General features: G+C 46.9%; 1 protein-coding gene across 4 annotated transcripts; it reads right to left on the bottom strand.

Moving 5' to 3' along the window:
- Positions 1-43,567: 43,567 nt before the first annotated feature.
- PIK3R1 (phosphoinositide-3-kinase regulatory subunit 1) lies at positions 43,568-129,901 on the bottom strand. Of its 4 annotated transcripts, none has more exons than XM_062212166.1 (16): positions 129,759-129,901; positions 119,409-120,127; positions 70,631-70,723; positions 70,086-70,160; positions 64,569-64,700; positions 63,562-63,763; positions 63,299-63,378; positions 52,706-52,808; positions 51,874-51,972; positions 51,590-51,770; positions 51,231-51,356; positions 50,134-50,276; positions 49,732-49,908; positions 49,555-49,623; positions 48,782-48,952; positions 43,568-47,871 (listed from the first exon to the last, which is right to left on the bottom strand). In XM_062212166.1, exons 2-16 carry the CDS (start codon positions 119,740-119,742, stop codon positions 47,682-47,684), a joined length of 2,175 nt encoding a protein of 724 aa, XP_062068150.1. In that variant the 5' UTR covers positions 119,743-120,127; positions 129,759-129,901; the 3' UTR covers positions 43,568-47,681. The 4 variants fall into 4 exon arrangements, with proteins under 4 accessions (XP_062068150.1, XP_062068151.1, XP_062068154.1 ...); XM_062212167.1 differs by lacking the exon at positions 129,759-129,901 and adding an exon at positions 128,891-128,985; XM_062212170.1 differs by lacking the exons at positions 63,299-63,378; positions 63,562-63,763; positions 64,569-64,700; ... (2 more) ...; positions 119,409-120,127; positions 129,759-129,901 and adding an exon at positions 56,086-56,512.
- Positions 129,902-144,179: the final 14,278 nt, after the last annotated feature.

The raw sequence follows: 144,179 nt of genomic DNA, 5'->3' as shown, positions 1-144,179 counted from the left end.
AAGAATACAACAATATTCCTTCCCTCACTCCCTCCTTCTCCCTTTTTCTTCCTTCCTTCTCTTTATTTCTCTCTCCCTCTCTTTTTCTCTCTCTTTTGTTCTTAGTTTTGGAGATAACATTTTTAATTTATAATATAATCAAAGGCTTAATCCTCTATTAAGTAAAAAGTTTGACAAGTGAAAAGTAAAAAAAAAAAATGCTAGGTCGGCAGGACTAGGCAAGGACTATAAACAACAATCAAATGAAAAGATGTCCATTTGATTCACATACAGTAAATTTTAAAACAATTGAAGATCATTTAAACTATAATAGTATAAAAGAAAAAGTTTGATAAAGCTATATTTGCAGCAATACTGATACACACAGGCATTTCTTTCTTTTTTTGTTTTTGTCTTTTGATTTTATTTTTCTGTTTGAATTTTAGCTCCCGCAAATAAGAGAGAATACGTAGTGCTTGTCTTTCTGTGTCCGGCTAATTTCATTCAATATGATGGTGAGACTGGAAATTTTGACCCCTGTTTTGCTACCACCAGAAGAGAATCTCTTCAAAGATGAAGCTGTGAGAGGCAAGCAGAGGTGACAGGAAAAGGAAAACAACCCAGTTGGCCTCGTTTGACTCCTTGGATATGTTTGGACACCGAGATCACTTGACCAGGGACGATAGAAAGGCATTCCCCGTTTTGCTGTGTTAGTTTGAAGTGTGTCCCATCCCTTGCAATGGCCAGGGTTCTCTCTGCCATGGTCCTTTCTTCTGGCTGACTTATGTGATCACCTAGAATTATCTTTTTTTGATTATTAGTATCTCAGGGAGTCCTTCTCAAAGAAAGCAAGACCCCTGTATATCAGAGTGGAGCCCTCCACACAATTTGCTGCCACTAGAGAATATAATTCTTCTATATTCTTTATGCACTTCTCCCCTGGAAAGTTTAATTACATTAACCCCTTCCCATTTCCTAAGAAAGGAGGGTGTGTTAACCAACAGCCAGGTCCAGGAATTCTAAATTGTCTCTGTTTTATCATAATTACCAAATCACAAAGAAAGAATTCCTCAATGATCAAAAGTTAAGTCACAGAGAAAGTGAATCTTGTGACTTGCAGAGAGAAGCAGCACGAGGAAAATGCTGCCGCCCATATTTCTACTTTCCTACTCTCTCTCTCCAGGCATTGATTTGCTTTTGTGCATTTCCTGTGAGTTTGGGCCTTTGAGAAAATGACCAAAGGTTTTGAGGCTTTTTCCCCACTAGAGCTGATGAATGTGCTGTGACTCATCCACAGTCTCTTTTTTGTTCCCTGGATGAACCACAAAGGAGGCCTGTAGGAGACCACTGTGTGGAGAGAGGTTAGAATCCGTGGCCATGGAATTGTTCCAAGCCAGCAGGTCCACTGAGAGGTCGAACCACCAAAGTTGACCTCAGCTCAACGCTTGAGCCAGCTGTGCCAAATTCTGAGCAGCTCCCAAAGCTAGGCCGAACCACATTTTGATTTGACCTGACCTGACCCATGCTTCCCGCACATCCTAACACAAGATTTTACAAAGCTCCTTGAAGACCACAGATGACCAATGGCCAATGATCTGGAGGCAGCAGACTCAGAATTGTTTTGACTTTGACCACAACTGTGAGTCAGTTGTAAAACAGAGTTTTCACCAAGTGCCTTTGGGGTACGAATTTAGGAATTCAGCAGGATTTATAAGGTAAATGGCATTTCATTGCAATCAGAAAGTTCAGGTTCTCAAAAAAAAAAAAAAAACACAAAAAACATTCTTCCCCTCTCCCAAAGAAACCTTTTATTTAAGGAATACAAACTTCATGCATTTCATCAAAAGTACAACTCTAGGAATATAGTGATTCTTCCCCACCATACCCACCCTCCCACCCACACTCGCTCCCCCTCCCTCTCCCATTCCCAGCCCCATTCTCCACTAAAATCCATTTTTGATTAACTTTATACACAGAAGACCAACTCTATACTAAGTAAAGGGTTCAACAATTTGCACAAAAAAGAAAAAAAAAATTTTAACAGTCGAGACAAGGGCTGTTCAAAGTCATTGCATCTTGAAGTTAATTTTACTTTTTTTTTTACTTAATTAATTTGAAAAAGCACCCAAGAATGATACATCTTCTGCAAGAACTTAGACATAATTATAATACAACTCTTTGAGGACAGAGGTCCTGCATGGGGAGTTAGTGCACAATGACTCCTGTTGTTAATTTGACAGTTAACAGTCTAATGTCTGACATCAGTGATGACCCAAGGCCCTTGACATGAGCTGCCTAGGCTATAGAAGCTTTCTGAGTCCACAAACTCTGTTAGTATTTAGACAAGGCCACAAGCAAAGTGAAAGTTCTCTCCTTCCATCAGAGAAAAGTACCTCCCTCTTTGATGACCACTTCTTTCCACTGGGATCTCCCGACAGAGGTCCTTCATGTAGGACAATTTTTGCTGCAGTGTCTTGGCTTTCCATGCCTGAAATGCTCTCATGGGATTTTCAGCCTGACCAGCATGCCTTAAGAGCTGACTCTGAGGTAAGAGAACACCACCATTCTTAAATTACTTTTGTTTAGCAAGGGAGCGTCTGTGCGCATTCCTGTGTGACTGTGTGTTGTTGATCAGAAAATTATGAGAAGATTGTGAATCTCAGTTTCCCCCATCCAGTGACTGAACATATGAACACCTATTTCAAAGGAGTTGGTTCTCTATTTCAAGTATTACTCAGGGTTATGTCTAAATGACTTGGATGAAAAGAGGTAGGATGCTACTTACAGTATCTCCTCAAATTATATTTCTCATTACTCCCACTAATTACAATGTGAATGTAGCATATTTAATCTTTGACCAAGTGTGATGACCCCAATATAATGGAGAAAATTACAGAACCTCATGTGAAGGGATTCTTCAGCCTGTATGCTCAGATCTTCTCTGTAACTCTCCACTAATATGTAGTCTTTGCCCTTGAACGCTACTCTTCCTAGAGGCAGTCCTGGCAAACGTTGCTGTGCCCTGGCACATCCCCCTCTGATTTCAGCCACAGTCCAGACCAGGCTCATTTTGAGCTGATGGTGTCTCACATCAGCTGCAGGGCGGACCCCGGACTTTCTTCCAAGCTGCTCCCTGTGCGGGTATACCCTAGAAGTGGAGCGGAGCAAAAGCTTTCCAGGCAACTGTCAATCATGAGTCAGAGTCATAGCCCACTTTGCTTCAGGAGCTGCCTCTGGGTTGCTTTCCACAAGATTATCAGAAGTCTCAGGATAATGCACACTTCCATTGGCTCCTCTTCCTTGGTTATTTTACTCCACAGCCTCTTCTTTTCAGTGACCTGGGATCACCTACTGAATAGACAGTTTGCATTGACGTCCTTGCCTCAGGATCTACGTTTGCATGTACCCAAGCTAAGATATAGCCTATTCCATTGTAGTGTCTAAGAATGGGAACTTCTGAAACCCACTACCTAACACTACCTCTGTGGCCATGAACAGGCCTTAGTTTTTTCACCTGCAAACTGGGGATAATAGTACCTGCATTCTCAAATTATTATAGCTGTCATTGTTTAAGAGATTTTGCCTATTTGGTGAGGTGAAATCTGTCACTCTATAAGTTCCATCCTTTGGACAACAATGGTCAAGTGTTTTAGGTCAGAGTGGTTCAGTTGTTACAGATGAGGATGATAAAGCAAATTGGGGTTTACTGGGGGTTCCAGTAGTAGGACCACTTAGTAGATCAGTTCTCTGGGCCTGGCTTTGTCCTAGGCACTATGACCATCAGAGCTCTAGTGCAAAGAACAGTGAGGGGACAAATAGAATATTTCAATAACACCTATCAATGAATGGCAACTAAGTGTTACAAAAATACTAACAAATTATATTTAATGCAATAGTTTTCACCTTTCCAATTCTTCCCTTTTTAGAAACCGGTCATAACTATCACCAGAATGTAATATCTAGCCCCCAACAGGCTCAGTTTCTAGCTGTAAACGTCTTCCATTGGAAACACCTGCCTCCCTCTGGCACAGTAGAACAGTATGTTTAGATTTAATTTGCAAGTACAGAAAGTAAGTTTCATGGAAACAATAAAAGGCAGATCAAGCGGTCACAAGGAGTATTTACTGGGGTCACTGAGTGTCAGATGTGTCACAAGGAGACAGGGAAAACACACTAAGCAGAATCTCAGGCTCCTGCTACTCCTTCCCTAACCCGCTTATTCTGGCTCCTATCTACCCCTGGCTTTGTGAGGTCTCTTTCCTCACAGCAGGGAGCTCAGGAGCCCAGGGGAGCCTTGGGCCTCATTCTAGCACTACTGCATCAGGATCTGCATTTTAGCATTTTCTCTCCCCATACCCCCCGTGTGCGTGTGCGTTTCAGCGTGAGAAGTCAATGGAAGGAAGATGGTTTGCTTGCCCAGCCAGCTCCCAGACTCTGGCTCATGATGAATGGGGATAATTGTCCTCATCTGCCCATCCTCTGCCCCACAATGGCTAAGAGCAGACATGGGGAGTGGATCCGGCTGCTCTCCCCTGTGGGGAGTGAGGAGAGGAAGGGAACTGGTGCATCCAGGGACAGCAGCCCAGAGAGGAAGGGGTGAACAGTTGCTCTGACCAGCAGGACATGGTGAGAGGTGCACAAGAACTGTTAGGAAGCTGTGGCCGAAACGTATTCTTCCCTCTTTATTTTCAGCCTCCTTAAGAGGACTTTGGTAAAATCTTTGGGTTTTTTTTTTTTTTCCTTAAGTTTTGAAGACATAGCAGAAGTTGTAAATGATACATGGTATGAGGGTACTTCAAAAAGTGTGCACAGATGGTTTGCAAGAGGAGGGTGATTATGGAGGGAAAACCACTATAATCCAAACGTTGTACTTTCAAAATTTATATTTATTAAATAAAATTTTTTTAAAAAGTGTGCACGAAGTTGAAATTGAAAGATAAGTTTTAGTCCAACAAAACTGAAATCTATGCACATTTTTCATAGTATGCATTGTTCATGAACTTGCTGAAGGCCCTCTGTATATATTTACTGCCTAACATCTGCAAATTTTAATATTGCCAGGCCGGCGCCGCAGCTCACTAGGCTAATCCTCCGCTTTGCGGCGCTGGCAAACCGGGTTCTAGTCCCGGTCGGGGCACCGATCCTGTCCCGGTTGCCCCTCTTCCAGGCCAGCTCTCTGCTGTGGCCAGGGAGTGCAGTAGAGGATGGCCCAAGTCCTTGGGCCCTGCACCCCATGGGATACCAGGAGAAGCACCTGGCTCCTGCCATCAGATCAGCGCGGTGCGCCGGCCGCAGCGCGCCTACCGCGGCGGCCATTGGAGGGTGAACCAACGGCAAAAGGAAGACCTTTCTCTCTGTCTCTCTCTCTCTCTGTCCACTCTGTCAAAAATTAAAAAAGAAAAAAAAGAAAAAAGAAATAAATAATATTGCCATGTTTATCCTAAAGTTTTTAAAAAGAAAGCATTATGGTAAAATTGAAGACATATATTCTCCTCCCCAGTCCCACAAGTCTTTCTCCCTGTAGGTAATTTTGGTGTTAAGCCTGTCTAGTTATAGTTTTACTCCATGCTTATTTGTTTTTTAACTTTTTTGTTGTTTTCATGTTTTTTCCTTTTTTTCTTATATGCATATTTCTAAATACTATATTATGTTTTATATTTACATTATTACATTGCATTCTATAACTTGTCATTTTGAAATTTATCCATATCAAGAAATACAGATGTAGCTAATTCTTTTTTTAGTATTATTATTATCTGAAAGGCTGGTTCATTCCCCCAATACCTGTAACAGCTAGGGCTGTGAGACAAGCTGAACCCAAGAGCAAAGAACTCGGTCAGGTTCTACCACAGGGATGACAGGGACCCAAAGTCTGAGCCATAACCCTGCTGCTTTCCAGTGTACACAGCTTCAAGGAAGCTGGAAGCAGGGGCAGAGCTGGGACTCCAACCCTGGCACTCCCATCTGAGACGCAAGCATTCCAAGCCAGGGCTGAACAACTGTACCAGAGGCCAAGCCCTTATTCTTTTAATTTCACTTTTTATTGTGGTAAAAGATATAAAACAACATTTGCCATGTTAGCCATTTTTATGTGTACAATTCTGTGGCATTAACTATACTCATAATATTGTGTATTATCACTATTTGGTTTCAGAACTTTTACATCTCCCAAACAGAAACTCTGGATCTGTTAAATGCTAACTCCTCATTGTCCCTTTCCTTAGCCCCTAGTAAGTTTACTCTCTTAGTTCATTGGTTTTTAATTACTGCTACAGCACATTTCTTCAACAAATACATCTATTTCCCTGTTGCCATGTAACATAACATTTTCCCAGGTTCTGGGGATTAGGATGTAGACACCTTTGGGGAGCCATTATTTTACCTATCACTGTGGATAAAATAATGTTGCAGTTCAAACACATGTGACACAGGCTAGGCAGAGTTAGTGAACAAAGGAGCTGATAGGTTTCCAGCAGTCTTTGTGCCTTAGGCCTGCACTGCTCAAACCTCCACCCGCTTCCATGCTGATTCAGCATCTCCACTTTCCCATGATGCACCTGAGCCCCCTCCATGTGCCATAATAAACCAACATATGCAGAGATACATGCAGACACACCATGAATTCTTCCCAGAAATCATCACACACACTGAACACCCACCCAAACTCCACCCCATTTGTATATTCAATTAGGGAGCCATCTCTTACCCTATAAAGTGGGCATCTGAACTGGGGTGGGCTCAACTCCACTCATGAGGTTGCCCATGCTAGCATCTGAGAGTGTGCTATCCCTTTAATCTCTTGCAAATAAACCCTGCTCCCTTTCTGGCACTATATCCATGTCTCTGCTTTGAATTCCTCTCTTGCAGAGACAAGAACCTTGGAATGAATGCAGCTGGGGCCCCTCCCCCACAAGACACATACCTAGAACTCAGGACTCACAGGTGAGAGCTGCCTGGGGAATACATCTTCAGTGGAATTTCCTCTTCTTCCTTCGCACTTCCACATCTTTTTGGAGTCATATTTATGTTTCTTTTGGATCCAAGCCTTGCTGAGACTGACTCGAGGGGAGCCCACCTTTATTAGATTGCATAGAATGGAGCAGTGACCTCTGCCTTCCAGACCTGCCCTTGTATTTACTCCCTTGCATATCTGGACTGTGGAAGCTTTGAAGTCTAGTCTCAAAACTACTGAAAGAGAGGCCAGGGAGAAGTTCAGAGCACAGATTCCTGGAATGTGCTAGAAAAAAGCTGCCTCTGTGATAAGGTGACTGGAACTATCCTTCAGGGAAGAAAATTGGCTGGAGCCATGGATGTGACCTTGACAGCTGTCCCAGTGTAGGACTGGGGTTGCTAAGGCACAAGGCGTAGTGGGGGACATAGGTAATGTGCATCCAGGGTGCCTTCTTTGTATGGAGTTGACAAATTACAAAGATACTGCTGCTTGGCCAGCGCTGCGGCTCACTAGGCTGATCCTCCGCCTGTGGCGACGGCACCCCAGGTTCTGGTCCTGGTTGGGGCGCCGGATTCTGTCCCGGTTGCTCCTCTTCCAGGCCAGCTCTCTGCTGTGGCCCAGGAAGGCAGTGGAGGATGGCCCAAGTGCTTGGGCCCTGCACCCACATGGGAGACCAGGAGGAAGCACCTGGCTCCCGGCTTCAGATCAGCGCGGTGCGCCGGCCGCAGCAGCCATTGGAGGGTGAACCAACAGAAAAGGAAGACCTTTCCCCTTTCCCTCTGTCTCTCTCTCTCACTATCCACTCTGCCTGTCAAAAAAAAAAAAAAAAAAAACGCTGCTGCTCAAAATACTTTAGGAATTTCATTAAAACCAAAAGCACACTTGTTGACTGTGGTTAGAGAATTCAAGTTTTCATCTTTTGAGAAAATGTTTATTTTGAGGATAACCAAAGAAAATTACAAGTTAATTATTATAAATTAAAAAAAAAAACTCCTCAGCGGAACAATATTTTGGCCAAACAATGACTAATGCTGGGTTAGGGTGTGGGCACAGTGCTTGAGGTACTGCTTGGGGTGCTGGCATCCCACGCTGGAACGCCTGGGGTGAGTTCCTGGCTCTGCTCCCAATTCCAGCTTCCTGCTGGTGCAGACCCTGGGAGGAAGCAGGTGATGGCTCAAGTAATTAAGTCCCTGCTACCCACATGGGCGACCTGGCTTGAGTTCCTGGCTTTGGTCTGGTATAGTTCCAATGGTTGCAGGCATTTGTGGTGAGCCAACAGATGGGTGACCTCTCTGACTCTGCCTCATAAATAAATAAATAATATTTTTTAAAAATTTGAAACTTCTCATCAAATAAACTACCCTCTGCATACCCCTCTTGGCTTTGTTATAAACCCCTCCCGCGTGTCCTGTGCGGTTTTATGATTTGCCTCCTGCCCATTGTGCCTGACATTACTTACTGTGACTGGGAGGTGGCTCAGTGATAATATGAGGAGCACATAGAGGAGTTGGTATCGTCTGACGTGTCCTGGACCCCTCAGGTGCACAGGAATGACCTTGACTTCAGGCGGGACTTTCTTTTCAGGGCCAGGATAAGACAACAAGGGGTCGCCATGCCACGGCGACAAGGGAGTCCTGGGAAGAACTCAGACCCACTGATCTACTGAGGGCAGATTATTCCTGTGCATGGCCAACAACTTCATCCCAGGCTATCTTCCTTCTCACACTGGGTGAAGATACAGTGGCATCACTTCATAAATAGGACACTAGGCATTATCATAAACACTTTCCCTAACGCTGGAGAGCGCAAAACTACTTGGCCGGGACCCGTGACTGTTGATGAAACATCATGACATTCTATTAGATGCATGAAGACATAACACTGACATTTCAGACTATTTTGGGCTAAAGAATGTAAATAGACAATGTTTCACACAGAAACATCTCCAACCTTCTGATATCAAACATAACAACTTTGCAACAGGCCATTTATCTGTGGGTTCTAGCAACAAAGAATCTCAGAGTAGAATCACAAACCAGAGTGATAAAATACAGAATCAAAATAACACAGTTTCAACTATTTTTAGAATGCTTTTGTCCCAGGGAGGTCAACTTGATGAAGACGTTTGATGGTTTGCCCATGCTTGGCTATCTTTGAGAAGGTAGAGTAGGCAAGACTGGCTCACAGCAGCGGGGGTTGAAATCAACAACTACTCAATGAATAAATACTGCTTGGCACATAGTTAAGACAAGAGCATGAGTTCTACCAGCCCCGCCGCTTTCTACCCTTGGAAGACTTCTCTTTCCCTGTGCTGATTCTCACATCTACCATGAGGTCAATTACCACACCTGCCTCACAAGTGTGTCACCATCACTAATCCATCTAACGCATTTCCCAGTATGATCACCCCTTGGTATCCAACAGGATCAATTTCAGGACTTCCACCAACGGGAAACCAAAATCATCGGATACTGAAATCCCTGCTGTCTAAAGGCATGGTACCTGCATTTCGCCAGCGCACATCTTCTCGTATGTGTTATCTCATTTCTAGATTAGACAATACCTAGTATTATTTAAATTTCATGTAAATACTTGTTATATTGTTTAAGGAGTAATAATAAAAAAAAGTCTGTATGTGTTTGATACACACATGATTTTTTAAATATTCTGTTTCATTATTTATTTGAGAGCAAGCGAGAGTGCTGCCATCCTCAGGTTCACTCCCCAAATATCTGAAATGGCAGAGGCTGGGTCAGGGCTGAAGCCAGAAGTTGGAAGAGTAATCTAAGTCTCCCACATTGAGGGGAGGAACCCCAACTAGTTGGGCCATCACTGTGGCTTCTCAGGGTCTGCACTGGCAGGAAACTGGAGCCAGAGACTGGAAACAGGAACTGAACCTAGGCACGTCAGTATAGGATGCAGTCATCTTGACTGCTGGGCTACACACTTGCTCCTCAAATATTGTGATCCACGGATGTGGAGCCCACCAAGACGGGGAGCTGCCTGGAAGTGGATTAGAGCAAGCAGTCAGATACTATGATCAGGGGCAAATGCTATATCTGTAGATGCAGGTATAACTGCCCAAATCAGGCAGCATGTAATAACTGGAAAATGGTGGCGATGGAAAATTCAGGGAGGAAAGGTCAGAGTGAATTAGAATAGAGAAATTCCTCATGGAGGAAGTGGGGCTTGGCCAGAGTCTCGACACAGGAAGGGAAAGAGGTGGTACAGAGAGCACCCTGGCAAGGCCGCACTGCCAGTGCACCATGTTCATGTGAGAAGAGGGGCCAGTAAAGACCCCTTCTGGATGGACCCGAGGGTTCACGCTAGGGAGCTGTGAAAGAAAGGGTGGTAGCCACATGCTGAGATTCGTCTGTGACAATGCTTAGATTTCAGCTAAGAAAGGGTTTTTTGGACAAGCTCCTGTCTTGGTGGAAGATGTGCTATGGGAAGCACCAGGGTGGGGGCCAGCCTGGAGGAAAGATGGCCTGTGCCGTGCGGATCAATTGTGCTGAGGCTTTTGCGGTACAGCAGGGGTCAAATGTCAGGGCCTGGACTAGAGGAAAGCAGCTGGAAAATGTATTTTGTAGATACAGTCAGGCACAGGAGGCCTCCGCTTCCCTGTGCAAACTGAGCCCAGGAGGCCTTCTGATACTCTGGGCAGGACAAAGGCCCCGGCCCAGCCTGGGTTGCCAGGAAGGAGAGACGTAATACAGTGATCAGTGTTGCACTTCCACTCTCGTGTTGAACAAGACTATTCAGAGTGACAGTTCATCCAGAAAACAACATTTGGTACCTACCTATGCTCTGGACAGAATGAGCGTAAAAAGTCGGGTCCCTAACTCCTCTGTGCTCCCACAGCCAGGATGCAGGGGGAGGGGGAGGTGGTATTTGTTTAGAAAAAGGTCTCTGGCTGTGCGACAACTAGCAAGTGAGTCCTAAGCATGAAGTGTGCTACTGAAGGCCAAGAAGGGATTCCTCCAGGCTGCTGAGGTTCTGGAAGGCTGACTTCATTGTTTGTTTTACTATAAATCAAGATAGCTCTATTTTTAGAGAGGGAAAAAACACTTCTGAAGTTGGTGAAAGTGCAGACCAAATTAGCAAAATAACATCCAACAATATTATAAAAGCATTCCATCTGGGTCACAAACTTGCATGAGCAAGGAAATTTACAAATAGTAACATTTATTGAACACTTTGTGTCAGGGCCTCTGGTGGACGATTTATATATCAGCTCCTTTAGTCCTTGCAAACTCTCTTAAATAGATGCACTACTATTTTCATTTTACAAATGGGGACAGACAAGCTACAAAGGAGTCTACTTCATTCCCCAGAAGTTTGGCTTCCCTGTAAGCATCAGGACTCCCCATGACTGCACTCTGACCTGTTGCTTCGCTTGTTTTGTCACAGTCTCTGTCATCCTGAAGACCGAGCACCTTGTATGTGGGTAGCTTCCTGCAAAGTCCGACTGAGGTGACGTCACAGGCGCTCGCATCTGCAGATTCAGTACGGCAGGGTCACGCCATAAGAGCTGTCCCAGAGTCAGATCTAAATGTGTTGTTTGAGCCCCTCTAACAGCTCCTAGCCCTGCCCTGCATTACTTCTGGTCCTGGCCACCTGCTCTACCAGGGAACACCTGTGTATGTAGGGTCAGGCAGCTGAGCGGTGGAAGTTGATGAGGTGTTTGTGGTCAGTTTGGGTCTTGTGCCTTCCTCAGTGCCGTGGTTGTTGTTGCAAGGACTAGCTGTAGGCCAGCGCCATGGCTCAATAGGCTAATCCTCCGCCTTGCGGCCCCGGCACACCAGGTTCTAGTCCCAGTCGGGGCACCAGATTCTGTCCCGGTTGCCTCTCTTCCAGGCCAGCTCTCTGCTATGGCCCGGGAAGGCAGTGAAGTATGGCCCAAGTGCTTGGGCCCTGCACTCGCATGGGAGCCCAGGAGAAGCACCTGGCTCCTGCCTTCGGATCAGCGCAGTGCGCCGGCCGTGGCGGCCACTGGAGGGTGAACCAACGGCAAAGGAAGACCTTTCTCTCTCTCTCTCTCTCTCTCTCTCTCTCACTGTCCACTCTGCCTGTCAAAAAAAAAGGGGGGGGGGGAGGGACTAGCAGCTCTTTCTAGTTCAGTCACTCCTGGCTCTTCAGCATACTAGCTGTGTGAGCTAGATAAACTGTTTAACCATCAGTTCATTTTCCTAGCTGTGAAATCAGAACCACTATAGTCCCTAGCTTTTTTAGGGTTGTGAAATTAATTGACTGTGGAGCACTTGGAATAATGCCTGGCACATAGTAAGTCTTCAATGTTTATTTTTTATTGTTTCCAGTACTTTCTGTAGTGTTTATTGAGGTTGTTGGATGCTAGAGTCAAACCACAATTGAGAAGTGATAAATAATTATTTATATGAACAAGTTGTAAAATGGTTCCTGAACAGGCAGACAAGTAGCTATTTTACAAGTACTGGGGTACCACTGTGATTTCCATTTCTTTATCGAGTAAGAAGTACAGGAAATTGAACCCAGGGCCTTTCATTTGCGTGAGAGTCCTGATCAAGGTAAAGTCTGAGCACCACTTGCCAGGGTACTTTTTTTTTTTTTTTCAAAGATTTATTTATTTGAAAGGCAGAGATACAGAGAGAGAAGGGGACAGGGTGGGGGGAAGATAGAGGAGATAGGGGAGAGAGGAGAGATCTTCCATCTACTGGCCCACTCCCTAAGTGGCCGCAATGGTCAGGGCTGGACCAGGCTGAAGCCAGTAGTCAGAAGCTTCTTCCACATCTCCCACGGGGGTGGCAGGGGCCCATGTACCAGGACCATCTTCTGCTTACTTCTCAGGCACATTAGCAGGGAGCTGGATTGGAAGTGGAGCAGCTGGGACTCAAACCAGCCCCCGCCCCCCATATAGGATGCCAACACTACGTGAGGAGACTTAACCTTTTTGCCACAGGGCTAGCCCCTTGCCTGGGTAATTTTAAGTAGGTAAATTCTTGGAGCCTACTGATTCCGAAACTTTGGGAATATAATTTTTTTCTTTTTTTTAGATCCTTGAATATTTGGCTGCCATTTATCAAATGATGGAAAAAGAGCATCCTACCAGACTCAGTGTGGATTTGCAAATACACAAAAGCAAGCCTGAACGTGGAGGTTTGGCAAAAGGATCCCAATTCCTGGGCCTTTGTAGCATCCAGTGACCACAGAGAACAGTCAATCTGAGTGAAGACATTTATCATCTTCGGATCCAAGCTTGCCTGATACCAACTCTTGGGACCTTAGCTATCAAAGGTAGGGGGTTCACTAATAGCAGAGGAGCCAGGGCAAAGCCCACTGGCCTCCCAAGATGTACTCCCTTGCAAACAAGTGGGTCAGGAAACAGTCACACTGTTCCTTGACGCTGGCAGCCAAATGAACCCTGAAACATGAGCTGTGGAGACAGAACCAGATGGAAGATCACTCAGTGACCTAGCAAGACCACACAAAACAGAACTAACAGTTGGTCAGCAGGGGAGGAACTGATTTAAGCCAGTTCACCTGCAGGACTCTAGAAAGATGTCAACATCAGCGCCATCAAGTGTTGTAAAATATGGGGAGAGATTGGGGCAGGGGAGGTTGTGAGAAATGACAGAGCAGGTAACTGCAAGCGCCATAAAAACTGCTCGGATCTTTGGGCCCCACACCCATCCTGCGTGGTCGGGTGATAAATGTTTTTCAAGAGAAACTAATCACCTCCCCATCCTTTTTTCTTCCCTGCTCCTTTCCAGAGGCTGTTGGGGGATGTACTGACCAAACAGGGAATAGACTACGAGGAAGACGGGGCCTTTAGGAAACAGGACATCGCACAGGAAGAGGGGAAGGGAAATCCCAAGATGATGGCATAGGGAAGTCCCGGAACAACAGCTGTGCAGCAGGCGCACAGAGCAGGGCAGACAGAAGGCTCTGGGGGGAATGTCTCCAGAAAAAGACAAGGGACTCAAAGTTCTCTGGCGAGTCTGAAGATGTGAGAATTTGTATGGAAAGACATTGTACACAGTTACAGGAAGACAAGATAGATTTTAAAAAGCCTAAGCAAATAAAAAGTAGGGGATAATTAACTCCAAGAAAACCAAAAAGTTACATAATATAGGGAATATGGCCAATATATATCATTGTCTTTAGAAGTGAACTGTCATCAAGAATAATGAAAACATTGAGTACAGATTTAGCCAAAAATTATGATTATTTTAAAGAAAGATGAGAACTAAAATGTTCATGTGGCATAATAAGGATGGTAAAGATTATGCCAAAATTTATAAACCAAGAAGCAAATTGGGTACTTCAAAAATTTGTGGAAAACCAATTAAGGGATAAATTTATTTTGGGGCAAAAAGTCTCAAATCCAGGCATAGTTGATTTTTTCAAGTTACTCATTTTTAGTGGACTTTTTGAAGACTTTCATATGCATGGTTCTGAAATTCTTCTGGCACTAAAATACAAGTAAGTGTATATTTTAAGTGTTTTCTCTATTTGAGAGGCAGAGAGACACAGACAGAGATGCCCCATTTGCTGGTTCATCCCCTAAATGCCCACAGCGGCCAAGTGTAGGCTGGAGCTGGCTGTCCAGACTTAAGCTGGGTTCATGTGGGTGGCAGGAACTCGACTCCCTGAGGCATCACTTGGTGCCTCCCAGCGTGCACGTGAGCAGGAAGCTGGACTCTGGCGTGGAGCCAGACCTCAGACAGGCACTCAGATGCAGGCCGTGAGCCTCCTAAAAGGCACCTTCACCACTGCACCACACGCCTGCCCATCCAGTAGATATCCTTTCATTCCGTATTCCATGAACTCTTTGAAGTACTCTCCTACACATCCGTGTATATCATCTAGAACTAGAGTGGTAAATACCCAGAGATGCAGCTTGCAGGACTGGAAGTAGATGCCTCTCAGAAGTGAGTGAGAAGAGAGCAGGGCTGGCATCGTGGTGCAGAGGTTAAGCTAACCTGTGATGCCAGCCTCCCACATGAGCCCTGGTTTGAGTCCCTGCTGCTCCTCTTCTGATCGTGCTCCCTGCTTATGCACCTGGTAAAGTAGTAGAAGATGGCCCATGTACTTGGGCCCCTGCACCCACGTAGGAGACCTGGATGAAGCTCCTGGCTCCTGGCTTCACTTCAACCTGGCCCAGCCTCAGTTGTTGCAGCCACTTGGGAAGTGAACCAGTAGATGGAAGATCGATCAATCCCTGTCTCTCTCTTTCTCTCTCCTCTCTTTGTCACTGTGCCTTTCAAATAAATAAATGAATCTTTAAAAAACGTGCAAAAGAAAGAAATCAGACATTGTTAAGAAGGGAGTTTTCCAAGGCTTTGTACCCACACCAAGCCTGAAGCAACTCCTGGTTCACCATGCCTAGAAAAGGGCAATGCATGAATTATAGTCCTTGTGAGCAGAGAGGAAGGGAAGAAGGGTGTGTGTGTGTGTGTGTGTGTGTGTGAGAGAGAGAGAGAGAGAGAGAGAGACAGAGAGAGAGAGAGAAATGATGCTTTCTGATGAATCTTGCTTTCCAAATACAAATTTGGGGGCATGCCCTACTTGGGATGCCCCCATCCCATATCAGAATGCCTGGGTTCAAGTCCAGCTTCCTGCCAATGGACACCCTGAGACACAGCAGGTGATGGCTCAAGTACTTGGATCCCTACCATCTACTTGGCAGAACCAGGGGGAGTTCCAGGCTCCTGGCTTCAGCCTGGCCCAGTCCTGACCATTGTGAGCATATTTGGGGAGTGAACCCACAGATGGGAGATATCTCTTTCTCTCTGTCTCTCTGCCTTTCCTCGTTTTATGATCAATGTCATGAATCCTACATTATTAGTATTAATATCCTTGTTTAAGAAAAAAATAGTATGTATATGAATGTATATAATGTCTACATATGAAGTGATTGTGGCGAGATGCTAAAAATTGCTAAATCTTAAAAAATAATTAAAACTACTGAAAAAGGAAAAGTACAAAACTAAGCAGGTTGGTTCCACTACTTTGGCCCCTGGCTGCCCTCCCTCCTATCTGCACACATGTGGAAAGCTTCCTCTTCCCAGCCCTGATGCTCTTTCCTTCAGTACAGCCTGGGGAGTCCCCTGGGGAGTCCACCCAAGCCTGGGCCTGTCCCCTGGCTTTCGTCATTAATCCCCAGGCCTGAGGATGCTGGGGTGTCTTCCTGCATCTGGGTCTCTCTACTCCTTTAGATGAGGAAAGTGACAAGTTCAAGCCGGAGATAGACTGAGCTCACTCAGTTGCTTTCCTGACTGCTGCTAGGTCAAAACAGCTAATTGGTACCTTGTTCAGCTCCTGCCAGGTGCAATCGGCAGACAATCAGCCTTAATCGCTGCTACAGCTGGAACTTGATGTTGTTTCTCCTTGAGAGGGCTGTCTGCGGGGCTCCTATTAGAGCAAACAGCATCTGCCGACTCACTGGGCTCCCAAGGTTTGCAGACCAGGCTCTCGAAAGGGTTGCCCTCCTGCAGAGCCACGGAACTCCAGGTGTCTGGAGCACAGCTTCACTCCCTCACTGCTCCCTGGGAGGAAGTTCACTGACCTTCCTGAAGCCCCTCCCCGTTCACAAAGCTGGAGTGGACCCTGGAGCTTGAGGAAATCCTTCCTCCTTGGCTGGACTTAGGCCTTTGGGGTCCTCTTCCCTCCCTCCCCACCCCAGCTACTCACTTAGCCTGGCTCCCCCCACTTTGTGCACTTGCCTGTGACCTGAGTCTCTCACCTACTCACCATCTAGTGTTTAACTGACGCTTGGACCTGTCTTGTCCAAGTCTTCCACTGTGAATGCCCACGGGTCAGAGTGTCTGCCTTGGCAGCTCCCTTGTTGCAGCGCTGAATACAGAATGCTCTGGTCTCAGTGTTTGTGCTCCTCTAAATTCCACGGCAAAGCCCATCCCCGCTGACCTGGGCCCTTAAGAGGTGGGGAGGCCATCAGGGCCAACACATGTGAAAAGGATCCGTGCCCTTATAGAGAGGTTTGGCGAAGCCTGTAATACTCTTCCGCTGGAGGACGCTACGTAGAAGTCTCCAACAGTGAGGACTAGGCCCTCGGCCGACCCCGACTCTGCTGCTGCCTTCATCCTGGCCTCCCAGCCTCCAAAAACGTGAGTAAGAACGTTGTGCTTGTTACAAACCTCCCAGTCCGAGGTATTTTGTTCCAGCAGCCCAAAGGGACTATATGGCAACCAAGTAGGTGCCTGGATAGCTGCTTTGTAAGTGAGGAAGAATATGCCTTTTTAGAAGCAAGTGAAATGTCTGGATTTGGACAAGAGGGGCAAGCTCGGGGACCAAGATGCGTTCTGCAGTTGGTTGCTTTGCAGAGTGCGGTTCATCTGGAGAGTGCTGCTCACTAAAGAGGCTAGCTGCTGACCTTGAGGGCACAAGTGAGGCTGGGCCACGCACTTGCTCGCCTTTGGCACGGTCTTTTGGTGTCCTCATTTATAGGGTGCAAAAAGTTCTATGCAGGGTAGATGGAAGACTGCTTAATGCTTCAGAGAGCCATCTAGAAATAAATGTTTAGACCTCTGACAGTGGTATTCTGATAAGTGTGAGTGACCGGAGAAGATGATGTGAGGAAGTACAAGGTCCTGCAGCGTGGCCTGGCTTGTATTGGCTCGGGGCTCGAAGCTGGGACTCCCAACCCAGAGGGAGGGTGACAGGGAGTGTCTTAAACCAAGGCTTCTTTCAGCCACAGATGGCCAGAGGCAGGTGTGTGGCTTGAGGCATGATTACTAGTTAAAGACAACAGCAAACTCGGCACCTTCAGACACAGGATGCTGCCTCTGATCACCGCTGTGAGAGTATCCTGTGTCTGCCACAACGACTGAACAACACAAATTTATCATCTGCTGGTCTGAAGTCCAAAATGGGTCACAAGGGCGAAAATCAGGAAATACTCCAGGGAGAGAGTCCACTTCCTCCCCCACCTTTCCCACTGTCGGAGGCCTCTTCGTTCCCCCCGGCTCCGGGCTCCACCTGTCAGCGAGCGAAGCTCTACTTTCAGCATCATGCCTTTTTGCTGTGCTCATCTTGTTTTTCGTGAAGATTTTGGTACAGTTACACTGCCCCTCCCCCTAAAGTATCCAGGAGAATCTGCCCATCTCAAGATGCTTGATTTAATCACACCTGTACAATCTTTTACCAAGAAACGTATCTTCGTCCGAGGTCCCGGGTTGCAACCTGGATATCTCGGGGCGGGGGCCATTATGCAGATGGCTACCCCAGAAAGTGCATGCCCTTTGTTAAAAGCTTTGCTTTTTTTTTCTGCAGTGGTAAAGCCATGAACTTCACATGAATAGACTATCAAATAGATTTAACTCACGTTAAGACCGACAAGATGGTACAACTGTTTCACAGAATGAAAAACTCATACACGCATACACAAGCCAATGTTGACAGATTTTATAGATGGATGTGAAACTGTCCATAGCTAACAGAAAGAGGAGTTTTCCCCAATTTGTATCTCTATGAACAAAGCAGTTTGCAATACTATCATCAGTCTTCTGAAACTTAGAGTTGTGGCTTTGTAGAGAGAGATAACCCGGTGTGTTATCCCAGACAGACACCCAGTAATCTCCTTTGCCCATTTTACACTTCTGCACTGTTTCCTGACACCACCTACAACGGAAAAATTCCCTTTGATCCTCAAAGAAACAGCCTTCCTTCTCTGTAGTCCTTCTACCTTCAGAGAAGTCTCTATCCTTTAGTGTCTCTGTCTCGCCACCCTTGCGTCCTGAGGCTAGAGATTTCCTGGGCATGCATTTGGGAGGATCAGGTAGAGGTTTAGAATGCATGCACTCCTGCGTGTCAAACATGCAGGGATCAAGCATTGTAAGTGGAATGCAAAAGAACAGTGGGTGTAGGCAGCAGTTTTCACCCTGGAATGTTTCTTGAGGCTAATACCAGGATGCAAATCCTTCAGGCCAGTTCTATAAATCCCCCTACCCAACGTGCACGTGGCTCCACAGGTGAATCAGTGTGGTAGGGCCTTGCTACTCAGTGGGGTCATGAGCAACACCTGGGAGCTTGGTGGATGAGTCAGGTCTCAGGCCCCTCCTAGACTTTCTGAGTCAAATCCTGAAGAGTAACAAGGTCTTGGGTGCTTTGTGCCCATAGTGAAGTTTGAGGTGCTCTGGCCCCTTTAGCTGTGTTGTTCACAATGACACTGCTTTTTTGGGTGGAACTCAAGTTCTCACATTTTGGTCAAGCACTTATGCCATCTGGGTGGCTTCTTGTAATGTAGGTTCCTGGATCCCAGCCCCACAGTTTTCAATTTGGTCGATGTCTGTAGAGTCTAAGAATTTGACCTACAAATTTCCAGGGAGCCAGCCTTTGAGAACCACTGGTACAGGGCTTGAGACAGCAAGAGAGCACTTTGAGGAAGGCTGGGTCTATGAGGGCAAACCACACCATCCTGAGCCTACCATCCTCTAAATCATCAGTAGACTCATACCTGAAACTCCTCAGTACTACTCTATTATAAACAGTCACTGTTAGCCAGGCAAGGAGCTTGTCTTAAGAGCATTTTTATGGAGGTGGCATCAGAGGCTTACCCACCAGAGCTACCTGGCAAGTCGGTACTATGACCTATTCATATCCACAAATGGCCCTGGGCTTTTCAGCAAAAAGCTATGCACTCAGGATTGCTTGCTCCAGCTGTCCTGCTGGGAGAACATACAACTGAGGTAGGTAGACTAGGATGAAGCTGGGGTAGGTGCTCAGCGGTGGACAGGGAAGAATGGGACGGTTCTGCATCCTCCCTTGCAAGCCAGAGCCCACAACTGCACCTGCGGTGGGCTAGCCCTGTAGCAGAGGCGAGGCTAAGGCTGAGAGTGGGGGGATCTGAAGAGGTAGCCCCGAGGTCTCACTGACCATGCATTCTCCATGTTTCCCTGATTCCTTCCTTGCTCCTCAAAGAGCTGAGCTAGGACTGCTTTCCAGGATGCTTAAGAGGGGAAACGCTTTCTTCCCAGCTGCATGGGAGCTTTACATGTAACATGTGGTCTTGTCACCCTTTTCCCCATCTCATTCATTTTGTCTGTCTCCCTTCTCCCACCTGCTGTCTCTTCCTTCCTTAGCCTGCCCTGACAATGGCCTTGGTTCTCGCTGTATTCTGATCCAGCTGTCGCTTCATACCACGTGGCCAGCCCAACTTTTGACAAGTGCTCTGTTTCTGAGGAATGGAAGCCCACATGACTTTTCCTTTGTAGGGAAATATTAACTCTCCAGAGAAGTTTTCTCTATGTGACTGTTTCTTACCAATGGCCAAAATTTACTGAGAATTTTCTGCATTTCAGATACTTGGCTAAACACATCTTAAAAACTGACTCTTCATAATCGCATATTGTATGGGGTAACCTAAGTTCTTCATGTTAATTTTCCTCTTTATCCTCCTAACACCTTATGAAGATACATTATTGGTGTGCTGTTCTATAGCTTGAGACACTGAGTCACAGAGAGATTGAGAGTTTGCGGCACATGTATTGAGATCCAGAGTACTGGAGCTCAGTTCTGATAAGGAGATCCCAAGGGTTAGTTGCTCCTAAACCACTGGTATGGACAATCCTTGAATGGTGGGCAGAGAATGGTGTTCAATCCTTGAACTGGGAGAGGTGTGGCAGAAGAGAAAGTTGAGTTATCTGTTAGCAAGGTGAGTAGCTTACAGGAGAGGCCATGTGATATGTGGAGCAGGAACACAAGACAGAGCTACTGTCTTGGCTCTGTCACCAACGTGATTGCTTCTCCATCTTTCAGTCTTTGATCTCCTCCTCTGTCAAACACCGTGGTTGAGTTGTAGGAGAACTTCTCCCACTGTAACAGCCCATGAACATCCAAAGGCAATCAATCTGTCTCAGAAAGGCAGAAGCTCTGCTAGATGCTAGACATTTGCTCCTCTGTGTTTTTAAACACGCAAATACGTCTACCTGCTGGAGGTTTGGAGCAGTAGTGATTCAGCCTTGTTGTACCCAATCACAATGGCAGATCTCAAGTATGGGAAGCTGGATGGAGTTATTTGCCATTGCCTTCATGGGGGACTTGAAAAAGTTCATGGAGGGGCAGGCATGTGGCATGGCTGTGGAGTCACCACTTGAGATGCCTGCTTGCTGTATCCTAGTGCCTGGTTTGAGTTTTGACTCCTCTGCTTCTGATCCAATTTCCTGCTAACCTGAACCCTCAGAGGCAGCAGATGATGGGTAGTTGTGTCCCTGCTACTTGCATGGAAGACCCTATTGAGTTCCCAGGCTTGTGGCTTCAACTTGGTCCAACCTTGGCTGTTGCAAGCATTTGGAAGGTGAACCAGTGGGTGAAGGTTCTCTATCTTTCTCCCTCCCTTTTGAAATCAAAATAAATAATTTCTAAAGTTCATGGAAATGCACATTATAAAAAAACATACCCTTTAATTCCATTTCCTCAAACTTTTTAATGTACTGCCAAATGGCCAACTAATATTTTACTGTCCTACAGACAGGGCTTGGCTACAGCTCTTCTCTGCCCTTCTCTCTTTGATGTGGTTCATTCTGGGTAAACATGGTCCACATCTAAAGCCTGGAGAACTGCCTTCTAAGCAGAGATTTATAAAGTATGGGCCTGACTTAGTGGACAAGTGGCATTTATTATGACCAGAAGTCAGAAGTTTCAGAAATGGAGGTCGTATTGGAAAGAAGCTATGACGGGGAGAGAGTGAAAGAAGTCATGGAAAATGTTGGAATTTCTTTTCTACCCCAAAATTCCCCCTCAGTAGCTGGGGAGTTCTTGAACCATATCAACGTGACATGTCAGAGTGACAAAAATATCACTGAGAGCTAAGTCCAAGTACCTGGAGGTATCACCCTCCTCTTAATACTGCAAAATCTGTTTTGGAGAGAAACAAAAATGGTTGCAGGAAAACTAATGCTTAGAGAGAAGGAAAAGGATTTTAATTTGGGGAATGCCTGTGTATTCCCTCATACAAATGGGGGAGCATGACCCCTGCTGCCCATGCACTAAAGCGAATAGCCTTGGTCCCAGGCAAAGGCTAGGGATCTATGCTGGTGTCTACTTGGGTCCTGCTCAGCCTAGCAGTGAAGCCAGTGACCCGTTATTCTGGGGCAGGGCAGGAAAGGAGGATTCTATCGTCACTGTCCTCGGGCTCCACTAGGATAGCAGGAGACAACCTAGAAGGTATCCCAGAGAGAAATCAGGTGGCTAGGTTCTGTGGCTAGGCCACAAGACATTAAGAGGAATCTTCAAAAATGTTCATGGAAAATGTATATATGACAATTAATGCATAGATTTAAAAATTTGCACCAAAATAAAGTTATCTTTTATTTCCATTTTCCAGAAACTTTTTACAGTACCTTCACAATTAGCAATGTGATCTCGGCCATGTTTCGTCTCCGAGACTGTGTCCTCTGTGAGGTGTAGATCATGCTACGTCTTCCTCTTACTTCATACAGGCTGGGTATGAGGATCAACTGAGATAATAAATACTGAAACAACGAGCATTGTAAATGCTTGCAATAGGTGGCTCACAATAACCAGAAACATCAGTCATGTCCCCCAGGTCTGGCATCTGGGCACAATTTAGCTGAGTGGTCCAGGTTCAAGGACACTTAGGAGGTTGCAGTTGTGTAAGGACTCGACTGGGATTGGGGGGCCTCGTCTGAGAAAGGGCACTCGCCTGGCTGCCATGGTGATGCTGGCTCTTGGCCTGAGGGGGACCTCCCCACGGGGCAGCTCTAGTGTGCTTGGGTTCGCTCGGAGCAGGCCTTCCCTAAGTTACCTAAGTCCCTAAGTCAGCCCAGCACAGCACAGAGGAGACTACGCGGAAGCGGAGCGGGAGTGCAGAGTCAGAAGTCAGGCGCTGTCTGGGGGTGGTTGCCACAGGAATCCTTAGATCCATTGTTCGGTGTGCAAATGCCCTGTCGCTGCAAGCAGCAACTACTTCCAACCTAAAACGTTGCCTTTGGCTAGAACTCGAGCTGCCTCTGCCCTCGGAGCAATTCTTTGTATTCTCTAAACTTAGGACTCCAAAATGCATCTTTCCAGAGGTCGTTTTGGGGGAGCAAGGGTGGGTCGAGGTAAGCAGATGAAAGTGAGAGTGAGAAGGCAAGCAGCTAGGGAAGGGCGGGCCAGGGGCTCAGAAAGCTTCAGCAAGGCCAAGCAGACGGTGTCACTGTGCTTGCTGTAAGACACAGCCGCAGTGTCCCCTTTCCCCCACAGTATCAAATATCCACCCTCGCAGCCCCTGCGTCCTGCTTGCCAACACAAGGCAAAGGGAAGCATGACTTCCTGTGCCCTTGCTTGCTGGCTCTGGGGGGGGGGGGGGGGGGGGGTCAGCCAACCCGGAAGTGGTCAGCAAAGGTAGCCAGGACAGAAAGGGAGGCTTGGCACCCTCCCTTCTGCTCCCAGGTATTGTATTATTTTTTCACGGTTGTGAAATACAATCGCATCTTGATGGAGTTTCTCAAAGGGTTTCTTTCTCTTATTGTGCCTCCATCAAGATTTTTATCAAAGTGTCAGAAAAAAAAAAAAACACTCTTTGTATTTCTGGGGTATGTATTTTAGCCTGAACAAACTCAGTGCTACAGGTATTTATACAATACCAACTCTGCAAGATAATGATGAGAGTAGGGGCGTGCCCAGCATAGAGTCTGCTGCTGGGTGACAGAGCAGTCACAAGCTAAAAGCTGCTACCATGGCAGAAGCTATTGAGTTGGCGACCCAGCAGCCATTCTAGCACTTTCTCCCTGCCCACCTCCCTGAAAAATTGATTTTTCTCTATTTAAAGGGGCAAATGTGAGAGGAAGGCTCAGTGGCACTGCCCCTTCCTCTCCTTATCTTGAATGTAAATGTGATGGCTGGAATGGGGCAGCCTCCTTGAGATCATGAAGCAATCCATGTGAGGCTGGAAACCTCATACGAAAAGCAAAGGAAATTCAGTCTTGGATGGCTGCACTGCCAAGCCAGTCCCAACAACTGCCTGCCACCCAACTTCACAGCAGTCACTGAAGCCACTTTGGGGTGACTTCTCTATTACAGACTTCCAGGCCCAGTGAAAGCAGGAGCGAATAAATGCCCTGCAGGAGCAGTGAGAGATGAATCGGTGAGAGCTTGAGAGGGGTGGGAGGGTTGGATCGAGGGGTCAGGTGCGTCAGAGCAGATGGGATGAGGAACACCATTCCAGTGTGGCTGCACCTGCAGCCCCTACTGCTGGTTATCACTGCATCTGTCTCTGGAGGCAAGCTTGGTGCAAGTCCCTGTTGCCTGAGATGTGCCACACGGCTAGGGGCATCTTGAGGAACTGAAAACAGCGTGACATCATGTGTCAGAGAAGGGATCCTAGCATCAGACAGACCTGGGTTTGGATCCCAGCCTCCTTAGTGTCTCCAAGACTGAGTGCTGTGCATAACCTTAAGAGTTAGCTTACTTGCAATGTGGGAGCAACAACAATTAAGCATTATAGCACAGATAAAGCACTTAGTGCTTGGTAATGACCATCCAGCCACATGACTAGTACTTACTGTCACTATTGGGCTCAGTTAGTAACTCTCTGTCCATCTTATAGGCCACCCTAGGGCTGCCTGATTAACTAGAACTCAATTGCTCCATCTATCAAATGAGAATCTCATCTCTCAAAGGTGTAATAAATATTTCTGAGGATCCTTGAGGAATTGTTTTCTTTGAAGCAAATTTGCCCGGAGTGTTTAAATAACTTAGAGCATTTTGTTATTTTTAAGCCCCTTAAGTAGACTTTTGAGATAAAAATCAGAAGCAGAGGAAACAAGAATTCTGTTAAGATAAGATCAGAACTTTAGGGGCCTCTGTTATGGCCTAGAGGGTTAAGCTGCAGTCTGCAATGCCACATTCCATATGGGTGCTGGTTCGAGTCCCGACTGTTCCATTTCTGATCCAGCTCACTGTTAATGTGCCTGGGAAAAGCAGCAGAAGACGGCACAAGTGCTTGGGTCAATGTGAGGACTGGAAGAAGCTCCTGGCTTCATACTGGCTCAGCCCTGGCTGTTGTGACCTTTTGGGGAGTGAACCAGTGGATGGAGGTGTGTCTGTCTGTCTCTGTCTCTCTCCCCTTTTTCTCTATAATGGCCTTTCAAATAAATCTATTTTTAAAAAGATCCAAACTTTAAGACTCAATATTTTAGGGTGGCCATTGTCTGGAGTAAAATGGACCCCAAAGCACATTTCAGGAAGTTCAAGGGCAAGGCCCTGTGTCTTTTGGTTAAGATCTTTTTGTTTTGTGCTCCATCTCCAACATCAATCAATGATGGGTCAAGGCTAAGCAATGATGTAATGTTAAGATGACACCTAGATAACAGAATGAACCAAGGCCTTCAGCAACCCGGCTGTCAACCAAATGCTGCTAGAGGGATATACTCGGCTCCCCACCCAGGAGACAGACAGCGGCTTGAGACATTGCCCCAGCGAAGAGTACCTTGTTGCCCATGGCTCCAGGAAGTAGCTCTAAAGACAGATCACCGTCCCTCTACCCCTCCTGGACTTTTGGGACTAATGTAATCCCATACAACTCCTGCTTTATAAAAAACAAAAGGGGGGAATGTTAGGAAAATGGCGCAGTTTTATCTATGGCACAATCTACACCCTGCCACCATCCTAGGCTCTAGCCCCTGCCGCCATTGCCGGAAGCCAGGTGGCCACATGGCCCAACCACCAGTGTCAAGCTCCATCCCCATCCTAATGGGATTCGCTGCTCCTGCTTTCCTGCCCCGCCCTCCAGCAAAGTTTTAAAAGAACCTACTCCTAAACACATGGCTCTCTCTTCTCTCCTGCTTGCTCTCTCTTGTTCTCTCGTCTCTGCACTCTCTGCTCTCCTCTCCTCTCTCGCCTCTCTTCGCTAGCTCCTCTCCTCTCTCTCTTACACTCTCCTCTTTTTCCTTCTTTGCCCCTTCCCTCCAGCCTGATGGTTTTCCCCAATAAACCTTTTCCCTTAAAAAAAAAAAAAGACCTAGAAGCTGCAACGTGAATGTGCTTTTGGGTTCTTGGAAATCCCTCTACGGTTATACAGGTAGGGTCTTTCACGTAAGAATGTGGATCCTCTGAGCCTGCACACAAGCAGATGGACACATGTGTGTCTGGGCATGCATTCGCATACCTTCTTGTTTCACTCTGTGTGCCTTTCAAAGCCTTTTCTCTCCTTTGTTCACAGCATCTTAAAAGCCTTTCAGATATCCTGATTTATGACTCGTGTGTTTCCTTTGACATTTGCCAGATTTTAAAAAATTGTTTATTTCAACAGCAGAATAAGAGAGAGAGAGAGAGATCTCTTCTGTCTACTGGTTCATTCCCCAAATGACCACAAGAGCCAGGGCTGGGCCAGGTTGAAGCCTGGAGCCAGGGACTCCATCCTGGTTTCCTACCTAGGTGTCAGGAACCCAAGTACTTGGACAATGAATGATCTGCACCTCCTAGGTGCATTAGCAGGGAGGTCATAGGAAGTAGAGCAGCCAGAACTCCAGCTGACACTCTGATAGATGCTGCAGGAATCCCAGGCAGCAGCCCAACCCACTGCGCCACAATGTCCTTGCCAATATTTGCTTTGAATTTTTCAAAATGCTGTTATGTGCTCCATGTTCACTGAGGAAAAACAGATATTAAAAAAAAAATAAAATAAAATAAAACATGAAATAGGCCAGCACTGTGGCTTAACAGGCTAATCCTCCGCCTTGCAGCGCCGGCACACCGGGTTCTAGTCCCGGTTAGGGTGCCGGATTCTATCCCAGTTGCCCCTCTTCCAGGCCAGCTCTCTGCTATGGCCCGGGAAGGCAGTGGAGGATGGCCCAAGTGCTTGGGCCCTGCACCCGCATGGGAGACCAGGAGAAGCACCTGGCTCCTGGCTTCGGATCAGCGAGATGCGCCGGCCGCAGCGGCCATTGGAGGGTGAACCAACGGCAAAAAGGAAGACCTTTCTCTCTGTCTCTCTCTCTCTCACTATCCACTCTGCCTGTCAAAAAATAAGTAAATAAATAAATAAATAAATAACATGAAATAAACTAAAAATAACCAAGTAGCCTTCTAAAATGTTCTATAGATAAAACTACTTCATAAATATGTCTATATACAATTTAGATATGTTGAACAAAAATGGGGCTAGGTTGTTTTTGTTCTTGCTTTAAAGATTTTATTTATTTGAAAAGGCAGTGTTACAGAGAGAGGTAGAGGGAAAAGTCTTCCATCCACTGGTTCTCTCCCCAAATGACTGCAACGGCCGGGCCTGGGCCAGGCCAAGGCCAGGAGCAAGGAACTTCATCTGGATTTCCTACATGGGTGCAGGGGCCCAAGCACTTGGGCCATCTTCTGCTGCTTTTCCAGGTGAATTAGCAGGAAGCTGGGTTGGAAGTGGAGCAACCAGGACTTGAACTGGTGCCCATATAGGATGCCGGTGTTGCAGGTGGTGGCTTAACCGGCTATGCCACAGCACCGGCCCCTTTTTTGTTTTACAAAGAGTATATAAAATTATGAATATATAAAGATCACATTTACATATCAATAAATAGGATATAGATGTATAACTTTAGCATTTCTGATAATATCTATGATTTATACTACTGTTAATTATGCAATACATTGTATAGATCAAATCCAATATTTATTATCCCAAGGAATATCTCAATTCTCAATAAGCATCCTTGCTCATATCTATCTATACAGTTGCCCAAGTATTCATTTTCTTCCCTAACTCTCAACATGGTTGGATTTATTTTTGGATTATATAATTGTTTAATAGTTATTTTATCATTTTCATTTTTATTAAATATTTTATTCAATATATTAGCATCAACTCTGTGGGTATCAGATGTCGCCGTTCCCCACCACTTGAAGACAGCTTCCCTATACTTGTGCCCTTTGTTTTGGTTTACTTTCACTTAGCTGGAGGATTTCTTTTTACTCTTTTCAGAAAAGACACATGGCGGTCACTGTCAGGCATTGTACCTTTCAAATTTCTCTTGCCTGAAGATATGAACAATTGTTCGGCTTATGCAGCTATCATGCTGTATGATAGCAGCTAGGAGTGAGTGCTAGGAAGGAAACTGGTTATCAACTTTAGTTTTAATTTTATTAATAGGCTGATTATTTATAAAATACTTTATTGTAATTTTTATTAGCATATCAGACATATTATTCTGCACCTCTTAGAAATGTATTTCAACATACGTGTATGGTGCACACTGACCATATCAGGCACTTAGCATTACCACTTATTTTTCAGCCTGGAGCCTTACCTTCTCCTCTCTCCTAGTTCTTTACCTAATCTGCCCAGTGTGCCAGGGAACACTATTCTACCTGTGTTTTAGTGCCCATTACCCAATACCCCTCCATTCCCCTCTCCCTTCCCAGCCACACGTAATCTCTATTCTAAGTTGAAATCTACTTTTTTTTAACTTCCACATGAGAAAACATCATATTTGTCTTTGTATTATCTCACTTAACATAATGTTCAATTTCCTCCTTTTTGCTGCAAATGTTAGGATTTTATTCTTTTTTTATGGCTGAATAATATTACATTGTGTGTATATGCCACATTTTCTTTATCCATTAATCCACTGTTGGATACCGAAGTTGATTCTGTATGTTGGCCATTGTGAACAGTGGTGCTATAAACATGGGAGTGAAGGTATCTATTTCATTGCCATTGGATTTGTACCCAGAAATGGGATAGTTGGATCATATGGAGGACAGTTTTTGTTGTGAGGGGCTCCCATATTGTTCTCTGTACTAACCAGGCTAATTTGCATTCCCACTAACCCATATAAATGCTTCCCTGCTCCACATCCTTGTCAGTATCTATTTTTTGATAATAGCCATTCTAACTGGAGTGAAAAGAAAACTCTTTGTGGTTCTGATTTAGATTCCCTAGATGGCTAGTGATGGTGAACATTTTTTGTGTATTTCTTGGTCATTTGTAATATTTCTCTTGAAATATCCATTTAGATCTTTTGCCCATTTCTTTTTTTTTTTTAAGCTTTTATTTGATGAATGCATTTTTCATAGGTACAACTTTAGGAATATAGTGGTTCTTTCCCCCACTACCCTCCCCCCACTCCGACTCCCATCCCACCTCCTACTCCCTCTCTCAACTCCTTCATTATGGTTTATTTTTAGTTTGATTTTATATACAGAGGACCAACTCCATGTTAAGCATAGATTTCAACAATTTGCATCCATACACACACACACACACAGCATATAGAGTACAGTTTGAGAACAAGATTTGCAGTTAATTCTCATAGTACAACTTGTTAAGGACAAAGGTCCTACATGGGGACAAGTGCACAGTGACTTTTGTTGTTCCTTTAGCAATTAACACTCTTATTTATGAGGTCAGTGATCACCTGAGCCTCTTGCCATGGGCTGCCATTGCCCATTGCTTAATTGGATGTTTGTTTGAGTTCCTGATAAGTTCTGGATATGAATGCTTTCTCAGAGAAATAGTTTGCAAATAGTTTCTCCTATGCTGTTGGTTGTGTCTTCACTCTGATTATTAGAAACTTCTTTAGTTTAATATAATGTCATTTAAGTAGTTTTGCTTTTGTTTCTATGCCAGTACCATGCTGTTTTGATTCCAATACTCTGTAGTGTGTCTTGAAATTAGGTATTGTGATCCCTCCAGCTTTGTTTTTTGTTCATGGTTGCTCTGTCTGGGACTTTTGTGTTTCCAAATGGGTTTGGGGACTGTTCTAGTGCTGTGAAGAAAGTCTTTGGTATTTTGATGAGAATTACATTGAATTTGTAATTGCTATGAATAATAAACACATTTTAAAAACATGAGAGGTCTACCTTTTCTGTGTGTCTTGGATATCTTACTGTTTTGTAATTTTCATAATGGAGCTCTTTCACATCCTTGGTTAAACTTATTTTAAAGTGGATTTTTTTTTTTTTTTTTTTTGCAACTTGTGAATGGGATTACTCTTGTCATTTGTTTCTTAGCAAGGTCATTAGTATTTTATAAAAATGCTTCTGATTTTTATGTATTGATTTTGTATCCTGAAACTTTGCTGAATTTGTTTATCAGTTCTAACAGTTTCATGGTGGATTCTTCAGATTTGTACTATATATGGAACCATGTCAATTGCAAACAGATAATTTGACTTCTTCCTTTCTTATTTGCCTTTTATTTCTAAATTGTTTTGTTTGAAACGTGCAGTATTATATTGAACAAGAATGATGAAAATGACATCCTTGATGGTTCCAGATTTTAAAATATTTTCAGTTTTTTTCCATTGAATATGATTTTGATTGGTTTTTATCATATATGGTTTTAATATGCTGAAATGTGTTCTTTCTAAACCTAATTTGTTTAGAGTTTTTGATCATGAATAGACATTGAATTTTTTGAATGCCTTTCTGCATCTATTAAGATGATATGATTTTATTTATATGATATTTTTATTATTTATATGATATTTTTATTGATTTACATATGTTGAACTACCCCTGCATCCTTGGGATAAATCCCACTTGATCATGGTGAATGATCCTTTTGATGCATAGTTGCAGTTGACTTGCCAGTATTCTACTGAAAATCTTTGTATCTGTGTTTATTAGAGATACTGGTCTGTAGTTAGTTCGTTGTTGCTGTTGTATCCTTGTCTGGTTTTGGAATCAAAGTAATGTTGGCTTATAAAATAAGTTTGGAAGGATTCCTTTCTTTCCAATTTTTGCAATAATTTAAGAAGAATTGATGTTCTTCCTTAAAAGTGTTTTTGAATTTGACAGTCACACATCCTGGGCTTTTCTTTGTTGAGAGATTGCTGATTATTGATTCAACCGCATTACTCATTATTGGCCTATCAGCTTTTCTATGGCTTCATGTTTCAATTTTGGTAAGTTTATGTGTGTCCAGAAACATCCATTTCTTTTACATTTTCTATTTTTTTGATGTATTGCTATTCATAATAGTTTTTTTTGTTTGTTTCTGTGGCATCAATTATCTCTTTCAGATTTTGTTGTCTTTTTTCAATAGTACAGCTAAAATTTGTTGATTTTGTTTATCTTTGCAAAAACCTATTCTTCATGTCATTGGTTTTTGGTATTGTTTGTTCGTCTCTATCTCATTTACTTCTACTCTGACCTTGTTATTTATTTCCTTTGATTAACTTTGGGATTGGTTTGCTCTCGCTTTTCTAGGTCCTTGAGATGCATTGTTAGTGTGTTTATTTGGCAACTTTCTATTTTTTATGTAAGTGCTTATTGCCATAAACCTCTTATTACTGCTTTTGATGTATCCCATAAGTTTTGGTAGATTGTGTTTCAACTTTCATTTGTTTCAAGGAATTTTTTAAGTTCCCTTTGACTTCTTAAATGATCCATTGTTTACTCAGAAGCATGTTGTTTGGCCTCCATGTATTTGTGTAATTTCTAGAGTTTCTTTTGTTGATTCCCAATTTTGTTCCTTTGTTAGAAAAGATTCATGATATAACTTTGATTCTTTTTATTTGTTGAAACTTGTTTTGTAGTCTAACGTGGTTTATTCTAGAGAACGTGCTAATGAAAATAATGTGACTCTAAAACTATTAGATGAAATGTTATGTAGATATCTGTTTAGTCTGTTTGGTCTGTGATATAATGGAGCTCTATTCCTTTGATTGGGGAGGACAGTGGTGTACTTTGAAAGTACAGCATTGATCTCTTGCAATATTATTGTATTAGAGATTCTCCCTTAAGATATAATGATGTTTGTTTTATAAAATTGAGTGTTCTAGCATAAGCTTTCTATACATTTGCAATCATATCTTATCAAATTGATCCCTTCATTATATAGTGGCCTTCTTTGTCTGTTTCTGCTTTGGTCTTAGTCTATTTTGTATGAAATAAGTATAGATTCTCCTCACTTCTGGGTTCTGTTTGTGTAGGATATTTCTTTCCATTCTTTCACTTTTAATTTGTGTATTGGTGAAGTGAGTTTCTTGTAGGCAGCATATCACTGGCTCTTATTTTTTTAACCCATTCAGCTAGTCTGTGTATTTTAGTTGTGGAATGTAGTCCATTTACATTCAGGTTATCATTGACAAGTAATGAATTATTCTTTTCATGTAAAATACTTCTGTTTATTTTTAATATTCTTTATTTTTTCTGCTAGGTTTTGTACTTTTGCATATTTCCATGAGCTAGTTATCTTTGTGTCTGTATGTGGGATTGTCTTAATCACTTTTTGTAAGGCTGGTCTGGTGGTGATGAAGTCCCACAGCATTGATTGTTAGAGAGTCTTTATTTCTCCCTCATTTATGGAGGATAACTTTGTTGGGTATACTTTTCTTGGTTCGCAGACTTTTTATTTCAGAATGTAGAATATATCATTACATTCTCTGCTGGCCTATAAGCTTTCTACTGAAAAAAACTGCTAGTCTAATGAGGGCTCCTTTAAGTGTCACTTGGCACTTTTGCAAATTATACAATTTGCTCTCTGTGTTGTACTTTTGAGAGTTTGATTGCCATGTGTTATAGAGAGGATCTTTTCTGGTCATGTCTATTCGGGGTCCTGTGGGCCTCCTGTACTTCGATATCCCTATGTTAAGATTGGTGAACTTTCAGCTATTCTTTTTTTTTTTTTTTTTTTTTTTGACAGGCAGAGTGGACAGAGAGAGAAGGAGAGAGAGAAAGGTCTTCCTTTACCATTGGTTCACCCCCCAATGGCCGCTGCGGCCAGTGCACTGCGCTGATCCGAAGCCAGGAGCCCAGTGCTTCTCCTGGTCTCCCATGCAGGTGCAGGGCCCAAGCACTTGGGCCATCCTCCACTGCTTCCCGGGCCACAGCATAGAGCTGGACAGGAAGAGGAGCAACCGGGACAGAGAGCTGGACAGGAAGAGGAGCAACCAGCACAGAATCCGGCACCTCGACCGGGACTAGAACCCGGTGTGCTGGTGCCGCAGGTGGAGGATTAGCCTATTGAGCCATGGCGTTGGCCACCAGCTATTATTTTTTTAAATGTGTTCTATGCTTTTACTCCTCAGAAAACCCCTAAATTCAAATATTTGTCAATTTTTATGGTGTACCAAAGGTCTTGGAGGCTGTCTTCATTTTTAAATCTACTTTTTCTTTTGTTATTGATCTGTATCTGTCTAAAATATACCAAAATACCTGTGTTTAAGCTCAGCTATTCTTCCACTTGATATGGTCTGTTGTCCAGGCTTTCAATAGCATTCTTTTTGACTGAAATTCTCCATTTTCATGATGTTTCATTTCATTTTCAACATGTCCATCTATTTGTCAAATGTCTCTCATTATGCTTTATTTTCCTAACTTTATTCAACTGTCTGTATTCTATTTGATTTCTCTGAGTATCCTTATACTCATTATTTTGAGATGTTCTTCAAGTATTTAATCAATCTCCTTTATTTTTGGAGTCTGTTACTAAAGCATTATTGTGGTGTCATATTGCCTTGGTTGTCATACTTTATGCTCCTACACTGACACTTGAACATCTGGAACATCAATTGTCTCACTTCTGAAGAGTAGCTTTCATGGTAAAAGGCATTTTCCTGAAGGTGTCTTTAGGTGTTGGTTTGACACACTAATTTTGGCTTTAGTTCCAGTTGGATGATATAGTGTAGTGTTCCTACATCTTCTTCCACTGTATTTTTTTTTAAAGATTTATTTATTTATTTTATTTGAAAGGTAAAATTACAGAGAGGCAGAGAGAGAGAGGTCTTCATCTGCTAGTTCATTCCCAAAATGGCCGCAACAGCTGGAACTGGGCCTATCTGAAGCCAGGAGCCAGGAGTTTCTTTGTGGTCTCCCATGCAGGTCCAGGGGCCTAAGCACTTGGGCCATCTTCTACTGCTTTCCTAGGCCATAGCAGAGAGCTGGATCAGAAGTGGAGCAGCTGGGTCTTGACCCACACACATATGGGATGCTGGCCCTGTAGGCAGCGGCTTTACCCGCTATGCCACAGCGCGGGCCCCTCCACTGTAATTGATGGTCACAGCAGCAGGGGCATGAAGGGCTCTTCCTAGTCTCAGTAGGAGTACATCAGTCTTGGTGGTACCTGCATGGCAGGATTATAGGGGTATTGGCATTCAGTCCATAGTGACTGAGCTCGTGGGAGTGCTGACTCGGCATCCTAGAGGGGTTGTTTAGATCCTGGGAGTGACAAGAGTATGATTGGGGTTCTAATAGTGCTATCCCAAAATTAGTGGGGCACATGAGTTCACACACCACCAGCCCTAGACTTCTACCTACTTCACCTCTCTGAAGCATACAATTTCTTTCTTTCTCTCTCTCTCTCTCTCTCCCTCTCTCCCTCCCTCCCTCCCTCCCTCCCTCCCCCTCTCCCCCCTTCCTTCCCTCTTCCCCCCTCACCCCACACTCCTCACCTCTTCACCCCTCTCCTACCTGATGTTGAAGGAGAAATGGAATGGACAGTCCTGTAGCCACCAGCATAGCAATGCTATATCATACCGAAAGCCCACCAAGACAAGTGCAGCATGGGTGTAGGGCCAGTATCTATATTGCCATGAGCTGTCTCCTGCTAACATGGATGTGGCAGCCCAGTCCACGACAACCACCCACAGGTGCTTCTGTCCAGACTATAAATCCAATTGACTAGGACCATGGGTCTCCACTTGGCACTCTGTCTGCAGGCATTGGCATGAGGACAAGAACTGTTGGAATCTGCCCAGTGTTGGGTTTTACCAGCCTTTCCCTGAGTTCCAAGATCCTGTCTTGTGCTTTGGGGCCCTGCTCCCCAGTGGCTGGAGTCTGTTGTTTTTTTCTCCTCTCTGTTTGAGGTTATGTGGCAAAGGAAGTTCCTTGGCTGCCCAGGCTGACATGAAGCTGTGTTGCACCTGAGTCCCACAACTGCAGGAGTTTTTTTCCCTTGTATGTGTGTGCCAGACCCACATGAGCTGGCAATGACGAAGGCGGAAATGAGCCCATCCCCCTGTGGTGCAAGTCCGATCCTGAAGCATAGACAGATCTAAAGGCTCTCTCTGGGAACAATGGCCTGAGAATAGAGGTCTTAGGGCTTTATCTGTGCTGGGTCTCACATGGCAGGTTCAGCACTGAGCATCAAGGCAAAGTCCTAAGCTCCTGCCCTATGCCCCAGAGACTGAAGTCTTGCTTTGCTGTCAGCTAGAGGTTGGGGGAAGGGCTGTTGGCGGCAGTCTCTTGGCTACCCAGGCTGACACTAAGCTGTGTTGCTCCTGAGTCTCATAGTCTGCTGACTGTACCATCTTGGGGGTGCAGACAGGTCTGTACACAGCTGGTGGTGGTAGAGGCTGAAAAGAGTCCGACCCACCAGGGTACAAATCTCCACCGATGCTGGTGAAGAGCTAGTGATGCTGTTTCGAGGACCAGCCCAGGGATGGATGGGGGCCTTTGGGTTAAGGCTTATCCCATGGCCAGTGATTGGCTGCAGAAGGTCTGCAGTGGGAAGACTCTGTAACTTAGTGCTGGGAGCAGGTATGGTTTCTGTCTACATTTGTGTAGATCTCTGTTCAAATCTTTTAATCCTAAAAGTGAAGAAGAAGGGGGTTAAGTGTATGCTTTTAATAACTTAAAGTGTTTAATTTTGGAAATGGTCATCAAACTTTAACCATTTGAAGATTTTTTTCTAGACAAGGGAACCATTGCCCTGTCATGTGATAAAGCAGAGTCTTTGCTAAATGCAGTGGACACTCCAATTTCTTTTCTATGTTAATTATGGTAACCTTGTATTATCCAGGATCCAGTCCAGGTCTCCTGACTTTATTAGGAACTTGGTAGGGGGCTACTCTGCTTTGCTTAACAGCCATCCTGTCAATCAGAAGCTGGATATTTGGTCCATAGCCAATTGAGTGTATTGACATTCCATACATAGCTCAGCGTTTCCTTCAGATTCTACTCTTTCAGCTGTCTGTGTTGTGCTGGTGCTGACTCAAATCAATTCCCAAGAGCCAACTGCTAAATTTTCAAGTATTTTGTGAGCCAATTATTATATTCAATTGTTACTAAAAATTTAATATGCTAACTTAAAATCAAGTGGTAATTATAGGTACCATTTTAAAGTCGGAGCATATAAATTCGTCTTCAAATACTTTGAATACATCACTTCCTAATTGGTTTGCTAAAACTTATTATCAGTATTCTTTTTTCTTAAAGATTTATTTACTTATTTGAAGAGTTACAGAGAAAGAAGGAGAGACAGAAGTTCTATCTACTGGTTGACTTCCCAAATGGCCACACCAGCCAGGGCTGACCCAGGCTAAAGCCAGGAGATTCATCTGGGTCTCCCACGTGGGTGCAGGGGCCCAAGCACTTAGGCCATCTTCTGCTGCTTTCCCAGGCACATTATCATGGGGCTGGATTGGAAGTGGAGCAGCTGGGACTGGAACCAGCACCTCTTTGGGATGCCACTGTTTCAGGCAGCAGCTTAACCTGCTGTGCCACACTGCTGGCCCCAGTCAGTAGTTACCCAGAGACTGTCGGCCTTCTGTTGTGTCTGTGGTGGTACTACAGGTTGCTGTGCTGCTATGCATCTCATCCCAGCTGGGGCCTTGGCAATGTGCAGAAGAGCCAGAGGTCGAACACTATCTAGCACGACTTTGCTGGCTCATGCTTACCCTGAGCATCAGTTTCTTCATCCTGGGGAGAGGTACAAGGATGGGCTGTGTGGTTCTTCTTTTTTTTTTTTTTAAGTGATGATGATTTTGAAGATTTATATGGGACCTTGGGTCTTTTTTTTTTTTTTTTTTTTGGACAGGCAGAGTGGACAGTGAGAGAGAGACAGAGAGAAAGGTCTTCCTTTGCTGTTGGTTCATCCTCCATTGGCCACCACGGCTGGCGCGCTGCGGCCAGCGCACCACGCTGATCCGAAGGCAGAAGCCAGGTGCTTCTCCTGGCCTCCCATGCGGGTGCAGGGCCCAAGCACTTGGGCCATCCTCCACTGCACTTCCTGGCCACAGCAGAGAACTGGCCTGGAAGAGGGGCAACCGGGACAGAATCCGGCGCCCTGACCAGGACTAGAACCCGGTGTGCCGGCGCCACAAGGTGGAGGATTAGCCTATTGAGCCGCGGTGCCAGCTTGTGTGGTTCTTCTATGAACACCCAGCCACTTCCCAGAAACACCACCCCTTCCGATGCCTTTAACAATATGCTGGTCATAACTTTCTTGTGTCCTATCCCATGTGCACACACTTTTGCAGAAAATCCTCAATTTCTATATTGATGAGAACCCCTCCTCTTAGGAAAAAGCCACAGGATTTGGAGCTGTAAAATTTCATGAGTGTAACTGAGGTGGATCACTGAAATACATCTTTGGGAGGTGGAGTTTACAAAAGGTGAGGGGTGGCAGTAAAAATAAACTAGAACAAATACATCCCATGAGAGAATAATGAATTAAATGTAGTACCACAGGAAGCTGTGCTCCAGGTCAGACGAAGCTGATGTCTAGGCTAGATTGTAGTGTCCAGTCTTGCACAGCTTTGCGACTTGGCACTGCCAGAGATGTCACAAGGAATTCTTGGAAAGTTGCATTAAGCTTTGTTATCCACGTTCCTGAACGAACATGAAGTGGCAGGAGACTCGCTGCTGAGCTTCTGGCCTGCAACTGTGTAGTCTATAGCAGCGGCCCCTAGTTTTGTTGGCCTTTTCTTTTGCAGAACAGCTCTCTCGGGCATGTCGAAGTGGACACAGCCCAAAGAGTGCTCAGAAATGGACAATGCGGCAAGCCACAGAACCCCCTTCCTAGAACACTATTCAGCTTCTGCCGCAAGTCAAATAAAAAAGCACCACATGGAGGTATCTCCCTGGAAGAAAAGCTTTTTAAAATCAAGAACACTGTGCAAGAGGCACCATCATTTAAAAAGACCCCTTAGATTCTTCTCAAGGGTCGGGCAGGGGTGGGGAAAGGTTTCTCACACAATGAACAACAAGTTCCTCCTATTGGAGCAAGAGGACTATTAGGCCATTGTGTGCTCCTTTTTTTTGGCCTGGCTGATAGGAAGCTCTGTTTTCCTTCAATTATTGGAACTTTCCTTAGATATACTTTGTTTTTATTTCCAATAATCTCCCTTCCCCCCCCCATCCTGCCTTCACTACTTGCTGTATCTATTTTATGTTGGCCATTAAAAAAATTTTGTCATACTTGCATTTAATAAGATGCTATGGTATTTTTTTCAGAATAAGAAATGAGACAGTAATATATGGATTAGTGCTTTAATGTGTTCAATTTTGAATTATCCAGTGCTGTATACCCTAAGCTCCAATGAAAGTTTAGGTGCAAGTATGACTAAATGTAAATATTTATATAAATATATGAAATATTTAAAATGTTCAAAGGTAGTGCTATCTTTCAAAAAATAGAGTAAATCTAAAGCTGCTTACAGTCTTTGGGAGCTAACCTAATTAGATAAGGAAGTCTTGCCCATTATATTTATTGGCTTCCATTTATTAGATGCCAGCCATGGTCCAGGTGCATTCTATACATGGTCTTACTTAATCCTTACACCCTGGGACTCTAATAAGTCCAGTTTCCTAGTCGATTGATACCAGGTGATTGTAATGTGCAGCTAGGGTTGAGAATTTCTCATCTAGAATAAAAGGAACAGGTGCAACCACAAAGAGATCACATCCCCGGTGTGCCAAGGCAAAGCCAAGCGAGGCCCTGGCATTTGTCCTTGAAAAGGGAGGACAGTCGCCGGCCTGCAGCCAAGTGGTGTGAGTGATGTCAAGTGTCTGAGCCACCCACAGCCTGGGAACCACAGATGGGGATGTTAAGTCCAGGAGAGAACTTAAGATGGAGATAGTGCCGTTCATGGCACTTGAAAATGCCTCCTCTCCCGGAAAACGATGGTATTGAAGAAGTAGATGGTCAACCTTGGTGTCATGAGCTCCTATGAAGCCTGGGGAGCAGCAACTAGCAGCAGGATGGGGGCCTGTTTTTCTAGCCCAGGTCACATTTGAAATGTTATCTTCTCTCCGAAGCTCCACCTAACTCCTCCTGGCCTCTGGAGGCATACTGCTCAGCCCTCTCCACTATGTCTTATCACGATAGAGAGCACTTAGGAGCTTGCCTTCACCAGCACACTGACCTCCTAGAAGACAGCTACTTATCTTATGTATCACTGAACCTCCAGAGGGAAGTACAGTGTCCAGCACATAGTAGGGAGTCAACAAATCTTTCTCAAATGCATCACCATGCCATCAGATATTTCATACTCATGAAGCCAAAGAATCAGAGGACCAACACTGTCACTAAAGCTATTTTGGCTCCAAGCCATGGGACACATGGCCCTTCTTTTTTAATGACAGTAAATATACAACAGTACTTCAGAAAGTTCATGGGAAGTGAAATTAAAGAAATTTATTTTGGGCGCCAGCATTGTAACACAGTGGGCTAAACTGCCACCTTGCCATGCCCATATCCAAGTGCCTATTTGAGTCCTAGCTGCTTTGCTTCCAATCCAACTTCCTACTACTGAGCTTAGGAAGGCAGTGTAAAATGGCCCTGGTGCTTGGGCCCCTGCCATCCACATGGGAGACTGGGATGGAGTTCCTGCCTCCTAGCTTCAGCCTGGCCCAGACCTTCCTGTTGCAGGCATGTGGGGAGTGAACCAGCAGGTGGACAATATCTTTTTCTGTCTCTTCCTCTCTATCACTGTGCCTTGCAAATATTTTTTAAAAGTGCTATTTTTGCTGCAAGGATTTTTGAAACCCGTGCATAGGTGTTTCATACTACTCCTTTCCCATGAGGTTTTTGAAGACCCCTGTGAAGGCCAGTAAGCAGCCAATTTGTCCACTGTGATGAAGTTTTTCATGTATTTTGGTTTGTGAGGTCCCACGCTATAAATCATTGAACTCGGAAACGAAAGCTCCATAAATAAATTGGTTCCAGTGGGTAAGTCATACAACGTATGGTATTTCCCAGTCAAAAGCATAATTCTAATGAGCCATCCCAGTGATGAATGGAGCTATCTTGTAACTTTGTCCTTAATGTGATGAGTGGTGGCACTTGGAAGCTCACTGTCCTGTTTTCATGTTAGAAGCCAAATCTTTACGTGTGTCAAGCCAGGGACAGATTTGCAATGTTTTATTGAACAACAGGTTAAGCCCGAGGTCATGCTTTGGATGGCTGTGATTGAGTGCTACAAAGAGAAAGGAATTTGCAGGCTTCCTGTTGGAAAACGAAAGGCAGATAAGCATGTTTGGTGGTTTCTCATTGATCCTTTTCCTTCTCCTTCCCAAGGCATCTCAGTGGTTTGCTCTTGAGCTGCTTTGTGACATCCATAGCAAGCCTGAGATGACAAAGTGCTTTCTCTTGAAGATAATCTGAACTTTGGAGAATGGACAATTTTATCTGTTTACACTTAAGAGATAAAAATAGAGTACTTAGATAGACTCCTTAAGGGCCAAATTCAGAAAACTTTTAAAAATAGGTTGATCCTGTGTGAGTTCTTAACAGATGATACTTACCCACCTCCCACCATGCCCCAGAGGACCTGGTGGGCCATTCTCTTAGTGCCTTATTCTTTAGGCAGATGGGAAATAGGTCATTTCCTTGTACATTCCCCTTCCAAATCGCAAGAACTTAACTTAAATTTTATTTTCTGTCTCTATCACTGTGCCTTGAAAATAAATATTTTTAAAAAGTGTTATTTTGGCCTGCACCGTGGCTTAACAGGCTAATCCTCTGCCTTGCGGCGCCGGCACACCGGGTTCTAGTCCCGGTCGGGGCACCGGATTCTATCCCGGTTGCCCCTCTTCCAGGCCAGCTCTCTGCTATGGCCCAGGAAGGCAGTGGAGGATGGCCTAAGTCCTTGGGCCCTGCACCCGCATGGGAGATCAGGATAAGCACCTGGCTCCTGCCATCGGATCAGCGCGGTGCGCCGGCCGCAGCACGCCAGCCGCGGCGGCCATTGGAGGGTGAACCAACGGCAAAAAGGAAGACCTTTCTCTCTCTCTCTCTCTCACTATCCACTCTGCCTGTCAAAAAATAAAAAAATAAATAAAATAAAAATAAATAAAAAGTGTTATTTTGCTGCAAGGATTTGAAAGTATTTGAAAGGCAAGGAGACAGAGATTTCCCTTCTGCTGGTTCATTTCCCAAATGCCTGCTAACATCTGGAGCTGGATCCAGGAGCCCAGGACCCAATCCAGGTCTCCCAGGTGGGTGGTATAGACCCAACTACTTGAGCCATCATTGCTGCCTCACAGGATGTGCTTAGGCAGAAACCTGGAATTGGGAGCAGAGCTGGGAGTCAAACCCAGGCACTCAAACATGGGATGTGGGCATCCCAAGTATTGTCTCAACCACTGTGCAAATTCTCACCCCAGCTGCTAATTTTGATTTACCTAAAGTGTAGCTTTTCCTGTATCTGCAAGATCAGTAGACTCCATTTCTGCTAATGCACTCACATGGCCATCCTAGCTGACCACACAAGGACTGGTACTAAATCAACCAGGATGGTCTACAGTCATCAGGCCAGAGTGTAAACGGAGAATTGGGGATTGAGCACTTGTATTGAGTATATCAAATCCCAGCCCCAAGATTATCCAGATTCCTGCCTTGACTTCAGATAAGGAATTGGAGGTCAGATTGAGATGACCTGAGTTGTTCAAGTTCCCACAGCTGGTTAAAGACAAATAAGACTAGGCTGGGTCTCCTAAACAGCAGGTCAGTCTATTTTCCTTCCTCAGTGGAAACTAAGCATAAATCAAGGGACATTCATATCATTAGTGATAAGGGTTTCTAATGAAAATGCTAGAAGGACAATTTCAGTAATTAGGTAATCTAAAACAGTGATCTTCAACCCCTAGAATGCATTAAGATCACCCATAGGTGAGTATTATGGCACAGCAGGTTAAGCCACTGCTTGGGATGCCCACATCCCATAGTATAGAGTGCCTGAGATAGACACCTGCCTCCGCTTCCAATCCTGCTCCCTGCTACTATGCAAAGTAGTATAGAGGCAAAGGATGATGGCTCAAGTGTTTGGCTCCCCACTCCCAAGTGGGAGACCCAGATGGAGTTCCTGGCTCCTGGCTTCATTCAGCCTAGCCCACTCCTTGCTGTTGTGAGCATGTGGGAAGTAAACCAGCGAATGGAAGATCTCTCCCCTTGTCCACTTGCAAATAAAAGAAAAGGGAAATGATCAGCTGGAGAGCTTGTTGAAACATGGACGAGCCTATCTTGGACTTATCAGGTCAGGGATGGGAGCTGTGAACTTACTCTTCTAAGGAGTTTCCGAATGATACTGGCGCTAGTGCTAGTCTAGGAAGGACAGCTTGGGAGTCCCTAGTCTGTGGCAAGTGCATGCTATTTCCTGCCATTCATTACGGGCCACCTGTGGGTGTACTGTCTCCCAGGTGAGCTCCGTGGGTGGTGACCCAGAAGGAAGAGTCGGCAGTGAGGTTTGCTAGTGTATTTCCCATTGGAAGTTCATCCTATTCTAGCACAGGATGAAGAGATCTGGCTGGAGTCAGATGGCCTGCGTGTTCTGCTCTGTGCTCTAAAATCCACTTAGTCTTGAGCAAGTCATCTCTCATCTGAGCTTGTTTTCTCGTCTGTGAAACGGGGATCCTACCTCGTCACTGGAGAAAGATTAAATCAGATAAAATGTATGAAGAATTTAGTGAATAACAATCATCCTTGGTATGTCGATCAGAGACCAGACCGGGGAAAAATTAATTACAAGGGAAATGAATGAAGAGAACACCTTACCTGATGAAAGGGCTCAGAAAGCAAACAGGGCAGTGAGAGAAGTCCGTGGCCTAGCAACAGCAGAAATCTGCTCCCATTGGGTAGAGAGCACATGCGGAAAGAGGCAGTGCTGTCCAGGTCTTCTACTGAGACCTGGAGTACACGGGCAGCTCTGACCTGGGAGGGAGGTTCTACCTGGCAGGAGTGGGAGCCATGGAAAAGACTCACGACCCAGAAGCCAGAGGGCAAAATTCCCAGGAAATGAATGAGTCAGTCTGCAATTCCACAGAGCAGGGCAAAGCCAGGAAGTGGATCTCAGAGCTTCTGCCACACCATTAGTCATGGTTGCCATGGTAGTCATTATGGAAGCACCTCTCACCTCCACCACTAGACCTTTTCTCTCATCTGGGATGCTCACTATCTCTACCTGTAAGGCGAGCTCTCTATGCATGCAAGGTGGCATAAACCACAAGTTCTACTGGCAATAAAAGCGAGACAGTCATCACAGTGAGACTCGGTTGTGTATCTGGGCTGGTAATACTGTGGGAACACTTGCATTTAGTGTCGTTGAGCCCCATCTGCAGCCCCTGTCACACTGCTCTACCCTGCCCTGCCCTGCATGTAGGCCATACAACAGCCAGATATGTAGGAACACAGCCAGATACTCTAACAAGTCCTGGCTACTACAGGATGACGGTCGCGTTTTGGGGGTGGATGGTGGAGGAATTGAGGATCATGGGCATTCTTGGTATCTTACAGCAAGAAAATGCCTGGAAATGTCGCCTAAAGGTCTTTCATTTCATTGTAATGGACACATTGAAATTACAGAAACAGCGGCGCCCGGTCATTCACGTGACCACCCCATGTCCTTGTTTGTTACACACAGGAGAGAATGTGATAAGGAAATGGAAGGGGGTAGGCAGGGGTCAACCAAGAGAGCAGCAACACACACTTAGAAACCCAAAGAGCAAGCCAGCTGCTTCAGACACAGTTCTGAGGTGAACCACTGAAGTTTCAAAACAACCTTTATTCTGTTTGAAGACCTAATACAATGCATTAAAGCAACTTAAAACAACAAGACATAGCTCCATTGAATTTCTATAACTTGAACAAAATGTCAAGGAGGCACACTCCCCCCCACCCCCCACCCTGGTTGCCTTGTAAAGGCAAAATGACAACTGACCATCATATCCTCCCTCTCGTCAAAAGACCAACTTTATTTTAACAACGTCATAGAAACAGATTTGTAAAAACATTGAACAGGTTGTAGCTTTAAAAAATACACACGTATAAATGAGTTTTATTTTTTTGTTTTTTTTTTTTTTTTTTTTTTTTAAATAGCAGCATCCTGGGCAGCTAATGCTATCTCATGGTGACAAGTTTAATATTTAGTTGGAGAGTCTTTCCAATTGACCCAATTCTATTCTCTCCCCACCTATACTAGTATTTATATAAGATTTTTAAAAAATAGAATTTGGCATTTTGGAACTTTGTCCCATGTGAGGCATTGTGCTTAAAAACTGCCCCTTTCTTAAACGACCCTAAACTCAATACCAGGGTCTGCTTTCCAACTCACTTGGATACCATGCATAGCAAAAGCAGTTGCTAAAACCAGCAGACTTTTTCTCCCAATAAGGAACATCAGTAGGACTTCCCAAACACATCACTAGCTCATAACCAGCTATATGACAAAGCAATCGGTTCCCCACAGTGACAGCTCACATAAACACAAACTGACTCGATACACCAAAAATGAGAATTTCCAAGATAAACGGGATCATCCAGACCAACTCCCTAAAGGAGTCGCTTCGAAACACAGGAAAAAGTCAAAGAATTATGAACTTCTCACTTCACTTGCAAGCAATTTTCACCTCGGTAAGACAAAACAAAGCAACCTCAAAGGGAGTAAAGCAACCCAGACAGATATACAGGAACAGTACTGAACACTTGCTTGTTATGTACTTGAACTCGACGACTGTGGAACTGTTTCTGCTGAAAGGTGTACTGCAAACACTGGTAACACAGTCCATGCACATATACATATATACATATATCCAGGGCTGTGAAGTTGCCGAATGTCACACACACACTTCCTGCCTTTGCACGTGGTTATGGTTTCTCTCGCGTGTCCTCTGAGGTCCTCGTGCTCCCACCTGCAGCCCTACAGCAGCCTCTCTGCAGCTTAGCTCCGGTTTTGCCTCTAGGAAGCGACACTGGGAAAGACTGATGCACAGATAAAAATCTCGTATCAGGAGTGCCTCTGCTGTATGCAACTGTAGTCATGAGCCACTCGGAGAAGGTTCTTAGGAGATGACTGACTGATGGAACCCAGAGCCCTGCTGGCCTGACACTTCCAAGCACGAATGTGCTGGGCCTGCTCTACTGCCATCAAGAAGGCATTGGGCAGAGCAGGGCGGGGTGGCTCACTGCTCTCCGGAACGATTCCCGCCTGCTGCTCCATGAACCATCTATTGCACTTCTGCTTGTGAGATGCAAAAATAAGGCAACTGCCTAATACTATGTCATCTTGCAAAGAGTGTTGAAGCAAAACACATGGACAAAACTGTAGCTTTAAAGGAAACCTTTGATCTCAGATCTTCTATCAGAAATAGTAAATGAAAATTATATTTACTAGCATACATATTGTGCTATACCAATCCCCCCACCAGGAAAAAAAAAAAAGAAAAGAGAAAGGACCCCAACCTACCTGATAAACTAGTAACTAGTGAGCTCTTAGACTTCGGTGTGATGTGGAATAGCATCACCACCCGAAGTTTCAAAGCATCAACACTCACAAAACTAACGCCAGGGAAATCATCAATTGTCTAGTGACTGGAGGGAGATCAGTAATGGTCGAGTCGAGGGCTGACCGTCTGGCTGTGAGACCGAGTTCTACTCTTGAGTAGGAGTAGCTTCAGGTACAGAGGAAAAATAATACATTCTATAGACAGTTAACTCGGCTGCTTCAACTGGTCTCTTTTTCCCCAAAGTTTTTTTTTTTTTTTTTTAAAGGAACAACATTATAAAAAACAAAACACCCTCACCTTAGTATCTGAAAGGGAATAAAGCTGTGGTTGGCTCGAACAGTGAGAAGGGGAAGGTGAAATTGCAAGGTTCCATTTTAAACTACCAGGACAGGAGCCATGGTTGTCATTTGCCTTCCTTCCTCCCAACACATGACCAATTCCTACTCAAAATAACAGCTTTTGCATATGTAAATCGGGGAGAGAGACCTCTCACTCTCACCCTAAATTGGCAAGATTATGCTAAGAGCCCTGGACGCTTTGCCCCACAGTGAAGTGTGTAACACGTACAATGACTTGGATGAACGAGAGGGTCCACCATTTGGATTTCTGCAATGGCCATGACTTTAATGAGCTCCAGGAGCCTGCAGCAATGAGTATGCTCTTGCCTGTTTATGTTCAACATCGAATGGAAAGCTAAGAAAAGAACAAACATCCCACTAAAAGTATTTTTTTTCAGATCATGCTTTTTCTAAAATGAATGTTTGATGGTCATAATGAATAGTCTCATGTTAAAGAGGAAAAAGTTACATTTTCTAAAGGCAGAGAATTCTTTGAACTGGCGTCCTCAACAAAGGTGAGCACTGTTTCAGGAACCCCAACACAAATTCCCGGCACTGCCTGTGTAAGAAATGAAACACCTGACCAGCTGCACTGTTAAGAGTTACAGTAGGTTGAGAACTGCCATTCACTGATAACTACTAACGCATCCGCTTGGGAAAAGACTGAAGGGCAGGCAACTTCACCTTGAGTCTTCTCTGTCACCACGAGAAAGTGCATACCATCTCCCCTGCCTCCCACCACCCTGCCTGTTAACGCCCCTCCCCAGGTTCCAGAAGTTCACAATTCATTATGAAACAAACATTGCTAGGTACCGTATTTTAAGAGTCTTAAAACAACATCGTTGGACTCTGCGATACTTTGTCATATTTATATAATCTTTCTTTTTCTTTTATTTAATAAAGCAGCTTTGAAGCTTATCAGGCACTGCCCAACAAAACATTTAGTCCAAAAAAAAAAAAAAAATCTGTTCGGAACTTTTTTAACCTTAGGCTAACAGCCAAGTACTCTGTACAAGGAAAACTGTAAAATAGTTCATAGTTTTAATTCTGAAGCCATTTTTTAAAACTGGCATCCTGTACATTTCTTAAAAAAAAAAAAAAAAGTAACAAAATGAATATTAACAAAAATCAGGGATGACAATATTTTCAAGCAATGAAACTTGGGGGTGGGGAAGCTTATTCTGAAGGTACATTTAAAACTGAGACGACGACTTAATGAAACTTAAAGAATTGCATAGCGCTGTGAATTTAGCCTTCGGCAAAACAAAACAGAAGCTATTTGGTATTGGTACAAATCCATCTATTTGATAGTTAGTCATCCAATATTATGTACATATTTTATATACTGAATGTCATTTGAAGGTCTCTTTTCCGAGCTCCACTTCTTCTGCGGCTGGGTTTTGTTTGTCTGACGAGCTCAAACAAAACACTTCCCGGCACTCCGAACGTCCATGAGCTGACGTGCTCCCAAAGCGTCTCTTGGGAGCGAAGTGCCTTTCTGCTACATATCATTCACTCGTTAGAAAGTGAGAGAACCCACAGTGCCACGCTGAGTCCACCGCGCACAGCAACGCCCAGGCCGAACCAGGCTGGCCCCACGCGTTCTCCAGGCTGGGGCTCTGGGGGGCCTGTCCACCCTCGGGTCTCCAGAGTCCCCGCGTGTAGCTGGTAAAGCTTCGGTAAGCATGAACAAGCACCATGGTTAAAGGCCTCTTTGTCCCTGCACGCAGAGATTTTTGCATTTCTTTTTCTCTTTGTGGTGTTGTGGCTTCAAATTAAACAAAAAAAAAAAGGAAAAGCACTCCGGATTAGAAACGTATGGTCATCATCCTACAGCCCAAGGCTGCCTGTCTTCCTCTACTACTTCTTCTTTTTTTTCTTTTCTTTTTTTGTGTCAAAGAATGCTCTAAGTCCCATCTGCAGCCAGATGGCTTCGTTCCCGCAGCTCAATGCTCAGGTCAGGCTGGAGAGGAGCCCTTTGCTTCCCAGAGGCCTCGTGGTGTTGCACTGGAGGAGAAGGATCGAGGGTGAGTGCTTCATCGCCTCTGCTGTGCATAGACCGGGTAGGCTAGTGTGACGTTGAGAGAATCGTTGTGCTGCACGAGTGAGGTGTGTTGGTAATGTAGCACCAGTTCTTTCAGGGAGCTGTACAGGTTATAGGGCTCGGCGAAGCCATAGCCAGTGGCCGTCTTGTTGATGACACAGTGCTTGACCTCGCCGTCCACCCTGCAGGGGAGACAGAGTACACACTGGTCAGGACTGTTCATGACAGCATCGTCATCGGTGCAGAACAGCCACCACGGTGGGGAGTTAGGGGCTGCCATGACCGTAGACTCCCCCTGCCTGGGTGACCTGGGTAGGGCCCAGCTCCATGGGGAGCTCCTGTTTTCATCTTGAAAATGGTTTAACAGGAAAATGACAGTAATTGATGATGTAATGGGGTTGGTTTGGGACGTGAAATGATGGATGTGGCCTGACATACAGGGAGCACAAACGAAAGAGCTGCTCCCAACCCCGCCGAGTGCTGCCGTGAACTGAGGGCCAGCAGCCCTACCCTCCCTGAACGGTCCCCACGGCTCTGTCTCCGCACTGCCTGCCTTCTCCCACGTTCTCCGTCTCTGGGTCAGCGGAGCGCTGGCCCTGCGGTGTGAAGTCCTCTTAGAACCTGTCTCTCCTAGAGGACGCTCACCTGGCTGCAGTCAGAACGTGCGAGATTGAAAACTACTCTCCGAACTATTAGGGTGACTTCTCCATTTCTAAGACGGGAGTTTTCCCCACTGGGATCCTCTCTGTTCACCTGTTTCTGGGGGCTACATTACCTATGGGCGTGCTTTCACCTACAGTACCTCAGTGTCAGTGGACAAAACAAAATCCCAACGGAAGCAGCAATGCCTGCTTTGTTCTGAAGAGGAGAAGAGACTCCAAGACTTCCAAGGATTGATTTTAAGCATCGAGATGGACCCTAAGCCCCAATCTTCCAATGAAACAGCAGGGGTGTCTCTATCAGAGCCTGTGAGATACTCTTCCGGCTGGCCCTGAAGATGCTAGGTCTGTGCTGTTATCCTGGAAGCCCCTCCCCGACCAGAACTTGCCCCCAGAGCTGACCGACGAGAAGGACGCGCGTGGAGATACGTACACCACGGAGCAGGCGTAGCAGCCCTGTTTACTGCTCTCCCGGACGAGAAAGGTGCCGTCCCGCTTCCCACGCAGCAGGGTTTCGGCTTTGTTGCGGTTGCTGCTGCCGACGTTCCATGTCTTCTCGTCGTGGTGGGGCAGGTCCTCGTCATCTTCCACCAGCGAGTATTGGCTAGGCGGGAAGCAGAGCAGGTTGCTGCAGGGAGCCCCGGCCTGGCCCGCTCTGGTCCCTTCCCCCGGGGGCTGCCTCAGCCTGCCTCTCTGCCCTCAGTGTTCCGCTCCCCCTGGGCAGCTGCCAACCAACTCCCCGCAACCGGCCAAATTACACCATTTCTGTTTGCAAGCCAGCTACGGTCCTCAAGGTAGCTGGGCAGGCAGGAAACAATCCCATCTATTCAGTTTGATCAGAAAATGGACTGGGAATGCCACCAGTTTTAAGTAATTCAAATAAAACATAGGCATGAAAATATATGAAAACATGATTTTATTTTCCTGTTCCAAAAATATTTTTGGAATTGAGACGTTCACGTCCTTCGCTGTGGACATGCAGGGTCATTTCACAACTTTATGAGCAAAAATAAACACAAGCCCTCCTTAGCTAAACTTTCCTTTTTTAGACTCTGGATGATGGCACTGAATTTATACAGTTTTCTCCCAGGAGATGCTCCAAGCTCGGTAAGATTCCCCACTTTGTTTTAAAAACAAAGCGAGCCGTGCACATTCCTGAAATGAGAACGGGCTCTTGCCCTCGCCCCTGCGTAATTCGCTACTTACTCTTCCGTGTTCTCGTTGCCCAGCCACTCGTTCAGCTTCTTCTGCCGGACACCTTTCTGAGTCAGCCACCTGGAAAAGCAGTTCCGAGAGGCAAACACGTGAAGAACTCGGTCTTCACTCGTGACGTCTCCCTCCCACCGTCGCGCGCTTCCAGGCTTCTGTTTCAGACACACTTACATCAAGTATTGGTCTCGCGTCTTTCTCAGCTGGATGAGGTCTGGTTTGATGCTGTTCATGCGTTTGTCAATCTCCCGGTACTCGGCTGCCTGCTTCTTCAAGTCTTCCTCCAGGCGCCTCCTGCTGTCGATAATCTCGCTGATTCGAGACTTCAACTTATCATAATTGTGCATAATCCTGCAGGCGAGAGAGAGAGAGACAGAGCCATCTGTAAGGACCTGGGGAAACCACATAGGTTCCCCCAAGTTGATGAAAAGTTTCCCGACAGTATTCCCCTAGCAAAGAATGCTTTCTCTTCTTGCCGCGTTTAGATTACACAAAGCACAGAACCCAAGATCGTCAGCTGCGAGGGTTATGGTCATCTGAGCACAAGGACGAGGGAAGTGCGTGTGGCTCACCCACCTTTGTATTTCCTTCTCATTGCCTTCGCGCTTGAACTTTTCTATGTATTCTTTGCTGTACCGCTCTTGGGTTTGGCACTGTTCTTCAAATATCTTTATGGTCTCATTAAATGCTTCAATAGCTGTTCTTTTCATTTGGATTTCCTATGAGACAATTTAATAAGACAGCGTCATGTCTTTCCTAGGATGATTTCTTATGCAAGGAACAAGGACATTTGACCAGTATCGTCAGCCAGCTTTAGGTACAGCTGGCTTGGTGTTTGGCGGGGACTGGATCTAGGTCTCCCTGGGATACCCAAACCCAAGAATGTTCAAGTCCTTTATGTAAAAGGGCACGGTATTTGCACACAACTCACACCTTCTCTCACATAAAAAATCTTGAAGTATCTAAGAGGCGGTAAGTACTATGTAAGCAGCGGCTATCTCGTATTGTTTAGAGGATAATAACGAGGAAAAGACATCTGTGCATGTTCAAATGGATGTGGGTCTCACGGCTACAGGGGGCCGACTGTACTGTTAGTATTTTTATGGGTTTTATGAATTTGAGTCGTTTGAGCCTACTACTACAGAAACACACATTTCTTTTAGGAACTTATTCAATCTATGGGAAACAGCAGCCTGGTTATTTCCTACAGTTCTCGGCTTTGGAAAAGCCATTCCAGTGGACGGCATCTATGTGGTCTTCTCCCTCTTGCAGTGCCAGAACAATGACCCAGAGAGGAGGAAGCTTGCAGGACAATGCTGCAGTAAATGCGGCCTTTGCTTGACATGGTGGGGTGTGTGACAGAGACACCCCCCTTTCAGAGAGCACACGAGTCTGCCGAACTTGCAGTTACTAACTTCCAAGCAGAAATTACAGCCAATCCATCCAACATTCGTGGCTGACCCCTTCTAGTAGCACGTAAAGCTAACCTGTTCAGCCACTTAAAGACTTTACTTAAAAGATGTAGGGGTACTGTGCTGGATGAATCAAATCCTCCTCTATTTCATGCACAAAAACTCAACTTTTTACCTTTTTTCTGAAGCTGAAGGTATTATGTGCCAGGTTCTAATAACTAATCTAATAACTAATAATCTAATCTTTCACAGGGAACTCACCTGGGAAGTACGGGTATACTCTTCATATAATCTATCATATTCTCGGCTTTTCTCTTGAAATTGAGTGTTATATTCATGTAATTTTTTCCCTACAGCTTCAATATTATCTTCTTTAACAACCTGATCCTAAAAAGATGGGAGAACAGAGGAAAAAGGAAAAATTCAACCGATAAGGTAGTTAATCAAATAGCAATTGTTTAATAACATAGCTGACATGGAAAAATCTTTAAAATTGGGATTTTCTTCAGCAATTTTAAGTCGTGAGTGTAAAGGCTTTCATAACTCATCTGCTTGAAAATTAAGTATTAAAAGGACTTTGTCTAAACATCATAACCCATGTAATTAATTGTTTGGATTACCTGTTGGTATTTGGACACTGGATAAAGCAACTTCACATCCAGTTTGGGATTATACTGCGCTAGGGATTCATTCCGGTAGTGGTTTATTAGTTCAACCACAGAGTTGAAGGTTAATGGGTCAGAGAAGCCATATTTCCCATCTCGGTGAAATATTTTGATTAATTTGTTATTTCCTCCTTTCCTGTAAATACAATATAAAAATCACGGTATTGAGATTTGCTTAAAAAAAAAAAAAAAAAAGCAGTGTGTGTAACATCACCCATTTCGGCTGCACCCTGACTCACCTTAGTGTAAGAGTATAATCACCATGCATCTTAGTAGATGCATCTCGTACCAAGAAGGTCCCATCTGCTGTATCTCGAAGTTTCTCGTTCACCTCTTCCCTGAAACGGAAAAAAACCACAAGACCATGCTCACCTAGAGGGCTCGGTGATTATGGGGCCATAGTTCTTTTTTTTTTTTTCAGTAGACTTTCTTTTGCGAGCAGTTTTAGATTCACAGCAAAACCAAGTGGAAAGTCCAGGCAGTTCCCATAGCCCTCTTGTCTCACACACTTGCCTTATGAACTGCATTTACAGAGCTTACTAGTAATTTCTTTACATGGAAATATGATCAATTCCAGTCTCATTATAAACAGGTGCCTGGAGATTTTCTTTTTTAAATGTAGCCACTTTGGCTACTGGTGGTAGATTTTTATTTCTCTGGGGGATCATAGTGTTCTGTGATTTGTCAAAGGTGTCTCCAACCCTTGACTACTCCCCCAAAAGCTAAGAAAAAGTCATTGTGTGTCACTTCATTTCAGGCAGCAACACTAACTCTGCGAGGTCGGAGGGCCTTTGCACGCTGCCTTTAGATGGCGCCACTTGAGCCTGGCACTTCCCTGACCCCTCTGTCAATCATGAGACTTGGCCAGGGGTGTGTTTCCTGGGGCATCTAGCACCCACACTGCTCCACACAGCCCAGTGACTTTTCTGGCCGTCTTTGGACAAGAACCAACTATGCTTCATGCTTATGTTGGATGACATCCTACAAGTGGAGCTTGGCGAGCTGGGGCTTTTCTTTCTCTGAACCTCACACTCCCTGGACCGCGTGACCCAGAAGGGTCGGGAGCCTTACCTTGAGATGTCCCCCCAGTACCATTCTGCGTCCTGCAGGGACATGTTGTTGTTCGTCCCGTTGTTGGCAACAGTAGTGGGTTTTGGTGGCTTGGGAGGCAGTGCTGCAGAGGAAGCAGAAAGACAAAGTTGTCTGCAAACCCGAGCACTAGTGAACATCTCACAGTGCACCCAACATTGCTTTAGATCGACGCTATTTCTCCCTTAGAAGACATTAGAGTTTCTAAAACGTACCCCAATAATTCACAGTTTCAAGCAAGGTGGAAGATTGTTTTTTCTGTTTTTAAGAAAACTATGAAACTGAAAAGAGAAAAAGAAGGGACAGAGGCTCTTAGAGCTTAAGAAACCAAATACAATTCAGAGTAAATCCACAGTCCTGGCATTTTCCACGTCCTGATTCTACTTACATCAAAGTTTCGTGCCTGGTCAAACCCATTAAAATAAGAAACTGAACATATGAGCAGCAAGAAGAACAGGAGTTGGCTTTAGCTGCCTCTTATTTAATTACAACAGACAAATTCGGTCTCTGGCCTCCACAAATGCTGTTGCGGGAATAAAAAGGCTCATCTTCAGCAGTATGTTTTGAAGAGGAGGAACTGGGTTTCTCTAATCTTAGTGTTCCAGGCACTGTTCTGCCAAAAGCCACTTTAAGAAACTCATCTGTGACCTAAATCTCTTTAGTATTCATGTTAATATTCTGTTGGATAAACTGTGCCCTATGCCAGGGTGATTAAAAACCAAGAGAGCCCCCCTTCTCCCCAGCCTCACATCAGTATTCATATAGGAAACAGTTACAAATAAAAACACTGCAGTGTTGGAGTTTCTTAGTTGGGGGGAGTCGGGGGGGGGGGCAGAGCACTGACATTGGAATCAAACAGTTTAAGAAACAAAATGAAGCTAGGATCTTTAGCTAAAATTCTAAGAAGTTTGAAAGCAGTTACTACCTTAATTTAGGACTACAATGATTTCAGGTGTCTGTCTCAGAATAAGCTGACAGACATATTTCAATTTTGGAAAGCCAACTTCTGTATTCGTCACAGTATCTGAACGGAAGAGACAGCAAGCAAAGTCTGCACATCAGAGTTAGGACAGCCCCAGGTCCTGGAGAAGCGGGTTGCAATCACTGCTCTATTTTCCTTGCTGTCCTACAGGACCCAGTGCTAACCCTGCCAAGTGCCACAGTGTTCTCTCCCGCTGTCCTCAGAGCAAAGAAGCAGAAAGGAACAGGCTTTGAATTAAAGGAGCAATATGCAACAAAATAACCCAACTAGCAAAGGGCCACGCTGAACAAAAGACACCAGCCAAGACGTGGAATTGAATTCCTCCCCATTCAAGTAAGAATAAGCATGACCACACACAGCCTGAGCTGCCTGCCTCCACCGGCAGACAGGCAATCTTTAAATTTCAAGCTATGATCCAACTAATTTTTAATCAATGGAACAAACGAATAAAAATAAAATGTAAAAAGGATCTCAAGGCAGCTTTCCAAAAATAAAAGTAAAAATTAAAAAGCCACAACATTAACTAGCTTTCTACAATAATACTGCAAGATTACCTGGTGGATCCATTTCTATATAAAACATCAAGTCTGTGCCACAATTTATATCTGTCTTGGCATATTCTAAATCCAGGTCTTCCATATTCCATATAGTGTTGTACATTTGTGCGAGAGTTCCTTTGGCTGGGCTCCGTTATAAGAAAAGAGTCCGGCTTTCTTTGTAATGGTGTCTTGGAATTCATTTTAAAACCTATAAGTGGCTGCACTGTAACCTATTACATCACACACCCCAGCCAATCAAGTCAGAAAAATGTCACCAGACCACTCCTGCTTCATCAGTTCTCTTCCAGCCCAGCCTCACCACAATCCCAACCCACATTTCCAAGCCGCACCGCGAGACCCGCTCAGCGTTTCGGAAGGTGTTTAATTTGACTGTTCTCCGGCAGCAGTGAGTTTTCTAATTCCTTTTTTATTACTCCGTGCAGCATGGTACGCTCCGCGGTTGGCAGGATGACAGACACCGATATGCTGCGGCTCCCAGCTCCCTCCCCCCACCCCCAACCTCCCCAACGGTGCATCTGGGTTTACAGATAGCCCAGTCCTGCCTGGGTTTAAAAATCTTACAAAAGCGTCAGAATGGTATACTTCAGCCATGTTTTAAAGTCCTTAAATTGCTCCCACACATACTGAAAGCAGAAAGGATCAAGACCTCTGGATATTCAATTTCAGCCTTCCGTAATTCCCTGCAAACTCTACTCAAACGCTGACATGCAAGTACCACATTAGAAAGGACAATTACAGGAAAACGTGCAGACGACAGGACCTCCTCCCCCAAACACTCAGAAGTTGCAATTCAACTTGACAGAGTAAGGCAAATGCTGAACAGGCAGGAGATGCTACTACCCACAGGAATAATCCAGACATAGCTGGAAATATCCATGAGAATTTGAATGTTATGGTTCTAACGAAACTGGGCAAAGCCAGATGCTGCTGCCTCTGACAACCGGAAGAAAAGCAGGCCTAGGATCAGAAGGCAGTTAGGTTTGCAAAGTGTCTCACTGGTGGACGCATCGCCAGGCTAACGCTGCTCCACGGGGAGGGTGATGTCACCTCTTTTTTTTTTTTTTTTTTTTTTGCCTTTCCCCCTTTATCTCACTGCCTCGCTCTGGGGAGGCATTTCTTAGCAGCGCAGAAATCGGCTTCCCCTACAATCTGATGATTCGCACCGGCTCTTCATAAACCATTCTGCGGGCAGCAGCGGCACCTGCGTTCCCACCGTGACCCGATCTCTTTACAAAGGCAGTGTTACAGGCTGGGGAGTGGGCAACGGGGGCTCATTTCGGGAAAACTCGAGTGGGCTCTGGCAATCGTGTCCCTGTCAGCTCCTGGTGAGACGATTTAAAGCACCCAGGGGCCCCTGGAACTTGTCCCCTTAAGGAGCAGCCCAAAGACTCATCTCCCGGCACGGCGCACTTCCCCCACCCTCGCCGGCCCCCCTGCTGCCTCTCCCTTCACTCACACCTTCCTGTTCCCCGCAGGCGTCAGGGGCGCCTACACGCAATTTCCAACCAGAGCGGCCAAAGATGGGGGGTGGGGCAGGGGAGCGATGCCCTCGCATGAATGCAGAAGGAAATTCTTAGTTAGAATGTTGACCGCCCCAAAGTAAGGGGACGAGTCCTCTGGGCTGCAGGACCCCCGCGGCAAGCCGACCCAGGGAGCAGGTGATTCTCCGAGGCCGGCCCCCAGCCCACACCCCGACCCTCCGCGGGCGCCATCCGCCTGGAGCGCAGAGGGGCGCGCGCCCCTCACCCTCCGCCCGCGCGCCCCAGGCAGCGCTCCCCGCGCGCACACCCCGCGCCACCCGGCCACGAAAGGCGACTTACTTTGCAGGTTATGCATTTCAGCGGTTTCCCTTTAAATGCCCGTATCCGACAAGAGGAGGAAAAAAAAAAAAAAAAAATCCAAAAAGCTAGTCCTCCGGCGACCGGGCCAAGTCTTCCCCCTCCCCCGCCCCCCCTCGGAGGCGGGTTCCCGGCGCTCGTGCCCGGCGGCGGCTGCGTGCGTGCGCGCGCGGGGGGCGCGGGTGCAGCGGGGACCCTCGAGCAGCCCCCCGGGTGTCGCTACCGCGCCGGGGAGGGCAGCAGCAGCGCGGGCGCTCGCACGTCGCTCTCTGATAAAGATCGCGGCTTCATGATTAACTTGGGCAGGTTCAAATATTTGCTGAGCTAGGGATTTCGACGGAGGGTGGGGGGCGGGGAGCCCCAGGCCAAGTTGTCCGCGGCTGACAAGTGGCCCACGCCAGCCCCGCTGTCGCACGGGGTCGCCGAGGGCGCGGGAAGGGCCGCGGGGAGGGGACCCGACACCGACACGGCGCTCCGCGCGGCCAGACGCAGGAAGTAGCGAGCGCCGCGGGCAGAAATAGCCCCGGAGCCGCGCCCGCCGCACCTCCTCCCGCGCCCGCAGCCTGCCCCGCAGGTGGCCCGGGGCAGGAGGCCGCGGGGGCGGGGCGGGACCAGAGCCCGAGCCGCCCGGCGCCCGCGCGTGGACGGAGCCGGGGGCGCCGGACCCGGGCACCCCGCGCTCGCGGACGTGCGTGAGAAAGCGCCCTGCGCCCCGTCCCGCTGCCAGTTAACAGTCAGCCGCGATCCACCTCCGAAAGCCGTCGGCTGCACCTGCAGAGCCGGCTCCCACGGGGTGCTGAGACCCGACCCCGACGTGGGGCGCACGGCACCGGCGCGGGGGCCCCGCCGTCGTGTCCTCCACGCTCCCGGAGGGGACGGACGGGGGTGCGGGAGCAGTGGCTCTCGCCCTAGGCCCGCAACCCAGCGCTCCCGAGGGGGCCCCAAGTCTCCCTCCCTGCCTCCCGGCTTTCTTCCCTCAGCCAGAGGGGGCAAAAACTGACAGGCCAAACTGAAGTCCCTTTAAGCGACATGCAAAAAAAAAAAAAAAATGTCACACCTAAATGAAACATTTTTTTTTCCTTTCTGTTTTCTATTTTTAACTAAAACACACACACACACACACACAACCTTTCGCTCCCTTTGAAGACAAGCGGGTCTGTGGGAAGACCGGGGCTGCGGCGAAGCGCGCCCACTCGGCCAAGCCCGTGGGGAAGGCGCCGCTGAGCAGGACACGGGGCCAGTCCGGTGGCCTGAGCGCACAGTCCCTCCCTACCGGTCCAAACGGCCTCTCTAAAGCTGGAGACAACACAGACGCCCGCTCTCCACAGCATCCCTGTTTCCCATCAGAACCTTCCAAGACTAAAATCCCCCCCCCCCCCAAAGGTCCAACAGTGTCTTTTCAGTTCCAGAAGTATCCACTGAAAAGCAGCGCAATCTCTCGTTACAGGGGGAAAAAAACGTCTTAGCCTAGATTTGGGAAGTCTGCTGGACAGACATGTCTCATAGTATGTGTGTGATCGCCAACCATACAGGTTCTCTCTCAGCACTGCGGTGGGAGCCGAGTCTGCGCCCATTGGTCTTTGAAGAGGGACCTTTATTAGCTTAGAGAGGGGGCCCTCTGCTGGCCGAACAGAGGTAGTGACTCCTGCCTGAGAGAACAGGAGCCAGGGCTCAGCTCACCCCACAGGGTAACTTCAACAATGGACAATGGAATTTCAAACTAACTTTGATGCAAACATTTTGGGAAGGCCGAGCATAGTTTTTGCATAATATGCATTTTCCAGGAACTCTCTGAAGACCCCTTGTATGCATGCATTTCACAATTTTTTCCACACCAAAATAAACATCTTTTAAGCCCATTTCCATGAACATTTTAGAGTTCCTTTATAGGTTCAAAATTTCACACAAACTAGTAAGAATGACTTTTACAACCATCCTTTAAACTACGTGGTTCACTAAGAGCTACTGAATCAGAAACACAACATCACAAGCATGGTAACTTGTCACAACATACGAAGCACTTGTCATGTGGCTGCTAAACTCTGTTACGAAAACGTGTATTTTAATGGCAGCATTTATCAGCATTTATCCAGCCACACTGGAAAACTGACGTACACCGGTGAACTTTTACCTTCTGCAGTCCTTAAAACAATGCTTAGCATTTTCCCTGTCCAAGGACTGCTGTAAAGCTCAGAGGCAACAAACAAGCAAAACAGCCTGGTGGGGGAGAATTAGCATACTTACACTGTATCTCCTGATACCTGGGCATAACCATCAGGCAGCAGCTTTCAGGCTGGAAAACCTCATTGCTTTTGCATCATTTATGAACAAAAGACCATTAAAACCAAGGCAGGGTTGGGGGCCAGGGAATGAATGAAGAATGAATGAATGAATGTTTGAGGGGAACGTGAACCTGCCTTCATGATGCTAACTGCAGACAACTCATTATAGAGGGATCTTTCCTATGCTGCCCTTCAAGGCCCTGTGCTTGGGAAAATGTGCGTCTGCCTTTAGAACCCAGGTTTACATCCGCATAAAATCAGACCCATTCTACTAGCCTTTAGGAAGGGCACGCCCGAATCAAGAACTTCTCCCTTGCTGTTTTGCCCTCTGACCATGTCCCCTGAGAGAAAGAGAAGTCTGTGCTGCAAAAACAAATGGAAAAGTGCCTGCTCGCCTCCAACACGTGCACCCCAAGCACATCTGTTTCTCAGCGCGCAAACAGAAGTTGCTCCTTTTTGATAGAGGCCCCGGTGTGGCCTGTCTTCGTTGACTTAGGCCCATCTAAATACATGCACTTTGTCAAGCTTTCGCTTCTCGCCTATCAAACAACCCTCTCATGTCAGCCCGTATTTTAAACCCAATAAAAAATAAATCAGAGAAAAGTAAAACCCTTTGAAAGTCATTTCCCTCCACCTTACTGCTTACTTTAGTGTTGGTTAAAAACCAAGCCCAGGGCATTTAAAACAAGATTTATGAATCAGGCTCTTCAGGATGAATGTTTTGCAATGTGCCAGTGGTTAAAAATTAACTTTGACAGGTGTAGAAGGGCCAGGGGGAGAAAGAGGCATTTATTTTCCACTCTGGGCTTGAGGGTGCAATAGTAGACTTCAATTATGCTACATTAATATTTCTGGATATATCCATGAAATCCGAAATATGTAAAGACACTTATAATGGGTTTCATTCAAACGCACCCTGTGCTAAATGGGCCCCTTTTTACCTTGGTTGCCCTATAGAAATCTACTTTCGCTAGCTAAGTATGAATAGTGTAAACATAACACAGAGTTATTCAAGAAAACCTGCTGTTTGGCTTTAAATATTTTTAAGACTTTCAGGAACAAAAGGGAACAGCAAACTGTCGACAGGGTGCTGCAAGCTCCCCCTGTGTACTTAACCTTTCCAGATCTCAGCTTCCCTCCAGAAAAAGAGAACCCTGCCTTCGGGCTGCTGGTCGCTGGCCCTGCTAAACGAGCTGCTGTATGAGAGTTCTTGGCGAGCTGGGAAGCTTATTCAAAAAAATAAAAATAAAACCAATCGTCGGGATGATTATCCTGCCGTGCCCAGGTGCATGCCAGAAAGGCTCAAAACCGTCCTCGCCGTGTAGAAATGTGTGACTGGCAGCTTCAACAGGCAGGAAAAACTACAGAAGAGCTCCACGCAAGTGGACAAGCAGCGGAAGGGCGTAAACAGACTGCATCGGCAGACTCCACCTGCACGGGAAGCAGGGGCAGGGCTGAGCGGCTGGCACTGTGTGGGACCGCTGCGTACAACTGTACATTTGTACTGGGCAAGGGCACCTGGGCCAGGTGACGGCGGGGCGGGGTGGGAGCATGGTGCTAAAATCCAGGCCACTCCCCTCACCAAGCCACACACACAGAGAAGGCATCCTACAAAAGCGCCTTCTTTCTAAGCTGTGCACCCACTGGGGTAGCAACTGCTCACAGAGCATCCCTTTCAGCGTAGCACTTGAGCGTCTGTAGGCTCCCAGAGGCTCCAGCTCAGCTGGCTGGGGATGTGGGTCAGTGGGGAGGTGGGCCGGATGGAGCTCGGAGGGCGGACTGAGGGAGGCAGAGCTGCAGGTCACTGTGGCTACAGCAGAGGGCAGGGGGACACGACAGGGCCATGCATTTCTGTACAGCTCAGCTCATCTAATCCTCCTCACCGGCCCAGAAGAGAGTCTTACTGCCATTCCAGAGTCTGGAAAACAGTTTGGAAAAGCCGACTTAAGTCAGCGGCAAAGAGCCGAGGCTCAAATCCAGGCCCACGGCTCCTTCCACAGCGGGTGGGATGGGGACCTTCCCCGGGAGGCCACAAACACTGGGTTGTGACTTTTACTCGTGTGACCCACAGGAGCTAATGTCACAGATGTCGTGGTTTATTATGTGCTGGAAACCCAGGAGGGGTCAGGGGTGTTAAAAGCAGCTCCGTTTGCACAGGAAGGCTTTGCCGGCTGCAGGCAGCAGGGGGCAGCAGACACACCAGGCTGCATCCAGGGGCAGCTCCTGGCAGACCTGGCCTGCCCTGGGCCAGGAGCGCAAGGTGGGCCTCAGTTTACTTCACGTCCAGAATGACAGAGCTGGGCAGTGCCTTTCCTCTCTACACTGATGCCTTTTACGGTCCTGTCACTTAGAACGTGTACTGCTTTTGTAAAATTCCAGGCCATCACTTCTGCGCTCTGCATTTGTTTTGAATAAATCTTGAAATGCCAGCAATCCGAATGCTATTCCTCCTTCCCCGATTCCAACTGAACCTATTCTTCAAGGCCACTGTCAGGTTCAATTTCTTCCACTGGCCTTTTCTGTCTCCCTAATACCTTGAATACCCACCAACTGTGCATTCTGTACTTAAGGAGTACTTGCACGCCCCCCACCATCCCCAGTATTTAGCTATATCTTGCATGCTAACGCTAACAGGTCATATCCGAGCTGAGACTTTGCCTCAAACATCAGCATGGCAAGTTCTACGTGGTAACAACCACAAACCATAACAAAACCCAGTGCGGTGCCCCCAGTACACTCACACACACACAGGCTGTCACAAGGAGCAAGGGGTGGGGGTTGTTCAGGGAGAATGCTGCAGCCCTTCCAGGCCTAAGAAATCGCTTCTTTTCCCTGGGGTGCCCTGCCCGATCACCAAAGGAGTTCAGGGTGGCTTCCCTGCAGCGGGGGAGAGAGCCCCAGGAGGTTTCCCCAAGGGAGAACGCAGCCACTCAATTCCAAAGGGCCGGCACGACAGACGGAGGATGGGGTGGGGGGGACACACAAAGGAAAGCACGAAGGTTGGAAGACAACTTGGATTTCAGTTTTGTTAAGAGGCTGCATGAATCCTGGGATGATCTAGCGAATGTTCCCGGCTTTGTCAATCTAGAGCAGAGCAGGTGGAATAAGCCTTCCTTGGAACCAGCACACGGGTTGCTTATTGGAGGGAGGTGGGGTCCTCAGAGCTATCCAGCAGCAGTAAGGGCGCATTATGAAAACAGCCGCTTTGACTTAAGAGATCCCAGTAGTTCAACGGACATCAGTCAGACCAATCAAACCCCACCACGCACTGAGCCACCCTCTGCGTAGCAGAACTTCACGAGCGGGGGTCTTGCCAAGCCCGGCCTGGCTGTCAGCGTCCTCCTCCTGCACTTCCCTGGAGAAGCCCAGGAGGACTGATCCCCTCGCCCTTGGCCGGAAGCAGGGCCTCGCTCTGCCTGGGCTCCAAGACACATGCCAAGCTGCTCAGGCAGGAGGGAAAGGCCTCAGCTCTTTGGCCCAGCGTCCTGCTGGTTCTTGTCCTTGGCCACCTACTCAGTGAGTCTAGGGGTGGTAGTTCAAGTGCCTTGTTCCACGCCCCCACCTCCACTGCTTCCTACGGAGTCCAAAGACAGCCTCTGAACATCAACGCAGAGCTCCCGACGCTGCTAGCAAACTAACCAACGGCCCGAGTAGTGACACGAGATGACACCTTTCGGCCACCCCCTGAGGTCCTGGGCCGTCTCTGCTGACTGTGCCCCCGCTCCCCGATGCAGAGGCCTAACATTCCGAGCATCCCTAGGCAACACTCGGCTTGCTGGCATCTGGGTCTCTGGGGCTGTACCACGCTTGCCTCAGTGAGCGTATCTGACGCCGCTCTCACCTGGGCGCCACATTTTCGGCCTGTCCTCAGAAGCCCTTCCCAATTCCTCCCCCTGGAACGGCCGCCAGCCCCGTCCTCTATCCCAGGCCTGTGGATAGGTTGTGAGTGGAGGCCCTCACCTCTCTCAGGCTGCCCTGTGAGGTACAAAAACCACAGCCAGTGAGCGGGCTGCACAGTACAAGATCATACACAACCTGACTGTCCACTGCCCGACACTGATGACCGGGGCCCGATGCGTGCTCAGACAGAAACACATCATTTGCAGGAGCTACCTATAACAAATTATAAATTCAAAGCGTTTCACTTAAATTCAAGGCATAAATTCGGACTACAAGCAACACTTTCTACGGGTCCTGAGACTTCTTTCTGAGACTTTATTTAAAGGATCCTAATCATTGTTCTAAATGACCAGTCACTCTTGGCTAGCTTTTTGCCAGTTAATAGTACAGTGAGGGTGTTAGGTTTTCCACAGAAGGAAAATGCATCTGTTTAAATTAAAGCCACTGCTAACACAGTCTACATTTCCTGCTTTGGGAGATGGCTAATTGAACACCAGCCTGCTTTCAAAGAAGCGCCTGGCCTGGTCTAAGCTGCTGCAGGGAGCTCTCTGGTTTCATACTGCTTGCATTATTGGGAATGTTTATTTTGACAGACATTTCTCAGCACAGCCACTTCCAAAACACACATTCCAAAATACTTTAAATTATATAGTAATTATAATCCCCTACTTTATAAGTATTAGGAAGAAAAACAAAAATGTCAACAACTAAAACGAACTCCATAAATTCTGCTCAGCAACTACAAGCCTAAAAAGCCAAGGATCCAGAGAGCTCGTCCTGCTCTCATCTAAAGACAGGGGTCACTTAAAACCGACACGTGTTGAAATCCGCATAATATTTAGTACAGTCTCTGCCACCTGGCGATTTTTTTTTTCCTTCAGACCACGAAATACCACATTACTATCAATTGCAATTCTACCAGACACTTCTATTACTTCAGAGGTCAAAAGCCATCAATTTTAAGGCTGCAAAAAATGGCCGGTGAGCGCACACTGGGTGTTCCAAAGCATTACCTGGTGCAGGTTGTCGATCACTCCATTCGTTGCAGATTAAAATTTCTATAACTTTAACGAGGTTCTCAGTATTATCGGGGCTGCAAGAGAGAAGAGTTTTATTAGGAACATATTCCCTAAAAGCAAACTCACGTTCACGTATACGCCCCTACAAACCTGCACGTGTGCCTGGGAAGCCGCACCTTTCAAACACGGTTAACGGCCAATCCATTTGCCACCACCCTCATCAACCCCACCATGCTGGTTTCCTTTCTTTCACTTACCTGGCCGCAGGGAATCTGAAAAGCATAGGGCTGAAAATTTCTGAGAGCACTCTTGCAGTTAAGAGACTCTTGCTGGAGGCTTGCGAGAGCTTGAAGAAGTGTTTTAGCAAATACTGAAGCGTGAGCCAATACTGATGAGGTATGTTAGGCGACCGGATGAGCTTCTTCAACACCTGGGTATATTCTTCGGCGCTCTGTATTTCTACATGTGAAAAAGAAAGGGGCCGGGGGAGAGCAAAGATTCAAAAAGATTGGTTCCAGTCTTTTCCTCCTAGAGTACTTCTGTCCTCTTCTCTAGTTGCAGGAAAAGCCATCCAGAGAAACACAGAGAAAGTCATCCGGAGAAGCACACAGAACTTCTCTGCTCAGGAGAAAATGCATTTTGAGAAAGTAGAAAGTTCAAGGCAGATGGAAATACAAGAAACTCTTCCTGTTAAAAAACCACAAGATGTGCAGGGTGTTCTGGCTAAAACCTGCCCAGCTGCTGGGCAGATTCAAGTGTGATTGGCTGACTGGGAGGAGCAGGAGATGAGTATCGCGGGTTTTGACTTTGAAGGCTATGAACCACAGTTTCCTGTGCCCAAAGCATTCAACTGAGGCTTGGCTCCTAAAGCAGTGCCCCCTCCCTCGACACATTCAGCTAACTACGGCCACTTGGGGACGCTGACACCAACGGCTCTGGTCACCGGGCCCTAGTCCTGGGTCTCTGAATCGGACATGAGTCCCTGGTGTACCACATCCTTCACAGGCGTGGTGGCCTTTGGTGTTACCCATGAAAGGGTACCAAGCAGCCATTTCCACGTGCGCACCGGCTTCCTGACCAGTGAGCGCCTGGGTCTCCTGCTGGCCGCCCATGAGATGCAGTGAGGGAGGGGAGTGTCGGTGGCTGTGCTGGGGAGGGCCCGGGGACCACTGTGGTGGTCTCAGTTCCCCCTCCTTACACCCAGCACTTGGTCAGCTCACTACATGCTCCCCAGGGCCCTGCCAAGAGAGAGAAAATAACCCACCTTGGGCTAAGGAAAGCATCTCGCTGTACACGGCTACAGGGATGACGGGATTGGGTAAATCCAGGAGATAGCGTTTGAAAGCATCGGCTAACACTTGCACATCCATCGCTTCCAGGTCCACGGAGGCTGCGTCTAGGAAACACATTTTAAGAAATTTTTCAGACATTTATTTTAATGTATGAGCAGGGCCTGCTTTCTGAATGTCTGACTTATATCAGGAAGCAAAATGAGGACAAATATAAGACGTGGAGATTATTATTATTATTGTTGTTGTTATTGTTAGTAGTACTGCTCATGGAGGCTGCTCCTGGCATTTGAGTGGAACAGCTTTTTCTTTGTGTAGCTCGGACCCACGCATTGCAGGCATTTAGCACGCCTGGTCCCCTGCCTGGGATGCCAGTAGCATCTTCCCAGACTTCAGGGTAACAAAACAGAACGTTGCTGTTCTGGGCTGAAGCATGTCCGTCCCAAATCCAAATCCCCTGTATTGCAGAAAAGTGACTGTATGTGCAAGACAGGCCCTTGGAAGAGGCCTGTCAAGTTCAAGGGAGACCATCAGCAGGGGCCCTAACTCCAACCTGACTGGTGCCCTTGGCAGGGGAGGAGATGAGTACAGAGAGACACTGGAGCCGCAGGCACGGAGGAACAACGTGAGGATGCGGGTGAGGACTCAGGAAAACCCGACGCTGGCCTTGGACTTCCAGCCCCAGAACAGGCGGAGACAGACTGCTGGCTTCTAAGTCCCTCTAGCTGCGGTATGTTGCACTGGCAACCCCAACAAACCGAAGCGGCCCCCACATTATTTGCAGACCCCCTCTGGAGGATGGTTCTGCCCCAACGGGGCAATGTTCTAAATGTTCCTAAGACCTCAACAGGAAGACGCAAAATGCCAGTTTTCCAGTGTGAACCAACAGCCACTGCGTCTCAGAATCAGCGTTCATCTAACCCGGCAGAGTGCCCGACACCACAGCAGGAGAGGTCAGGATCTTAGCAACCGGTCTCAAAATCGTCCAGAGAAAGAAGTCACACGCTCTCCGAATGTCTCCCCCTAATGCTCACTATGGCTGAGTTAACCTGTGCGCGCTAGACCATCTCAGAAGAAAAGTTAAGACGTGCATCTCTGTGTGGTAAAGCTCTCAGCTGGACCTGGGGTCAAGCAATCTGCCGATGGGTGATGCCAATCAAAACTGCATGCTCACTGTGTGTGTGGCGGCTGGAGTTCTTGGGGCAGAAAGAGGCACACTACCCAGCATGCTGAGGGAAGGGACTGGGGAGCATGAAGGCCCCGGGACATCTAGAAGCCAGGAGAAGCATCTGGCTGCTGCTTTAGATATGCACTGCTGACGTGAAGCTACCTCCAGGAATGGTAGCTGGAGACTTGTGGACTCAACAAAGGTGTGACGGTGCGCTCCACTTCTATCTGCCTTTATGAGCTACACTGGAGAAATGGGAAAGGAGTTCTGGCAATCTACAGCAGAGCGATGGCCTCTGAGTTCTCTCGCTGTAAGAGTATGTAAGGCACTGTCAAGAACCTGGGTAACTGGGTGATTGTCTGGACTAGGCAGTGGCTTGAGAGAGAAGCAGAAAGAATCGAAGTTGACTCCAAGGTGTGTGAGCAGGAGTGAATAGAAGGTGGCATCCTGGGGCTGGCGCCGTGGCTCACTTGGTTAATCCTCCGCCTGCAGCACTGGCATCCCATATGGGCGCCAGGTTATAGTCCTGGATGCTCCTCCTCCAGTCCAGTTCTCTGCTGTGGCCCGGGAAGGCAGTGGAGGATGGCCCAGATGCTTGGGCCTCTGCACCCGCGTGGGAGACCAGGAGGAAGCACCTGGCTCCCAGCTTTGGAGCGGCGCAGCACCAGCCATGGTGGCCATTTGGAGAGTGAACCAACGGAGGGAGGACCTGTCTTTCTCTCTCACTGTCTAGTTCTATCTGTCAAATAAATTAATTAATTAATTAATAAAAAGAAGGTGGCATCCTAGAACCCCCTGAACTAAGAATGCTATGATAAATTCCTCCAGGCTGAGCCTACACCTTGGCCATTCCAGTATCACAAACCAAACTGGCCCCTACCGAGTAGACAGATACTTTGAAAGATAGCCAGGCAACACCACGAAGCCCTAAGAAAAGTCAGGCTGGTATAAGATACGGGTAGGTCAGTTGGAGGAAAAGAATTACGAAACTAAGAGAGGCAAAGGCATCACTCAAATGTCCTGCAAAGACTAATAGAGGCATTTCCCATCCCCATCAAGTGTGGGCGGGGCAACAGCCCTGTGCAAGAAAGACCTGCCTTGGATGTAACGCAGTTCCCGGCGTAATTAAACACTGTCCAACCACCTCGTGTGTGCAGCACCACGGGAACCAGACAGCCACGGACTCCTTGGCAAGCTGCAGATCTCCCAGGTGCTTCTCCTTGCCTGTGTGCCTCATGTAATGTCTCTGCCTGGCAAGTTAATCTTGCTTAATTCGCTCATCTGGAACACTGTGATAAACCATTTGGCAACAGTGATTAAATGTTAAGACTCTAAATAGGCCCACATCCCTCTCCCAGGCAGGGCTTCCCTCTGTGACCTGCGCTGCTTTAGAGCCATCCCCCATGAAGACACTTGGCATCAGCGTGCTCACGGTGTGGGATCACGGGGATCCCTCTTTGACTGACAGCACTTCAGGGGCGGGGACAGAGACTCTGCTCTGCTCTTCCTGCATCCCATGGTGTCTGTGTTCCAGTGAATAAAGGTTTTAAGAGCGATGCTAATTTACCCAAGCTCTTCCTACCATGTGTAAGTCAAAGAGCCCTGCTCACGGCTGAATGAAAGAAATGACCTCACGCAGGGCTTAGGAGAGGCTCACCTCAGGTCAAATTCCACTAGAACTGGGGAACCAGGGCATTTCCTTTATTTTTATAGTAACATAGCTTGTACAGTTCCCTGGCGTTTCTGACTTCCACTCCGGGGGGCTCCTTTTCTGCAAAACAACCACCCTATCGAGCTCTTCCAGGAGCTACCCCACCACTGTCCTGTGATGGATCTGACCAGCAATGCAAGCCTTCAGTCCAAGCCGCAGGAGTGACCGTTCTCTTTTGCTCTCCCTCTCACTGAGTGCACGTGCGACTGGTGACCGGTGGCCTCTCCCTGGAACGGAGCCCCTTCCCCAGCTCATCTCTCTCTCTGTTAGCGGTTCTCCTTGGCAGTGGAGGTGGAGGTGGGAGTTCCCTCTTGCTGGAGACCATCTCAAAATATCCAACGACATTTTTGATGGTCACAATGGGTAGAGTGTGCTGCTGGCACCTAGTGGGCAGAAGCCAGGGATGTGGCTACACGTCTTACAATGCACATTGCTCGCCCCTCGCAACAAAGAATTGTCCAGCCTAAAGTACTCAGAATGCCAAGGTTGAGAAAGCTGGATTCGAGGGGAATGAACAAAGACTTTTGGAGTCAGACCAATCTGGATGCAAGTTATGGCCCTGCCACCCAGCCTCTGAGAGATGTCAGAGATGAGTGATCTCATGGTCAGCTTCCTTTTCTGGCGAGTGACAATAACAGTGACACTGCAAGGCTAATTAGTAGGTGTTAGTAAGAGTGGGCTCTTGTCCTCCCAGACACTGGGTGTCCTTTTTAGACACAGAGTTGGCCAAAAGCCATGGTTTTTGTTTGTTTGTTTTTCAGGTGTAACTGACTTATCTTGGAGCCTCCTCCAGGATATTACAATATGTTTTCTGTACTAAATATCTTTGAGCTGGAAACCATCCTGCTAGGTCCACTCCCAAATTTGGACAATGGCTACTCTTTTTTTGGCCAAAAAATTCATTTGTACAGCCCAGAACTCAAATAAAACCAGTTTTCTGTGTGAATGTTTTGATCTCAATGGGGAAAGACAGCTATCTGTCAAATACATTGTTGACATGAGACTTGGTTGTTTGTTCCAGCTCATGGGTGGTGTACAGTTTTCTTTTTCTTTTTTTTTTTTTTTTAAGCTAACCTACATCATTCTGCGTTGTTCACGTTAAAAACTTAACCACTAGTTCTCAAATAACTTTCAATTTAAAGGTCTCTGATGTCTATACATTTCCTGTGACTTTTCACAAGTTTAATTTGACCAACTTTCTGACCAAAATATATACAAGTATCTGATTTCAACTGGCTAAGAACAACAGTTAGTGTTTCCTTAAGTCCTGCCAAAGTTGCTAGAAATACAGAAACCCCAAGCTTTGCACCGTGACTGCTGTCAGTCAACTTCTTGGCTTGTGCTGTGGGAAGAACAGAGAGCGAGCAGCAGACGCTATGCCCTGTTTGCCTAAGACCGATTTCCCTGGAAAAAGGAAAAATGAAGATTAAGAAAAATGTTGCTTAAGTTGCAAAGTGTTTGGGCAAAGCACTTCAAGTCAGAGTTTTTATGACTAAAGACCTAGGCCCATTCTTTTCTCCTAGAAACATCTTTTCCAGAAAATTTCGTTAAGTTGCCTCGCCTCCAATTCTCATTTTCTGAATACCATGTGGGCGTTCTTTGTACATTCAATCTTCTGGAGGAACCTCTAGAATGAGGTTTCACTTCTTTTAGTTCAGATTCAGTTAGGCGGATGCGAGGCAGAAAAATTATTTTTCTGGGAGGAAAAAGGTATTAAGGAATGAAGGATCTGAGATACTCCAGAAACTGATCTAAGAAGACAACTTGTCAGAACGATGGCAGATCAATGGATTAGTACAGTAATCTCTATAAGTTACAGAGGTCTTGGAGGAGGGGTGGGCAAAAATAAGGCCACCACTTGGCTGGACCAATTAATGTCAATGAATGTGCTCGAGATGGCTTGTCCAACTCACGAGAGCCCACTGCCTTCAGCTCTTCCCAGCTTCACATTCAGGGACATCGTGTAGGGTAGCTTGAAATCAACCACGGAGAGAGTTACCTACACTCCAGAGAAGAGCAGATGCTACAGCCCAGGGCCTTTTCTGCCCAGAGAGCTGGCTCACCAGCACACCACTGTATTGTAGTCTATATGGAGAAAAAGCAAGCAGCAAGTAGGAAAAGGAGGTGGCGAGTGAGTGAGCCAGATGGAAAGAAAAAGGAAAACGAGAAGGAAAGAGACAAGAGAAAGTTTGAAAAGGAAAGGTAACAAAGGAGGATGCTGGCTTAACATCTGTTAAACAACATAGGCTAATAAGTATTTTTTTAGTGACCTGGATGAATGAGATGCAGACCCCAGCAGGACCAAGGAAATACAGCAGATATGCAGAGCCAGAGAGATCTCAAGGCTTGACTTCTCTCCTTTGGAGTTCCTGCAGGAGGGCCAGGGCTATGACTGCAGCCAGCAAGCCCATGGGCAGGCATGCACACACCAAAGGGCTGCACCAGTCTACGCTGCTGTCTCAGCAGGGCAGAAGGACCCAGGCACGACTTCAGAGGTCACTTCTGATGTACAGTGTGGCAGGGACTGAACGACAACCCTACGTGTGCATTACCCTATAATGGAAAGGTGACAGCTATCTGTCCCACGGGTGTTTGCAGCTCTCACACACTCACCACAATCAAGAAGCTGTCGTAGTTCTGTAGGGTTGCTGGAGCTTGGCGTTCTGTAGAGAGTTGAACATTCCAGACCTAGGACACAGAGCAGACTGTGTAAGCACAACACGGCCCTCTGGAGAACCTGCGAGCCTGCTGCCAGACACATTCCAGTTCCCATCCGGCGTCTATTCTAGACGTGTCCCAAACATTCCTGGACATCAGCTCCTACTATTCATCTTATCTGGTGTGTCTATAATCTTGGCAAAGCCACCTGGCTACTAAGAAGCAAGTTATTCATATTTATTAAATGACGAAGAATTTCGTGGCGTCCATACAGTAACTGCACGCTAACCTGCAGTCAGAAAATGTGGGCCAACATTTCTTTTCCAATGCACAGCCCCCCCAGTGCTTGTGTGTCGAGCACAGCGTTTGCACACAGCAAGTGGTTAAGAGATTGATTTAATCAACGTGCCAGAGACAGACACAATTCTACCAGCCATGAGGTAAGGGCCCAGCATCGGACCAGATTCCCGATTCCCGTTTCCCTCGGGTGGTCTGGTTACCTTTCTTCTCAATGGCTTCCAAGAGCTTGATAAGAAGAGGCGGGGCGACATCGGGAGGGGCGAACTGCTCTGCAAGGTCTGGAAGCGTGGAAGCTGCAGACAAACAGAATCCCACCATTATATTTAATTTGAGGTCGCTAGGTGCAGTACACCACATGAAGAGCATTAAATACCAAATGACGTAAACTCAGGCCTGAGCAAGAAGGACCCCCACAATAGGCTCTGCACTTTTGGGGCACACAGGCCAGGCTTCCTCTTTCTTTCCAAGGATACACTCAGCGTGATCTACCAAAATCCCCAAGTTTCCTGCCAAATGGTATCCTATGCCACCCACGTGGGAGACCCAGAAGGAGTTCCAGGTTCCTGGCTTTGGGCTGGACCAGTCCCAGCCATTGTGGTCATTTGGGGAGTGACCCAGCAGATGGAAGACCTCTCCCTTTCTGTCGCTTGCTCACTGTCACTCTGCCTTTCAAATAAACATTTTTTAAAAAGATTTTATTGAACAGCTTGTTAAGATGACTTCTAACTAAACTATCTGGGTGTGGGTACTTGGGCCTGCTCCTGTATTCTTGCCCCAAGCTCTGCAAACGTGAGGGGTGATGGGAAGATATAACTGATGATCACTGCCCACTTGACATCAGTTTAAGTCCCTGTGTGATTGCCATTGAAGCCTCTGCTTGCTGACTGTGTCTTGGATGATTAGTTAAGAAATGCGACTGCTTTTATAAGTTGTTTTTCCCATGCTTTATTTGCAAGTTTTACTACTTGTGATGATACAAAAACGTCAAATTGGAGGACAGTCATAAATTACTTTCTTCAACACCATATTGATAACCAGATCTCACTTCCAAAAAAATATGAATCCATTTTAAACCAAAATCTTTTTCTCAATATATGCCAGAAGAGGGAGCTAAATATGTTCACCTCAAGTTTCTCAAACTGCAAAATATAAATGACCGTCTCTATGGAAATATCTACGTGTGCAACCTGCTTATGAGCCATCCGTGAAGAACTTTTTAGACAGTTAAGATCCATCACTTGCACTATTACATAGGCATCGTTTATATAATCTAAGATTGTCTAAACACATCTTTGTGATTTTATCTCAGTGAGATTCGAGGGAGAAGGGATTCTTTATTGAGCCATACAACACACAGAGCAAATTTCTAAGCCCTTAATGCAAGTATTAAGAATCAACAGAACAACAACAGATTCATGACACAAAGGCCATGCTATCCAATTTGCATCTCCGAGAAGTAAGAATGGTTTCAGTCGTCTTGCAAAGCGAAACTCTGGCCCGAGACCCTTTTGGGCTGCAGTGTCCTCTAGCATGGACAGACACACAGGAGAGCGCCACCTCACTCTGTCGGCCATCTAACCACCCAGGATGAGGAAGAGCTACGTGACACAGCAAGGTCGGATAGCAGCGCTGCCCTGCAGAAGTTTCTATACAGATGGAAGCGTTCACTACTCCTGCTCTGCACTAAAGCAGCTACTGGCCACGGCGGCTACAAGTGCACAAAACACGGTCATGGCACCTGCGAAACAGATTGTAAGTGATGTGAACTGAGGAAGTGATGCGAGCTAGCGACCATGGTATGGGAGGGCATGGTTCTCAGAGCCTGAGCTACGGCAGATGTTCTCAATGGCAGGTGAGAAGACTCTGGGGTTGCTTCGTGCCGCAAAGCCCCCAGCACAAAGCGGTCCCCGAGCATAGGGCACCCTAATGAGGAGCTGGCCCTGAAAGGTCGGCCGCCCTGTGACCTGGAGGCCTGTCCTGCTACACATCGCCCTAACACAGTCTGCACTTCCTAGGGGCAGGCCAGATGCACCACTTCCTGCACACACAGTTACAACGGAGACCACCAGGCAGGGATGTCCTCTCTCCTGTGCTCCCACACCTGAGGACTTGCTAGGAATACAGATTCCCAGGTGCCACCCTAAGTCCCTAGAATCAGCACATCCAGGAATGGGGCAGGTGATCTGTTTTGTGTTCGTAACAAACCTTGGGACACTCAGTTTTGATAAGAACATTCATGTGAGTGATCCCCTGGGGGGAAAAAAAATCCAGCAATGACATCCCCCAAATCTCTATAAATGTTTAAATGTGAATGCACCAGAAAAGCACTTAAGATAGGATTACCTTCAAAGTTTCCAACTTTTTAATGAAAAATAGTGTAAAATAAGGAAATACGGGGACAGCGCCATGGCTCACTGGGTTAATCCTCCGCCTACGGCACCAGTATCCCTTATGGGCGCTGGGTTCTAGTCCTGATTGGGGCACCGGATTCTAGTCCCGGCTGCTCCTCTTCCAGTCCAGCTCTATGCTGGAGGGCAGTGGAGGATGGCCCAAGTGGTTGGGCCCTGCACCTGCATGGGAGACCAGAAGGAAGCACTTGGCTCCTGGCTTTGGATTGGCGCAGCGCCGGCTGTAGCGGCCACTTGGGGAGTGAACCAACGGAAGGAAGACCTTTCTCTCTGTCTCTTCTCTCACTGTCTACAACTCTACCTGTCAAATAAAAAAAAAATTTTTAAGGAAATACTACGAAAGAGCACACCATCTCATTTCCTCTGATAATGGTAAGCCACTTCCTTGCCTTAGATGGAGTGGGTGATCAGCTCACAAAAATACCCTCTCCTACAAATACCTCCTGTGCTCAAGAAAACATAATAGAAGGGAAAAATACAGCATAGAGAAATGTTACTAGTTAGGATTCACTACTGTGTGCCTCTCTTTAACAAACAATTATTATTTATTTGAAAGGCAGACAGAGACATCTTCCTTCCATGAGTTTATCCCCCAAATGCCTACAGCAGCAGTAGGGTGGCACCTACAGCAGCTGAAGCCAGGAGCTGGAAACTCAGACTGGGTCACCCGTACAGGTTGCAGGGACCCAGGGTGCACATGGGCAAGAAGCTGGGATCAGAAGCAGAGCCCAACCAGAACCTAGGCACTCTGATACAAAATGCAGGCATCCCAAGCAGTGTCTTCACTGTGCACCTTGTACCTACCCCTGGTGTCTTTGAGCCATCCCAGGATTTAGTGCACGCCAAAACTCAAAAGGCTTAAGATTAAGCAGTAACTACACGGACCTACATATCCACACAATGCTCATGTAACTAACTTGCTGGACTCCTCTCTCCCCTTTCCCTCATAAATTATACAGGCATCATTTATTTTAAACAAACAAAAAACTTTAATGCTGGCACTGTAAATGGAATTACTTAATACAGGTTTATCTCCTTCTAGAATCTTATCAACATGATCATTTCTGCAGGCAAATATGAAAGTTAAATTAAATGATAATTAAAGATTTCATCTAATTATGATCGAAATACGCACCCAGCAGTTGTTACACTGCTAGCTTGGCAAATGCTACATGTTAAAAATGTTCCCATCTCTCCATTTCAGCTTGAAAAGCTAAAAAAAGCAAAACTTCTCTTTTTCCTTTCACTGTTTTTCTTTGGCAAAAAAGAAAAATAAATACTAGTTTACCAGCAGCATCCTGAGCTACAAAACATCATTTGTTTTACTCATCCAGGTGTTTCTGAAAAGCACTGGGGCAGCCACAGGGAGCTAGGAGAACACTGGATCTTTTCTCAAAATTCACATCAGATTACATCCTTTAAAAACGAAATAATAATAATAAAAAAACAACATACACACAAACAGCAGGAAATACAAATGCTTCTTTTGTGATACTGAGTTTCATATTGAATTTTTAATATTACAAAAACTTCATTGCTCCAAAGTGTGAATCTAAACAGTTGATCAGGATGTTTACAATGGGAGTTTTAAAGGTTCGTTTAATAAGGAGAGACTTTTTAAAATAAAATAACAATCCAAGGATTTCGTATTCCTTATACAATGTCTGTGACTCAATTCTTTTCCCCTTTAAAATACTCAGAGAATGTGGAGGCCCTGATCCAGAGGCCTCAAAGTTCCTAGGAGCCACTTAAGGCAAAAGGACCAATTACTATCCTTTGTACAACAATCAGAGAAAGAGAAAGAGACAGAGAAGACAGAGAGACACACAAAGAGAAAGAAAAAACTGCCAATCACACGGAGTGGCGTGACCACGCCAAGACACACATTCCCAGAAGACACTTCTCCTGAAGATTCTGCGTGAGTTCTGACAGCGCCCCCTGCACAGGAAGATGCTTACACCTGAAGGAGGAGGAGGAAGGCGCCCTGGTGTTGAAGGCTGCTGCAGCAGAGTGTAAAGATCTGGAGAACCAAGTCCACTCATAAGAGCCTGGGTGAATGTGTAGATGCCTTTTCTACAATCCAAGCCCAGTTTTTCACTTAGCAGAATCACGTTTCATCAACAGCAATCAATACCGTTTAAGGAGAAAGAAAAGATGGAGGGACGCCCGAAAGGTCTGGAAGTGGTGACTTTAAGATGCACATTATCTCAGAAGGAGGCGGCACTGGCCTCCAACCCGGCAAACCAGGCGGCCCAGGCGGAAGGCAGGCTTTCTGATGACAGGGCCCTGGTTGACAAGCAATCACCTGGAACAGAAGGGCGCCCGCCCTCGGCAGGCACGCCCTTTCCAAGCCACTAACAAGGACAGGCCTCAGCAGCCCTCGGGCACCAGCCGTGTGTGGGAGACCGTGGCATTCTTCACATCGTGTGGTGCCAGGAGCGCTGGGAAGTGCAAGATGAAACCGGCACACAGCTGCACCTTTTGGAGGCATTCTCCATACAAAAAGATATTTTAGAGTTTAGTGCCTGGCAGGGCCCAGTGGAAAGTTTAAACTGAAACACTAGGGCTCCAGAGTCAGCCCCAGCCAAGAATTTCATTACTGAGGGAGGCAGCTGAGGAGTGGGTGAAACACCGCCAATGACTCCAAAGATGCAATGCGAATACGCAGAAATGAAAATGCATATGCCAGGCGCGGGTCAATGCGGAACCAAGATGCTCGCGTGTCTACTCACTGCCGCTCAACTGGAACTTAATTTCTGGCTGGAAAAATCTCATGACTTCCAATGAAGAGTGGGCAAAAATCTAACAGGTCTCAGTTCGTAAATGAGCCTTATCTACACATTCATCCATTTGGGCTACACGGGTTAATACTCTGAACTTTACACTTCTTAAGGTCTACGCGCAGTGCCGCAACACATGCTGGCCTGGGCCCTTTAAGATAATGGAGCTGAGAAACAAAGCTTAGAAAAAGAAAATGATGGGTCCTTTAATTTGGGCACACACTTATTTTATCATTAGTATGGAAGTGATTCAAAGCACAGGTGTAAAGCTACAGGGCCTGGGTTTTAATCCTGGCTTTGCTACCTAGAGCAATCTTGGATAAGTTAATTAACTTGAACCCCAGTGTTTGCAACCTGTAAAATGGGAATACTAAGTGAGGTAAGGAGGATTAAATAAACCATAGAAATAAAAGTGGGGCAGAGTACCCACATAAATTAATGTGCTGTCATTAATATCAGGATTATTCATGGAATCTTATTATTAACAGATTTTTAAAAAATACCCAGTTGTGATAGCAACTTTTAAGTCTAACAACTATTGCAACTGAGACAAACGGTTGGGGCCAGCACTGTGGCACAACAGGTTCAGCTGCTACTTGCCATACCAGCGTCTCAGATGGGAGTGACAGGTGGATTCCAGCTACTCTGTTCTAATCCAGTTCCTTGCTAATGCACTTGGGATGGCAGCAGGAGACAGCCCACGAGCCACCCAACGGGGAGACCGGGACCAAGTTCCTGGCTCCTGGCTTCAGCCTGGCCCAGTCCTGGCTGTTGCAGCCATCTGGAGAGTGAGTCAGTGGATGGAAGATCTCTTTCTTTCTGTCACTCTGCCTTTCAAATGAATATATTAAGTTTTTTTAAAAAAACAAACAAAAAAACCAGAAAGAGTCTTCTCGCTACTTTTCTAAGGTGACAAGCTGGAAGTGTATCTGACAGAATAGACACTTGCTTTTTGTCTTTTGTTCTACATTAAAAATGCATGTATTGAAGTCATAACTAAAATACCATATTTTCTATTTATCACACTTTTTTTTTCCCTAAAAGGACTATAATACTAATCTAGTTGAGTTATGAGATGTCAGGTTTCTGAATGTGTAGCAAAATGAGGTTGGAATAATTGTGTAATAAATTATAGTGAGCCTGCCAGAAATGAGGACTGTTTTTTGGAAGAGGTAGGAAAAAAAAAAATACGGACAAGTGAAAATGGGAGCAGAAAGAGAAGATGTGAAAACAAGTCTTCATCAGCAGACTATGTGCAGAGATAACTAGTGGGAGGGAATTAAGAGTTGCCAACAGATTTAAACTGCAAGTCTGAAACTCTTTTCAGATACCCTAATTAGTCTTTAATATCTTTAAGTTTATCTCCTCCCACTTATCTCTCCTGCCCCCACACAACAAAAACAAATGAAGGGGACGGGAGCCCATTTAGCTTGATTTCTAGACACCATCCTGGTTATCTTATTAAACCGAAGCAGACATTACAGCTTTGCTTCTGATGGGCTTAGCTAACACCTTGGAGTTGAGATAACTGAAAGGCAAGACTGCGCTTCATCTTGGACAGGTGAGCCTAATTAATTGTGATTCTTATCACCTTAATTGGAGTCTGATTGAAAGATTACAATTTACCGTGTAGAGCAAATTGGAGCGCCGCACAGGAGGTAAACGAGGAAGAGGGAGATTTCCCACTTCCTCCTCACCAGGAAAACAACTCCTCCTTGAGGGGCTGCAGGGGCCAAGGACGTAGAGGAGAAACGAGTCTTTTGGTCTGTGACCCAGATGCCTAAGAAAGAAAAAAGGGGAGAACCACCACGCCGTACACAGTGGGTGCTCCGCTAGAGTGAGTACTACTGAATACCTAACTGGGGACCACACCCCCGCCCCGTAAGCATTGTACAGACTTGAGGAATGTATCTTTCACAGCCGTTCAAAGATACACATAGACTGTATCATCCTCCAGTTAAAGGCCAGGCGCCTGGGACACTGGGAACGTGTCACAAAGCTCAGCGTGAGTCTACCTTCCCCTCGGGCAAAGTGTGTAAGTCTGGAAAGCAACCAGTGAGTCTCTCGAAGGTTCCTGCCACAGCCCCTAACTCCAAGGGTAACTGCCAACAAGGACTTTTATGTGACACACAGATGCGGGAGGCCTGAGCCTATCAGGCAACAGCATCAACCTTTCTGATGTACTCACGCTAAGCATTCTCCACAAGGGCCACTTTTGTACTTCCGTCCCCCAGGTCAGCTCATCAACACATTCTCCCTCACTATCCAAGGGTGCCAAGGACCACTGGATATCGATAACATTCACAGGCCATACCACAATTAGCAGCTTTCAAAATTGGCCTGCTGTAGATTACTGCATTCCTAGTTCCACCCACCACTGCCATGGTGGGGTGAGTCCAGACGATTCTGCCGGCCTCCTGCAGCCTGTGGGCAGGATGTTCCCCACCCCTGAAACTATCTTGAGGCACAGGCAATGAGCCCTGTGTAGAGAACAGCAAGGGGAGCCCCACTCTTAGCTAGAGGGCTGTACGGGCACCTGGGGTGAACCACACCAGCTCTGAGGAGGGTGGATCACGGACACACAGCCTTCTCTCCCACTGAAATCTGATAACAAATTTCATAGCCAAACTTAGGCAACAGAAACGCTACAAGTGTTTAAACATCATCAAGCAGGGCCTTAAAGCATAACTTGAGAAGCTTCCGTGTCACAAGCAGTCGAAGGGCCCTCTGGTCAGGAGAGGGTGGGGTAAGGAGAGGAACTGGACAGAAAGACGTTGCTGGCGAAACTGGAGACCAAAAAGAATCATCTGATCCTGGCTGGACTCTCCCGAGCGGTGCAGAAACCGGCCGCTGGCTGACCAAGGAGACTGAGCTTGAAGAGACAGAGGAACTGCCAAAGAGGCCAGCTTGGCCAGCGAGGCAGAACTGGCTGCTTTCACAAAGCCTGGATGGAAATCAGAGGTGAAAAGAACCACCAGATTCCATGCTAAGAACTGAGAGGCAGGGCTTATTGGCCGGCATTTTTAAACACACTGAAAAGTTGAAAGAACTGTTCAGTAAATGCCCACATATCTTGCATCTAGCTTCTACAATTAAGACTTGATCTATCTACTTTATTACATATCCAGCCATCAATCTATCTTATTTTTGGAATGCATTTCCAAGAAAGGTGCAGAAATCAGCTGCCATGCCATGAATGGTGCTCCCCACCAAAATTCACATGTCGAAGCCGTAACCCTCCACATGCCAAGGAAGTCTTCAAAAATCCATGGATTTACAAATAGTTTTGCACCCAAACAAAATTTTTTTAAAGATTCCATTTCCCCCAGAATTTTTTAAGTGCCCTTCTTATTTGCAGCAGGGGCTTTGGGAGGCCACTGGATTGAGATCGGACCATGAGGGTAGAGCCCTCGCGGCAAGATTAGTGCCATACGAGAAGAGACACCCCAGAGCTTGCTCCCCATGCTTCCCACGTGACGCAATGGGGGGAAGGTAGCCGTTTGGAAGGCAGGAAGAGGGCCTGCACCAGAACCCGCCCATGCAGGCACCCCGCCCTCAGGCCTCAGTATCCTGCACCAGGAGAAATAAATCTCAATTAAGATCATGGTGATCTGTTATGGGCTCCCAAGCTAACACATCAGAACACCACACCCAAAGAGAGGAAAACACTGAGTAGAAAAAGTCAACATCAAACCCAGTTTCTACAGGTGTTTAGAAAACTCCTTCTGTGTGTCAGCACACCCCGAGGAGCAGTGCCCCCCAAACCTTAACGTGCATATTAAAGGAGGTCGGGTGGCACCTGGGTTTCTGCGTGCCTAACGGACTTCTAGGTGATGCCCGCACTGCTGGTCCGTGGCCAGACTTGGAGCAGCAGACCTTGAGGATGAACCTGTCAGTTGTGCAGAGAAACCCCAGCTCTCTGCAGCAGACAGAATGCCGATGACTGCAATTTGTTCTGATAACCTGTTGCCTCAAATGCCCCGGGCTTCCCAGGCTGGTCCCAAAGCAGGGCTCCGTGGCCAAATATCTGAACTTGTGCCGGCAGCTGACTACCCGGAGGCTCCAGTTCACCGGATCGATACCCGATCTCATGAGGTATGCAAGGGAAAGACCTAAGCAGTCAAGGGTTCTGCTGCGCTGCACTTCTGTGTGCCGCTGAGGCCGGAGCGAGTGGGTGAGAACTTGCCCGGGCCCCACGGTCAGTTCAGGACAAGTAAGAGGCTGCAAGCCTCTTGCCACCCATCCCAGTGGTTTTTCTCGCCAGGCCACAAGACTAATGACAAATTACCACCACTACTCCAATCCCCACGCATTGAACCTCTGGCATCAGAAACTCTGCACTGGTCAGTTTCCAGTCGCTGTAACAAACAGCCGGACTTTATACACACAAAGTCTTTGTTTAGTCCACGGCTTTAGGGGTTCAAGTCCCCACGTCGAGGTGGGCCCACTGGTGTGGCCCCTGGTGGTGGCGCTCCTGCTGCCAAAGCCCACCACAGGTCAAGGTGGGGAGCACACACGTGTCTGTCTCTATGTCCTCTCCCAGCCACAGCCACCAGGATTCAGTCGTGGGAGCTGCACCCCGAAAACCAACTTCCGTCTTGTCACTTTCTCACAGGTCTCTGTCCTCGAAACACATCTGGATTCCATTCCCATCCTCTCAGTCCCATTACCTGAGGACACTGGGCCCTAGGAAACACACATCCCAACCAGCACTGTGCTCAGGGCTTTATCTCACTGCACCTGTGCAACCCGTGTGAGGTATTACAGTTATCCCCATTTCACAGATGAGGAACCTGAGACTAACATGAGCTAACCAGCAAGTTGCCTAAAGTCAGGCCAGCAGCAGACAGGAAAGCTAGGAGTTTAGACAACTGACCAAGTTCAAGGACAGTCGCAACCACTCCGGGGCTCTAGGTTACCTCCTCAGCAGACACGCTACCTGGCGCCTCCTGGAGTTACCCAGTCCTGAGCAGGGGCTGAAAAACCCTCGCGGGGATACTACAGAGAAGTGCATGGCCACCGTTACAACCCTTCACGCCTTCAACCTACCCTTGCTCCGGAGGGCCGGCCTCTCGCCAACACCTCTGCTTATCAGGGCTGAACCCTTGCCAGTCCCTAAATATCGGCCAGGCTACATATTTTCAAGACAGCATTTATTCAATGTTTTTTCATAAAGCTAAGCTAGGCACATTCTTCCCCCAGGATGTAATGGGTTTCCTCAGTGAAATACAGCTGACCACCTTCTTAACTTTCAGTGAGGTGCAACGGACTCACAGGTGGGGAAGGTGCCCAGTAAATGATTTTCCCCACATATATACTTTGGAATTTGTATTTCCAAGGATGCCGGGGTGAATCTTAATGAGCACATGGAGGGAGTTTAAGGGCCTAGGATCAGCATGCAGTGGAAAGGGAAAAGGAAGTTTGTATAAATGGGAAGAGAACCAAAGCAAGAAAGCAACGCGCCTCAAAATACTAAGCAGAAAATCCCGTTAGCTAACGCAGAAGGAATACACAAGAAAATAATGTCGTATTTGGTCCATTTGTTTTCACTAAAACATTCTTACGAAATTCCTGACGTGAGACACAAGTGATCCCCATACAATAAAGGGTAATGATTTCAAGACAAAAGTAGGTAGAACCCTCAACGACTGTGTGAGGAACTGGGGTTTTAACAGATGAAGCCATACGGCCCCACCACCCCGGAAAAAGGTGATCAGTTCAGATGGGCTAGTAAGTTCTCCCAGCTCACAATACACTACACTCATCCGTGAAGGGAACAAGAAGCTATTCAGCAATCAGCGAGAGGAATCTCTGGACTCGTTCTGGGCTACGATTTTAAGAACTACAATTTTAGATGGGTCAATTTGGGCAGATGTGGAACCATATCATTAAATTCTCCAAATAGCTCAGGATATTTAAAAAAAAAAAAAAAAAAAAAACTGTGATATTCAGGAGGTCCCACAGATGGAACAGGAACAAAATGTAAAATATATGTTACAGAACGAAGCAGCTTGACCATGCTCTCAAAAAGATCCTCCGAAATAAGTCAGCAAATAGAGAGAGGCAGTATTTGAGGAGTGGGCGTATTCTAACAGTGGCTTCACAGGAGAGAAGTGCTCTGTCCACAGAAATACAGCCAACTGGGGAAAGAAAACAGAGTACAGGTGCAACCTGACCCTGCGCCCTCCCCAATCAATGGTGCTCATGAGCAAGTCAGGGTTTGGGTAGAAATCGCCGGCTCACAACCTGTTCACAGGACACAGTTGAAACTTCTTGGCCAAAAGTGCTGGTAGGGACAATGCTGGTTTCCTCTCATGGAAGGATGGCCATGTTGTCAAGGAGAAAGCACCAGAGTCAGGCGCGCGGGTTGGGGGGGTGGAGGGGCAGGACCGCAGCAGGGTGCTCGTGGCCTCTTTCTGCCCCCGTATCATGACCTCTGCCCCACTTCCCTGCCACGATGCTGCTGTCTCAGGTTGAAAGCACAGTGATAGGGCCCGGACCGGGGTGGGAGGGAGTTTTGTACATTTTGTTCCATCAGATGAGGCCTCAGTGACTCTATGAATTATGGGCTGTCAACTACTTTTTCATCTGCTATAGAATATGCTTCTTAGAAATGGTGGCTATAAATAAAACAACAGATGTTTTGTGTTGGCTTCAATGGGAGCTTGGGTAACTTTCTAAACAGGGCCAGAAGTGAAGAGAATTCATCCAAAGGCGGGGTTAGGTTTCCCCCTGTTGGCCACTTTCTGTATCAGCCTTCTGAAGACAAAGCATTTCATTAATTACTTTTTGGGGGTCGCTCAAGGTAACCAAGTGGAGAAGCGGTTTATAGCAAATTGCATCTTTCTGTGAGTTCTATTTTTTAAAATAAACAAATTTTATTAAATGCCTTCCCTAAGTATGACTGTTGTTGTATCGTAGGAAAAAAAACACTGAGAAGCCACCGTGTGCTAGAACAGAAAACCTGGAGCATGGTGGAAGGACTAGGGCTCCAGATCCCCTGCGACAGTGGGCTGGGGAACTTCGGGCAAAGCATTCACTGCCTCAGGGCCTCGCGGAGCACAGGAGTGAGGTACACACGCTCAGCCAGATGTTCTCCAATGGCTGTAGTTCTGAGATTCTTAACCGGAGTCAGCACAAGGGATCACGCAGCCAATGTGAAATTACAAAATTTACACGTAAGCACGGATTGCTTTAGAAACAACCGTAAATTCTCTTTACCACGTGGCTGCAATCTGGCAAAACCAGAGGCACCAAACAAAAATCATGCCAAATCTTCATGTGTGAGGAAATGAAACTAAAAAAAAATGCGAGGACGGCTACATGGGATTCTATTCATCCAACTACATGAACCTGTCATTTCCAACCCAGGGTGTGGGGGGTGCAACTGTGTTTTCAGGTTAGACACCCATTTTCACTCTGCCCAAATGAACAGTAAATTCAAAAGGACAAAAAGATTTCCCTGACTTGCATGTGTCTTGAACAGAAGACAACTGACTCCATGTTCTTAAATGTGTCCCCAAGCCTTGCGGCCCCAAGCCACACAACAGAATTTGAACGGGGCTTCTGAGGAGTGTGACTGGGTCAGGAGCAAGGTGAGGTGGGCCGGATGAGGAAGGAAAAGAGGCAGTCACTGAGCTACCCTCAGCACGGAGTGGGGTGGGGGGCTTCCAACCTGGTGAAGCATGCCCATCTCGCTGTTGTCAGAGACTAGGTGCCCAAACATCAGGATCGCAGGCCTAGCACGTGTCACTCCTCAGGACTGCCTGCTCTCGAGGGCCTGGCCCTTGCCCCTTTCACCTTTGAGGCCTCTGCTCTCTCCTGGTTTCCCTCTTCTGAGTCTCGGAATTAAGTAAATGCAATCCCTTTTGACATTCTGAGATTCGGGATCAATGCATGTGTAGCACTGCTGGGCTCTAAGAGTGTGGGGGCGTGGTGTGCAAAATTAGCTCCAGATGTACAGTCAGTGAATACGAACATCACTGACATGGATCAGGTAGGGGAGGGAGGAATTAGGAGTCACAGTACTCAGACCATCTGTTCTCTCCCCCAAACCATACATCATTGTAGGTTTACCCATTCTCCTCTGAGAGGACTTGTCATTTGGTGATTTAATTCTTGGGAAAATAATACGCTCTGAAGAATGCGGCAGTGGTGCTGCTTGGGATGCCTGTATCCTATTGAGTCCCAGTTGCTCCACTTCTAATCTAGCTTCCTGCTAATGTGCCTAAGAGGCAGCAGATAACGGCAAGTACTCTGGGTCCTGGCCACCCAGGTGGGAGACTTGGATTGAGTTTCAGGCTCTTGACTTTGGCCTCACCCAGTCCTGGCTGTTGTGGGCACTTGGGGACTGAATCACCAGATAGAATATCTGTCTCCCTATCCACATTTCAAATAAAACAAAAATAATTTTTTTTTAAAATGTGGTAGAAATAATACCAAATCACACAAGGTCAGGAAGGACAGACAAGACCGCCCTTAGCCATTGAGGCTCTCGACACTAAGGAGCCAGTAACAACAGCTAACGTTTGCGATGCATGTGATATGTGCCGGGTTCTATGCTAAAATGCTCTACTGCAATTATCACAGAAAATAATGCAATCTTTCACATCACGAGGAACGTTCTATCATCAACTCCATTTTACAGAGGAGAAAACTGAGACTCTGAGAAGCTGAGTACTTGTCCTGGCTCCCAATTGTACCAACACTTGACTGACCAGAGTTCATCTGGCTTAGAGAACGCAAAGGCAGCTCCCTTCCAAGGGATGCCAAGGCACTAATGAAGCACTCAAGGAGTGGCCTTCCAAGAGCCAGCCGACAAAGCTAGGCAGAGTTCTCCAGCCAAAACAGAGCTGGAAAGTACAGACAAGAACAGGCTGGCCCTTTCCCCTTTCGATGCATTTTTCTTTTTCTTTTTTAAAAGACTCATTTATTTATGTTGAAAGAGTTGTGAGAGAGAGAGAGAGAGGAGATAGGGAAAGAGAGAGATATCTTCTATCTGCTGGTTTACTCCCCAGATGGCTGGGCCAGGTTGAAGCCAGGAGCTTCCACAGGATCTCCTACATGGGTGGCAGGGACCCAAGCACTTGAACATCCTCCACTGCTTTTGCAGGCCATCAGCAGGGATTTGGATTCGAAGTGGAACAGCCGGGACTTGAACTGGCGCCGTTTGGGATGCCAGCATCACAGGCAGTGGCTTTACCTGCTGCACCACAAAGCCAGCCCTGCATTTTTCTTTTTCTAAGACAGTCTTCAGAACAGATAGCACATCTGATTGATGCCTACCAAGTGACCGAGGAAACCCCATCACAGGGACAACCAGTTCTCCCCACTCTCAAAAACCAATCAGGAGACCAAGCGTTCTGCAGTCCTATCTTCTCACCGGTTCATCGGATCCACTTTACCTGATCCATGTGACTTCACTTTGGAAGGAAAGATACAGAGATCTCTGAAATCAAATAAAAGACACAAAACAGTCCCTGAGTACAGTCTGGACTTGGGATTCATGGGAAGCCTCAATTACGGTGCCCTGTGAAGACTAGGGCCCACACAGAAGCCACGCGTGTCACTGCATGCTTCCCTAGTGGCCTCATTTCAGTGGCTCCTTGTGGCTGCCGGGCCAGGGCCAGGGCAGCACAGCTCTAGGGTGCACAGTCCTCAGTGTCAGTTCGTTCATCTGGAGAACATGTTGGTTTTGAAATTAAAATTATGAAGACATACAAAAAAGAACCCCATTTCTCTTACCCCAAGGGTGGTCCAGTAGGAGTGCTGGGCTGTTCTCCTGAGTCAGCAAAGCCAGATCAGCTCAGCCTGCCATGAAGGCATTTAGTCTGAGTTGATGGGGAGCAGGAGAGGGGTGGACACTCATTAAGAATTGCTGGGACACTGGGACTCAGGTGTCACGGTGATGGAGGTAGTGCCCAGGCTGGGGTCGGAACTCTATCCAGAAAAGCCACGACTACAGCTTGCCATCTGCCCCCAGCTCCTTGGAAAATGAGCAGCAGCATGTGGTGTGTGCATGTGTGCGCCTCCCGGTGCAGACTGCGGACTGCAGACGGCAGAGGGTCAATTACGGGGCCAGGCTGGCAGAGCTCAGCTGTGCAATCAGAAAGCCTAAGGTCTGCTGGGGTTCACATCCTGAAAGCCTGAGCTGCAATCATTTCATTTCTAGAGATCAACGGTCATTAACACATCCACTATTAGCTGCGAGACGGATGGACAGAAGTTAAAATAAAAGGGGCAGAGGCACAAGTAGCCACCTGCTACAAGAGGCAGTGGCAGGCACCAGGCAGGCTGTTTCTTCTTGATGCCAGGACCCCATGGTGTACATTCTTCCCCCCAATGGTGCACATTTTTAGAGCACAGCATCCTCCTGTGAAAACACTAACAATCCTCTTTTTAGAACACGCAGATCCAGTCTTAAAAAAAAAACACGAAATCTACTTTTTTCAACTGTGTGGGCTTCAAAATTAAGTCCTGAGCTTACACTCTGGCTGACAAGGCAGCATCCACACGGAATGGGGAGCAATTGAAGTTACAGCTCGGGCCACCAGACACTGTCCCTCTTGCGGCTAGTGCCTGTGCTGTCTGCTCTCAGCCCCGAAACCTGGCTCCCGATTATTGCCCCTTGTAAGACAAAAGTCAGTTTCCTAGCTTCAATGTCTGCTTACAGCTCGGACCCAGGAATGAGACTGTTTCCTTTAAAAGTACAGCTGCTACTGTTTGCTCTAAGTGCCCAAGATGCCTTTTTGGGTGGTAGCCACTGGAAGTGGCAAGCAGTTCCCAACTCAGAAGGTAACAATGACATCAGACATGTCCCAAAGGTAGCAGATCAAAAACGATCCTTCAGGGAAGGCAACAAGGAAAGAACAGGGAATGATACATCAGGCGATCTCCTGTGGCGATGCTAGTTCCTGGTCCACTGGAAGTCTGAGCGGGTCAACCAGGGGAGGACAAGGACATGGAGTCGTCCCCAAAAATGACACTTCTGGGTTAAACATGCTATATACAGAGGACGGCTGAAAATGTTACCCTGCAAAAGTGTGGAATGAGGGCACGCAAACACCACTTGCAGCGTGTTAAGTATAAGCAGGAGCAGAACATAACCCAAAGTGCAGTGTAGCCCAGTTTTTATCCCAACGGCCGTCAGGCGCAGAGGTCATGGGCAGTCACTCGCTGTGGTAACGGACTACCTCCGTACCACAGCAGGCTCTCCAGTGGACAGGAAGGGATGAAGTGTGCAGGGAAGGGCAACTTCCTGGCTCCTCTTGAGGAAGGGGCGACTCCCATCATTTCCTCTCTGTATCCCCTGAAGTCAGAAATCCCTTTGCTCGGCCCCCTAATTCAGACTGCTGAATGCGGCTGGAGACGGGGAGGAGGAAGATACACCAGGCCTGGCTGGGCCACGCAGCTCTCATTTCTTCTGGGCCCCCGTGAGCTGGGTCATATGGTGAGCTCAATGACCAAGTTGGCCCTCCTAAAGCAGGCCTTTCCGCTGGAGAGGCCAACCATGACGATGTGGCTCCACGCTGCAAGTCCTAACACCCACCCTTCCCACACCTGCTGGGTCTCGAGGCTCCTACGAGCCCGGCAAACTCACTACCCTTGCTCAACAGGGCTGGGTGCTGGCAGAGCTGAAAAACATGGGGCTGGCCTTTTGCATCTGCATCTTCTTTTCCCAGACCTTTTCCCAATCGGTCCTATTCTTCCTCCAAGATGGCCTGCGGTTATCCTCCCCAGTCCTGAAACTCAGCCTCCTAGAGAGAAGTCTGATGACCTCACTGAGACAGAAACACTCAAGTGGACATGACCACTGAAGCCACACGTGTGACTCTATCCCAGGAGTACGGCGGATTAACAAGGCCTCTCGCCAAACTCGCCTAACTGTAGAATCTCAGGCACACAGTCCCTGCAAATACAAACCCACAGAACTTTGCTATGAATAAATCTTGAAAATGGGTCTGAGATGATCAAAATGCTTGGATCAATACTGGCTTCTGCACAGCTAAGACCAGATGACCATTGAGGAGAATCAGCAATGCTCACCACTGGTACGTCTTATTTTATTTTAGGTCCCCAAAAGGGAAAACAAACAACCCAGGAGCTAAAGAGAAGAGTGGGGTGCCCAAAGTGGGAAAAGACGCAGGTTAACAGCTAAGGTCATGACACATCAGAAAAACATCCAGTTGGGGAAATCAAAGTTGGTGTGAACTATGTGCTACTCTCCATCAGCAAACACTGCACTTAAAGATTTTCATGAATACAGCCCCGTGCACTCAGCATCCTCCTGCTTACAGCTAGGTGCTGCAGGGACAGAGAATAAAAGGACACAGCAAAGGCCCTGGGCTGCCCGGGCTGCAGAGATCAGGCCTCCGTGGTTGTGAAAGGTATCCTTGGTATCTTCACGTGAAGTCTCTTGCAGACCAAAGCCCCAGCGATCACCGCTTCCCGGCAGGTTCGCAGAGCTCAGCATTCCAAGTGACACGAACGTTGCTGGCTCTGCACACTGTGATCTCTCCAAGAGCCCCCGGTGACAACAGAATTCCTGGGCCAGACAGGGAGGAGCTGTTCAGTCCTGACAGCCAGCGGGACTCCCTGCGGCCAGGGAGATGCCGCACCACTGCGGCCATGAGTGAGGCTGGGATTCTACAAGAAAACATCGTGAAAAGGTAGCAAGGCTGAGAACTGAAGCAAAGACCCTGCCCAGCGTGCACACTTGGGCTGTGACGACGACACCAAGGATCTGCACCCTTGAGAGTTTTCTCAACCCCCACTGTCCTCCAATCAAACCATTAACTTGCTTCTCCCGAGAGCCGTTTCACAAAGCGTGGCTTCAAATCCAGGCTTGCTCCATAAGGGACCGGAGAACAAGTGCCATTTGTTATCCTGTGGCTGAAGCCAATGATGAAGCCGGACTGGAGGCAGAGCCAGATAATGCCGCTATTGGGACGCAGCGTGGCACCAAAGGCTCGGGAGGCGCCCTGAATTCGCCACTTGTCTCGGGACAACACTACCTTTCTTCACATCAGCCAGAGCGGGTTACCCCCTGCACATTCGTGACATGGAAAAATCTTCATCTGACCAAACTCACAAGAGCACTAAAAAGGGAGTGCTTTTGCAAATCAGAGACGTCAGCAGTTCCTCTTCGGTCATTTGAGAAAAGGAGATGCCATGGAATTTCATCACCCGTGAGGAACCTGCAGGAGTTAAGCTCTAACAGGCTCTGGAGCCACACCACCATGGCCAGTGTCTCTGGCCTCTCCAGGCCGACTGCCCTTGACGGGCTGCTGTCCAGGAAGAGCAGGGTCGTGGCCGTGTGTGGGGCAAATTGTGGCCTGAGTCGTGTCAACTGGGGACAGAGGCAACGGAAGGATTTGGAGGTGACCCAGTGGAAAATTTAGGAGTGAGACTCCAGAACCTCAGGAAACCCTGATTTAATTTAAGATACTGCTTGGGTTGCCTCATTGGGGTGGGGGTGGGGAGGGCCGTCCTGATGCAATCTGCTCCCTAGGATTATATAAAATTTTAAGACCTGGAGAGAACATGATTATGGGTATGAAACACAGCGAAGCATTTTCAAGAGTCTATCCCCTTAAATCACGTTACGACTGTAAAAAGTAAGTGGCAACTGGTGACTGAAACATTTATCAGTCCATTTAGGACAGCTTTAACTAAGGTACTAACGACTTCCATATTCAACCACTATTCCAGAAATATGCCATAAACCATAACCCTGTCCTCAAGATTCCTGACACACAGCCATGCTTTTTTATTAGAGCCTTCAACTGGAACACAGCCTTTTTTTTTTTTTTTTTTTAAGATAATACTCTTGGCTACCTAAGCCTGAGACAAAAATGCCCTAAGACCACGTCTCCTCCGAGAAGCGTCTGGTCCCCATACTCTGCCCTTCACTCTTTCTGGATGCTTTCTCTTTTGGTAAATTGGGCTTTTCAAGTGTTCTTTTCAGCACACATCTGATTTCCCACCCTAATTAATGAGAGGAGAGGACCGACCAAAACCAAAAACCAAAAACCAAAGAAAGAGCCTAACAGCTGGCACTCAGCATAGGCTGTGGCCATGGTCTCATTTCCAGAACAAGTCTCTCCCGGACTAGCCCTGTACGTGGTGACTGTGCCGGAAGGGCACCGGGAGAGTGTCCCAAGTTGGTTCCCACACTGAGTGGTCAACTGATCCGTACAAGATCAGGGGACACAGACGCACATCCACTCACCACAGACGAGCAAACGGCCAACACGAAGGCCCCTCGAGACTCTGGGCAAGTCACAACAACACAAACAACAGAATGGGATCCGTGGGAAAATAATAGGAAGACACGGAGTAGCTCTTTCTTGGAGTGGATTCAGGTGGGTTTCCCGTGCATTGTCTCCACTCGTCCCCCTGGCTGTATAAACTTTCCACCTGCTTAGTCGAGGGCTGAGAGAATGTGACTGCACCAAAGCACGTATGAAGCCGGCGTTTCATTTACCATCAAGGGCTCTCATAAGGCAAATGTGTGCAGCTGGAACTAACTTGTACCAGATCTCACCAATCCCTGGCTCGGGGGAGATATTTGCAAACACCTCTGCAAGTCCCAGCTGTTTTTAATTAAGAGCACATGGTGGGAGCATCGCGCCTTGGCTTTCTAAAATACCATTTTATCTAAACTAGGATTCTGAACATTTTTTATAAGGACTAGATCCATTTATTTTCAAGTCAAATAAATGATCCAAAGATAAATTTAAGCTTGGCTCTTTTAAAAACAGTAATATTTCACATTGAATATGCTCCTGGGGCCAGAGGAAATGTTCTTTCCTTTCCTAAAATTTCTAGCCAAGTACTCACAAACCCAGTTTCTTCCCAAGAATATATTTAAAAAAAAAAAAAATTTCTCAGAGCCTTCTTTTAAAAAGGCTGGGGCTTTTCAGAAGCCAGAATAATTCCATTTGCTGGTTGGCTCTTCCTCTCATTCCAGCTCGAACCCCATGGGACAAATAAATCCTTGTCCGAAATGCAGGGTAAGTGTCATGAAAAATCACAGATTGGTCAACCACAGCTCAAAGTGTAATTACAAAGACAGATGGGAAATCGGCTTGAAAGGAAAACCGTGGCAGGCAGAAATGCCACCAAGCACTAATTCTTCAACCCAGGTAACGGAAACAGGTGAGAAAACCGTATGCATATTATGGCTACTTGGGGAGAAAAATAAACAGCAATACAGATAATTATCAATATTGCTGGAAGAGGGGACAAGGTAAATACATTCCTATTCACCTTGAATTACTTACGCCAGGCACAGAGTTAATTTTTCTTGTTAAATAGCACATCAGGTACGACTTGGGAAACAACACTTGCAGTAGCAGATAGATGGAAGTTGTGGCAGAAAAAAAAAGGATGTGAAGGGAGCTTCACAAAGTTCACGAACAAAGTGGAATTCAAAGGTAAACAAATCTGTTTAACAGATAAATCTATTTTGATGCCAAAAAACTTGCAGTGCATGCGTAGTTTTTCACGATGCCTTGCTCACGCCCATTCTGCAGACCCCTGCTATGGGGCAGACGCCCCTGGATGGCAGGGGGGCTCAAGCCATGTTAGCCTGGGTTGTGCAACACTCTCCCTCCACACTGAGCCCCCGAAAGGCAAGCGTTCCAGGGAAACTAAAAGTAGCTCTTCTCTCTACACACACAGAGGCCACAGATCTCTGGGCCACATGCTGCAAACTGAGTTCTGATTTTCAGTGACGTCCCTTGAAAATTTCTAACTTACTATCAAACAATGGACTTGGGGGCGGAAACAAACTAGAACTTCTAAATAACTTCAAATGCTCAAATGCAGAGGGCGAGCCTGCACACGTACACCCAAACCCCTACAGTTCACTATTGAAATATTATCATCTTGAGCCCAGTACAACAAATTGAAACCACATTTGATCCTACTTTTTCTTGTAAACTTGATGGCTTCACCACACTTTTAAAGGCTACACACCCTCCCCTTAGCCCCTGATGCTTTTTTTTTTTTTTTTTTTTTTTTTTTTTTGGTGAAATCAGTAATTTCACTAGCGACCAGCTTCGCTAACTTAAACAGCATCTCCTACGGCAACGGAACAATGAAAGACACACGCAGGCACTTGCCCGTCATCACGCGTGAGCTCAAGCCGGCCTGAGATTGTGCTTGTGATTCTGCTGACCCGTGGGTTCAGAACAGGGTGGCTAGGGGTGTGGGTGTCGCCAGGGGTGCCAGGGGCCAACCTCGCTCTTCCCTGCTGGGCCTCTGACCAGCCGCTGCTCCACAGTCCAGGCAGAGGTGGCAGGGGGCGCTCACACACTTGGCAGACATAAAGGTCTTAACAACCTTCGTGCAGGCAGGCTGCCTCATTCCTGCTGGTGAACTTGAAGCAGTGATTTCCAAGTCCACAGTCATGATCCACCCGGAGCGTCTCCAAGGCCCGTCGCTCCCGCACACGGCAGGGCGAGGGCTCCAGGAACTCCTGATCGGGGCCTTGGGTGGAGCAGTTTGCTCCTTTCTCATCTTAGAATGTGGTTAACTGTATGCTCTCCTCCATGGCTACACAGACTCCAACGTAAAACCTGTGATGTATGGAGAATGGAAGAGAATGGGACACTTAAAATAAAGAATAGGAGTTGTATGTAGTTCGCAGGCAGGAAACAACTTCCTGGGTTTTACAGCTGGGTCTACCATCAGAAGTGGGCTACTGATTCACCCACGTCTACAGGCACCTCTCCTTGCCCCTCCACCTGAAGACCGACTCAGGCATCCTCGGATGCACTTGCTACATGGGCGGGTGAACGGTTTCCCAATGGCCAGCGCCCTTACCGCTGCCAAACAAGTAAAACCTTCAAGGGCCGGCGGTGCTCGTAAAGGCAGACTCATCATAGAAATAATGCCTTGAAGAACAGCACATGACAGGGCATGCTGAGACTCCGACTCAGAAATGCCACCGACCCGTTTCTTTCACCTTCCTTCCCAAGAACCTCTGCGGTGTCTTTCGCCCACTACGGCTACGGCAGATGGGGTGCAAAGGTTTGATCAAAAATATGTGCCTTCTATACGTTATGAAATTATCTTTTAGGGCCAGCGCTGTGGCTTAGCGGGTAAACCCACCACCTGCAGTGCCAGCACCCCACATAGATACCGGTTTGAGTCTCAGCTGTTCTCTCTACTATGGCCTGGGAAAGCAGTGGCAGATGGGACTTGGGCCATCTGCCCCTGCACCTGCATGGGAGACCTGGAAGAAGCTCCTGGCTCCTGGCTTCGGACTGACGTGTTGCAGCCATCTGGGGAATGAACCAGTGGATGGAAGACCTCTCTCTCTCTCTCTCTCTCTGCTTCTCTGTAACTCTGCCTTTCAAATAAAGTAAATAAATCAAGAAAGGAAAGAAAGAAAGGAAAGAAAGAAGGAAGGAAGGAAGGAAGGAAGGAAGGAAGGAAGAAAGAAAAGGAAGAAAGGAAGGAAAGAAAGAAAGAGAGAGAGAAAGAAAGAAAGAAAGAAAGAAAGAAAGAAAAGAAAAGAAAAGAAAAGAAAAGAAAAGAAAAGAAAAGAAAAGAAAAGAAAAGAAAAGAAAAGAAAAGAAAGAAATTATCTTTAAATCAAACCTATAATGCAGGGGCTCTGAAAGCCATAACCCAGGCCATGCTGGCCAACATGATGGATGACTTTACTGTCTACCTTACAACAACATCTCTAGCCAAAGAGGAAGATGAAAAATTTAACAATCCCAGGGAAGTTCATGCAGGCTCCTTCTTAGAAGTGGTGGCAGGAACTCATGGCATGCTCACTGGATTGAGGACTCTTCTTTAATACCCAAGTGCTGATTTTGGTATTTAGAAGTTAATCATTTCCCTCACTTCTCCTCTTGCTTGGCAAGTCACAAGGCAACAAGTGCAGAGTACCAGATAGACTGGACAATGTGCATAAAAGGTAAACACAGCAGCCAGCCAGCAGCACTGTGGTGCAGTGGGTTAAGCCGCCACCCGGGACACTGGCACCCAATATTGGAGCGCCAGGTCTTTTTGGCTGCTCCACTTCCAATCCAGCTCCTTGCTAATCTGCCTGGCAAAGCAGTGGAAGACGGCCCAAATGCTTGGGTCCCTGCCACCCATGAGCAAGACCCAGATGCAGTTCTAGGCTCCTGGCTCCAGCTTGGCCCAGCCCCGGCTGTTGCAGCCATTTGGGGAGTGAACCAGTGGATGGGAGATTTCTTTTGCTCTGTGTCATCTTTCTCTATCACTCTTTCAAATACAATCAATCAATCAAAAAAAAAAAAAAGGTAAACACAGCCACTGCGGACCTTTTCAAGGTCATGAATTGGGCTTCCTTTAGCTCAGTGATGCCAGTAATCAGCTTTGGAAATCTCATAACTAACCCAAAGAACCCCAAGAGAGCAAAGTCCCCACGCAATGCTGCCTTAGGAACTAAAGGCTGGAGACACCCGGGCAGGCTAACAAGGCCAGGGCTCGCCTGGCTGAGCGTTCAGCAGGAAGTCTCCAGCTTACATATGGATTGCGTTGCCACAGCTCATTTGTAAGCCAGCTGTGTAAAACCCACAACACATTTTCCCCCAGAAATGTTAGAAGCAGTGCAGAACCCAGATGCGAGACCACCGGAGTCTATGTCACTGAAGTGGTTCTGGGTTTGAACTGACTACACACGTGCGTGCTCCGGTGACACCGTGGGTACCGTCACTGCGGGGACACGAATCTGGGACCCAAACTCACATATGATAGTCTCTATTCTCTACCTAAGGATGTCAAGAGCAACGGAAATAACACAGTTCCTTCCGCCCTCTCCTTCATAACCGATGCCAGAGACAAGGGGGCAGACTGAGCTGAGGGGTGAGGGGTGGGGGCTGATGCAAAGGTTCTAGAAGCAGGAGGCGGGTCAAGGCAGAGAACAACACGTGGGTTTCCACTGCCTTCGGAAGCTGCAGCCTGTCCCTGAGACCTCAGATCCTGCAGGAGGCACCTGTACCATCCCCCTACTCTAACCGTTTGAGGAGGGGGGAGGGGCACTGAAGCCCCAGCCCCCAGATCCCAGGGGAAAGAGAAGGGTGGCAGTGTGGGAGCAGGGCAGGTGGCAAAGGTGAAGGAAGACACACAGTGCAGGGCATCAGGTGCCCAAGGCAGGGGGTCAGCCACACAGGGGCAGGGGGCGCTCGGCTCTCCTCCATCAGGCTCTGAGCTCTGTTCTCGGTCACGGTGACCCCAGCATCCAGCCGCACTCAGGGCACAGGGCAAGCAGATGATGAGTGACTGTGGAATGGGTGCCCAGCAAGGACGCGCTGTTCTCTCGGGGCACCCCTGAAGATCCCTGGCGGGAGACGGGGGCTTGTCCACTGACCCATTCACTCACCAGCCTGCCAACTGTCCTCTGCGTAGGAAACTGTAAATGGTTGCTCGATTGAGAAACAATCCGTAACAACTTTTTTCCCTGGCAGTTGCCATTCAAAGAGTACTTGAAATACTTGGGAAGGGATGCCTATAAACACCTATTAAAATGCAGCTTTACGGCTGGTGCCGCGACTCACTAGGCTAATCCTCTGCCTTGCGGCGCCGGCACACCGGGTTCTAGTCCCAGTCGGGGCGCCGGATTCTGTCCCGGTTGCCCCTCTTCCAGGCCAGCTCTCTGCTGTGGCCAGGGAGTGCAGTGGAGGATGGCCCAAGTGCTTGGGCCCTGCACCCCATGGGAGACCAGGAGAAGCACCTGGCTCCTGCCATCGGATCAGCGTGGTGCGCCGGCCGCAGCGGCCATTGGAGGGTGAACCAACGGCAAAGGAAGACCTTTCTCTCTGTCTCTCTCTCTCACTGTCCACTCTGCCTGTCTAAAAATAACAATAAAAAATAAATAAATAAAATAAAATGCAGCTTTACAGGAGGCTAAATGGTAACCATCGCAGCACGGCAGAAGGAGCCAGTGGAGAAAGTGCATTCGACAGCCTATTTCATCTGAAGAAAGAAAATAATTCAGTTACGAAGTCCAACTGCCCAGTACGGGGTTCCTTAAAAATGAAACGGAATCTGCACACCTCGGTAGTGTGTGTTTAAGTACTGGATTGGCAAGGGGACCATGCAATGCCAAGGAAGTGCATTTGGCTGGGAAGAATCTTAAAAGCCCAGTACATCTGCTTTGATGGAAATCAAATATAAAAAAACCAAAGAGTGGCAACTGCTGTACGAGCTGGTGGCAGGGAGGGTGAAAGTTAAAAAGGAATACCTGTGGGATAGTTGGGGAACAGAGGGACAAAACAAGGATGGAGTTTTGTAGGCACCCAGTGCTGTTCTTCTGTAGCGACAGGAACAGAATCAAAAGGAACAGGAAAACGATTTCGAATGTTAAACGGTGAGTAAGCATATATTCCCTTCCTAAAGGAAGGGACAGAAATAGAAGAGAAAGAAGGTATCATTACCGGTAAATGGGCCGGTCTTTACTGCAGGAAGTTACACAGCCTGGTTATAACAATGCACCTCAACTTTCCTACCCGAAATACGCACGTCTCAAACTCCCTGACAGTATTGCAAAGCTCCCTTGGCCGCCCTAGCTCATCTTTTCAAATTGTGCTACAGCACCAGGGATAAGCCTAATGCTGACACCCGTAAGAATCTGCTGAGAAATACAAACAAGCTTCCCTTCTTTCAGGAAGTACCTCGTGATTTATTATGGCCTCACTCCAATCACTCTTGTGCTTGGTTTTTGTTGCGATTCTGCACTACTCATTTAAATTCACCAATATGTTGCTTTGTAGCAGTTTATATATTTGGCTCACACATCTATAGGTGTACTGTGTAAAAATTGAAGCAAATAACATATGGGAGCCCTGATTTCCTTTGAACTACCTCTTCATTTAGCTGTTATAGTACTTAGTGCTCAGTGGAGGGGGTAAATTTTGCTAAATGAATTAACTGAACATATGATGCCAACAAAGGGTATCAAATGATTCTTTGGATAGTAGCTAACATAAAAAAAGGTTAAAATTACACAAATATAAGCAGACATATAAGACAAAAATAAGGCCACCACATTGGACAGTGTTGGCTTCATTCCTAAGTTTGTTTGGCTATCTACCAACACACACACACACAATACCAATCTATGTAAATTTTAGACTTCAGAAGATCTATGGGACACAGATATTAGGGAGATGGGTTTCAGATGATATATTATTAAAAATTTAAAAGATTGCTACACTGGTATTTTATATTTAAATCCAAGTTCTCTTAACTGGATTTACATATCCATACAATTGTGGGGAGAAGGTTATTAAAAAGAATATTTTATCAGTGTGGAAACACTTGAGAGTTTTCAACAAAAAACGCTTTTCTTCAACAACAACCTTGTTTTATCTAACACACCTTCAGGACAGTCACAGGCTCTAGCGAGAGGATGCTGCCTGGGGTAGTGGCCCAGGGACAGATCCTGGTGCCACAGGCACCAAAGGCCAATGTCACCATGCCAGTCCCCTCCCAGTCAACAAGAAATACTTGCCTCTAAAGGCTGGACCAAAGGAAAACCCAAACAACAACACAGTCAGAAAAATGCTCTCAAGATCATTGTCAAGCCCCCAAATTTGTCCAATTAAAAATCCACTCATCTGGGGCTGGCGCTATGACATAGTGGGCTAAGCCTCAGCCTGTGGGGTCTGCATCCCATATGGGCACCAGTTCAAGACCCAGCTGCTCCACTTCCAACCCAGCTCTCGTTCTCTGCTATGGCCTGGGATAGCAGTAGAAGACAGCTCAAGTCCTTGGGCCCCTGCACCTGCATAGGAGATCCGGAAGAAGCTCCTGGCTCCTGGCTTTGGATCGGCACAGCTCTGGCCATTGTGACCATTTGGGGAGTAAACCAGAGGATAGAAGACCTGTCTCTCTGTCTCTCCCCTTCTCTCCCCCTCTCTCTCTGTAACTCTACCTATCAAGTAAATAAATAAAATCTTCAATTAAAAAAAAAAAATCAACTTATCCATTTTCTACCCCGTGAAAATGGAATTCTCAGTCTCAGAAACACACTTTTAAAAGAGACTGTGCCTTCTTTCTTTGTGACTTAAAAAGACTGGCTATGATATATGCAACGCACAGGTTCTTAATCAAATCTTACATTTTCAAATACTTCAACCAAGACCAGTTATCAAAAGCTTTGATCACATCCACTACCTGTCAAGACTGGCAAGTATCTTTTCGTTGTTCTTTCTTTTGGCCAATAGGTGGCAATGTTTGTTACTAAGACAAGGCTGAAGACTGAGGTTCAGAAAGACTGCTGATCCTCCTCCCTTCCCTCAAGGCTCAGCACCTTTCTCACACTAAGGAATGAGCTATTTCATAATTGATTAGTGACCACAAAATCAAAATATTTGTAACTCATTAAGTTACTGCAGTCCTGAAAATCTGCTTGAAGAGAAACACTTCAAATGAACAAAGCCAAGGAGACTTGCAGGGGAAAGGGGCTGGGTGTGGTTCTGACAGTATTATGACCTCTACACAAGCCATAAGGCACAGCACCGCCACACGGCACAGCAGAGACCCTGGAACCACTGACAATCAAATGGTACAGGACTGAAGACACATAAGGCTACTTCAAAAACGCTCATGGAAAACTGAATTAAAAGGTCAGTCTATTCTGGTACAAGATTGTTTTTGAAATCCAGGTATAGCTCCTTCTTAATTGCATGATCCATGAACTTTTTGAAGATCCTCGCATGTGCATGAATTTCAAATTTTTGCACCCAGACAAACCTCTCTTTTAATTCTGTTTTCTGTCAACTTTTGGGATTACCCTTGTACAACATAAAAAGAATACAGGAATCCACCAGAAAACATCTTCCAAAGGCCAAGATCAAGACGCTCTGTCTCGAGAAACAAAAATACGATTGCATTGGTGTTTCTGTTTGGGGCAGCAGGTAGCAGCTGTTCAGCAAGGGCACTGACCCTTCTCATTGAAACCGAAGCCACTGCTGAAGCCCCAGTCTGAGGAAGAACTGGTCAGGAGTCCCTGCACGGCTGTCTCCCTTATGTAATGCTGCTGGAACTTAACTCCGTTTCTTCTCTGGATCGCCTTCAAGAAGGTGAAGAAGTGTCCCTGGCCACTCTCCATCAACTCTGCTCCTTACAAGTTCCAATGGTTGAAATCAGCCCTTAGTCTTCATTTCCTGCGGCTAAACAATTTCCTTTCACTTTCTTCAGGTTTCAACGTATCAGTCAAGTCCAAGAAGCCAACGTTTCACACTCATGCCAAGTGTGCTTTTTTGATTTTGGAATGCCACCACAGAATAGCTGGTTTTTCACAAAATGCCTGGCTTTAAATACTCTAATGAGAGCTTGTGAGTGGCAAACGTGATGCCCCACTGAAATCCTCGTGGTAAAGGGTCATCAATTCTATTTTGCACATGACAAAACCAAGGTTAATATGTTACCGTCTTTAGGTCACATAGCAAATCAGCCACAGCAATTAGGACTAACGGCTGGCCAAGGGCGCTGTTCAAAGCTCTGAGATGCCCGGTTGTTTGCAAGTGCTCCACGTAAGCAAGAACAATGAAAAGGGACCTTGAACGAAAGTGCAATCCTGGCTTGGGTGCCCCTGGAGCATCAGTAACAAACTCTTTCTCATGAGGATTTCCCAGATGCCTGTAAGGACTCAAACTTAGCATACTCAGAGTTGAAACTGCCTTCAAAAACTGCCAAAAAAAAAAAAAAAAAAAAAAAAAAGTTTAATCAATTTCAACTGCTCAGCTTTCCAGGAGGCACTGTTAGATGTATTCATTTATAGGGCAATAAGGAATTATGAAATATAAGGAGGATTCGCTAATGTATGAAAATACTTTAAAGTTTTCCTCTAACCAGAAGGCTCTACCGATTGGAAAATGAGAGATGACCAGGAAGACCCATGGCAACCAGCACCCAGGACGCGGGGGGGGGGGGGGGGGGGGGAGGGTCTTTTCGGATGCTGAAATGTGCTTCCTCCTTTTGGAGACAGCAGCTGAGTCTCAGAAACAACTCAAAGCAAAGGGATTTGGATGCCTGATTTAATCCAGCAATTAACTGTTGAGTCACTCCAGCCCTGGGTTCTGCCTGTCCCCTACATAACAGAAAAATTATTCCTTTTGCTGCAGGGATGCAAGGGAGGTTGATCACACTGCACGCTCCTTACAAAGAGTCTGGAAAGCCCATGCATCGCGGGTTTTCCCAGTATTTTCCAATATTCAATGGAATACTAGAGAAAAGCTATTATTTCTTACCTCTAGTCCCACTGATTGCCACTCTAGATCTGAGAAGTTCAAACAAGTGCAATTTTCTATAACATCCATTGTCTTGCAACTGCTATTAGAAAGCAAAGGAAGAGAACTCAAAATTAACAATGGCTATGACCCACGGAGTATTCAGTGAACAGCCTGAGTTACAGCAGTGGTTACAGCTAAAACTCTTCCTTGGGCCCACAGAAATTTAACTTATTCCTTAATAGAAAACATGCAGCTGGAAAAAAAGTTTTCATAGGGACCACTGAGTGAGCTTAATATTTCTAATTAAAATAAATAAATCCCAAAGTCTTTCATTATGACCCATTTAGGTAAGAGACTTTCCACACACGCTTTCTGCCAAGTCCCCGGAAAGAACAGAATTTTCCATCACTCAGTCCTGGCCCCGCACACACACACAACTGCTTCGTGCCTCAGATTCCTGTGTTTTTCTTCCACCTAACTAGGGGGAAAAAATTTTAATTTCAAAAGGTTTCAATGTATAAATAAATTAAAAACAACACCACCACCGAGGACTGGTAGTTACGAGTGTCGGTCTGCCTTGGAGAAGCACATATTGCCGCTTGTAAGCACCTGTCATATCTGCAGGAATTTAATCTCAGTAGAGAAGATAATTAATGCAGCCACAGAACACTCCAAATTAACACTTAATTTAAACTACAGCTGTTAAATCTTCTCGGCGTAAGAGACCAGAATACCTAATGCTTGATTCTAGAAGAGAAGGAAGTAAACAAGAGTCAAGAGAGGAAATTGAAATTACTCAATTGTCCATGAAGCTTAAGGAACCATTTTATGTAGTTTCAATTAAGTAGACCTTTGTCACTCTAGGGCATCTGATCGGTCAACGGCAGACTGTTCAGAATCAAGATCTCACAGGCCCCTTATGTCTTCTCCTCATCACTACAATTAATTGGGCATCTGCTGGAGGCTGGGGAACAGTCTGGATGATATGGGAGCTTCTTGCTGGTTAGCAAGTCTAACTGCCCTAAAGGAAAAGAAACATGGTGAGGGCTAAGAGCCAGTCTATCACAGTTGGTTCAAGTCTAGCTCCTCCAGTGAACATTTGGGGGAGGAAAGAAGTGAGTCCTAGCATACACTCCCTGTGGGGGCCAGACTGCCTTTCTCCTCCACTGTGAGTTGAAACCAGTGATTTATGCAAACCTGTTTGCTATAAATGATGGCACCCCCAGGGCTCCAGAGGGCAATGGCTCATTCAGTTACAGCCAGGCTAGGACAGAACTAACCCCACCCTCTTTGAATTCCCTGCAACATCTCTTGGAGCATTTTCTGAGTTACAACCTCCACGGATGGTTCTCCCCAGAGCCGCGACTTCTCAGAGGAAAATCCTCTCATCAGGCTGGAGTTCATCAGAGAGGACACACATTATTTGTTTTAAACAGGAAACAGAACATCAAAACCTTTCAAAGTTTTATGTGTCTCATCGAAACAGCAGAACGAATCTTTTCTTAATCAAAATTATACTCTAACAGTTAGACAGTCTCGTAGGTTTTACACGCCTATCAGAGAGGGGTAAAACAGAGCCAGTCTTCTGATCCTATGTTATGTTTCACATCATACAGAAGCAAAGCGCTCAGAACGGGCCCTCCTCTTTCATCGTGGCCTTTTGTACAAAACTGAGACAGTGAATCAGTGGGAATTCTGGCAGGAAAAAAGTCCCTTCAGAGACTGGCTTTTTGTTTTAGAAAAAAAAAAAAAAGTTTGCTTATGCAGAAAATTCTCGCTTTTTCCATTATGTGGTTTCTGGGGAGGGTGGGAAGAGGAAGGCTTCTTTCTATATCTGTAGAGCACTGTAATTTAAAATGACTCATGCAAAACATAAATGAAAATGTTAACCTCTGAGACAGGGGTCAGCAAATTGCCTTCCCACTTAGATCCCGTTTTCTCGGGCAAACTCCACGAAACCCAAACCGGGGACTTTCCCCGGGCAGACACACTCCACCTTACCCAGACGTCAAGGGCCAAGGGCAACAGCAGGCATGCTCAAGGGACGGCCTGCAGAATGGACAGTGTGCTGGCTACCGCCCCGCTCCTGGACAGGCCTCCTGGAGCTATCTGCTGCACACGGCACATCTCCCGTTCCCCAGCAGGGAAGGTTTCCCCAACCACAGCTTCCAGGGACACCCTAACTCCTAAGGGAGCTGAATGACAGGCCTTGGGGTTACGCCACATCACAGCGGTTGGCACTGTCTTCTGAGTCCAGCCTGGGAAAGTACTTGGATGCCTAACCACCCACGGAAGGCCTCTTGTTCTGGCCACCCCACCTTGCTGCACTGGAAGTAATGCTTTGAACAAAATCATTAAATCCATCTCAACAACTGACCTAACAGAACACCCCAGCACAGCCTTTTCTTTGGGTTTCATACACTAGGACTAGGATGTGAACCCCAGGTGACTGCTGTGTTCTCTGAGCAAGACCCACCTGAGGCCGCTTGAAGACATCCAGACCCTGACCAGTGCTGCAGCCTGAAGAGCTCCAAGTCTGTTGTTTTCTCTGAGCAGAGATTCAACCATTGCCTAACCAACCAATTAAAATACAAACATTCTTCTTGATTGGAATTGCTATAGAGGAATCAAATTACAGGTTCCAAAACTAACAAGGTTCTAACAGCATGATTCTTTTACCTCAATGCAAATGATGCTGTGTGTTAGCCTATGATATTTCAAAATCATCCCTGTTTACTGCAAGAAGATCTTTGAAAGAAGTTGATGCATTGTGCACAACACTTACGTACATAAATAGTCTTTCATAACTCTCTGGTTTGTTATGTGCTTCAAGTACACGAGATTGACAGAAACAAGATACTGGTGAATCAAGCATTTTAAAAACTCTGTATATGTAAGCTTTAATTTCTGATTTAGATATTTTCATTTTATTTGAAAGGCAGACAGCCAGAGAGTGTTCATCCACTAGTTCACTCTCCAAATGCCTGCTGGGCCAGGCCAAAGCCAGAACTCCATCCAGGCTCCCACATGGGTGGCAGGGACCCATGTACGTAAGCCATCACCTGCTGCTTCTCTGGGTACACATCAGCAGGAAGTTGGACTGGAAGCAGAGTAGTCCAGACTTGAACCAGACACTCTGATAAGGGATGTGAGAATCCCAAGGAACAACTTAATCTGCTGCACCAAGCACTGGCCCCATATCTGGATGGTTTTAAAAATAGTTTGAGAGGGGCCAGTGCTGTGGCATAGCGGGTAGGTAAAACCTCCGCCTGCAGTGCCGGCAACCCAAATGGGTGCCGGTTCAAGTCCTAGAGCTGCTCCACTTCTGATCCAGCTCTCTGCTGTGGCCTGGGAAAGCAGCAGACGATGGCCCAAGTTCCTGGGCCCCTGCACCCGTGTGGGGGACCAGGAAGGAGCTCCTGGCTCCTGGTTCCTGGCTTCAGATTGGCAGAGCTCCAGACTTTGTGGTCATCTGGAGAGTAAACCAGTAGATGGAAGACCTCTCTCTCTCTCTCTCTCTCTCTCTCTCTCTGCCTCTGCTTCTCTGTAACTCTGCCTTTCAAACAAATAAATAAATCTTAAAAAAAAAATAAAAATTAAAATAGTGTGAGGATAACTTGAATATGGGTACTCTGAATATGGGTACAGTTCCACCATACTCTGATGGTGGAAACCACATGGCACCGGGAAGCACTCAGCCAGAACGGAGAGTTTGCAAGTGAAGACAAGCTCTCCACCATCCGGCTCTGCCAGAGTTTCCCTCTCAAGGCCTCCATCTGTCAACAGGGCCAAGATAAGGCAGAGCACTCAGCTCAGGACCAGGCACAAAGCAAATGCCTGACGCACACCTGCCAACAGATACATGGGGAGTCACAGTGGAGAAACTGCAAACCTTCCATCTCACAGGCAAGATATTTCATGCTACATCAATGTAAGCCATGGGAAGGGTGGCAGCTAGACCACGAGCTAAGAAGGAGTAATGTAAAAAAAGTGCAAATGCAACCTTTTCAGCGGACCAAAAATTCATGTATGATTACACTGCACGGGCAGAAAGGAAAAGTCCAGAGAAAGGCAACACAATTCATCAGAACCTGCCCTGCCTTTACCCAAAACATTAAATATCAACTCTGCACATCGCCTAGAAACAAATGAATTTCTCCTCTCATTTTAATAGACTTTAATTACTGCCACCATTAGGCCCTATCCATTCCATTTCCTTAAGAAATTATACACGAAACACAAGACCATAAAATGTGAAGAGTACTAACTACATTTGCTAGGCAACACAACTTAAAACATTTTGAAATGTGAACTAAACACAGCATTTGCTGCTGATCTAAAGATGTCCCTTAGGTAGCCACTGACTCAAAAGACTCTTAGCATTATCTGAGCAAAACCCTCAGCTATATTTGATTTTTTTCAGTGTAAGTTGACAATGAGGTCCAAAACGATGTTAGGAGGAGTACAATGTGAAATAATTAAACTAGATAACATACCCAGCACCTCAAATACTTCCCTTTCTCATGGTAAGAATATGTGACATTTACTCTCGCAGCAATTTTGAAGTACACAATACTCCATTATTCTCGATATTCACCACACTGTGCAAAGGAATTCAAACAAAAACTTCTTCCCTCATGGGAGATTTTCCAGCCCGTGGCCGTCGGCTCCACACTGCCCTCACCACGAAGCCTCTGTAACCCCTGTTCTCCTCTCTGCTCTATGGCTCCGATTGTTTCAGATTCCACCTACAGCTGAGGACACGTGGCATCTGTCCCCCTGTGCCTGGCTTACGTCACGTAGTGTGATGCCCTCCCGTTCCATCCGTGTTGTTGCAAACGAACTTCCTTCTTTTCAAAGGCTGGGTCCTATTGTCTACATGCGCTACTTTTTCCTTATGTTCTGAAAAACAGAAGGAGTGGGGTTGCCTGGGAGGTGGGGAAAGACAGTGGTTTGTACTGTGGGAAAAGGTCACTGTGAAACTAACCCCAACCTTCTCTGAGAGCCTATGAGACACACGCAGTCTCACAGCCCAACTGTAACAGAACGAGGGATGCAAGAAGGAAGAGCAAAATATTTCCACTCTTACCAAGAATATAAACTACTCAGAACACTGCAGGGACAGAACAATCAGACTGGAATTCACCAACAGTAGCAAAGGGAATAGAAATGGTTGACTAGGGCCACTTTGCTTCCTGGACCACGTGCGGTGACAGGCCAGGAAGTCCAGGGCCAGCGGAAGGGGCTCGGGACCCTGTCAAAGAAACCAGGGCAATCGCTTTCTGCATCAAGTGAAGTGAGTCTTTAACGGGGGCCCAAGTCCCAGGACTCTGATCTCCGTGAGATGTGGTCAGACAAGACCCAGAGTTTCAGCAAAGCAATGAATTTGATGCTCCTGTGTGTTTAAACTTCCTCCAGGTTTCCTTTAAGGGGAAGGGTAGACCACAAGTGACAGTTACAATGTAACTGTACATGTAGAGCCACTGGCAGAGTAGCAAGCTGCAGCTGGCTCCTGGTGAATGGAAAAACTTGGTTAGAAAGATGCACTTCCATCATTAACCCAACTATGACTTTTCTCTAGTGCCTTATGTATGACGCTGTCAGATGCCATAAACATTTCAGCTACATCCTTCTATATAAATATGGACTTATATATAAAATCTATACACACATTCATTTCTATATAAATGCCATATAGCTATATGGGTGTTCCTGAGCCTGGCTGGGAGACTGCCTGGCTAGCCCATGCAGGAGGTTACAAGGGCATGGCACACCATGCCTCCCGGGAAAGACCCTGGTCAGGGGCTCAGCACACTGAGACCCACGTATGACCTGACTGCTGGCAGGCGGCCATGGCCCCAGGCACGTTTCCCCCACCCCCACTTCCTGTTGAGGGGCCTTGTAAACAGCTCTTGGGTGTGGCCCAGACCTATAAGACCACCTGGAAGGCTACCTAAGCTACATGACCTTCAAGCTGATTGGAGAAGCGTAAAGGTGCTGGTGTCGGCTGTATCCCATATAAGTGATGTCACTACCCTGTACTAGCTACTCCCCTTTGCCTGCCCCATAAAAGCTTGTGCTTGATTGTTAGTAAACAGACATGTTCACCAAAACTATCTCCGGTGCTTCTTGTTGAAGAACACCATTGCCCCACCATCCCAACAGTGTGGGCCTCGCAGGACGAGGCTATATAGCTATCCCTCCAAATCTGCAATGGTGGATTCAACCAACTGCGGATGGAAAAATTTTTCCTTTTTAAAATTGTGTCTGTATTGAACATACACAGATTTTTCTCATTATTCCCTACACAAAACAGTGTAACAACTACAGGTACTGTAAGCAATGGAGAGCTGATTTCAAGCACACAGGAGGATTTGTGCTTGTTACATGCAAACACTCTGCCACTGCCTATACCAGACGTGAGCATCCAGAGACTTGGATCTCCTGGAGGAGAGGTTCTGGAACCAATCCTCTGAGGACACCAAGGGATGACGGCACACACAGTCATCAAACACCTAAGGATGGGATGCATCTGAGAAACGCATCACCAGCAAATGTCATCATTGTGTGAACAGTACAGAGTGTATTTACCTAACAAAGATGGCTGTGATGTCTCTAGGCATGATAAGCTTCTGGGACTACTACTGTCCCTGGGATCTACAGCTGACTGAATCACTGTTCTATGGTCCATCACTGTACACATAAATGCAATATCTAAGTGTTGTAGTATTATGCAAACTACAGTGTTACACAGAATACAGAGCACTGGCCAAGTGAGGGCTGACTTGAAGCTTGTTATTTTAATCATTTAAGATTCACTGCTTCTGATATATAGAAGCAAAGAACAATCCTTTAAAATCAGTCACCGGAGGCAGGCACTATGGTGCAGAGGGGTAAGCTGTGGCACGAGGCCCAGTTTCTCAGCTTCTGATCCAGCTTCCTGTTAATGCATCCTAGGAGGTAGCAGATGACAGCTCAAGCGCCTGGGTCCCTGCCACCCATGTGGGAGACACAGATGGCATTCCTGACTCCTGGCTTCAAACTGGCTTAGCCCTGGCTTCTGCATGTATTTGAAGGAGTAAACCAGCAATCTTAAGATCTCTCTCCCTCTTGCTTGCTCTTGCTCTGCTTTTCAAATAGTTGAAAAATTTAAAATTAGCCATGTCTTCCCAACCTGTAGTTCTGCTGAGATTCTTCACTGCTGTACAGAGAGTAACTTGCAAGAGTTTTTCATACCCTCTGGTTTTCCTCTGCTGTTTTAACTCCTTTGTGTCTTATCAGACTGCAAGCCGCGGGGTCATCCGCCTGTGGCTCTGGGGTGCTCTCCAGGCCATGCAGGGGAGCTGCAACCCAGGGGGTGAACATGACCACCCACTGGCCCTTTGGCAGCCTGGCACGGTTGCTTAAGAGCACCTGGTCAACAGATCACTTGAGGTCAAATCCCAACTGCTCTACTAGCTGTGTGACCTTAGCCCATGATTTAACTATACTGTCTTTATCTTTACAACAGGTTAATAACCAGCCAATGTCAGAGAGCCCTTCAGAAAAGTAACAAGTTAACCTAATAAAATGCTAGCCCCCGTACCTGACAATTTATGTGAACACAAGAACACAGGCATACCTCTGCTCAGTGTAAATGTCTGTGTACATAGGTCAACTTGTACGAGTTTCTTTAGAGCTTTCACACACAGCAAGCATTTTTTCCAACAATATTTGTATGCTTTTTTTGCTGTCCATGGGAACGTGCATTGTATTCCTAGGTATTGGGAAAATACATACGTTATGGTTTTAGTCTTCTGAATATCACTCTTTAAGTTGATCCAAATGAGTTATTCTCAACTGATGCCTTTCTAATTATAACACACAGGAATGAAAAGGCAATTTTTAAGTCCTCCCACGTGACAAGCAGTTTATTTAGTCTTTTTTAAGCTCTTGATTATTAGACAATGCCTCTCAGCTGCCTGTCTACATAAGGCAGAAGCAGACAGCACATTAAGTTCTGAAGTTGCTATCTTTTCTCCTCAAATTGTATTGAAATCTAACTAGCTTTGGGCATTTCCTGCTACAGAGAAGAAGGTAACTGTGTTCCTTGGTGGTAAATATCTTGCCAGATTATCTTGGCATGAGACTTGGCTATATTATTCTTCCAACCTAAAACGCTACCAAAACATTTCAGTGGCCATTCACTGATTCCATGTGAAAAATGCACACATTTTTGACTCCTTGTCTTAATGATGCTGTTCTCTCACCTGCTGGGATTTTAGGTTCACCAACACTTAACACCGTTGTGCTACACCTCTCTCCAGGTCTCCCTCCTCATTTTCAATCCTTTGCTTTGGATTCTGGAAGAGCCCGACGTGCCTGCCTCCTTCACCCCACCAGCTGTGTCCACTCTATTCCTTGCCACCTCTGATGCTGGCGAGCTACTGTGCGCTCAACTTTCTTCCATCATTTTAGTGTTGCACCGCCCACCTGCTCGCACCCTGCTGTCTTTCCAGCTCACTGTTGTCTTCGCAAATCTTCAGTGTGGTCTCAGTCTCCTTTGTGGAGCAATACTTATCGGTAGGCTTAGTTAGGTCTTTGTGGGTGAGCTGTCACTAAACGCGGGAGGTTCACCCCCTCTCTAATGTTGGCTCATTCCCTCCGTCTGCCTGGGTGCTGGCTCCACACTGGAAGCCAGAGATGAACAGTTCCAAGGCTGGCTCCCAAGGTGGCTTTCGTGGCAACATGGCTTTGCTGGCCTGAGAGAAACAGCCCCTCCTCCTGCTCCCCACTGCTGCACACCAGGGCCCTCCTAACCCTACCCCACCTCCACCGCTTTACTCCTGAACAGTAAAACCACCCTCCTGGCTCTGAGCCCTGACCTCCTACTGCCTGGAAAGGGGCGTGGAGGGGCAGGCATCCTGGCCTTGGCTGCCTAGACTGACAGTCAGGGAGGCCTCGGGTCAGCCTTGCTATTTTCAGGTGCTTACAACTGAGTCCACTGTGTATCTAAGCCCAGTGGCACTGCACTGACAGCTGTTGCTCCCGGGCGCGCTGCAGGGTCTCTAAGCGCTCAGAATGTGTTTCTCTTCCCTCCTTAGGTACCGTAGGGAAGCGCCCTGCGGGACTCTGGACAGTCGGAGGCTTTTTCACCTCAGGAAACTGTGAAAAGTTTATTTTTCAACTGCAAAGAAAAATGAAACAAAAATAAAAGCACGGGTGAGGTTCCACTGCCTTCCAGGGAGCGCCTCTGTGCAACGCCACACCGCTCTTCCAAGAACCCAGGAAGGGTTCCGCCGCACCTTGCTTCCGCCTGTCCTTGGAATTCAGGTACCAGAAACACCATGTTTATGCTACACACTTGGCAGTGGCCAGCTTTCCTGAGAAATAAGGCCTGACATTCAAAGGGATTTAGTAACTGACGCAGTCTTTTCAAATGGCATTTACTGCTCACCGTGACATAATTCAGGTACAAGGCTTCAGATTCATTGGAGTCAACTGGAGTGCTCAGGCAGCCACGAAGCACATGCCAAAACACACACGTCTGCGGCACGCGCTCAGGTGTTTGGCTCTCGCGTGGGTAATGCCCACCCTGTGGCACATTTTAATCAAGATGACGGAAGTCAGAAGTGAGAAAATCTGCAAAGCCGACAACTTTTGGAGGCACACATCTGACGTCTGCAGAAAAGGAAAGGTAAGCCCCGGCAAGGCCTGTTTCTTCCTGAGAAAGACTGCACCCACCCACAACTCTGCCTTCCTGGCTTTACCAGCCTCCGCAGTGTAACCCCGGAAGGGACCAGACAGAAGAACACGCTGCAAATCACATGCAAAATGAAGAGGTTTTCGTGTGTGGCTGCATGAACGTCATAGCCAATGAAAGGAACTGATAAGACCTAAGTAGAGACCACCCAGAAAGCAAAATTCAGTTACCCAAACTCCACACAGGACTGCAACTGCCTGCCGGTCCTGAGCAAGCTCTGCCCTGGGGAGTCCCCCTTTCTTCTTAAATATTTACACAAGCATCTGGGCTTCACTTTCTTAATCTCGAAATGGCCGTAACACACCATCTTCGCAGGGTGATTATGAAGATCAAACGGAAAGTGGCTGCAAGGTGCCCAGCAGAATGCTATGGACATTCGTGGTGCATTTGAAAAAGGCATTTCCAGCATTTAAACTGATCCACGGGGCAAAACATACACCTTGAGATGTTCCAATCAAGTTCATCTTATGTCATTCCGTGGTACCTGGTGGGCTTTCAGTATTTACCAACAGAAACCTTGCTCTCAAATCTCCGAATAGCTCTCCTTCAAAAAGTGAAAAATTTACTTTTTGCTACCCATATATATATATATATATATATATATATAAGTTTACTTCTGGCTACACTTAATTTGGCAATGTTGGAGAATACTTTGAAATCATAAATAATGACACAAAGATTTCTAGTTAGGACACAGGGATAAAAAGAAACATTTCAATGGAACTACTCATTGATAAAGCAGCAACATTCCTAAACATTATTTTTTAAAACTGGATAAAAATGAAACCAGCAATGCTTAGCGCAATCATTAAAAAGTGAATATCTTATGATATCTAATATCACCCAAATTAATCTAACACCTATAAGTAATTGTGAAAACTACACTTTGGGGCCGGCACCGTTGCGTAGCGGGTAAAGCTACCGCCTGCAGTGCTGGCATCCCATATGGGCAGTGGTTCAAATCCCAGCTGCTCCACTTCCAATCCAGCTCTCTGCTATGGCCTAGGAAAGCAGTAGAATATGGCCCAAGTCCTTGGGTACCTGTACCCGCGAGGGAGACCCAGAAGAAGCTCCTGGCTCCTGGCTTCAGATGGGCACAGCTCTGACCATTGCAGCCAACTGGTATTGAATCAGTGGATGGAAGACCTCTCTCTCTCTCTGCCTCTCCTCTCTCTGTGTAACTATCACTTTCAAATAAAATAAATCTTTAAATAAAGAAAACTACATTTTACCAAAAACAAGTAGCAAGTTGGAACTAAAGCTGACTTTTTCTCACTGTGCCACGGATGCCACGTCCTTAGTCAGAGAGCATTTTGTGGGTTTTGTTCTTTAGGGGAAAGCTTGGAAGATGACAATGACCACCCTGGCCATGCTGGACTCACACTGCAGCCCTGCCTAAGGCCTATTTCCACACTGGTACAATATATCTGAAAATCACACATTACACAGATCTTCAACCAGGCGCTTTCATTAACTATAATCCCATGTAACCCCCAAGCCAGTTTCCAACCAGATCCTCAGAGAGGGCACATGAGCACATCACCATCCTAGCTCCCCTCACTACGGGAATCCTCCCAATACACTCCCTTCCTCCCGCAGCAAGGGTCTCCCTGATGCATGGCCTGGGAAACACTACGAGGGAGAACTGAAAACTTTTCTGGGTTTTGTTTCTCCAACAATTCTTATGAGTAGGAACGGGGAAGTTAAAAAAACACAGCCAACACTCAGGAGTCATCAGAGAGCGTTTCATTCCACAACCAGAGAACATCAGAATTAGAAGAGTGAAGGGATGTTCAGGAAGCAAAGCTGGGTGAAATTTCTGACTCTAAGAATACGTCATCACAGAGATACCTACATCACTGATGCCTGTGCTTTACTGGCGTGGATATTGGATCTGACCAATGAATTACAAATAGTCCTCTATGACACATGTAGTAAGCTAACAGAACTTCAAGCTGGGACACACAGAACAATCTATAAGCATTGCAAAATATATGCTACCAACTGAGAACAGATAAATGGATGAACGCAAACACACTGCAGACATCTACAAGCAAGCAACAGTCCGGAGATGGTATTCCTGAAAAATGACAAACATACTTCAGGTGGCATAAAGCTACTGAAGAATGTTCTGCCTACATGATTAAGCAGAAAGATATGTTTTAATTGCAAAGTTCTGTTTAACAGTGTATACACTGTATAAAAATGTCTGGTATGCTTTAATGCAAAGTTCGATTTTTTAACAAAATACACTGTTATGCATTTATACAGCAAAGTAGGCAGTGTTTTCTTCTTCATTGCAAAGTTCTATTTGAACAATACGATGGTCCATTACATAAATAGGCAAACAGGAATAACAAACTTATATTCTGATGATACTCTGTTCAGCAACTTGACATTCTGGAGAAACTCCATTCAAGTTACTGAAATAAAGGCACCCTCTAGTGCACTTGCCCTCTTGTATTTGGACTAGTGTCACTGAAAGTCTAGGAATTGTTTTGCTGTTGAATGCTATAAATCCAGTCTCATGCCCTCAAAACATTACGACAGCACCCATCATGCACCCATGCTCCTCGTTTCTAGCTATCACACCCACGTTCCTCCTCTCTTAGCCTCAAAGAAAGCTGTTAGCCACAAAGACATACACGCAGTTGCCAGCTGTACTGCTAACATCAGTTTTTAGTTTGTTTGGTTTTTACTAATCAAAACATAGATATGTAAAAGGCATCATATACTTGGCAAACTCACTTGCCATAGGTACAAAATTCTTCCCTTTTTGGATTTGACTTCACACATGGAATGCACCATTTGTTGTTGAACTTCAGAATTTCTACTGTTTATTTCCTCCAACTCCGACTCAGTGAGAAATGCTTACTAATCAGGAACCCTCCCGTTTCAGACGGAGATGCAAGCACCTGGAAACCAGGAAAGACTGACGGCAAACTTACTCAAAGATCTGTTGACAACTGAGCTAAAGCACAGACACTTTTAGCCTGTGACTTGATTGCTACTAAACAAGACAGCCCGCCCTCACTTACATCATTTTGCTTCCAATCAGAGGTACAGGCTTGACTTAGGCTGCACAGCTATGGACATTGATTGGACCCTTTACTCACTTTGGAAAAATGAAGGCAGAAAGAACTGTCCACAGCCAGAAACCTAAGAGAAAGTTTCTGAGCAAACACTGCCGTCCCTCTTATGTGTCGGGGACATGTCCTGAGACCGCAAGTGGACAGCTCTACACACACACTTACAACAATGAAACAGAACTGAAATGCTGTCCTGTATTACACATCATGTGACCGGGGGGGGGGGGGGAGGGGAGGGGGGGAGGTCCCTGGCTTTCCCTCTCTAGGGCTCTTACTGCACAGATCACAGGTGAGCGAGGGTAACTGACACAACAGAAGGCAAAGCCGCCAATGAGGAGAGAGGGCTGCTCTACCACCCCATTTAAGGAGGGAAAAACCTGCCTTGGGACACTACAGGTCACAGGAACCTGCCAGAAAGCCTATCCTGAAATCCTCAGCTCCAGGAGATCAAGTCCTTCCCTTCAGATAACAGACAGGGGAAGAGGGTGGGAATGAATCCCTCCTCACCCCCCAGCCCCTCGGGCTCTGCCTGTGAATTCCTAGCAGGGCCAAGTCAGCCCAGGGACAGTAAAGACGAAATGCCTTCCTCTCCTTGCCAGTGTCCTTTTCCAATAACCACCAATACACACATTATTAATTAGGATTCCTTTCCTTCTTCTTACACGTTTCTGGAGAAACAAAATAAATTTAGTATTAGGGGTCGGCGATGTGGTATAACAGGTTAAGCCGCCACCTGCAGCACCGGTATCCCAGATGGACACCGGTTCGAGTCCCGGCTGCTCCACTACTGATCCAACTCCCTGCTAATGACCTAGGAAAGTAGTGAAAGATGGCCCAAGTCCTGGGGCCCCTGCACCCATGTAGGAGACCTGATGAAGCTCCTGGCTTTGACCTGGACCAACCCTGGCCATTGCAGCCATTTGGGGAATAACAGATAGAAGACTTTCTCTCTAACTCTGCCTTTCAAACAAATAAATCTTAAAAAAATTTATTATTGGGGCTGGCACTGTGGCATAGCGGGTGAAGCTGCTACTTGCAATGCCGGGATCCCATATGGGCACTGGTTCAAGTGCCAGCTGCTCCACTTCTGATCCAGCTCTCTGCTATGGCCTGGGAAAGCAGTGGAAGATGATCAAAGTCCTTGGGCCCTTGCACCCGTTTTGGGAGACCTGGAGGAAGCTCCTGGCTCCTGGCTTCAGATTGGCATAGCTTCAGCCATGGAGGCCAACTGGGGAGTGAACCAGTGGATGGAGGACCCCTCTCTCTCTCTCTCTCTGCCTCTCCTCTCTCTGTGTAACTGACTTTCAAATAAAATAAATAAATCTTTAAAATATATATATATATTAACACGAACTTTAAATTTAACAGGAAATGGAAGAATTTGGTAATGCATGTATAGGCGCTGGTGCTTAAGAGAGGGAGAACTGTGTCACGAGATGTCACTTCATTTGTAATACACTCTGTAACCAAAAGCAAGCAGTTAGACTCACTGGATGGAATAAAAACTATCCCATTTGTTTTATCCTGATCTCCTTGTCAATTTTATTGATTACATCTCCCAGAAATATACAAGGAAACTTCAAAGAGCTTGTAGGAAATGGAATTAAAAGATGTTTATTTTGGTGCAAAAAAATTTGCAACCCATGCATACGTGGGGTCTTCAGCAGGCTGACAGAAACGTGTAACATAAAAAAAAAAACTATACATGGACTTCAAAATATTCTGCACCAAAGAAAACATCTTTTCCTTCCACTTTCCATGAGCTCACTGAAGTCCTTTCACATTTCATTTCCTACTACAATCGAGAGGCAAACACTTACTTCACTTCAGGGTAAAAATCTCGGTCGTGTTCTGATGACCTCTCCTGGCTGGGCAGACGTTAGGGCGTGGAAAGAGGCCCTGAGCAGCCCTGCCCGTGCACAAGAGCAGAATGAGGAGATGCAGACGGAGCTGTCAGTGCCACAACTCTGCTGTGCAAGGAGACAGTCCCCCGCCACCATGGCAAAGCCTCACTTGAGCAGGGAGGAGGAAGAGAAAGGCGAAGGCATCGTCTGCAATTCACCAGAGGCCCTGGTGTCAGGGACTCATTATGACACCGGGCTCAACCAAGGTGTGTCATTTGGGATTAGGCCGCTGCTTCCTGTGGCCTCTGTAAAGGACAGGCAATTTCTGGGATTACAGCCTTGCTTTCGAGTCGGGGCATGACAACTGTGGGGGACACCCAAAGGCCGAGTGTGAGAAACGTAAAAATAACACGGCTTGGGAAACCATGAAAACAAACCTGCCCACTGCAGCCCTTGTTTCATTGTATTTGTTTATAAGGGATTATGGGTCAAAATCGCAAACAGGTCACAGTAAATGCATGCTCTAGGTTTTACCAGCTGGGACCCACAGTCCACGCCTGAAGTGCAACTGGGAAAGGGGGGCGTGGGGCCCACTGCGTGATTCCTCCAGTCTGCACAGAACCCACCAGCCTAAATTAATTCCCTTAACCAAAGGATCTCAAAGGGTGTGCTAAATCCACTCTCTTGAGAAACAGCCCCATCAGACAGCTGACAGATGAAAGAGAGCAATGTATTTTTACTCCCCTAAGTTCCCACCCCACACAAAAGAGGAAAGACGGGCGCCCGGGTGAGCCGGCTGTGTGTGGGCAGGGGAATGTCGGTATCCGAGTGGCCTCCGGTGGACAGAGCCAGGGGCCTGCATTCACAGCCTTCCTGACAGTGGATGGCACACCTCCACTCACCTGCCTTCAGTGGCTCAAGGCACTATCGCTTGAACCTACTTTCCAACCAGCAGAACTACCTGTCCAAAGTGTTGGGGCTGGAATATAAGAGTTCTGGAATCCCAGCAGCGATGGTCAAGGCCAAGGCTTGCAACGACATGCACAGCAAAAATAAGCCACGCTTTCCAAATGCAGGAGGAGCCATCGCCCAGTGTCAACCTGTACGTGACATACACAGCGTGCGGCTAGTTTCAGAAGCCACACACAACCTGACACAGCCGGATGACAACCTTCAGCAGTGAGCAATAACCCACAGGGTGCTTGGGATGATGGCGGCCCTGCAAAGACCTTACAAAGATCTTACAATCTACCAGAGCGAACAATGAACAATGAGCGCAGTGAGAAAAATCACAGGGTAGGGAAGGTAACAAATGCTTTGCAGGAGCACAGGGGCAGGTTACGGCATGAAAGAGGCCAGGCAGAGCCAGCTTCCACGAGAAAGAGGATCGGAGCAGAGGTGAGAGTGGGTCAGCCGCGTGCACGTCAGGGGAAGGGCTGCCCACACGGGGCCATCGAGGCACCGCCCTAAGTGGGGAAGAGGCGCAAGACAGCGGGTCTCGATTTCATGTTCTAGCACGAACTAGGGACACAGGAATGAATCTCAGTCCAAAAGCCCATCCGATAAACAAACTCACTGAACGTCCAGGCAGGGGCTTCCTAAAACTGAACACAGTACATGGGCAGAAAGCACAGTTTCCTGAGAGCAGCTGGGAACAGGAACTGCAAATGGGTTTTTGCCTCTTTTCAGCCAGCAGCTAAGTAAGCTTCAGAGCTTTATTTCCGGGAAGATGCAATACAAGTGGAAAAGCGGGTTTTATTCTAGAGGGAGAACATCCCTTGCAGGATCTACTTCTGGCCAGAGTCGAAAGACAGCTTGCTTTGCGGGAGAAGGCAGTGAGGCTCAGCAGGACACAGAACAGGTGATTTGCACAGGGACAGCTCCCAGCATCCCCTGCTGGCTCTGCTGCCCAGTAGTGCGCTGTGCCAACGGCCCACAGCGAGAACTGCAGCTGCCTGAGGCCTCCCGGGTAGCCTTCTAACTGACATAGAGGTAGCCACACCTGCAAGATGGCCTAAGTCAGGCCAGGGAGGGGAAAGCAAGCAGAGGGCTGAAGATTTAACTACAGTAAGAAAGGAACTATGCTTTCTGGCCATCACACAATTCTTCACCGCAGAGGCTTTTCAAGTAAATACACCCGAAGCCATAGATGCCCACAAATAGAAGTCTCTACCACCACTCCCCATTTCAATTTAACACACCCCTCGTAGGAGCGAGTGAATTCTCACTTCATGGCGATCCTATGTAGATGAGAACACAAGACTAACATTTCTAGAAAATTTAACATTTATTTTTATAGTCCCTGTGTCACCTCCCCACCCCCATCACACACACTGACTTCTCAACCTCTCAGTTATTCCTAATTTCTCATTTATAGGCAGTGTCTCTCTTTCTAACACTTTGCACACATATCATGGGTCTCTTTCTTGAATTCTGCCAAAAATGCTCATTTTATTCTGCTTTTCCATGCCTGAAAACCCAAACAAATAGCCTGTTAGGAATCCCAATTGTCACCACACTACATATGTGAGCAAGAAAGCACTAACAAATGGTTCAGGACTTCAAAAGAGAAAATCGTTTATCCGATATGGAAAAACTTTTCTGTGTACTACATCCAACTAAAATTTCACCTGCTGGCAGTCATCCAAATGGAATTTAGTTTAGAATCTATTTCTGCAAAAGCTTTTTGTCACTAATCTTGACAAGGTACCCTTATTCCTCTTTTTAAAATAATCCTTAATTCAACTGAGATATTTTTATGATTCTGTATGTCTTCGAATTCTGGAGCAAATTAAATGATTTCTTCCTTTGAATTGGCCTTTTAGGGAGCTGATAACAACAACAACAAAAAAAAAAAACCAGAAAGTCAAATAGAAAATATGTCATTTGGTGGAGAAACGATTCTGTATATAAATCTGCTAAGTAAACTGTAAGAAATGCAATGGTTGACAAAATTACATGTACATGTGATAAAACTTCCCCATTGTCTCCCTATCTCTGTCGAATAAGCCGGCACGAAAGAGGCTGCGTTACTTTACCAGCAGTCTGACTCCCTTCCAGAAGAACTCTGTGATGCCATACTTGTGCTGCTCAATATGTAACCACTACAGTCAGCCCACCCAGTTCAAAGGCACCTCCCAATCCTTTCTTACTTCCTGAATGAAAAAAAAAAAAAGACTACTCGAGAAGAGAAAAAAAACAAACTTGTGATTTACTGGGGAGGAAACCGGCGCTTGACAAAACTGTTCACAGGAAAGCTGAGCAGAAGGCTTATCTCTGCGCGAAACTGAACCCAGGAAAACTCGTACACAGACAGCTGTGCACAAAGCTCAAGCGCCGACCACCTCCAACCAACGGGGGTGGGGTTCTGCATGCAGGTGGTTTCCAGCTAAGAAAAACAGCGAGTGTTGCTTCCCCCGTCCTGACAGCCAAGCAGACTACAAGGCCTTGATGAGGAACGAGAGCTCCTTTCATTTTTATGCCAACTACAGGATTGGGTTTCTGCTGCAGCCACAGTGTTCCTGGAGAGGAAACCAAGAGGTAGATGCCCGGTTATAAAAACAACCGTTTCTTCTCGGCTGAGTTCTGTGGTCATTTTATTACCCTCTACATTTTCCATAGAAATCATATTAATGCTAAATATACTTACATTAGACTTACCCTCCACCTTCCCAAAATGACTGGATCAGAGGACACTTCAAAAAGTCCTCGAAAAAAGTGGCAACACAAGCTACGTTTAGGGCCAGATGTTGGGGGCAGTGGTTAAGATGCCGCTTGGGACATCCACACCCCACACTGGAGGGCCTGGTTAGATGCCGACTCCTCCTATTCCAATGCAGCTCCCTGCTAATGCATACCCCAGGTCAGCAGCCAATGATGGTTCATGTACTTGGGTCCCTGGCACCCACACAGGAGATCTGGATTGAATTCTTGGCTCCTGGCTTCAACCTGGTCCAGCCCTGGCTACTGTGGGCATTTAGGGTGTGAACCCACAGATGGAAGACCTCTGAGTCTTTTTGCCTCTCTCTTACAAATAAACACAACTAAATTTTTAAAAAACATTTTTAAAAGATTTTAGGTCAATAAATTTTCAAAACCCATGTGCTTTCCTAATAGCCATTTTGCACGAACTTGCTACAGACCCTGCATATGCAGGGCTTTCAAACATTTCCACATCAGGGTAGGTGCCACAGGGCAGTGGTTTAAGCCCACTTCCTATATCAGAGTGCCAGTTTGAGTCCCAGCTGCTCCCCTTCCAATCCAGCTTCCTACTAATATGCTGGAAAGGCAGTGGAGGATAGCAAAAAAACTGGGTGCACACTGCCCATGTCAGAGACCCGGCTGGAGTTCCGGGCTCCTAGCTTTGGCTTGGCCCAGGCACTAGCTGGTGCAGCCATTTAGAGAAGAACCAGTGGATGGATGGACGATCTCTCGGTCTCTCCCTCTTTTTCTGTCACTCGAGCTTCAATAAGTAAATAAATAAATAAATCTTAAAACAACATTTTCACACCAAAACAAAGTTACCTTTTAACTCCAATTTTCCATGTACTTTTTGAACTCCCCACATATAATACCGATGGCAACAATGAGAATGCAATAGGCAGCTCTGATAATAGTGATGGTAGGCACTCGCTCAAAGGGTTATCTAATATCATTTCCCAATTTCTACAACAACTCCTAACCGCCTCCCCCCACACACAGGCACACACACACATTGCTAGCTGTGCAACAATCGCCCACGCCTCTCCACACCATACATCAACTCAGGGAAGGTGCCAGGATGTTCTGCCCAGAGCCCAGCAGCCCAGCACAAACCCAAGATTCCTCCTTAAGACAACACAGCGGGGTTGGGGCTGGGGGCGGGCTCTCCAAGCAATCACTCATCCATGCTGACCTGGTGGCTCACTGTCCGCCTCGGATTTGGCAGAACCTGGCGCAACAGGAAGGGGTCGAGGCGGCCGGGGCTTCGGAGTAGGAGGCGAGATTCTCTTCCTTCCGATATATTCCACGTAGGTCCCCGGGAAGTCGCCCCTCTCCCCCGTGGTCTCATTATAGCCATTTAGCCAGCCGATGTCTTCAGGCCGGGCTTCCTGCCCCTCACTGAAGCCCAGCGCGACCAAGGATCCTTTGTTCACAGTCAGTATGTCCCCCAAGTGCAAGTCGATGTCCTCGTCCCTCTCCTTCTTGTAGTCATACAGCGCCCGGTACTGGTAGCCCTCGGCACTCATGTCGGCAGTTCTGCAGGCATGCACAAGCCGGGTCAGGACGCACGCTGTGAACCACCTCTACCTCTGCACGGCCGCCGGGGTCACAGAGCGAGTCCCAGACCCTCCTAGGTGTCCGGCCGACCACAAAGAGGCACTCTCCAGAGGCTCAAGGGGAGGCGTGAGTGGCCATCCGGCTGTCCATCTGTCCTCCATCAATAGTGCGGCTGAAGACAGGGCTCCACGTCCTCTGCGTGGCACGGCTCGCCCTGGCTTCCTTTTCAGCAACTGGTCAACACCCAGACTCGGGGCTGCCTCTCACAGCCAGGCCCGATCCTTTCTGAAGCTCTGGTCACACTGTCCATCCGTCGTCTGATTTCACTGCTGCCCTCCACACCGCGAGCTTCACCTAGCAAAGGACAAAGAAGGCTTATGAATGGACATTGCACTTGGCCATCTGTGTGAATTTCAATTTCTCCTCCCACTCAACAAGTACTTAATCAGTTTGGCAGACGAATACGCGGCAGTGTGCTACGGCTCGACACAGAACACAGGAGAGGGATTAGCAAGGCGGTCCCTGCCTTCTAAGAACACAGGGCGGGGCCTGTGGCAACAACGCAGATAAGCCTGGAACACCGGGAACTCTAACACCAGGTGAGTGCCTGGGGAGAGGCAGAATCCAAATACTCCGAGGTACAAACGTGGGAGAGGCCACATCTAACTGCAGGGATCTGAGCACGGAATGGAATGTGGGCCACGATCCCACGTCCAGAAGTGATGAAGCAAGCGTCACGTTCTGGGAAGAGCGAGAACACGCAGTCCGATCCGGCTGAAGCCAAAATGGGAGCAGTGGATCGGGTGAGGACAGGCAGGGGGCCGGAGCGCGTCATGGACACCTGTGTCCCATGACGGCCAGCACCAGGGCCACAGCCGCCCTGGAGGAATGTCAGGCTCACCACTGTGCATGGGAGTGGCTTGCGGGGGCGGGGGGGGGGGACACAGAGGTGGGACAGCTGAGGAAGGTGTGCTGCAGCGAGCTGGGCAGGCAGCCACAGGGTGGCGGCAGCAGGTGTGGGAAGCAGAGGACTCAAGGAAGGGACATTGCAGAGATGGGTGGGGTGTCGTGAATGCGGGCATGGGGGACTGGAAAGGGAGGAACAGGGGTGTCCGCTCCTGCTCTTAGGAGGAAAACCCTGTACCAGAATCAGACAAAGAGAAGCGAGAAGACCAGATGGGCTGCTGAGGCGGCCAGGTTCACCTGCGAGCCTGCTAGTGTCTGCCTGGAAACCTGGGCTGTGATTCAGGGGAGAGAACATGCAGAGATGCAATCACCAACCAGGCAAGTCTGAACTCAGCGGGACACAGGAGCTCAGCAGGAAAAAAAGGCAAAAGTTCCACAAGAAAACAAAGATTCAAGGACCAAACACTGAGAGTCCAAGAATTTAACTAAGGGGAGCAGGCCACAGTTGAGAAGCCACGCAACATTCTAGAAGCAAGGGCTAAATAGAGGGCACAGGCAGGAAAAGATGAGCCCTGCAGAGACACCCCTACCTGGGAGACCGAGTCAGGCCAGTCTGGGGCTCCGCCCACTGTGGGATCTTCGGGGACTTTGGGGAAAGCAGAGGCCAGCTCAGGAGAGGCTAGCAGACAGATTGGAAGGAGTTAAGAAATCAGGGAGGAAGTGACAATGGTTGCTTCAGATTGTAAAGATAGCTTAGTGGAGGGGAAAGGGGGAATGGAAGCGTTTTTCTCTTTTGTTTTCAACATAGTAGAGGCAGAGAAATCAGAAATCAAGGCTCCAGGTTGGAGAGGTACTAAGCCGGAAGGCACGCAGGCTCACGGCATGCTGGGCTCGGTTCATTTCTCAATGCTATCCTCATTATGAACAGCAACAGGTTTCAGTTCAGCTGGCATCAGGATAAAGCAATAAAAACAGCAGCCACACAACCTCCCATCCAAGAGAGCTTCTGCAAGTTGTGATGAGGCGACTACTTCCGAGGTTTAACATGATAACCACTCTTCAGCGTGGGCATTTTAGGAAGCAAAATCAAATCACAGATTGTAATGCTGGCATTCAGAAGTGTGAAATATTCAACTTTACAAGGGTAAAGCCTCTTAGCTGTAATACAATAACACTCTTAGGAGAGTTACATATTAAAGGAAGCAAAAACAAACACTGGAAACCTTGTGCAGCAAGAATATTAATTGGGGATAGCACTCCCCTTTGCATTTCAGTCATCAGAGGAAAAAAAAAAAAAAACAAAGCAGCCAGCAGAGCATGAGAAAAATAAGCTACATTATCTGTTTTAAGAATGCCTCTCCCTTTGAAAGATCCAGCATCAAATTAAACATTCACTGCATAAATTCACACCAAAATGTAAAAGTAGCAAATCTCATTTTTAGTACTAATGTACTCGGTACAAAAGACACAGAACGCTAAAGAACATGAAAATTTGCATATCCCTAAATGCTTGGAAACCAGGCAATGTGCCTAAGAATAATTTAATTCCTCCAAATCTGCCTTGAAATTTTTGTTAGCTTTCCTTGGCAATGTACTTCTTTTTGAAAAAAAAAAATCCTCAACCAGTAGGCTGGGTGGGTCTTTATGCCAGCTGCTGCCTACCACTTCCTCTATTTCAACCACCCAGTGGGGCAGCTTGGTGGGATTCTTCAAGTGTAATGACCTCCGTATTGTGTTTTCCCTCTCTCCCTCCCTTCCTCCCTCTCTCCCTCTCTGAGACACCCACACCCCACCCGCAGCATCCCTAAACCACCAAGAAGCAAGCTCCTGGCCACAACACACCCGTGTGGCTAGCATGTTCCCTCACCAGGGGACTGAGTAATAAGAAGAGGCTCCACATCTTCTCAAGGTTTTGCAAAGCTGAAAACTGCTTAAATCTGCCCGAAGCTAACTGTGCAAAGGGGAAAAAAATCCTTGGGGAAGCAGATGACTTTAAGGAAGCCAGACTCCACAGATGCAGTGTGCACTCTGAGTGCCAGAGGCCGAGAAGACGGCAATCCCTTTGTCCCTTTCCACTTCCTTTCAGAGTCTGCAACACATACACACACACACACAAAACCTGTGCAGAACTCTGGGTCTGTGTCTGCGACTCTAGGGCTGTCCGTGGAACCACCACTCCAGTCTCTGGAATGTCCACGGTCAAGACCAGGAAGATCAGTGCAGAGGAAAGGTAAACAGGTCAAGGTCAGCCATGATTCAGTGTCAGTGAAGCGGTTTGAGGGCAACACCATAAAACATGATGGAGGGCACACAAATCGTTTGGGTGGAGACTGGGTCCCGTGATGTTGACTTCAGAGAGGCCTCAGCCAGGCAGATGAGGCAGGCACCTCTAGTGCACACCGTACTTTCTCCTGGCTGCCGTGCCCGTGTTAATAACCACCACTGTCATCAGCATCACTATCTAATGCTTACTGGGTCCTACAGGAGGGCACTTGGATAAGTTAGTGGAAAACGTGTACGATGCAGAAACGATGGATTTCAAAGCTTGTTGCTCCCAAATAACTTTATTTTTCCATAAACTTTTTGAAATATTCTCAGATTTATATTATTATAATATTATACTATATACTATTACTATTAACTCCATTCCGATCATCATCTAATTTATTGGAAGCCAATCCATTTAATCCTCAAGATAATCATACAAAATATTTTCAAAGTTTACTTATGAAGAAACTGAAGGGCAGAGAGTTTGGTGTCTTGGCCGTGGTAACACTCAGCTCCTGAGAGGGAGAATCAGAATTTGGACCTGGGGAACAGTTTGGCATCAGAGCCCGACTGTCAGCACCACCACAACCTCTGCCCAAGCTCCGTTTGCTCTGATGCCTAAACAGAGGCCCAGATACCCATGATGTCCGTGACGCTGACAACTTCAGACCTCTCAGGCTAACCTTGAGCATCTGCCTCCTACTCTGAGCCAGCAGCATTCCTGACAGTGGAGGTGGCTCTTCCCTGCACCTGCACAAAAAGAAGCCATTTATAACTCAGCAGTTCCATCAAGTCCAAGACCCAGCGCTCAGCCATGCAAATTCTCTTCCAAAGAGACTTCATTAACATGCATCATTGCCAAAAGAAGTCCATAAAGTAGTGAATAAAAGACTACTGGGCACATCCCTTCTGGAAAGCTGCCCATCCCTGGCATCCTGCCCATTTCTGTTCTACTAGCTCAGCTTCTGCCACCTGTATCCCCCTCTTGCCATCGCTGCCCAGCCACTATCCTGCAGGATTCCCAACAGTGCAGCTCCTCCTTAGGGGGATATCACACAAATCATCACAGCTGGAGGAGGATGCACAGCTCTCTCCCCTCACCTTCAAACTCTCCCCAGAGCTGCAGAGGACCCAGCAGCCTGAGGCCTGTGGCAGCCCCTGTGTAAAATTCCTGGGACCCATGTGGAGTCCCAATATCTAGATTGACAGGATGCATCTCTCCCAGATGCACAACATCATGCCTGCATCCGCTCTGGCTACTGCTAGATCTGACATATACTCACATAGCGTGTGGATAATATTACTCACCTACAGTTTAATATTTTCACATAATCAAGGCAGTTTTATTATACAGGCTCCAAGCTAGTGTGAGCATAAGTTACTGTAACAAACAACAAATCAACATACTTATCATGGGCAACAGTTCACAATTTTCCTTGAAAGAAGTTACTTGGCTCCCGTCTTTTTGGTGACTGCCTGCGATCATGTTAACTGGAGGTATGTTTAAAATACCAAGGAATTTTCATTCTGTTCCTCACAATAAACCTGTTTCTGACGCCGGGCAAACAGCAACCCATGAGCGCCGAACACACACCTGCGTGCAAGCAGACTTTCAGCGGAACCTTCCACATGCAGGCATTTCAGCGAAGAATTGAACACATCTCTTTGAAAAGGCTTCTGGTTTTGCTGACTTACTCCATTCCCCTCTTCCAAAGGAAAGGAGCTGGACAAGTTGGCTGGGGGGCAGGATTATAAAAGATTTTCAAAGCACACTAAATGAATGAACACTATATCCTAGGTACGACTGTCCAGCAATGAGATGAGCTGGGTGGCAGTGCAAAATGGGTCTGCAGTGAAGGCCTGCAGGGCAGAGCAGGGCTCCTTCCCTCCCTACATCCCACCTCTCTGCCCTTAACACTCATGTCCAGGGCAAGAACCGCACCTAAACTCAGTCTTTAAAATTACTATGTCACAGGGTGGGCATTTGCTGCAGTGGTCAAGGTGCTCCTCGACACAACCGCACCCAATACTGGAGTGCCCGGGTTCAGGCTCTGCTCTGGATTCTAGCTTCCTGCTGATGAAGGCAACTAGAGTGCCTGCCACCCACGTGGGGGACCCGGATGGAGTTCCAGGCTGCTCATCTCATCCTGGCCCAACCCTGGCTGATGCAGGCATTTGGGGAGTGAACCAGAGAACGGGAGATGGACTGCTGGATCTCCTTCTCTCTCAAATAATAATAATAATTATTAATAATAATAATTAATATCAGTATATTAAAAATTGTCTTTTCAAATGTTGATGCCCTGGAAATCATGAAAATTCAAAGTGAGCAAGGTTAAAATGTCCTATTAAACGTAATGTCATAATGTAGGGTTGTTCTGTTGAAAATGATGGACTTTGGGTGAACTGTATAGCATGTGACTTATTAAAATGAAAACAATGGGCTGCAGGAGGGGCCCGGGCGATGCAACCCCTCTCTAGGTGCCATCAGCCTGCAGGCACTGGAAAAGTTAACAGGAGTACTGAGCTGCAGATAAAGGCAGGGCCCCCATCAGTGCCAGGATTGCAGCCCTGGACGGATGACTTACCTCTGTCCAGGGCACCGCTGTATGCCCTGGGAGACAGATACAACAGGCACACCTAGCCCACAGGCCAGTGTGAGTGGCAACCACACATACGAAGCACGCAGCTCCAGGCCTGATAACAAGAGCTGAATCCACAGCCGCACAAGGCTTCCCCCGTGCCTGACTGCCATGCTTCAAGTTTCACCCGATCAGCTCCTTCAGTCCTTAACACAGCCCTAGGAACAATGACGAGCCTCACTTTACAGAGGAGGAAATCAGCAAGGAAAAGTTAAATCATTTGCCTAAAGTTACATGGCGAGTAAACAGTAGCTTCGGTATTTTTATTACTATCAGTACTATTAATACCGAATGCCACTTGCTGCCATTTAGACAATTCAGACTTAAAATAGGAATGGCCATTTGCCAGGGATTTCCTCCTGCATTGTCTCTGAAAGCTGCAAGCAGTTCTCTATGAATCCTGAAGCCAGCTAAAATAACTGCGCCACTGCGCCGTCTCGGCTCCTTTTCCAAGTCTACAGACAGGCAGACAGACAGACAGGGGCTGCATGTGGACCCTGCCCATCTACTTCTCTCCCGACCTGAGGCTCAGGATGGTTCTGCAGAAGGCAGGGCAAAGGAGACCGGAAGGAGGCTCTGTGTGTGTGAATGCATGTGTCCATGTGTGTGTGCTCGCACGTGCACACGTGTGGCAAGGCAGAGCGTGCAGCTGGCGGGCGATGCTCCTTGGCAACAGGGTTCTGCAGCTGCTGTGCATCCTCTGGCACAGCCCGGGCTCCTGGGGCTGAGCCCTGGGTGGGGACCCCGGAGCACCCAGGGAGGGAGCCAAGGGGCATGGCATCTCAGCTGTATGAACTCACTGCGCCCACTGGTGGAGCCACCTCACCTGTGGCCAGAAGCCTCCGACTTAAGTCTCTCTGGGGTGATCATTAACCTGAGAACTATTTTGACTACAGGTGCCTGTGGGTACATACTTGATTTACTTTAAGGAAAACAATGCTGGCAGAATAAAATCTCCAAAGATGTTTTTCATGGTAGACATTTAAAAAAAACAAAAAAAAAAAGTAAAAGCTACACTACACTCATTCTACCCTTTAAAAAAAAAAAAAAAAAAAAGAAGATACCTAATCTAAGCCAAACAGAGAAGTTTACAAGTAATTACATAGTCAATTTTTCAGTTCATTTGGCTTAATGTACACGAAATGGCCTTTAATTGCCATTCTTTCAGGCAAGTCACTCCAATGAGAGCACTGGCAAGCGATCACATTAGGGTGGAGGTGGCGGAAGCATGGATAAAATGAAGCAAAAAAAATGAGGATTTTCAAAATTAGTGACAACCTAGATTTTTGGTAAAAAGCGCCCATCTAATTTATGTTAGACCTTCTAATGTAAAAAACTAAACGGATCGCCCATTGCGCTGCCAGGCGACTTCCTCGCCATCAGCTTCCCCGAGATGTCTTCACTGCATGGCTCCTGCTCCAGGAGAGGTGGGGCAGCCTGTCAAGAACGGACAGCGCACTGTGAATGCTGCACTTCCACCTTCTCTGCACAGCACACGCCTCAATCCTGACAGAATCCAAAGCTGCTACTCAAATGCAAATATGGTCTCTCTTTGCTATGTTCCACTTGACCATAAAACCAAATTTTTTTTCAGTCTGCTCATTCATCGCCACTGTCCAATAAAATACTTTTTGCAAATCACAAAATGCAAATAAAAGCTAAACTATCATTGTTCCTGCTTTAAGGAGCATGTGCACACCCTTCAGAGCACTGCCTTTTTAATCTACTCCCCTGAACTACCCAAGAGGAAAATAAAGGAAATTTCAGTCAACATCCCAACCTAAAAATCACACATTGCTGGAAAAGTTGAATGAAAGGGACAGTCAAGACTTTAATATGACAAAATTTGGTTAAATAAAGTAGATTTGTATTTAAGATTCAAAGCCCATTCAAAAAAAAAAAAAAAAAACTTAAGTGCAAGGAGCATTTCCAGAGATAAATGCAGGCCACCACCATCATTATAAATAATCAAAACAATGTGTATTCCTATGACTCTATGTGCCACTTCTTTCCCCAAACCAACTACACCAAGGGGACTGAATGAGCCTAACCCACAGAAACTCAACAAATAGCCACAGAAAAATACACATAATAAATGGGAACTGGAATGTCCTTTCACATTGACTGCACGGCACCAGAGATGTGAAAAGACACAGTGATAGCACCATTAAAAAAAGAAAACTAGATAAAGCAGCAGAAGGCACTGTGTACATCTCAAGAGTTCTGTTATGCAACGAAGAACAGGTTCCAAACCAAGATGAGAGTTAGAAGTAAACGCACACCACACTTTGAAAGCCGGGACAGGGGACACAACACTTTCTTCCAACCATAAAAATACGCATTTCTACGGCAAGAACAAAAGTGGCATGGCCCTCTACCACCTGCTGTGAGTGCCACAGAAAAGCTAAGCAGGCCTGCAGTGAGTGTGCCCAGCAGCTCTGCAAAGCCGGGGGACTTCTCCATGGGCCCTTCCTCTTCAACCCCCACTCAGATCCAACACACCTTCCCAAACTGCAGAGACAGTGTGTGTGTTTCCTTTGCAAAGTGGGAAAACACGTGTTCCTCGAACTTTCAGTAACTTGTGTGCCCAGGCAACGCTCAGCTGCTTGCTTTTAAAACCGTTTATTGCCATCACAATGTATTCTGTTAAACAGCTACAGCGAGGGAGGTGCTTTGGGCACACACACACCCCCTTTCAAGGATAAAAGACGGGGGTGGTGGCCTTCTTCCAGGCACAAGTCACCCAATTCCTCATGATCTGCACCTTGAAGATGGGTTCCTGATAGCCCGTGTCAGAAGTGAACCTGTCTGCCTGCCGCAACCTTCCCCAGCTCACGCCGAGCCAGCCTGAAGACTGCCAAAACGTGCCACGAGCGCATGGGATATGAAAACCTAATTCCACCTAAAGCCCGCGTCACAAAAAGCTTTCTGATCATCCCGCCCCACAACTAAAACTTGAACCCCAATCGCCCTGAAAGCACCATCTTATGTCGCCTTCCAAACCCGGAACTGCTTTATCCGTTCCTATTTCGCCCTGATAGAAAAAGAACCACACACACACACACACACACACACACAACCTGAAGCCATGAAGCCCCCGCAGTCCGTGAACGCACAGGGGCACCAGCCGCGCTGCAGCTGCGCCGGGGATTAACACTGGACGTGGGACCTCCCCGGTTCCGAAGGCGCCCGCGACGCGGCAGAACCTCCCCAACCAACCCAGCGCGCACGCTTTCTGCATTCAACACGGTACAGCCATTGCGCTCACACCCCGGCACGGCGAGCTCCAATTCGGGTTTACCAGCGTGCGCCTCGGTGCCGGCGGCCTGGCCCGGGCTTTTCAGTTCTCTTTGTCTCGTGATCCGCGGGGAGTTTCTGCCCCCCGGGAAGAGGGTGTCGGGGGCCGAGCTTCCCAGACAATCCCGGAGGAGCTCCCAGCCCCGGCTCGCACGCTCCCCGGTTCTCCCGCGCCGGCTCCATGTTGCTGGGCAGGTCCCTGTAAGGTCTCGGCCGATGTCACAAAAAGCTGGGTTTCCGGGCGGCTCCGAGACCCCACCGGAGGCGCCTCCCAACAACCTGCCCGAGCGCGGCCGGCACCAGATGCCCGGCCAGGGCCCCGAGGCCAACCGCCCCGAGGCGCACTTCCCCCACCCCGGAAGAGGAGGGCGGCAAACTCGGGAGGGCGGGGGCTGGGGGCGCGCGGGGGGACCCTGGCAGCCCCGCCCCGGGGACGCCCGGGCAGCGACCCCAGCCCCGGCTGCAGGGCCCCCGGGGCGGGGCGCTCTCCTCCGCTGGAGGCCCCGGGAAACTGCAGCCGGGAGACCACGGGCACCCTCGGAAGCGCGCGGGGACGGAGGCTGGGGGGAAGCCGAGCTCGCCGGCAACTCCGGGGGCTAACGCGCCCCGCGGCGGCGCGCACACCCGGGCTGGGGGGAGGACGCGGGAAAGCGGGCCGGGAGGCGGCCAGGGGCGCGCAACGACGCCGGCCGCCGATGCAGCCCCGCGGACAGGAGATGCCGGCGGCGTGGAGGGCCCGCGGCCGGCCGCTTCCTCCGGGCTGGGCTGCAGAAGCGGCCGCCGGTGACAGGAAGAGAGCGGCGGCAGCCGCGCACGCAGGCACGCACCGCCTCCCCCTCCCGGGCGCACACACCCGGACCGCCGCCGCCTACCTCCCCCGGGCGGCCGCTTCCTTCCTCGGCGGGGCCCGCGCGGCAACAGCAGTCTCCGGTGCGACGGCTCCGCGGCGCTTCCGACCCGCCGGCCGCTCTCGCTCTGCGCGCTCAGCCTCCGACCCGCTCGCCTGCCGCCGCCGCCGCCGCTTCCTCCAACTCCGCTCCAGCTGCTCGCGACTCCTCTCCGTGCGCCCGCAGCTCCAGCGCCCGGCGCCGGCTCCGCCTCCGGCCCGGCCCCGCGCTCCCCGCCCCCGGGGCCGCACCAACCAGCGCGCGCGGACCCGCCCCGCTCCGGCGGCGCCACGCCCTCCGCCGCTGCCACTCAGGGCGCCGGCCTCCGGGCCGGGCGGCCGGGGGGTGGGGGAGCGGGGCTCTGGCCCCGCCGACCCCCTCCTGCCGCCGCCCTCGCCTTCCGCCCCCAGCCGCGGGGATGCCCTGAGCCGCGGGGCTGCTCGTTGCCTCCGCTGCGGAGCGCTCTGGCTCTGCGCGCCCCAGACCAGGCCGCCCGGCCGTGCTGCTGGGCGTCTCCCGCACCCGAGGCGGAGGGGCCAGGGGAGGCCGAGAACAAGTTCAGACCTCCCTGGAGGTTGGCTGCGGCTCCAACCCGCATGTCTTGCAACCAACCGCCGCCTTTTCCGAGCCCCCGCGCCCCAGCAGAGTGGCTGGAGTGGGGGAAGGACTCGGATTCCAGGGCTCGCCAAAGCGGAGAGGCCCTGCAATTCCTGGCTCCGCCGGCACGGCCTCCCGAGCGGCCGGAAAACCCGCGCCACCGGGCGCGGCGCTCCGGGGGCGAGGAAGGAGTGAAAGGGTGAACCGGAGGGACGCGTGCCCGCAGGCCCGCCGCGAACGCCGGGAGCCTGGCACGGCCGCCTCCGCCAGCAGCCAGGCGGGTCTGCGAGAGGGGAAGAGTTTTGTGAGCAGGGCGGGCGCCGCTGCTGATCCCTTCCAGCCCTGAGACGACGGAGCCAACGTAGGGCGCTCGCGCACACCGCGCGCCCCTCGTGGCTCCTGGGAGTGGGTGGGAGAAGCTCAGGTGAAGTGCATTGTCTCTTAAATGTGGGTTCTCCAAGGCAGGGCCCTCGAATAAATAATGTTGCTCAAAACACTGGATGTTGGCTCAAACCTTCCACTCATGGCAAGGTGTACTTCTCTCTTTCGCCCTAAAACATGTAAGAGCATGCCTTTTGGGAGTTCTTCCCAGATTCCTCTTTTTGCAGCTTGAGAGACCTGCACGGGCCCACCCTACGTACCCAAAAGCCAATTTTGCAGCTCTTTCCCAATTTCCTTGCGTGTGTGTGTGTGTGTGTATCTGTTTCAACCAAGCACTTAGACTTTTGTCAAACTTGGAATTCGGTGGTTTATTCCCGTGGGCGTTGGAACTAGAGGAAAGAACATCCTGAAGCCATTGGCTCTGCTTAGGGTAGTAAAGCATCTTGAAAGATGACTCGGATTCTAATGGAGAAGTCAGTTCCACCGTAGACTCTTGGAGAGACAACAGCAGGCAGCTACCCGGGTCAGGTTACAGAATTCACGTTACTTAAACGTCAACATGAGCTGTACCAGGGCACACTCTTCACACTTGCTATGTGAGATGATAGGCCTCATCCACTGTCCTGAATTTGGATGGTGTGTCTTGTCTAGTGGTGCATTGACTGGTCCAATCCCATAAGCTGAGCTGAAACTGCTATGATAGGCATAGTGTTTCCCTTATGTTCAGCTCTGAAGAATCTCAAATCCTTACCGGATCCGCCTGCCTTTTGTACATACCCAGCTGCGGATGAGACTTAGGCACCTGGCACAGTGGAGTTCTATTTGCCCCCAAAGCCGTAACAGCATTAAATCCCTACTTGCACCTACTTTTTTAGACACAGTCTTTAGCAATTTACTTTCAGCGTTTTCTGTATGCTGAGTAATTTCAGTCATTGTTTTGTGTTTTTTTAATATTTATTTATCTAGGTGAACAGCAGAATTAGAGAAAAGGAAAGGCAGAGACAGAGAGAGATCTTCCATTTGCTGTTTCACTCCCCAAACGGCAGCAATGGTTGTAACTGTGCCAGGCAGAAGCCAGGTGCTTCATCCGGGTCTCCCACGTGGGTACAGGGGCCCAAGCACTTGGGCCATCTTCTGCTTTTCCAGGTATGTTAGGGAGCTGCATCTGAAATGGATCAGCCAGGACTTGAACTGGTGCCCATATGGAATGCTAGTGTTGAAGGAGGTGGTTTTACCAGCTAAGACACAATGCCGGCCCTATTGTTTTATTTGTATAAAATTGATACATTAGTACTAGCTTTTAAATTTATTTTCATTTTCCATTGATTTCAATGAAGTAAAAACAAAGAAAAAAAAACAGTATTCAAACTCTAAATGTTAAATATTTTCTTTAATAAAATTTCCTCTGGGCCCCCTAAGTGTAACTGTTTTAAAGCAAGAAGCCACATGGCAAGGTCAAGAGGCCTATTGCTCTCCTGTCTTCCTTCCCTGTCTCCAGAAGTTCTATGTCTATAAGCCAGCACCATCCACATCTGGAAAAAGAGATGCAAATTCTCTGTCCTCACTAGATCAAAAATGCTGGGGGCAGAGCCCAGCTATCTGTGGCTTGCTAGGGTTTGAGAACCATGGCTCTAGGGCTTCTGTGAGCACACCAAAACCACTGAAATAAAATGCCCACAGAGGCTCACAAGCACCACAGTTCAATCAGTAACCACCAAATGTTGGCTGGCAGCTGAGGCCACTGCCAGGGAACTCAAAATGTTAGAGGATGTACGATTTCCAATAGGGGTCCAAAGGTGTCATGGGTAACGTTGACAGCAAAGATGGTGTGGAAGTCAGATGTTGGAAGTCAAGGACCCCCAGTATCAAGAAACACTAGCTGCAGAGAGCTGAGATAGTACCCTCCTTCACTAGGACTCTCTTATTCGCCTCTATCACTCCAGCTGTTTCCATAATGTGAGTGCTGGCAGGAATGTCCATTACACTTGAAACCTAAGTATGTAGTGGACAGTTCAAAACCAGATGCCTACAAATGCCTTGGACTTCGAACCTGCTGAAAGGAAGGTTTGTAGACTAGCAGCACTGGCACCATGTTGTAACTCACAGACATGAAGGCTCCCAGGCCCTGTCCCAGAGCTGCTGAATCACAATCTACATTTTAGCAAGATTAGCAGGCGATTCATATGCAAGTTAAACTTTGAGAAGCTCTGTGTGCGACAGGGGGTCTTCATTTTTGGCTATCCATCGCAATTACTTGGGGAGCTTATAAATGCCCATCGCAGGTGTATACCCTGTGTGGATGAGATCGAGGGTGGAACAGAGGTAGTAGTGACTCACAAAGCCAGACTCTAAGAACCACAGTCTTGGAGGATCCAGGTAGGAAAGGTGCCCTCAGGAATGTGAGCTGGGTAGACTGGTGTCCCAAAGGCCGGTTTAAAGGGAGCAGCTGATAGCACAGTTGAGCTGATTGCTGCCACATAGGAATGCGAGCCCAGATTTGCCAGACCTTCTAATTTTCAGAGAGAAGCTGGAAATCCAGATTTTATGGGCAATTTATGCCTGCAATTAATTCAATATTTTTTGAAATGTGGGCTAGGCTACATTAGTGTGATGATCACCAGTTCATGGTTTTATGATAGTGTTCATGGTTTTATGATAGTGTTCATCATAAAATTAAGTAGACTTTAAAAGGTCATCTGAAAAGGGTACTAGTTTGTTGAAATGTTGGAGGGTCTACAAAAAGTTCTTAGAAAATTGAATCAAGAGATGTTTATTTTTGGTGCAAAAAAATGAAATCTGTGTACTGTTTTTTCATAATATGCATTTCCCATGAACTTTCTGAAGACTCTCATATTGTTAATGTACTGTTCCCTTACGGCACCAAACACTATAGACATTCAATGGCTGGGGGCTGGAACTGGGTGAGATACCAGTGCTTGCACCTTAAGACAAAACACTGTGGTCTTTTGCCCAGCATTTTATTTTAGTTCCCACTTCTCATACCTGATAACTAAAGTGTTGGCAGGGGGACGGTGGTGGTGAATCAATCATTATATTATTTAGTTTAAAATCTTTACCTATTGTGAATTATGCATGCTAAATACATTTAAAAGAACTATGATGGCTGGCGCCATCCTCCTTTTGCGGCGCTGGCACACCAGGTTATAGTCCCGGTTGGGGTGCTGGATTCTATCCCAGTTGCCCCTCTTCCAGGCCAGCTCTCTGCTATGGCCCGGGAAGGCAGTGGAGGATGGCCCAAGTGCTTGGGCCCTGCACCCGCATGGGAGACCAGGAGAAGCACCTGGCTCCTGGCTTCGGATCAGCGAGATGCGCCGGCTGCAGCGGCCATTGGAGGGTGAACCAATGGCAAAAAGGAAGACCTTTCCCTCTGTCTCTCTCTCACTATCCCCTCTGCCTGTCAAAAAAAAAAAAAAAAAAAGAACTATGAGAGGGGCTGACATTGTGTCATAGCAGGTAAAGCCAATGCCTGTGATGCTGGCATCCCACCAATACAGCTCCCTGTTAATGTGCCTGAAAAAGCAACAAAAGATGGACCAAGTGCCACCCATGTGGGAGACCTGAATGAGGCTCCTGGTTCCTGGCTTTGGCCTGGCACAGCCCTTGGCTGTTGCAGGCAACTGGGGAGTGAACCAGTGGATGGAAGATCTCTCTGACTCTCCCTCTATATATATAATTCTGACTCTCAAATAAATATACAAGTCTGAGAGAGAGAGAGAGAGAGAGAGAGAGAAATGTGAGAACAATTATTGACCAAAATTCTTATTGGGAGATTAAGAATTCAGAAGTCCAAGTGCTATAAATCTCATTCTGTTGTTTCTGAGCTTATAAAGCTGTTATACATGTTCAAGTATTGGAAGGAGAGGGAATTTTTCTCTTTTTTTAAGATTTGTTTATTTATTTATTTGAAAAGCACAACAACATAGAGAGAGAGATAATCTTCCATCCATTGGTTCACAGCTCAAATGGCCACAATAGCTGGGACTGGGCCAGGCTAAAGCCAGAAATCAGAAACTCCATCCAGGTCTCCCACATGCGTGGCAGGGGCCCAAGCACTTGGGCCACCATCCATTGCCTTCCCAGGCACATGAACGGAGCTGGATCTGAGCAGAGCAGGAGGGAATTGAACTGGCAGTCAGATATGGGATGCCGGCCATTGCAAGTGGCAGCTTAACCCACTGTTAAGCCACAACACTAACCCCAAGAAGATTCTGACTTTAATCCAGAAAGCAAATCAGAACATGATTACCTGTACTCAAAGGCCTCTGACATAACACATGCCCTGGGGACCATTGTGTCTTTTAGTTCTTCAGCGGCCATACTTTGGGAATAAGACTCTAAATCAATCAACTGGTATGAGATGGAGTTAAATGAGTCACAGAAGTGATTGTTTCAGTTAAAATTTACTCAAGATGTGCTCTCAAAATTGGATTTAAAAAGAAATTAAAACCGAATAATCTCACTTGAGTTGATAAAATGTGAAACATGGGAAAAGTTTTGGGTACTTATTTTCTTGAAAGCAAGGACTAATTTTTGTTTTTGTCTAACTTTAGCCACTAATGGACTTTCTGGTACATAATGGGCATTGAATAAAGGAGAAAGGTCTGAAGGGTGAAAGGAAACTTGACACAGAATTCTTGTATCTGTGACTGCTGAAGACTGGATTGCAAGGCTGCTAAGTCACAGGTAGATCTGGAGGGCGTCCCTACCAGACCACCCATGCTGCCAATCTACAAGTGGAGCTAAGACTCACTAGGGGCCGGCGCTGTGGCATAGCAGGTAAAGCCACCGCCTGTGGTACCAGCATCCTATATGGACACCAGTTTGAGGCCTGGCTGTTCCACTTCTGATCCAGCTCTCTGCTGTGGCCTGGAAAAGCAGTGGAAGATAGCCCAACTGCTTGGGCCCCTGCACCTACATGGGAGACCCGGAAGAAGCGCCTGGCTCCTAGCTTCAGATCGGTGCAGCTCCGGCTGTTGCAGCCATCTAGGGAATGAACCAGTGGATAGAAGACCTCTCCCTCTCTCTGTGTCTCTCTCTGGCTCTGCCTCTCTGTAACTCTGCCTTTCAAATAAATAAATAAATCTTAAAAAAAAAAATGTCACCAGGCTTAGCACAGTGACCTTTTTATCCCACCACATAGGAAAATCACTCAGAATCAATCATCAACTCAATTTAAGAACTGAAAAGTATAAAACTTTTAAAAAAAAAGTTTGAAAAGTATTTTTGAATACTAGTTAAAAAACATAATAAAAATGATAAAGCAGACTATATCAAAATAAAAATTTTGTACTTCAAAAGACACTATTTCTCCACATCTTAGAGGAGAATACTGGTCAGAGGGGCTGACACTGTGCTGTGGTGGGTTAAGCAGTGGCTGGAAGTATGAGCATCCCATATGGGTGCCTTTTGGAGTCCCAGCTGCTCCACTTCTGATCCAGCTCCCTACTAATGCACCTGGGAAAGCCGTGCAAGATGGCCCAAGTCCCTGGGCCCCTGCCACCTACATGGGAGACCCGGAAGAAACTCCTGGCTCCTGACTTCTGCCTGGGCCAGCCCCTGGCTGTTGTGGCCATCTGGGGAGTAAACCAGTGGGTGAAAGATCTCTCTGTCTCTCCTTCTCTCTCTTTGTAACTCTGCCTTTCAAATTAATAAATAAATCTTTAAAAAAATTGTATTGGTGAGACACATGCCCAACAAAGGACTTGTATCTAGAATATATTAGGAGCTATTACAACTCAATAGTATTAATAATGTAATAATAGTAATGATAATAATAATAAACCCAAACAATGCAACTGTTTAAAACAGTTGCTTAAAAATTGTTTAAAGGGGCCTGCACTGTGGCTTAGCAGGTAAAGCCGCTGCCTGCTGTGCCGGCATCCCATGTGGGCACAGGTTCAAGTCCTGGCTGCTCCTCTTCAAATCTAGCTTTCTGCTATGGCCTGGTAAAGCAGTGGGAGATGGCCCAAGGGCTTGGGCCCCTGTACCCACATGGAAGACCCAGAAGAAGCCCCTGGCTTCAGATCAGCAAAGCTCTGGCTGTTGCAGCCATTTGGGGGAGTGAATCAGCAGATGGAAGACCTCTATCTTTCTCTCTCTGCTTCTGTAACACTGCCTTTAAAATAAATAAATAAACCTTTTTTAAAAGTTGTTTAAATCAATTTGAACAACACTTCAAACAAGATCTTATATTAAAATATCATTTGTCATTAGGGAAATGGCAAGTTAGAACCACAAAGAGAAGGGATTCAAACATACAATGGTCAGAAGCTGGAAACAACCCAAATGACCTTCAATGCATGAACGGATAAAGTACAGTATATAAGACAATGGAATATCATTCAGCTGTAAAAAGAAGGGAGGTTAGATGCACACTACAACCTAGCTGAATGTTGAAGACATTATACTACACGGAATAGGCCAGACACAATAGAATACACACTGTATGATTCTCCTTACGTTAAATATCTAGAAGATTCACATTCACGGAGACAGAGAACAGAGTGTCTAGGGTGAGAAGAGGGCCTTACTGCTTAATGCGTAGAGTTTCTGTTAGAAGTGATGAAAAAGTTCGGAAATAGGTGTGATGGTCATGCTACTATTTACAACTGTAAATATAATTAATGGGACTGAAATGGACACTTTAAAAAGTTTAACTGGTAAAAGGTATGTATGTCTTATAATAACAATTTTTTAAAACTTAAGGGTAGGGACCGGCGCTGTGGTGTAGTAGGCTAAGCCTCCGCCTGCGGTACCGGAATCCTCTGTGAGCACTGGTTCCTGCCCCAGATGCTTTTCTTCCAGTCCAACTCTGCTCTGGCCTGGGAAAGCAATAGAAGATGTCCCAAGAGCTTGTGCCCCTGCACCCCTGTGGGAGACCCTGAGGAAGCTCCTGGCTCCTGGCTTCAGATCAGCTCAGCCCCGGCCTTTGTGAGCATTTGGGGAGTGAACCAGAGGATGGAAGACCTTTCTCTCTGTCTCTCTTTCTCTCTGTTTGTAACTATACCTCTCAAATAAATAAAATCTTAAAAAAAAAGTAAGGGTAAGTATTTTTTGCACTATCTGTGTACTCAATAAATGCTTATTAGATTGAAAAGAAAACAATGAGATACGACCACACACCCATTAGAATGTTTAAAATCATAAAAGTTGACTATTCTGAGCATTGACAATGATATGGACAACTGCAACTCTATTATACTGGTGATAGCAATGTGAAACAGCACAATCAGAAAACTATTTGGCAGTTTATTTAAGTTAAATATACATCCACAGTAAGTCAAGATTTCCACTCCTAGGTGTTTGCCAAAGAGAAATGAAAATATATATCTACACAAAGATTCATAGATGAATGTTCATAGCAGTTTTACTTGTAGTAGCTCCAGACTGTAAACAACCAACACGTCCATTGACAGAAGAATGGGACGGGCACTGTGGCATAGCAGGTAAAACCGCCACCTGCAGTGCCAGCATCCCATATGGGTGCCAGTTCAAGTCCTGACCACTCTAATTCCAAACCAGCTCTCTATTATAGTCTGGGAAAGCAGTGGAAAATGACTCAAGTCCTTGGGCCCCTGCGCCTTGTGTGGGAGACCAAGAGGAAGCTCCTGGCTCCTGGCTTTGAATCAGCTCAGCTCAGGCTGTGGGGAGTGAACCAGCAGATGGAGGACTTCTAAATCTCTCTGCCTCTGGGTCTCTGTATCTCTGCCTTTCAAATAAATAAATACACTTTTAAAAAATCATGGTATTCTCAGGGCTGGTGCTATGGCGCAGCCGGTTAAAGCCCTGGCCTGAAGCGCAGGCATCCCATATGGTCGCCAGTTCTAATCCCAGCTGCTCTTCTTCCAATTCAGCTCTCTGCTGTGGCCCGGAAAACAGTAGAAGATGGCCCAAGTCTTTGGGCCTCTGCACCCACATAGGAGACCCGGAGGAAGCTCCTGGTTCCTGGCTTTGGATCGGCGCAGCTCCAGCCATTGTGGCCATCTCTGTCCCTACCTCTCTCTGTAACTCTGTCTTTCAAATAAATAAAATAAATTTTTTTAAAAAAATTATGGTATTCTCATATAATGCAATACTAACTGGCAGAAGCAAAAAAATTAAAAGGAAGAAACTGCTAATATAGCATGGATGAATCTCAAAATTATAATGCTGAAAGAAAGAAGCTGGACAGAAAAAGTATGATACTTAGTTTTACTTATGCAAGACTTCAGAAAATACAATCTGAAGTATGACAGAAAGCGTATCTTTGTTGCCTGCTAATTTGGGATGAGGTAGGTGCAGAGAGATGGATGGATGATAAAGGGGCATGCAGTAGCTTTTGGAAATGAAGGTCAGGTTCATTATCTTGATTGTGATGATGGCTTCCTGGGCATAGGCACATGTTAAAACTCACTAAACTGTACACTTTAAATATGAGCACTTTATTATGTGTCAGTTACATCTCAATAAAGCTGTAAGAGAAAAAGAAAGGATATGTCTTATAATATGCTAATTTCATCAGTCAGAAAATTATTAGGATATACTGATTAAAAAAAAACTGAGAATTTTCTAATGTCTGCCAGAAAGTTGTCATAATAAAGGTTCAAATCTCTGATGTTTATATTGTGGCTGATGCTCTCATTGATATAAAGTTCTTGTCCAGTGTACAACCTGCACGACTATGCATAGCACCTGAAAATCCTCATGTTCACAGGACCCTGTGGCCAACTTGCACTATCTCACCCTGGTTTGGGAAACCTTGCTGAAATATCCTGGTGCAGTACGTCTCCTTAGTGAGCAGAATGTTCATGTGCCCACCCTCCCTTCCTCTGGCTTCCTTTCGCATGGGCTCCACAGCAACCTCAGTTTGGTTCAAATTCTTTCCCCAGCTGATGGTAGGCTTATCTTAACAGCTTCCTGAGTTAACATCACACGCCATTCCCACCTCTCAGAGACCAGGATGGAATCAGCTCCTGTGGACTTGGATGATGCCAGATTTCATCCAACACCCGTTACCGACTCTCTCCCAGACTGATTGATTATGTGTTCATTGTTATATTGATTTCTTGCCTGGAGGATCACTTTTTCCAAAGTCCTGGCGCCACCTGACTCCAGTGAAAGTCACCTTCCTAGACCCACAAAGAATGTGTCAGTTGAGCTAAAGGAGCAATTCTGAAAGATTCTATTTTTAATCTGAAAATGAACTGGCATTAGTAAACTGACAAGGAGTGTAAACACAGGGAAAAGCAAGCAAATAAATTACATTTCTTGGTGAATCAACTAATTGGAAATTTAGACCAGGGTTGATTACATTCCACATCCAAGTTTGGAGCACTGGCACGAATGGTCAGGGTGCCCTTACAGCTGTCTGGGTAAAAGGATTTGCTGAAATACACTCGTGTTGGCCCTGCCAGCATAAAAATTAAGGGCAAAGTCACAGCCACAGATAATGAGTGCTTTATCAAGGAAACCGTGTTGGAGAATCTCATTGCTCAGAAAGAATTTTTCAAAAGGAGCCTCAGGGCTTTGTTCCTTGCACTGGACGGGCCCCAGCGCTCTGAGTGCTGCCGCCAGAACCTGGCCCAGCACATTCAGACAGCCTCCCAGAATAAAGGAGACGTGCTCCCAGCAGCACCCCCGATCCTGCCACCATCACAGAGCCTCTTCTCTGTGCCCTGCCAAGCCGGGTGTGCGAAGACAGCGCTTAGATCAAGCACTGACAGTACTGCTTTTACTCAAAAGGGCTAAGAGTCTTTTGATGCTCAGACTCCCTGTGGAGGGAATGCTGGAATTCCTCCCTGCAGTCGCAAAGGAGATGCATTTTGAAAGAGTGGCTCCCCATAAGTGAGGGTGTTCTGTACGTTGTTAGTTTCCTTGCCACTAATGTGTTTGAGAAACATATCTTATGTATCTGCTTTCAGAAAGGAACCATGCTCATGACGGCTTTTGTAGGTGATTTTAATGTTGAAAGAGGGCTTTTACACGAATTGTTTTCTTTGCTGCCACAATGATTTCCATTGTACAGGTGAAGAAACAGATTTGGGAAGGCTGTGGGGTTGGGCTTCCATCTCACAGGTGGTAAGCTCCGGAACCACATCTGCCTGGGAGTCTTCTGACCCTAACAGAGCAGCAGACACTGCCCCGATCTTCCCCGCTGCTGCCCCTCGGGTCCAGGTACGCCTGGACTCTGTGATGCATCACGTCCAGACAGCTTTCAGTCTAACTCCAGTGATTACTAACTCATGGAGCCTCACAAGTGCAGGAGAAACTTTCATCCCTCAAAGGACCCTCAGTGGCCCCGGGGCAGGGCTGGGCCTGGAGGTGAAGCCTGGAGCAGGGAACTCAGTTCTTGTCGCATGGTTGCAGGAACCCAGATAACTCAGTCAGCACCTGCTACCTCCCAGAGTCTGCATTAGCAGGAAGCTGGTCTTGGGAACCAGAGCTGGATGTTGAAGCCAGTTGCTCCAGGATGGGTCACAGGCATCTTAACTCATGTTTTAACCTGCGAGGCCGAACACTTGCCCCCTAAATATCTTGAATTATAGGACTGGCAAGCATCTTGTACACCTAGTTTACCTCCTTTATTTTTCAGATAAGAAAATTAAATTCCGGAGAAGCTAGATAACCATCTCTAGGTTAGTTAATGCTCCAAGTCACCCAGCTGGTTAGTGAGAGAACAATGACAAGAACCAAAGTCTGTTCTAGGCCTTGGCCTCTTTGTTTTAGCCCTGGCCTCTCTGGTATCATTCCAGTTTAGTGAGTGCCTGGTAAATACTTGCCAAATATAACAGGCACCGTTGACTTATCAAAGAAGAGATTTATGACTCAAATACTTGATTACAGAGCTGTCAACAATGCCCTTGTAAAAGATTAATAATCTCATACAAAACTTAGGCATGGTGCCACGAGAAAAGTAGGAGCAGCTATACAGGCCGATGATGCAATCAGAGGCAAAACTTATTGCAAGCTGAAATGCGATAAAATACCTGACCACACAACCCTGTGGCAAAGGAGTTGGCAATTCCTCTTCTTTTTCCCGTCACTGAATTCAAAGAGAAAAGAAAACACATATCTGTTCCTAAGCCATGCACCTGACCAGGAGTGTCCACACAAGAGCCTTATCTCCACCACCAATACCCCTCTCCACTCCACAATCCACACTGTAACCCACTCAAATTGTATCCTGCATGTCCCCCCATTCTCTTCCCAATCTGTGTAATACTAAAGCCCTATTATTAAAAACTACAAACTGGAAACCTCGTTGTCTCTTTCCCATAAGGCTCAGCACTTTCACAGAGGTGACCTTGCCAAGCTTGTATGTGTCATTCTTCCTTAGAAGGGGGGGGGGGAGGCGGGTTCCAAAGCATCTTGGCTGACCAACAAGAGACTTTGCAAGAGATTTCCAGACTATTTGTCCCTAGAGGCAAAGCAGCATCACACACTGGATCACCCGAGCCTTACGTTTAAGTTGAAGGCAGGCCAAATGGATGTGCATTCGCTGTGGTGAATTCTATGTCTATTCTATGTCCACAAATAAAATAGAGGAGTGCTATACACATATTACTCCCCTTAGGCTCCACCAATGCCCTGTGAAGTAGGTAAGGTATAGTTTCTCCCATTTTACAGATAAATGAACTGTGGAACAGAAAGGTCCCAGATTGTATTGTAAACCAGGCTCTGCAGACTGTATCCTGCAGGCCAGCCCCAGCACACTGCCATTGCTGAAACAGCTTGAAGGTGTGCACAACTGCCTTTAGGCTACTGAGGGGGAACCTCGTAGATACAATAGAGTCTGCATGGGGCACAGAGCCTGAAGTATCGAATACGGACTCCTGCCTGGAAAAGTTTGCTACTCTTGCTGTAAATTACGCTGGGAAATACAGGGACTTCCCTCTCTCACCTTTAAAAATAAAAATACAGGTGGTGGGCACTGGAACACAGTGGGTGAAGATGCTGCTTGCAACACCCGCATCGCTTATCACAGTGCCTGGTTCAAGTCCTGCCTACTCAGTTTCTTATCCAGCTCCTTAATAGTGTGTGGGGAAGGCAGTGGATGACAACTCAAGTGCTTGGGCCCTTGTCACCCACGTGAGAGATCTGGAGGGAATTCCAGGCTTCTACTTCTGCTTGGTTCCACACTGATTATTGTGGCCATTTGGGGAGTGAATCAGTGGATGGAAGACTCTCTCTCTCTTTCTCTCTCTGCCTTTCAAGTAGGTTAAAAAATAAACATTTAATAAACCCTAGTTAGTCATTAAAAAAATAAAAGTACAAACACAGGATGAATGCTTAGTGGTCAAGCCATCCTCATCCTACATCCAAGTGCCTGGGTTTGAGTCCCAGCTCTGATACCCTGCTTTCTGCTAATGCAAGCCCTGGCAGGCAGCAATGATGGCTCAAGCATTTAGGTCACCCACATGTGAGGTCACACTGGAGTTCCTGACCCCTGGCTTCAGCCTGATCCTGTCTTGGCCATTGGAAACATTCGGAGAGTGAACTAGCAGATAGGACCACTCTCTACTCCCCACCTCTCACTCTAAATAAATAAAAATTTTAAAAATACAAATATATCTGAAGGTAGTTGTTATATAGCCTAACAATTTAATACCTGGAAGATAGGTCAGCATTGATCTAGTTCTTCCTCCTTGGTTTTAAAGTTGAAGAAACTTAGGCTGGGGGAGAGAGAGCACAAATGACCTCTAGATTACACTGAGCGAGAGGAACAGAGCTGAGACCAGGACCCAGATCCCCAGCCCATAGACTGGTTGTGTTTTAGCTTCAAGTTTCAACAAGCACTCTGGCAGGGATTAGCCAAAACTGAGTTGAGAGCAAGCCCGGAATGAATGATGGGAGCCATCCAGCAGATGGAGAATGAAGTCAAAGCTAAGTCCAGAAAGACCAAAAGGGAGGAAATACAATCAGACCTGGCAGTGGGGTACAAGGACACCCAAGACAACCTGCATCTGCTTCACAGCTTTGTCAAGGTCAAGGCCATGCAAACCCACTGGGACTCCAAGCCTCTGACTTCTCTTCATACTGATGTGGGTTGCCCACTGCACACTCAGGAGTAGATCATTTTATACATGCTATTGATCATGGATGTATTCATCCTAACAAGACTCTAAACCCTGTGATAGGAAAGTCTGGATACTGCAGTGGACACCTGGGATATAGACTCTGTCTCTCCTGCAAAGATGGCCGGGCCCTGGGAAACCAAGGGAATGCTGGCCTGATCATTTCCTAGTGTTTTCAATGTCCATCCACAAGAAAGCTCACAAGGGAGCTTTGTGTAGGATCATTTTTATCACTGGTAATATGCACAGCCCTCATTTGATCTCACAGCTTCAAAAGAATTCGCTATCAAAACCAGCAACTTTATGACTTGTCATCTAACATGTTCTCCACTGTTTCGAAGGGAACAAAGTACAT

This window comes from Lepus europaeus, chromosome 15, assembly GCF_033115175.1.
Source record: "Lepus europaeus isolate LE1 chromosome 15, mLepTim1.pri, whole genome shotgun sequence".
NCBI lineage: Eukaryota > Metazoa > Chordata > Mammalia > Lagomorpha > Leporidae > Lepus > Lepus europaeus.
This window is presented reverse-complemented; position numbering and strand designations above follow the sequence as displayed.

What these genes read in the sequence shown, in the direction of transcription:
- PIK3R1 (XM_062212166.1), bottom strand. Translation starts at nt 119,742, where the DNA reads ATGAGTGCCGAGGGCTACCAGTACCGGGCGCTGTATGACTACAAGAAG. An exon ending in GATGCTTTCCTTAGCCCAAG is followed by an intron (nt 63,764 to 64,568) that starts GTGGGTTATTTT and finishes TTTCACATGTAG; the next exon opens with AAATACAGAGCGCCGAAGAA. An exon ending in AGTATACCCGTACTTCCCAG is followed by an intron (nt 50,277 to 51,230) that starts GTGAGTTCCCTG and finishes ATTGTCTCATAG; the next exon opens with GAAATCCAAATGAAAAGAAC.